Raw genomic sequence first — 144,179 nt, forward strand, 5'->3', positions numbered from 1 at the left:
CAATGCTGCCTTGAAATCCTGAGATAATTCTGCACTAAGAGAAGCTAGGTTCAACCTCTGTCCTTGAACTGGATTTTACACTTTCTGAGCCAAAGACCCCAAACAGTTCAGATTGGCAATAACACCTCCAGCACCATTACCATGAGCATTGGGACCCCCCAAGACTGTGTGCTGAGTCTAGTGTTTTTTCACTCTGACAACCCATGTCTGCTTTGTTAAACACAGCTCAAATCACATTGTTTGCTGATGACACAACAGTTGTGGGCTGAATTACCAATTGTGAGGAATCTGCTGTCAAAGATGAGGTGAGGCACCTGGCAATTTAGTGTGTGGACAATAATCTGTTAACATTATAAAGATAGACAACATAATCATTGACTTCAGAAAGAATTTTACATTTAAAAAATGTGCTTTGATTCACATATTTACCTGCAGTAGGTGAAAAAATTGTAGCAAACTGAAAGAGCCAAAACATAACTTAAAGTAAAGGTGTTTATTGATTTTGAAGGTCTGTGTGTGCAGGTCTTCCAACTACAGACACAAAAATTGCTCACAGGTTGTCTGAGCAGGTTTAAACATAAATGTGATTAGGTGACAAAATGAACACCAAAATTACCCTCTGAAAGACTGCGTTTACCTTAGTGCTGGCTTTGTGCCTGCAGGAAAACCGAATCTATGGCCATGCTAGTGGCTCTGGTGACAAATTGAAATTTTGACCTGATGATGCCCTAGATGAAAGGTCAGATCAGACTCTCTGCAAATCATCTTCTGGTGACCATAAAAGCGGGGTGTCTGTAGCACAAGAGTCAAAGTGGATCATCCACCAACCACAGGATTGTTGGTTTGATCCCCACCTCCTCCTGTTATACTGTTGTTTGGTATAACAATGAACCCCGAGTTGCTTCTGATGGTCACACCAGCACTTTGCATAGTAGCTTGTGCAAGTGTGTGTGAATGGGTAAAGGAGAGTGAAGGAGATCCAAATTGTAAAGTACTTTGGATCAAAGCGCTATATAAATGCAGCCATTCATCACTTAAAAGTCTTTACTAAATTTCACAGCAATCCAAGTGTGGGGATCACTAAACTGAGTAGGATTCATTCCCTGGGGCACAAGAATGTCTGTTAAAAAAAAAAAAAAAACAACTCATGGCAATCCATCCAATAGTTTTTGAGCTATTTCAGTCTAGACCAAAGTGGTGACTGGACCAATAGACTAAAATTTCCATCCATAAAGCCATGCCACCCCACCCCCACCCCCTTCTTACAAACACAAACATACACACCTTGTATAGGCACCTCTGTCCTCCCATGGTGCAGCCAGCCATGGTTCTCCACTTCTTAATCTGTGAGACCAGGGATTCATAAACCACTTGACATGGTATCCCGAGGTACCTGCATGAGAAAAACAAGCAAAATCCCTGAAGATCCATGTGAGTCCTGGGATTATCTTGAAACAACTCAGACAGGGATGGTGTAGAAAGTATGCCATCTAATGGACATTAGTTGTGAATGCGTTTCTTTGACCATATGATCATCTTCTGTTGCTTTCATAATGAAGCCTTTGAAAGGTTGACTGTACATTATTGTTTATATTACAGGAGAATTTTGGGGCAACATGATTTTTACCTTTTGTGTAAAACATAATATCTCCACTGTCAGTTTTCTTTTATGAACTCAATGAATAAAACGAGGACAGAAATTCAAGAAAAGCAAAATTAAATAATTTCATCTGACACAGGATCTTGCTAAGAGAAGAGAAAAACTTCTCTTACTTCTCTTAAGACAGAGAACCTAAGAATGTCATTTCAAGATGACTGAAACTAAGGGTATTCGTTGTAACAAACACTGTCTTAGCTCAGTCCATGTTCAGGGCCTGCTGTAGCTTCTGAAGGAATTGTATGCTGCTGTATGATTTGACTGGCCGGTTAAATCAATTGATGAATTGACTTAATTGAATTGAATTGAGAAATGAATTGATTTTCAACTGATTCTCAATAATGATCTTTCTCAACATATTCCCAAAAGCAGACGTGATTGTATAGATGAGAAACATCAGAACTATTAAAATATTTTTTTTATCGTTGGTATCAAAATAAAAGAACGTGAACATGTGTAACATACCATCGGTGTCGTCAACATTGGGCTTACAGGGCTTTAGTTGGGAATGTTTTTTGATTGGCCCTGAATCTTTCTGACAGAAGAAACAAAAAATCTATAATCTATCTATAATCACCACAAAATGTAAAAGATTATTGCTGGCCGACCTCTAATCCTTGCTGTTACTTGTGTGTGGATATGGAGATGAGGCAGTGGGTGGAGCTGGTTAATGTCCTCTTGTATACAAGCTCAGTCTTCTACAGCCTTCTTTTAGCATGGATGGCATGTACTGGCACAGTGTGCAGTCAGTGCTGATTCTGCTTGGCTGTCGGGCTCACACATCAGCAGTAAACAACAAAAGGTAAGGCCCGGGCCACACTGCCTAAGGTATAAAAAAATGTCCGACTAGCGACAGTGCTCCTAGATTTTGAGAACCAGTGGTTTATTGACTAATGTTAATGACACAACATTCATCCTGCTTTTAGACCACTGAACTACTTGTTTACCGTGTTTTATTCAACATGTCTATTTTTCAATGGGCTTGAGAGAATTTTGTCTTCCTATTATGCATCCCTATATTTTGGGGACCTGTTTTAATCTTCCCAAGAGCCCTGTGAAATACTGCTGTAGATCGTGCATGCACTAAATGGCAGTATGAACTTATCTCCTAGCCTACATGAAGATTTTTGTTTTGTCTAAATTGGTTTGATGGGTAATCTATGAAAGTAATTCTTTGTGCTTATATTAATTTTATTGTTGCTGAAAAAAACTCTGAAATTGAGCCAAAAGATATTTATGCTATGTCTTGGAACTATCCCTGAAATTCTTATATACAGTACAATTTATAAGATTTGTTTTGTGAAAATGAAAAACATCCTATGGGAACAGTGTCTAGGGTAATACATTATTGTGTCATGTAGGCAGAGATAACATGAGTTAAAGGATATAGGATACTTGGTGAGTTGGTAACACAATTTGGAGAAAAGTGAGATGGTCAAAACACCTGATATTCCCTAAATGAATTGAAACACTTGCTTATTTGTTAAAACCAATCTACTGTCATTGGGCTACTGGTTTATTTTATTTGTGCAACACAAAGTGCCAAACATTACCGCAACCAAATAAAATTTTAAAAACAAAATAAAAAGTAAATTAGTAATTGGTGACATAGGTTTGAAAATTCCCAGCTGTCCTGCGGGTGTCCTTTTTGTCCAAAGGAATTGTCTTTACATTACTATTAAATTTCCACACCCTGAACTCAGTTGGATTGGCCTGGGCTTCTAGAAACGCCCCTGTAAAATACAAAGCTATCTAATAAAACAGAATGAAGGAATTAAGTTTTTTTTTTTCCAAACTCAGTGTTGCTGATGAAGTCTGCCTGTTTGCTTGCCAGAAATACAATGAAACAATGAAAGTCTTTTGTCTTCAAAGAAATGTAGACAGGAGAATTTCCTTTAATCCACGTTTATAGCTGCTTCTGTAACTGATTACTTAAAAGTTCCTGGTACTTTTTGCTCATCTATTCATGGTCTATGCATGATCTATTCATGGCTTCAAGTGCCTTTTTTAGGCCAGAACTTCAATTTGCACACAGGAAATATCAAAATGTAACGGTCAGATTGCCATGAATTTTGTTGGCAAACATCCTTGCTTTAAATGACTCCCTGGCCTTTCCTATAGTGCCACCCACTGGACTAACTGGCTGTAACAATAGCATGTGGGGTGTGATGATCTCTGTACAGCTTCCTGGTGAGCTTTGTTCTTCTTGTTCTTGACTTTCTCTTATTCTGTCAACCCCATCACAATTGTAATCAAAATTACAGAGGCAGCCATGTGAGTAAGTCAGATTAAAGTTAATAAAAATATATAGTGGTATATTGCCACAGACAGAGGGTACTATGATTTCACATTTGTCAATCCTGTCATGTTCTGTGTGATGTCATAGAACATCACAGGCCCATTTTGAACGGGCACCACACTAGTCAAGTAAAATGCTGAAAGTAAAAAGAGCCAAGGCAGTTTTTGTCTAGTACGAGTGATATAACGTGGCAAATACAGTAAAGCAGCACTGGCAAAGTGGAACAATTGTTCACATGCAGATCATCACCAACATGGATGGAATGATGCATAACAGAATACTTGCCAAAGCTCACTAGAACCTTATCCAAAACCTCTGACGCACATGCATCAAATACTCAACTTTAAGCTTTGCAAAGGCAGAATTTACAAAAGGACTAGTATTGGATGGAACTGTATTATAAGGCAAGTTTTGTACTGCAGTACTGCTAAATATAAATTGAACAACCTGGCAGAGAAAGTATCTATCCAAACCTCACCAATACAGAGGGGAGAACAAAGTAATTATAAATACAATGAATGAAATTCATTCCATAAAATCAGACATTTTATACTTTAGTACATTTAATAAGTCAACATCTGTAACGGATACTACAGACTTTTAGTGAAATACATGGCTTTCAGTTTCACTGTGGCTATGGTAATCCCCAAGGTTTTTATAGTCATTTTGTGCAGACTTGTGCAATATTAAGCAGAGAAAAAATATCAAAGTTTTGAAAACTAAACATACCACATCTTCTTACAACATATGTAGACAAGAAATACACCATACCATTCTACTTTGCACTGGGCATGGAGTGGTCCATGACAACAAAGCTCAGAGGCAGTAACTACCAGGAGAACTGCAAGGAACCAGCGAAATGAATGCATTCTGCTCCAAACTGCCTCAGCAAAGCTCAGTCTAGACTTAATTCTCACAATGATAAGAACTCCAGTGACTAAGAGACATAAAAGGAGAGAAAGGCAAAAAAAAAAAAAATCACACGATCATCATGTGCTTTTCTGAAATGGAAACAGCCAAAATTCAATTTACTTCTGAGGAAGAGACAATAAAGAGAGGGTCAAAAGATATTTGATTTACAGAGACACCTAGAGGCGGTCTGTGATAGAGCAGCAGAGACACATGCCACTCTCTTTCTCTGTCTGTCCCACCACTGCTGGTGCTGCTGCTACGACTAATACAATAGTAACCACTACAGGCATCATGCCCAGGGGGTTCCAGTTTCAGCCCATGACAGCATTGGCTTTTTTGGACTTTTTTTTAAATCCAGTTGGAAATTCTCACTAAATCTTATGTACAGTGTGATAACTTCTTTAAAACAAAAACATCCTACTTGATAAAACAAAAATATAAAGTATAAAGAAACATTTATTGCAACAGTTATTTAGTCTGTTCAACCTACTAAAAGAGCATAACAGTTATGTCTTCACAAATGTTGATATGCCACACCTAGTCTCACATTTCTACCTTGGCAACTGAAAGAAGTAAGAGAAATAAGGAAGCAGAGTGATCACACAATTAACCTCCTCCACCCTGTCAACTCTGGACAAACTGCTTTCTTTCACTCTGTATGGGTTTTCTGTCACAGTGTCTTCTTCAAGTCTGCTTTTTGAAATCAAAAACTACCCAATTACACTGTTATTCTAAACAGCAATCCAGTACTAATTACATATTGCTCTCCTGAAGTTTTAATAAGATTGCATTATTTGTTACCACCCACACACCCACATTACTTCTCAATGCTGCCATTGTTAATTAATGTACAGTTGTTATACATTGGAAAGCACACACTCTAAGTGGGTGGGCCAAAAATGAAACAAAACACTCTTCTGTGAGTATGTTTAGCTTTAAGATAATTAGTTTCAAAAGGTCACATAAGAACAGCCCTAAAATAACCAGATGGGCAACTGGAGGACCGTAGAAACTAACTTTCAGCACATTGCTGCTCATATACACTGATCAGTCACAACCTTAATACTACAAAATGGCTAAATCTATGTCAGTTATCCTTTTAGAACTATACACATAAGCCAAAATATACTTTTCACATTGCTAAGGGTCTCTAAGGGACGTAGATCGGCCCGTGTCTTCCCCCTGCCAACTTTTCAGACTGTGCGGACTGTACACACTTGTCTGCATTTGTGTGGACATATACCTGAACTCCAAATGTAGTATAAACAGAACTGCATAATTCTTATCCAAGGCATCCCATTGTGGGTTTATCTGTCCACGCTTGTTATTGGACTGTAGTAGCTGCATGTAGTTAGGGTGGTTTGCTTGTCACTTTTTCACCAGTGAGTCGAAGAAAATTAGCACCGTAGAAGTTAGTAGCTAAGCCTGATTCTTCCCAATTTAAGCCCCGATTGTTCTGTGATCAAATTATTTTTGAAGAACAGTCTGTCTGTTTTCTCCCTTTTTCTCGTCTTCTAATTGGAGGATCCCTCCTTGCTCTCCCTTCCTTCACTTCATTTTCTAAATATCTATAGCCTTAATGACCCCCATGAGGGCTACACTTATCTTCTATCACAAGGGCTCTATCATTCTTTTCTTCCCTATCAGATATCCCTCATCTCAGGTGGAGTGGGGCAGATCCCTGTGTTGTAAAATACATCGTTGTATATTTGTGAAGTAGTACTAACAACTGATGCCATATATAATTCACATTAATTATTCTACTAAACTAACAATAACCATTAAAAATATCAGTTCTTGTGTAAAAAGGTCAGCCACAATTATGGTGAGCAGGTACTGTGGGTGATGTCCTGCAAAGCACTGCAGAATTTTCAACAAGAAGCATGGCATGGCTCAGACTACTTAGTTTTAAGGTTTTTAAAGTTTGTTTGTAAGATGTGTAAGGGAAAAATTGTAATATTATTCACATTTTACTATTCTCCTTTATGCTGTAGATTAATAAATCTATGGAATGCACTGATTGCTCACTGTTCCGTTGACCTTCAGGGATAAAACAATGCCAGGCAGATGGCCTTCGGCCCTGCAGTCGCAATGGAACAATACCTATGCATGTTTCTTATTTCTTTGAACAGTTACACAGCAACCCCTCCCTTTTGTACTCACAAAAGTGTATAATTGCTTTCTAAGTTTTGTACTCTTTGCTCATTGCCATACATTGCTCATTGCTGTGACCACTGATCTGTGTATGCTTGAGACCATCTGCTGATGGTGATTTAAATTTATGGAAAGACAAGTTGACTCTTAGTAATATATGGAACAAAAAGAACTGCCTCACACCAACTGTTTATTTCAGGTTACATTGACCAACAAGAGTGGAAAAAAACTGACTGCCATCAATTTGCTGGTAAGACCTCATTAACCATTGCACATTGTGGCCCAGAGGGCAAATGGTTCACGAAGAACATGCCCACCTTTGGTGTGTATAATCATCTAGAATACAGTCTACAGAGCAGTGATGAGAACACCTGTATGCAATAAGCTTAAATCTGAGGTTAGGCACTTAGGAATGGAAGCTATAATGAATATAAGTATACATAGTTAATTTATCAGAACTGAAACTGATCCTCACCACTTTTACAGATGATTCTGTGGGAAAGAAGAACAAAATACAAAGTAAAATAGTTCCAGAGAGGCAAGAGAGTTGCTCAACAACGGCTATCTCATCTTTATTGAGAGACGCAGTCTTTAGATGCCATTCCACTGGTGCAACACAGAACCCTGAGAGCATCATCTATTTATTGTTGGGGTTGTCTCAAGACAAAATCATGGGTGCTTTCTAATCTGCTAATAATGGTTCAACCCTTCCTCCCTTCCTCCCTCACTACTCTGTCCTCTGGCTGTGACCTGGAAATCGATCGAGGTGACCATCATCGGGAGTGTTCCAAGATGAGGAGACCACAGATGTATCCCATGTGGAAGGTTTTACTAGACAACACCGCTTCAATTGGAATCTGTTTATTGATTGGCCAGCCTGTTGTGGAAACTTTACTGCAGTATTAATAATATTGCATTATTTGTAATGCTGTAGATTAGGTAAAATAGCTGCGGAGAGGGAAAAGGCAACCAACATCATCAAGTTAATTCTTAAAATAACAATTATTACGTGTGTGTAGAATCTGAATCATGAATAATCATAATCATAAAAAAAATCTGTAACTTTATTTTTCTTTCATAAGCCATAAGTGTCACAGCCTAGGCCATGACTTCAGTTTATCCCCTTTTCCCTGCATTTTGTGTCTTTCTCCCATCTGTCTGTCCGTCCGTGGCGCTCCTCCCTCTACCCTCTCTCAGCCACCTGGTGCCAGTCAGCCAGCACAACTGCAGTCCATCAGCTCATCAAGCTTGCAGTATATATTCCCTGGTTCTAGAACTGTTCTTTGCCAGATTGCTGTACTCTCCAGTCTGGTAGGTTAGGCTCAGGCTGCTTAGAACGAAACATTCTAAACACGTTTTGATCCAGTGCTCTTTCCTTGTGTTAAGATTGGTTTCTCCGTGTACGGGACCATTACTCACCTGCTTGCTTGTGAGGGGTATATTGGGTATTGGGGAACTTACCTTGTAGTTGTCACTCGTCGCTGTCTATTATATATTTAGCTGTGTTTATTTAAAGTGAGGATGTTAAGTGCTATGGTTCAATTCAATATTCAAAATTATGTTTCACAAAGAAAATAATTACAATAAAACACATAATTGATCAGCAGTCTTGTCCTCTCTCTCTCTCTCCCACTTTCTGTCTCTGCACTATACACACACACACACACACACACACACACACACACACACACACACTATATACACACACACACTATATACTATATATACAGTTTGTATAGTTATTACACTAGACTAAGACGTTACTTCATTACATTTTGAACCAAATTAGTTGTCGTTTAAGCCTTGTTTCTCTATTAACAGGGCTGAAGATCATTTTGATAGTTAACTTGTCTTATTCCATTCTGAATAATCTCCCTACTGAACTGTGATTATTAGATATGCTTTTCTTCATATTCTATGTGATATGCTCTCACACACAATTTATATTTATCATTATTGATTGACCATACTGAAGAGCTGAAGTCTGTGATAAAACTTCAGTTCAAATGAATAATTTCAAAATCAGCTCCTCCTTCCCCAGTCTCCTCCAAAAATGAAGGGCGCTCATTGGGGGAAAAGTACAACTCAACGCGAATATCCTGTTGATATAAAGAAAGACAACCTCTGGAATTTAAGTTCTATCAGCAATAAGTCTTTTATTGTCAATGATCTTCTAATGATTTAGATTTTATTTTTTGAAACTTGCTCAGATATCGATGTTCCTCCTTGAAGCATTATCCCTCAGACATACATTTTGTGATAGTCCTAGGTAGGACTAGGTAGAACACAAATATACACCTATTACTATTGGCAATTTTATCTCTTTTGAGTTATACTCATTCACCACCTCCTACCCTACTGTCTTTTTGGGTTGTTATATATTGCCCTCCTAAATCAAAGGATAACTTTTTGTCAGAATTCTGTCACTCGCCATCACTAACACTAACTATGAGAAAATTTTATTATTAGGAGACTTAAATATCTGCATTGGCAACCAGAATGAAAATCTTACGATTCTTATCAATTATTCGACTGTACTCAGCATGTCTCTGGCCCTACCCATCAACACGGTCATACTTTCAATCTAATTATTACGTATGGCCTTAATCCTGTAAATTTACATAATATGAACATGTATGTTTATGACGATGCTTTTTTTTTTCTTAATGTCCCTCTAGTGCCTGCGGTTTTAATCTGAGAGGCCCTTGAAAATTTAGACCTATCACTTAACAGACCATTAAGAATTATCAAGATTCTCAGTAGATTGATCTGACATTGTGAGTTGTCAGTCAGATTTAGTGAGGATGATTAATGGCATGAAATCCTCCACCTCTCCCTTAGATGTCTTACCACTAGATTTTTAAAAAGGAAGTCTGCCTTTTTATCCTCAGATATTTTAGCCATTTTTAACAAATCTCTACCTTCAGGGGTTATACCTCAAATTTTTAAATTGGCTATTGTTCAACCCTGAAAAAAAATCAAATCTTGACACCAGCAATCTTAATAATTTTAGGCCCATATCCAAACCCTTTCTCACCAAAGTACTGGAGAAAGTTGTATATTCTCAGCTTATTTCCCTTATGAATGACCACTCTCTCTTTGAAAAGTTCCAGTCTGGTTTTCAAATTCATCATAGTACAGAAATTACATTTCTAAAAGTTTTAAATGACATTTGAATTAATTCAGATTCCAGATGTTGTACTGTTCTGGTTCTATTAGACCTGTCTGCTACGTTGGATACAGTTGATCATGGAATATTAATTGATCAACTAGAAAACTGGATAGGTGTGACTGGGTATGCTCTAGACTGGTTTTAGTCTTACATGAGTGATATAACTTTCTCTGTTTCAATTGGAGATGTCTCCTCCATATATGCAAATATCACTGGAGGTGCTCCTCAAGGGCTATTCTTGGCTCTTTAGTGTTCTCCATCAACATGCTACCACTGGTTCAAGTTATCTACAACTCCAATATTTCTTTCCATTTTTATGTGGACGATACACAATTCTATTTGTCCATAAATCCATCAGACCTCAACTCAATTACCTCACTCACAGCCTGTCTAGCAGACAGCCAAGATTACATAATTTCTTTCATTCAGTGATGCACAAACACTCATTCATGCTTTTGTCTCCATCCATTTAGATTACTTTAACTTATTATTTGCCGGACTGCCCCACATAAATTCAGCTCCTTCAAACTTTTTACACAGTCACAGTTCAAGTCCAGATTTTTACATTGGTGTCTATGGGGTGGACTGTCCAGAGGCCAAAATGGGTGATATCACAAAAAGAGTGGGAGAAGATGTTGAATTATTCTGAAAATGTTCTGTTTAACTCATCCTCATGTCAATAAATGTAATTGTTCAGACATCATTTTTGCAAGAATGTAAACTAATTTGTCTTCTTTCAGACAACCTGACACTCTAAGCAAAAACACTTATACATTTTGCTCCATGAGCCTCTTAGTGACAGGAGTACCATCCAACTGCCCCATTGACTCCAATGTTAACTGAGACCAGAAAATCAGAAGGAAAACAGAAAGAAAAATCTCTGCATCTCCCACATTTTTGACACCACAAAGAAATATCATCGTGTTCAGCAGAGTCTCATCTCTCAAGCAATATAAAACTTTAGGCGATAGGAATTACGGCTGTTACAAGTGGCTCCGGCTTGCAAAAAAAAGAGTGAGTCCACACACATCAACCATGATTCAACTATTCTATTTTTCACAAAAAATGTGTGAATCAGTAAATCAGTAGTGTGGTGCATGCTTTGGAGATGAGGCATGCGTGTATGAGTTCAAGCGGTCTGGGTGTCAGCCATATAAGGAGAGAGCGAGATTGGCCAGGTCTGCTCCTTAAATAATCAAGGGACAATCAGCACAGTTGACTGAGTGCCCTTCTCAGCTCCACCCGTGGGTGACCTGCAAAGAGGAACTCAGAGAAGGTCATCACACGACCTTTGAGTGATAAGCCAGAGTTTGAGAGGTGTCTCTCAGCTGAATCCATGTCTCAGTCAGCAGTTAACAGTAGTTAAGGGATTCTTAACTGACGTGTCTGTGCATTCGCTTACAGTTGGAAATCCCAGAACATTTAAACTTATTCAAGCCCTTCAACTATGGCTTCCATTTTACTTCTTCAATTTCTTTCTACTTTACATCCTTCATCTCTTTCTCACTTTCCAACTCTACACTTTCCTTCAATTACTTCTTTTAGCTTCCACTTATTTCCAGATTTTCCAGCTATTCAGCTAGACTTTCTTTTTTTCTTTTATTTTTAGTTAAGTGGCAGTTTAGTTGGAGTTCAGTCCTTCTCCTGGTACTTCTGCTCCCTTGTACAATATGACTCTCTTTTAAACTTTGTTCATTGCTAAGACTACAGTTTACATTCTTCATCTGTTTTCTTACATTTCCAATACTTAATATTTCTTCAACTGCTTCTTCATACAAATTCCAGCCAGCATTACAGTTTAGCTTCAGCTTTTCCAAAAGCCAGCAATCCCACCCATTTCTTCACAAATAGCATGTTCTAGTCATTATTATGATTCTTATTCTTGTTATTATTATTATTATTATTATTATTATTATTATTATTATTATTATTATTATTATTATTATTATTATTATTATTCCACCATTTTTTGATTTGTAATTCCTTCTACACAATTCAATATAGAAACTCCATTCATCCGTGTGAATTTGCACAGGAGGTGCTTTGACGAATTCCAGCCTCTGTCAAATTCTGTGTTGCCTGGTTCAAGGACACATAGGAGGTTTACATCAACATGTAGCCTAAGCTCCATCTTGCCTCATTAAGGCCTAATGTCAGAACAGAGAATCAGAATTGGAGAATCAGAATTAGAGAAACAGAATTAGAGAATCAGACTCGACTGGACCCTTGCAGGCTTTTTAGTTTGACCTCAATGATTCTCTCCCTGCAAACTATGTATACCTGATTTTTATAAATAAAGAAAACTCAAAAGGAGCATCGACATGCTGTGAATCATTCTTCTCCACTGAAGAGGTGCAAGGCCGTGATATACGACAGAAAAATTGATGGCGATGAGGATGGGATTGTGTCTTTGAGAGAAATCCGACTTCTGCACCCGGGAGGAGGAGGGAGAGACAGAACTCACCAGAGGTGGGTTCCCTCTCTCGCTTTTTCTCTGGGGTGAGGAAGGCCGGATGCTTAAACCAAAAAGTAACTCACATGCTGTGTGGAGAAGAATGCAAAGCATATGTCATGTCGCATGTCACTAAATTTATGAGGTCCAGAAAAAAAAAAAAAAAAGTTATAGGCCTATCTACTACTTCGAAGTAGCTCTGTGTGTGTGTGTGTGTTAAGTCATGTATGTTTTGCTGTGTGAAGAGAGATCTCCAGTTAGGCAACTCTAAATTAATTGTGTAATTAAAGGACGTTAAGAGATAAGACAATGATGAGGATGTGAGAGGTTAACTCATGTCCTGTGATGATGATGTGAGACACATGTTTTAATTCAGTGCAAGTTCTGGCACTGAAAGTGTATTGATGAGATGCACCCAGAAGGTTGTTGACCGGTCTGTGGGCGTAGTTTTCTGATGAATGATGAAGTTTAAAGTGAAATTAATAGCAAAATATGTGCGCAGTTCTGACGCCAAATTATTTGGATGTTTTAAGCCGTGCCGGGTGTCTGAGTCAGTGGCTCTAAGCCTTAGGTATACATATTTGGGACGAAAAAGAGTGACATGAATGTCAAAGTGATTAATAAGTCGCACATACGTTTCGGCCCTGTAAACGTGTGCAGTTTGGCAAAAGTCCTATAGGCAAATTGTAAAAAAGATATGTTGTGTTTTGTAAAGTCACACGCCCAAATTAAGAAGTAAGAAGTTAAGGATTTGTGTCTGTTCAACACTAAAAAATCCTAGTTAAAGAAGTTTAAAGAGAAACAGTCTCAGAGAAGTTAATGGATTATGAGTTTTGTCTTTCCTGTGGACGTGACGTGAGGATTCTGCAGACAGAGGTGACCCCTGCAGGTGTACGCAACCGAGATTTGAAGACGACACGGGTTGGAATGTCTTTAATTATTGTGGAATTCCTTGTAATCTAACTTTCTGTAAAGTGCCTTCGGTCGGCCACCCCTCCCCTCTCTGCTCCCTTTTCTCTGCTCCCTCTCTGGCTGCTGTGAGTGTTTTTTTTCTCTCTACCCCTCCTCTCTCTGCTCCGTGAGCGTTTCCTTTTTTCTCTCTCTCGCTCTCGGCTCCTCCACGCACACACACACACACACACACACACACACACACACACACACACACCCATACACACACACAAACAGTTCATAAATGCAGATATAGAGAGGCTTTTATGAAAGCTTGTTTCCATTTTTCACCTCAGCTGAAGTCACGTGAACTGGAGTGCGCAAGTGACCCCACATCAAAGCTGTTCTGACGTTCTGCCACGTACCAACCGTAAATTGAGCCTGTTCGAGGCGTGAAACTCAAACAAAGCTCTAAGGTCGGTTTGGGCGTGACCAGACTCAGACAGGAAGTTGCGTGTGAGAGCCCAGTGTATGAAAGTGTTGTCACGACGACAGTAAGCGGCCTATACTTGTCCTGTCATTCTGTCTTATAAAGGAGTAGCATAATTAATGTAAGATTAATTAAAATCTCTCCTTCACTCCATAAGAAGGGGCAGGTGTATGAGCCGCTCACTGCCAGTGAACAGTCTTAGCATAAAACCCACCTCAGGGAAACTTTTTATGAGCCCGGCCCTGGGGACAAAAATAGTTCACAAATAAGCACAAGCACACACACACACGAGCCCTATCTTTCCCAATCTTTTTTCCCTCTTCTTAATTTGCTGCTATGTTGCTGTGTTTTTGGCCTGTTTATGAAGGTGGTTTTTGAAGATCGCTTTTAGAGCTCAGATTATTTCATTCCTGCTGGTTTGTCTTGATTATTAGTCTGAGCGCTATAGTGTTTAACTGCTGCCTATAGATTATTTAGCATGTTTTTTGTGTAATTGCTGAGTTATTGTTAGAGTGGGAGTCTGGTGTTGATTGGTTGGGGTAATAGTCGACTACCCTAACTAATTAAAAAGTCAAATAGTTGGCATATTCGCTGATGTTTGTTGATAAGCAAGTAGTGTGGAAATGGTTTAAAATCGATTTTTGTGCTATTTAATGTGACTGATAATTTTGACTTGACTAAAACTGAGTTTTTTAATTTTTTTGAGCTAATGATAGTTATTCTGACTTATTGGGTGATTGTTTGAATTGCTAAATAAGTTAAAGTGATTGATGAGAGTGACTGATAATTGTTAATTGTTGAACTGTTCAATTGCTCAATTGGATGGCTGATGAGTGGAGTTACAAACTGCTAAAATTGTTTTTATTGGTTGTTTGATTGCTTTGGCTATTTGATCAATATAATTGTTTGAATGATTGATATTTGCTTAGCTGTATAACTGAGTGATGGTTTATTGATTAATTGAGAAGCTGTTTGTCTGATTGATTCATTGTTGTTATTGATTGATGCCAGTTTCAGTCGGTGATCAATTGATTGCCTTTGAGTTGATGAGAGATTGATCATTGTTTGGCTGTGGTAACTGATTGCATGATTGATTAATTGGTGTCTATGACACATAGACACGGGTAGTTAATTGGGGATTTTTACCATATTTCTCTTAGCTCCAAATTATAACTCAAGACCAACCTAACTCCTTAATTTGATTTAATCAGATAAATAAACAAACCCACACTGGTGTCCATTGCCTTTCCTCTGCAATATTCAATTTCATGTTCTTGTTATAACACAGCTGAACTGCAAGAACGTTAAAACACATATACACTGATACATGACATACACGCCTTACACACAGCAGAATTGCATCACACAAGTGCTGCCTGTATTAAAGCACATCAATAAGTCAGGATTGTTAATTATCAAAAGCAGTCACTGGTGGTTTCTGATTTGTGCACAATTTAAGCAGCATTCAATTTAAGTATCAAAAAGCGTGGTTCAAAGAAATAATTTTAATAAAAAGGTGGTCGATTGATCAGAGGAGTTTGTTTGAATAAAGCAATTTTGGCAGACTGTTGGCTTACTGTCCTTCTGGGGTCACAAGAAATGTTTTGAATAAAGAAGTTTTGAAAAAGTGGTCTACTGTTTTAATTGGGGATTGCATAAAAGCCTAAGTGCAAGGGTTTACAGTGTGAAACCAAGATCTGAACCTTTCGCTTTCCAATTTCCCATATAAATGCTAAAATAAACTGAGACACAAGAATCCAAGTGTGGCAATGGGCGCAGGTGCTGCAAAGGCAACTACCCCGGTGGGGATAGTCGAGAAAAACAATCCTCTGGTGAAGGGTATTGGTAAATTATCTAAAAAATCTAACAAAAGATGGTCTGAGATAGATCCCGCTTTGCCCGAGCAGGGGTCCTTTGACCCAGAACTGATCCGAACATTGCAAGTGCTCGTCAACACATACAAAGCAGAACAGAAGAAAGGCAGAAAAGGACAGAGAAGAAAGGAAAAGCAGCAGATGGAATTAGCAATTTTCGAACTGTTCAATCAAGTGGGACAAAAGCTATTGAAAGTAGCAAAGGCTACAATGGACAGAAATATAGAGAGATCTCTGGAAACTGCAAAACTAGCCGAAAAATACAAGGCTCCTTTATCGAATACTGCTCCGCTTATGGCAACGCCTCCACCTTACCAGAAGAAGAGTGAAAACACATCGCTTTACCCACAGCTACCCCTCCTCACTACAGAAGGAAGATAAAATATGGAGAATGAGGGCCAGCAGATCCTTGAGACTGGTAAGGCAAAGACAACTATAGTAATGACGCCCGAAACCAAGAGTAAACAACGAGTTGTCTCCTCATCAGCTAGTGGAGGCCCCAGCATGGTGGAGACACCACCAAAGAAGAAAACTGAATATGGGAAGAAGAAAACATTGAAAAGCATCAGACAAGACTCTGACGATGATAAAAGATGCATCGGAGGATATGACCCTTTGATCAAGAAGATACTGGCCAGAGCTGAAAGACGAGGCAAGAGAGCCAGTAATGCACACAGAGCAGTAGACTCCAGCAGGAGTGACAGTGATGATGATAGCGACACCTCTGCATCCAGTGCAGATAGCGAATTCAACCAGGAGAGCGAAGAAGTACTGGAGGAAGAGATTTGCAGGATGGAACAGGTGGATGACCAAATAAACACCCTGGAAAGAGAGCTAAGGGAAATGAGAAGAGCAAAAAATCAGCTGAGGGAGGATATGGAAACAGCATCCTCCCGAATCGAGTGAGTGCATTTGGAAGAGTCAATGGGAGAACTTCAACTGGTGGAGACCCAAGTCCAAGGAAAGGTTGAAAAAGCAATGAAGAAACGCATTATGACTGCAAAGAATCTGAGGGACGGGCTTCGTAGCAGGCGAAGCATGCTCAGGTCATATCAGCTGTGCCAGGGACCAAAGAAAACCCATAAGCTATGTCCAGTACTTGTAAGAGGGTGAGAGTTGGAGTACAAGCCATGGCCAAACACTGATATGACGGAGATAATAGAAAAGCTACCTCCATTGCAAGAGGGCGCTCACCCATGGATTTCAAAATTGGAGGAGGCAACGATGGGAATACAACCAGCCATGGGAGATATCAAAAGACTCCTAGCCAATTTATTGGGAGTGCCAGCAATGGAAAAAATTTTAGAGACAGCGGGACGCCACAGACACGTGCCTACATCTATACATGATCCCGAACTCTTTTCAGCCAACAAAGGCTGCTTGTGGAAGGCATTGAAGAATATGTACGCTACTAACATCCAGATAACATTATCGTGGATCCGTTGAGAAAAAAAGAAAACCCGAGAGCCTACGTGGCTAGAGCTCAACAACAGTGGAGAAATGTCACTGAAAGGGACCCAGATCTCAATGAATTGGAGAAATCTATAATGAGAGACAAGATTCAACAAGGATTACCCCTGCCAGTGAGAAGTAGAATGGTAGAAGTTGTTGGATTGAACAGCATGACGAGGAGTGTCTTCACAGACCATATTGCCCATCAAGTGGAACTGCATCGTAAGAAAGAACATGCCCAGAAAGAGCAAGATCAACAGACACTCAGAAAGCTCAATCAAATTCAGCTGGCAGGACACAAAAACAAAGAAAAGAAGCAAGCACCATTATGCAGTGTCAGCCGCCACCAGCTCAACCGCAACCACACCTCCTATCAACTACACTAGTCTTTGCTCAGCCTCAATACCCTCAACCTGTCCCAGGGTCACCCCAGGGATAGAGAACACTAAACAGGGGAGGTGCCGGACGAGGCGGAAGAGGAAGTAGTAATAGAGGTATTCAGCCACCACCACTACGATGCTATAATTGCGGCCAAGTGGGTCATCTGGCTCAAAACTGCGAGAAACCAGTAACAGGGATCCCGAAAGGGGGGAGCCCCTTCAGAGAGCCTGTGCCCCGTGCACAACAGTGGCAACAACAGCGACCACCAATGGGACCGGTGAACCTTTACAGGGGGCCAGCACCAGGATTCAAGGGGTGCCCAGATAACCCGAAAGGGGGGTGTCAGCTAGTAGTGTCTAAATCGGAAGATGATCCAACCATTTGGGTAAAAGTAAACAATCGTCCATTGAAACTGATGGCGGATTGCGGAGCCACTTTTACCTGTATTTGGCCTCATGATGCTACACACCTCCATATGTCTGGCAAGCCTCTGTCAAACTCTGTGTTGCCTGGTTCAAGGACACATAGGAGGTTTACATCAACATGTAGCCTAAGCTCCATCTCGCCTCATTAAGGCCTAATGTCAGAACAGAGAATCAGAATTGGAGAATCAGAATTGGAGAATCAGAATTGGAGAATCGGACTTGACTGGACCCTTGCAGGCTTTTTAATTTGACCTCAATGATTCTCTCCCTGCAAACTATGTATACCTGATTTTTATAAATAAAGAAAACTCAAAAGGAGCATCGACATGCTTTGAATCATTCTTCTCCACTCAAGAGGTGCAAGGTCGTGATATACGACAGTGTCTCTCTTTTCCTGTCGACACCATGCTCCAGTATCTTTGCCAGCTTCATAATTCCCCATATCTACACGTCCACCTGCCTGCCCACTTCGCCATCTCATCTCCTCCACACAAGACTGCAACTCTCCCTGCTTCATCTTCCCGCATCTTCCTCCAGCCTGCTACCCCTGATGCCTTCCCCTGACTCTGCCCACCATCACGACCTCCACCTTACCCTGCTCCTTCCTCCACACCCCACCTGCCTACTGCCACCTTCCCTCAGGCTAAAAGTTCCGCTCAACATGCAGTTATCTCAATAAACTCCTGTTTTTTTGTGATGACTCTTCATGTTCAGCTTTTGGGTTCCTCAGTTTCTTGTGACACATACATACATTCAGGTAGAAACTCCATTCAAACGTCAAAATGTTAAGAAACTTTTCTACATTTTAGGTTGTATTCAACTTTTAAAGCCCATTCAGACTTTTGAAAATATTCAAAATATTTCCCACTTTTTACGTTGGTGACTATGATGTGGAATGTAAGAGGCTAGAGTGGGTGAAATCAAAAACAGAGTGGGAAAAGGTGTTAAACTCTGCTGAAAAACTTGTTTGACTCTGTTCCCACATCTTTTTTTTTTGCCAGAATGTAGGCAAACGTGTCTTCTTTCACACAATGTAACTATCTAAGCAAGAACACTTTTTGCTCCACAAGCCTCTGACTGATAGGAGTATCATTCAACTGCCCCATTGACTGTAATGTTAACTGAGACCAGAAAATCAGGGGAATAACAGAGAGGTGCATTTTTAAAATAGCTGAATCTCCCACATTTTAGACACCACAAAGAAATACATTACATCACTGCGTTCAACAGAGTCTCCTCTCTCGCGCAATATGACACTTTAGGCAATAGGATTCATGGCCTGTGAGTGGGAAGACAGAGATTGAGAGGCATCTGTCAGTTTAATCCCTGTTTGAACCACCTGTAACTAAGGAGTTACCATCACTATGGGAACCATTAACTGCAGCTGGGCACACACACTTAATTTAGATCAGCTGATTACACTGCACATACACATAAGCACACAGACACAGATAAACAGACGGATACACAGAGACGCACAAAGACACACTCTCACAAATGTACACGTAAACTAGTACCACCATAACAATAGCCCAAAGCACCAGTCATCAATTAATCATTGCAGTTGAGCTCCAGCTATACATGAAACAATGCACTCTAGCTACCAAGGAGGTGACTATGATAAACTTTAGAACCCAGTGTTGTTCAGCCTCTTCCTATGTTTTCCTACATTTTTGTAGAAACTTCATTCACACTTTAAATAGTTAATGCAAAGTTAAGACTTTAATGGAGTTTAGCTTCCACTTATTACAAGATTTTCAAGGTATTTAACTAGGGTTTGCATTTTTCATTTTTCTTTTATTTTATTTTTAGTTTAGTGGCACTTTAGTTGCAGTTCATTCCTGTTCTTGTTGACATATTAGCTCACTCATACACTATGACTCCCATTTAAACTTCTTTCACTGCTTACAATGTAGTTTACATTTTTCATGCCTTTTTTACATTTCCAATGCTTCAACTGCTTCCTCATATAAATTCAAGCCAACAATTCAGTTTAGCTTCAGCTTTTCAAGAAGGAAGCAATCCCACCTCAATTTCTTTGGGAATTGCCTTTTCTAGTAACTAGAAAAATGCATTTTCTTGTAACAAAAAAATGCAGTTTCTGAAGAAATTGCACAGCAGTCCCACTAATAATTAGGTTCCACCAGGTTCAATTGATACACATCTGTCAGACAAAGTAAATTTGATCCTAAGCAAGGTAACATTAGTGAATTTGGACTGAGACAGAAGTAGATTACTAATTCATCCACAACAAAAGCCATGGAAATACATATTTTGCTTTTACACTTTGAGTGCCTTTACATATGCATTATTATCCTGGTTTTGAGCCTCCTCCTGTTTTTGATTACATTTGCTATATGGCGTTTACATGGAACATGAAAAACTTGGTTATTCATATCGCTGTTATATGGTCATAAGAGTTAATCTCCATCAGACCAAGCTTGTTAAAAGTTGTATAAAGCTTGATTGTGTCTTATTTAGTTTTCAAGATATTGATCAATAAACTTAAAAGGGGCAGTGCTTAGCAGGAAATATGCCATAGCTCATTAACGATTTATCCAATCGTCATAAATCTAAATAGATATTTTCAGTCCATGTTTGGGAATAGGCCTACCAAAGCATTTTGCGCCCAACCCCCAGTCAGCCTGATGTTGACGCTATAACAGTCAAAAATATATATTTTTTTAATTTAAAAGACTGGCCACCCCCACACCGTGATTCCTGTTCACTTCAGATTAGATTCACATGTACAACTCAATATACTCTACACTACTAAAAAAGCCTATTGGACCATAAAAATCCACCATGATGGCCGACACAATTTTGAAATTTTTGAAAAACACATTTTAGACATCTCCTCCTAAACCATAGGTCTAATTGCTACCAAATTTTCTGTAGATCATCATTCAACCAAGCTTATTAAAAGTTGTATAAATCTTGTTGATATCTTATTCAGTTTTGAAGATATTGACCAATAAACCTCACAAGGGGCAAGGCCTAGCAGGAAATTGGCCATAACTCATTAATGATTTTTCCAATCATCATAAATCTGGGAACATATCTTCAGGATGTGTTTGGAAATAGGTCTACCGAAGCATTTTGAACATTTACCATTTGGGGTGTCAAAAATACCAAAAACATGTACTTCAAAACTTAGTGAACAGAATTTCACCAATTTAGGTCTGCATGCTTTGGTGGCAAGTGTTAACCAAAACCTGAAGTGCCATATTGATTGGTGCAAGTGGGTATGGCCTGTCATATATTTGCTCATAACTCAGGATTCCTTTTAGCAATTCTGATTAAACTAGTTACAGACATGAGAGAACAGCTACTGTGGGTGTGCATGCAGAATCACAGTGCCCTTGAGGGATGAAGAGCAGGAAAGAGGAGGGGGCAGGTGGCCAGCATTCCTCCTGAACACAACTGCTGAAAGCTCTGCAGCACCTCCAGCCTCAAGCAGGACTACAAGCACTGCCAGGGTTACAGCCTCTCAGGGGGAACAGCCTGTGGGTTCACTCATCTCCTGGGAAACAGTGCTATGCTCTCTCCACACTCATCCACTGACAGAAAGAAACCAGAGGAGTGCACATCAAGAGCCACAATGACAGAACCGAAGTCTAAGAAACAGGGATTTAAAAAGTGTCGGAGTGCCACTTTCAGCATTGATGGCTTCAGCTTCACGATCAGTAAGAGACTCTTTGTTACAGTGTGGTATGCTGTCTGTGTCTGTATGTGTGTGTGTGAGAGAGACAGAGACAGAGAGGTTTTGCTTGGTGCTCTTTTGTTGCTGAACAAATGGTGTTCTTTACTTCAGGTTTGTTTGACTTGTAGGTGCTCACTCTCCTGGTACATTTTCCTCCATCTTTAGGATATCTTCCTTTACTACAAAAGAAAAAAAAATTAAATATGTTTTAAATTTGCTTTGTTACGTACTGACATATTTAACATAACTATAACTATTATTTCTGCTTCATTCAGTCCAAATTGTCATTATCCAGATCTATAATACAACATTATTAAGATCTATAACATGATGTCATATGAATGTGAGATCTAGTAGAATTTGAATCAGTGTATAAACTGGGGCCCATGTGAGTCCTTCAATTTTTGTGCTCTGTAATACACTTTATAGCAAAAGTAGACACTCCTCTCCACATACTATAGTGTACCTTTGGTTTGGGCTCCAATGGAGAATTAAGGGAAATCTTAATACTTTAACCTACAGTGATTTTAGACACCAGTGTTCTTCCAACTTTTAGTCAACAGTTTGTGATTGTCCCTATCCTGGTTAGCTAATCTGTTCAATTAGTCAATCTGTTCATGTTTCTCACTCACTTGGTTTACCTGCCTTTCTGTGACAGCTGCTGTCTAGGAATGTTGGTACAGCAGGAAATGCAGCTTCAATAACCCATTCCTCAGTTCTCAGGTTGGGCTAAGTGGAGATACTATGTTGAATAAACTTGTGGTAAAAGAGTTTGGAGAGTGGGGGTGTTGTCCAGACAGACTCGCTGCAGTCAGTTTGGATGCAGAAAAGCTGCTCAGTATTCAGCTCTGACTTTTGACAGAAGATTGAGGACAGTATATCGTGAAGATCAGTCAGAAGCTTTAATCATCATGGTTGTGGAACCAGGGAGGAGCTCTCCTTTGAGCAAATTCCCTGTGTTATTATCCCATATCCAAGCATACCCCTAGTCTGTGGTGGTAGAGGATTATGACTAAAACAGACAGAGGCCCAACTTTGAGCACCAGTTGAGCATTTTTATTTTAGTCTTCAGGGGATATTAACAATGGTATAGCTGTGGTGTAGAGGGCCCACCCCTGTCAAGACCTTCAAGTCTTTCTTCAAATCACTTATCAATAGGCAGGGAGCAATTGAATGACATTATAATCAGAATTGCCTAAAAGGGACCAAGCTGCACCTGTGTAGGCACCCTTGATATTACCGTAGCACTTAACCATAGTCAAGAATACTGTTATTCCTTGTGCTACATCTTACATTTTGCTATTACTGGCAGAGACTTCTTCAATTGGCAATGATGATATTGATCATGATGATGTTGGAAAACACGTTGGTGATTTGATTCACTGCTCTTGTAACTTCCCCAATTGGTGAAACAGAAACAGCACACACAATTCACAATTAATTCTCTTGAACTCTCTCAATGAGTTGCATATACTGTCTCTGATTACAAAATCAAAGACTGTCCTTGATTGCAAAATGAAATCTACAATTACAATTGTATACAAGCGAGTTCTTGTCTGTATAAGAACAAATGCAGGAATAACAGCACATTGTTTTAAAACCATGTTTCTGCTGGCTCTCTGAAAACATTTACTGACGCCAGTCCTCCTGTGAAACTTCCTAGCCAGCAAATGGTGTCTGCTTTACATTTACAGTTATTCATTTGACACTTGTGTTCAAAGTGATGAACAAATGAGCACATCAGCCACAGCACATCAGGAAGTCTTTGAGAAGAAGTGCATCAATAGTCAGTATCACCTGACACAAGTGCCACAAGGCTGTAGCTGCCTTCAAGTAACATATAATAACATATAATATTGTTTGAGCTAATGCCCTAGCACTGTTAAAACTAAGATGCGACTACTGCTAACTAGCATGTGAATTCTTATAGTGACCATCTACCGCTCAAATGGGTGCCTGTATACAACTAATGATGCCATCCTGGCTTGCTTAATGCAGCAGTCTTTGAGACCAGAGCAGCTGTTCTATTATTTACAGTGACACAATATAAATACAATGTATATGCAATATGTAACAACAGAGAGGATGATAAGAATATGGAAACTTTTTTAAAAAGAAAATACTATTGAATTGTGAATCAGTTACAGCATTAAAAACAGTTACCGGTTTTAATCGGTGTATGTCTGTATTCACATTAGTAGAACAAGAGGCTGTTTTGTGTCTGATTACGGGTTGCTGTCTCTATGGTAACCAGAAGAGACAGGAAATGACTGTGACATAATTTTGCCTGGTGCAAATAAATTTGTATGTGTGTGTTTTCAGTTGTTAGGTTGCTGAGCTCAGGGAGTCATTATCACTGAAGCGCAATCTGGCTGTTCTTTGTCCCAACCAATCACACACACACACACACACACACACACACACACACACACACACACACACACACACACACACACACACACACACACACACACACTTATTAATCCTTCGCTCTTTCTGGGTGCCTCCCATTAAAAATTGGAAGGGTCAGGTGTCCTCCTGGGCCATAGATTCGTCTATATTTATCCTGTAACAGAAGACATTAATTTACTTATTCTTTTGTATGTATATGTAACATTATTTTAGTTCCTTTATTGGTTCAGTGGTGATTTGAGCTATGGTATCCTTTGTGGAAAGCATCACAGACCACCAAGGACACTGAATAAGCTGGATGAAACCTTATAGGATTTCTGGCTACTGTTTGGAGTTGCCAACAAGTTAAACAGTGGAGCTTTAATATGTCAATTCAGTAACGCACAGTCCTGCACGCCCTCACCAGTGTTTTTCTCTAAACAGTTGCCAACGAGACAAGGGAAAACAACCGCTGTCCACTGGTGTGCTTTGCATGTGAGTTCACCAAAGTTCACCAGTTTTCAATTTCCAGTTCATCTCTGGAAATTCAGTTGTTATCATCATCTGGTGTGTAGTGGAGGTAGATATCATGTGGTGGTGTAGTTGAAGATACATGTAAAAGCAAGCAAAATATGTTTTTGTTTGTATGGAAATTGTTCAGGCTCGCAGTCCCAGAATGCACTATACACTGCTGACACAGCCAGCATTCGCATCACTGACCACAAAGGAATTCTAATCGGCCCACGCAATGCTGAGGAGATCCTGGCTGATGAGCTGCCAATGCTTGATTCACCAGACGCCATGGAGAAGACTGCTATCAGGTCTCACATTCACGCATACACAGAAACAATACACGTATACAGAAACTCCTGAAGAAACTCTAGGTTACAAACATAAACTGGCCTTTGTTTCTCCTTATCATTATTTATCTTGAGGTGTATGGTCATATATGTAGAATATAAACCATGTGTGAAAATAGAGATATGGCTAAGAGGCCATAGGTCAAAGGTCCTCAGAAGGGGTCTTGCAGTTCCTAAAGGCAGGTAATGCTTTGTAACTAAAACCATATGTGAGTGACAGTTTTTAGGAAAACAACTGTCCTATTTAAGAGTTGGTGACCAAGGCTGAATTTCAGAGTGGTTTATTGGCTTCACACCCTCTCACAAGCAGATCTGCAGATGCTTGACTTGATGCTGTTCTTCTTTATAATAAACTTTTATATGCAATCAAGACAGTGTCAGCGGAGTCTCCTTCATCCTCTTCACATCATCAACACCATCAAATAAACTACAAGAATTTTGGCGTCACAAACTTGGTCGTGTTGTGCCCTGCCGCATCTTCACCAGCATCAGCGCGCCGACTCCCGCTCCACGCCGGCAGTTCAGGTGAGCATTCCTCACATTTTTGGGGCGCTGGTTTGTTCGTTGAGGCTGTTGTATTTGCTGGTTGGACACACCGCAAAGAATCGTTTGTGTGTGCGTGTCATGATGTGTTGATGTTTGGTTCGGTGCTCCGTTCTAAATTTGGTTTGTTGCGTTGCTAGGGCGACGCAACAGGGGGGAGTAGTGTAGTAAAGACGTAAAGAAAATAAGAAGTTAAAGACGGAAAGACGTAAAGAAAATAAGAAGTTAAAGAAGGAAAGACGTAAAGAAAATAAGAAGTTGAAGAAGGAAAGATGTAAAGAAAATAAGAAGTTAAAGTACGAAATGGTAGAATAGCCTAATTAGTAGCGGTAAAGTGTGCTAAATAAACGCCATGCGAGATTAATGAAGACAGGGCCCTTATCTTCCTTAACGGTAAGACATGCGTCTTAGCTGCTGCGTGAAAGTTGGCTTTTAAAGAATAGTGGAATTTGACTGGAAATTAGAAACGTAACTCCAGGCCTGGAGGAATTAGGGGAAATTAAATAAAGTAAAAGAAACATAGGAAAAAAGGAAATGTAAAGGAAAAAAGAGGAATAAAGAGGTCAAGCCGCAGATTTGGATGAAGCCCTTAGGAAGGCGGTGTTAGACGGGCCATAAAACCTGGGATGTTACTAGGAGATGTTCCGGGTCAGTTCTAAGAACTGGAGGTGCAGATGGAGAAAATTCAATTGTAAGCTCCCACTCGAACATTCGTTGACGAACGATGTCTGAAGCAGCCTCTCATTGAAATGTCTGCATCTCATTAAGGTAGCATAAATTTAGGAAAAAAGAGAAAAGTGAGCGGCAAAAATGCGCATTTAGTAGGGAAAAGTATGAATGAGTTAACGTTGAGAAATTTGGGATGATGATTGAGTTTGTTGTGAGCTTCTGTTTGGTGTATTCTGCTCTGTGTCTTTGTTTGTTCAACGAGTGGTCTGTCTGTGTGTTTGTCTGCTGCGTGGTGTGTCAGTGGTGCTTCAGCTGGGTGTGACTGGATGTGGAAGGTTCATGTGTGACAGCCACACATAAGTTGTGGTTGAAAATAAGTGGTCTATTGATTCATAAGGACATATATGTTTGCTTTTAATGTTAAATATATATGAGCCTCTTTCAGGGGGACGTTTTGATAAAAATCATGAGCCTTTTTGAAAGGACTTTTGAAAGTAATGATCTATGAGTCTTTAAGGGGACTAAAATTGTTAAAATACATATATGAGCCCTTGAGGGACATTTGATAATATATATGAGCTTCCATTGAGAAGACGTATTGAATCTGCTAAAATATGAGCCCCGAGAAGAACATTTTTATTGTAGAAAAAGTAGGGAGAACAACGAGGATGTTTTGTGTGCACAGGAATGAGCAAGAAACAAGATAGGAAGGGAAAGGTAACTATCTGATAAAATTACCAATATTAAAACACGCATTTGGTTTTGATGAGGGACCGATTGAGTGGTTGATGAGCGTGTAGTTTTTCTCTGTTTTTACTTTTTGCCTCTCTGTGTGTGTGAGAGAGAGAGTGAGAGAGTGCTGCACCCTCCCTTCCCTCTTGGTCAGAACCTGAGAGAAAAAAAAAAAAAAAAAAAAAAGGAAAAACTGATGAGCAGGGGCTTAGAGTAAATGGATAGTCTTTAAGGACATGTGAGTCTATCTAAAGTAGAATAACTTGGAGATTTAAGATATTATTATTTAAATAAATTAAAATAAGACTCTTGATACTCTGAAGTTGGCAACTTTATTTCACTTTTTGTTACTGATTGTGGCAATACAGTGGTTTGTAATTACTTTAAATGGGAAATTGAAGAGAGGAATAATCTAAATAAACTTTTGAGGAAAAAAAAAAAAAAAAAAGGGTTGATTTGATTTATAATAAGGGAGTATAAGGTAATTATTACAATGCCGAAGAAGGATGGTAATACTTTGAAAACAATCACTCCGGTTGATGTTGTGCAGAAGAGTAATCCCCTAATTAAAGGTGTAGAAAAAATGTCGGAAAAGTGGCATAAGCGTTGGCCTGAAATTGACCAACTTTGGCCAGTGGGGACACTCAACCCAGATGTAATTAAAATAATGCAGGTGCTTATATCTACATATAAGGCGGATCAGAAGAAAGGTAAAAAGGGACAGAAACGCAAAGAAAAAAGACAAACAGAGCTTGGCATTCTCCAGTTGTTTGAAAATGAGGGACAGAAATTGTTGGAAGCTGAAAAAGATAAGAGGGAGAAAGGCACAGAAGAAATAGAGAAGAATGCAAAAGAAATAGAAAAATTAGTGGCAGAAACTAATACACCATTCTCACATACGGCCCCAATAAAAAAAAACCCCACCATATAAGAAGGAGGTGAAGTTTGAGGAGATTTATCGCCAACTTCCAGTGATTAGTCAGGAGGGTATCACATTACAGATGACAATGAGCGAATAATAGAAACAGGAAGAGCGGAAACAACCATAAAGATGTATCCAAACACCAAAAGTAAAAAGAAAACGGCACGTTTAGAAACTAAGGGGGGACTAAGGATCAAGAAGATGGAAAGTGGAGAGGATGATCAGAGTGATTCGGATGAAAATATGGGTGGATATGACCCAGCAGTCAGACGGATGTTGGCTAAAGCGGAGAGAAAAGGAGTCTGAACGTGGAGGAAAAAGGATCAAGGAGATGACAGCTCCAATGAAAGTGAGAACGGAAACAGCGATGGAGACTCGGAGACAAGGTGTTCGTGAAGGTGTTTAGAAGGAAGTGGTTTAACGAACGGCGTGAAGGACCATTTGAAGTTGTTCGCAGTACCGGAACTGCGGTCCAGGGTAAAGGATCTCCAACGTGGTATCATTTAACACATTGTGTCAAAGCGCCAAGTGAAGAGGTGTCGTCCTCATTTAGCAGAAATATTGAGGGCTTAAGAAAGCCGGAAGAAAATGTGGAACAACATGAAGAAGAAGCAGAGGTCTATGAAGACCTCCAGGCTGAAGGGCCTGAGGGGATTGTCCATATTGGGGACAATGGTGATGACCTTGAGCACACTCCTGATGATGCCAGGGATGACTTCGCAGTTAATGAACAGGAAAGAAAATTTGATGATATTGATTTCCAATATGTCCCAGAAACAGCAGAGCCCATTTCTGTGGGGCATGATGCATCAAAGACACCAGAGGGCTGTGAGCCTCTTTCAGGGGAATCCAGAGATTCAGTCAGACGAAGGAGTCCAAGGCCAGTTCAGAAAAGGGTTTTACCAAAACGTTACGAGAACTAGAGTTGAAGCGCCTTTTTGGAAAGTCAGTTCAGCTCCCATGTAATTGTACGAAAGAGAATACTGGCGAAGGGTAATTCAGAGTTCAGTGGCAAGATAATCATGGCAAGGTTCTTGATCTGTTGGGAGCATCACCACTAGGGAAGTATGTGTTAATTAATGATCAGAGGAGAATAAAGATTGAAGGTGACTGTAGCCTTTATGTACGAGGGCTTCAGCAAGAGGATCAAGGTGACTATAGGTGTTCTTATTATGATCCACAAGTTCAGAGTGAGGGGTCAGAGACAGGGTTTAGAACTAAGATAGTGCCTTATGAGTAATAAATGCAAGTAAGATCACACAACTTCAAGTTCTTAAAGAAGTAGGAGAATTAACAACTATAATGTCAACTCTCCGGCCGGGAACTGGGAAAAAGGAACAGAAACCTATTCTTCCAGTTCTGCAGCTTACAAATGTATCGCACTTAACAACAGTTGCAGTTCGGACGACTTCACTGACACCAACTGCTTCGAACTCTGTGATTAGGGTAAATTTAGGCAGTGCGCCTCATCTTCCATGTCAGTGTGGTAAATGGAACATTGGTGCCAATAATCCTCCTAAGTGGAAAAATAATCGCGGTAAAGACGTAGTGTTAATAGGACCTGATGTCGACATTGTGCCTCATGATCGAAGGAAGTATGTATTGTACAATGACATGAAGTGGATGAAGATAGAGGGTGATTGCTCGCTTGTTTTGAGAAATGTTACTTGGGAAGATCAAGGGGAATATACATGCACCTATTATGAACCACACTTAAAATTTGTATCATTTCGAAACTATTGGATAGAGGGATATGTAACTCGCAAAGTGACACTTGTGATAATAAGTTTTATTCCTGTTCAAGTAGTTAGAAAAGTTCAGGAGCAATTTACTACAGCAACTACAAAGGGGATATATAGCGACCAGGTGATGTATACTACTTTAGCTCCAGAAGTGACTAAGAGTGTCAAGATGACAACTCCGGTCGATACTTTAGTTACGACTCAGAAGGGGATAAATAGTACAACAATGGTGGTGACGACTCAAACGTCCGTTACTTTGGGAAATTCTATAAGTAAGGTTGTGACAGGGGCTGTCACAAATAAAACATTGACTGAACTCGTAAACAGGACACAGACGCCTGTTATGGTACCTTTGCCACCTGAGGAATTTGTTAATGGGACTCAAAAGCCAATGTTGTAAATAGAGGTTAGCTTGAACAGTAGTAGTAAGAGATCTGAAATTCGGGAATCAATAGTGGACAACACTAATGTAAACTCATCTGAAACAATTCAGAGGACTCTGTCAGATATGACCAATGACCTCGATGACCTTGACCGGACACCAGACGACATGATTGAATCCTATCGAGCATTACAAAAGAGAGAAACTACGTGGAAGGCATATGGATTTGACTCCTCGGTGCTACAAATTTCAGACCCACGGGCAGGTAGAAATTTGTGGTTTCAACAATTGACTCATTCTGTAAGATCGATTAAGGACATGAATTGCCCATGTGTGGTGAGAATTCCACCACCAGACACATGGCCTGCAATTATGGAAACAGTACCAGAACCGCTGCTTCCTAAGTGTCAATCTTATGCACTATCATGGCTGTTGTATCAGCAGAAGTCAAGAGAAGATAAGGTTATGGCTTTATCAGTACATCTGTTTAGACCCAGATTTGATTGTTCTTGGTTGAGAAACTTGCCATATTTAAACTTACTCGACAAACACGAGGATGTGACCACAGCAGTTCCTGATGGACAGGACGTGACACCTGTAAAGGCTGAAGACTGTTTTTGTTCGAATGAAACACATAATGGCCCTGGTATGTTTATGGGAATAGCAGACTGTGATAAATATATGATGCAATTTAATGGGCGTGAACACAAGACTGTTGATGGGTTATATACAGTGACCTTTCATACACCGCACCGCAAACAGAGTAAAACTGAGGTAAAGGTGAAGAACCAAACTTTGCCTGCGAATATGTGACTATAGGGAATTTTAGAGACATTTGGTGGTTTTGTGGTGATAAAGCATACTTATTTCTGCCATATGGATGGACCGGATACCGTTACATGGCGAGATTGAAGCTTCCATATGAAGTTTTGGCAGTCCAGAAGGGACAAGCACCTGATGAGGTCAAATCTACTGCTGTTCCTGGTAGTAGGAAGAAAAGGGAAATGGCACAATTTCATAATCTGGAGTCCTATCATTGGAGGATTAGTCTGGAGAGAAATGGGGTATAGGACTATTTCCATGGTATGGTGTAACATTTTTGGCCGATCATATTGATAATATCACCTACACCTTGCAGGGTTTTGCAAATGAGACTATAAAGGGGTTTGAATACTTGTCAAACACCCAAAGGAGTCACAGACTGACATTGCTGAAACATGATATGGCTCTTGATTATATTTTGGCCAAACAAGGTGGCCTATGTGTGGCTATACTTTGATTCCTGACAACTCTGATAATATTACTAGTGTTGTACATACATTGAAGAAAATTAGGGATGTGTTTGACGCATCACAAGGAGCTGGATGGTCTGCTAATGTTTGGTTACGAGACAAATTTGGAGTCTTAGGTGCGGCATTGATTCAAATTTTGATAGCAGTTCTTATATCACTGTGTGTGATGTTTTGCTTTTGTACGCTGCTACTGACCTTTGCGAAAGCGATGATATTAAGATGGGTTGGAGTTGTGATGCCTGGAGATCAGGTACAGATGCCCCTACTACATAAGAGTGACCCAGACGACGAAGATGAGGAACTGGTGGTGGAATGCAAATTGATTGAGAAATATCCTTTTTGAACATGATTTCATTATACTTTATGCATTTATTTTTGGTATTGTTTAGTTAATTTGTAGTGTCTTACTATGGAGAGGTATAATCGAAGGGGGGAAATGGAAATGTGAATATTAACTTGGGATAATGTGATAATCTGCATCTGATGTTTTTTCTTTTTGAAAGATACTGGTTGGTGTTTTCTTTCTTTTCTCCCAGAATGTTATTGGGGAAAAACGACTGTGAGGGTGGCTGACTGTTCGGGGACCCTGATGTTCCCAAACACTCAGAACAAGGAGGGTGAAAAATGGACGAAGGGCCCTGAACAAGGACATTGTGGGACTAAAATATCTGGACTCAAAAGACCATCAACACTACAACGAGAGTTGACGCTGCTGAGGAGCTGCAGTGTGATACCTTCTTATGTCTTCTCTTATGTATATGTATACATTTTACAGTGTGAAATGTAATCTGTGATATTGCTAATATCTAAAGTAGGACATTTATATGCTGAGTCCAAAATGATAATTTGCGTTAATTGGGAATCTTTTTGTTTTAATTGCCTTAGGAATGTTGTTCTTTGTCAGTAGGTAAATACACTGGGACTTCATTTATTTTCTTTTTCTCTGTGCTTAGGGAGATTGGTGCTAGGCAGGGAAAGGTCCATTGGAGGGTCAGATGGGACGACCAGCCTGAATTTGGACATTATTTCATTTTATTTTCTGAGGTTTCCATATGTATTTGCCTAGGAGATATCTCTATATATATTTTTTTTCCCAAATTTTTCTTAATTGGCTTGGAGTACTATATGTGGTCGCTTAAGGCAGCAAGGGCCATGATTGATTGATGAAACTTGTGAAAAAAGGACAGCTGCCTGACAGGTTTTTGCTCTCACACTCCATAAATTTGTTGTTTGGCTAAGGTTAAGCTGCAACAAGCAGTATAAGAAGAACTGTCTTTCTTGGTACATTTGTAAACATAATTCTTTTCTTTTTGAGGCTCTGTAAGCCTCAAAGGGGGGAAATGAGGTGTATGGTCATATATGTAGAATATAAACCATGTGTGAAAATAGAGATATGGCTCAGAGGCCATAGGTCAAAGGTCCTCAGAAGGGGTCTTGCAGTTCCTAAAGGCAGGTAAAGCTTTGTAACTAAAACCATATGTGAGTGACAGTTAAAAAACAACTGTCCTATTTAAGAGTTGGTGACCAAGGCTGAATTTCAGAGTGGTTTATTGGCTTCACACCCTCTCACAAGCAGATCTGCAGATGCTTGACTTGACGCTGTTCTTCTTTATGATAAACCTTTATATGCAATCAAGACAGTGTCAGCGGAGTCTCCTTCATCCTCTTCACATCATCAACACCATCAAATAAACTACAATCTTATTATCTGCTGTGTACTGTAAATGATTCATCCACAATTACAATATGAAGTTGCGATGAAGGGAAATGTGTTGCAGCCTAACACCTTCTGGGTGGAAAATATTCAAAGGAATACTTACAAAAAAGACTAGTCTTGAGCCACACTAGTCCTTTGAACTAAATGCTAACATCACAATGCTAAAATGCTCACAGTAACAATGCTAACATGTGGATGTTTAGCAGGTCTGATGTTCACCATAGTCACCCTCTTAGTAGTGAAGTACTACTAAGATCAAAAGTCAGCATATCAAAGACATTTGAATTCTTCCTCTGCAGTCTATGAATCTCTGAACCAAATTTCATGGCAACCTATCCAATAGATGTTGAGATATTTCAGTCAGGACCAAAGTCCTGGAACGACCGACATTGCCGTCCCTCAAACCGCATCGCTAGAATGGTTATAAATGTTAGGGTCATAGGCATCTCATTTATAAAATCTTCTGTAAAATTTATTCTCAAGTTTTTATTTGCAGGAAAGGAGAGTTGTGAGTACCGGAAAGTAGATAAATACATTCTCATAAATCTGTTCAAACTCACACAATTTCCCCCCATGAACTTGAAATGTTGCACATTTGCACAAGTCTAATATCACACAAGCTTTCACTGACAAGACATGCATTCTTTAAGCTAGATTTATATTTGAAGGGGGTTGAAGGAAGTCCCATCATAGCTGAAGTGTACCTACAATGTAGGTTGTGATATACAATTCAGCATCAGATTTCATCTGGTGATATCACCAACACAACACTAGACAGATGTTTAGTTTTCAGTCTTTCATTCGTTGTGACAGAGAGTGGTGATCTCAATTAGCAGAAGGTTTACAGTGGAAATGTCTTGCTAGATGTCTGTTTAGGTATGTTTTGGTGTTATTTCCAAAGCTGACATTTTGCCTTGGTGGTGGTGAAAGAGAGGATGTACTCAGTGAGTGAATGAACTCACCACTAAACTGATGGTGGCACTACAGGAAAGGTCAGGCAGTCACCAAAAACATGATTCTTCCTCTGGGTTCCAAAACTATCCACCGCAGACTTCATGTGAATTTTTCTTGTACCTGTTGAGATATATTTGCTGTATCAAAGTGTTGGTGTAAACAGATGGCTTGACATGGTAATCCTTTGATTATGGCTGTTTGGGTCTGTGTGTTGGCCCTGGCAAGAGATGGGATTATCAAATAGCTCTGTATTTTGTTTTGTGGTGAAATGTAAGACACATCATTAAAAGATTTGGTTTTGTTTCACTGCTTTGGCAACAACATTGCCAATTGACATTGTCTTCACTAACAGTGAGTTTCCCTGGAGGTGCACACATTCTCTTGCCAAGTATGATTCGATTTGTCACAAATTGCGTGTGGAAAGTGGCCTTGGGGTACAGATTTTAGAAATTAGTTTTCAGAGGAATTAGTTTACTTTTAAAGGATATTTGTAAATTTAAAGGTTTACAACTATGGCATCTTGGTCAAAATTAATATAGGTCTATCACACTGTTTCTTACAGTTTCTGATAATGTCAGTGTCTATTGCCGTGACTACAAAATATGTATTATTTAAAATAAATTTTTAATTAATTTAAGGATGCATTTTAAATATTTTCCTGAAGATATGCACCTATACCTGTATTGGTAATTTATTAATAATATGTAATATGTATTCAGCAATATCTGTAATGATAAAACAAAGATTATTATGAAAGGTGTTCTAAGATTAGGCACTCCAGCATGAGAATCTTTCATTTCTGGATGAGCGTCAAAGGTTGAAGCCATTATGTCAGTGTAAAGGACAGTTGTAATGCTTGTAACAAGCTGTGTTTGGTATATTTCCTTCTCTCCCTGACTTCTGATTCTACACTGCAAATCAAGCATCCAGCATTGTTTAAATGAAGTGGTGATGGTGATGTTGGTGTTGGTGTGGTGGCTATGTGTTGCAGGTTGCGATGTCTTGTAAAGCAATTAGAGAGCGGGGAGGCATCTGTGGTGAACCTGAAGAAAAACCTGGAGTATGCCGCGTCAGTCCTTGAAAATCTATACGTTGAGGAAACCAGGCAAGGAGCTTTCAGCTCAGTTTTGTTTTTATCAAACTATACTGAAATGTGTACTCTGTGAGACTAAAAGTTCACTTTTGTTTTAACAGAAATTGGGGAATTTTGAAGTATTTTGCTTGGTCCTGTTATAATTGATTATTACATACACCCAAGCATTGGTGGAGGTAATATTGAGATTCTTTATTTAAGTAAATGTAGTAATACCACAAAGTTAAAATTCTTCATTACAAGTAAAAGTCCTGCATTCCAAATTTTACCTAATGCTACAATATGCAAGTTCTGGAATTAAGCTAATACTAGCATGAGACTCAAAAGCAAAACCACTCTGCTCCTCCCACCCCTCCCTCTCATTATTCCATTACACTCTGCCAAGCCCTTAACCTACATTCTCGTCATCGCCTAATGCAGGGATCGGGGGTTTGCTAGCCTGTGAGTAAACCATAGCATGTCTTTCAGCAGCTAATATTAGCTTTAAGCCTCAGTGTGAGAGGAGTAGCAGACAAGAAGCGTGAATTGACAGCCGTGTTATTAGAATCCAAGGCTGATCATTTTCCATAGGACAGACCTGGACATTCCCTTGACTTTCTTGCCTCCCTGACTCAGTTCATTCTTCATACAGTATGTCCCAACTTGAAAACTTGCACTCTGCTTCACAGTTTGAGTGTCCAATATTTTAAAACTCACTGAATTAGAAAAATAAGTGGGTATGCACAGAACGAAAAGTAGCTTTTGTTGTGGAAGATTCTCTACAAAGGACTCTGAAGACAATATAACACACAAAACACTGGTAGGGTTAAAGTGAAATATATTGTAAGTTACAATAAAGGGGACAAACAAACCTTATCACAAGAAGTCAAAGGAGAGTCTCTCAAAAGTAAGAGTCTTAAAATCATCTTTTATAGTGTTTCTTGAGACAAAGAACTTAGTCCAGATTGGTTATTTTCCCCTCAACCCAAAGACATCATCCAATAAGAAGAAACATATATAATGTTCACACGCTGCCATTGCACTGGACATAAATTGAAGCTCAGACACTACATAGCTTGGCTTATTTCCATTTATGATAAGGCTGCAGGCTGCTCCATAGGTAGCATCTGTCTCAATCCAAATATCTGTCTACGGCCCCTGGGAGAGACCTTAAATCTTCTATAGGAGCATTAAAAAATGTTAATAAATTATAAACCAACTATTCTTTCACATTTACAAGTCAGCTGATTCTATCTCTCCTCCATGCTCCCCAATGATACTGTTTTTTGTAGAAAAGCACCTGCAGCGCCGCTGGCTGGTGATTTGGTCCAGTTTAACATCTCGCTTGTCACAGAGAAAAGTTTGCACAACTCATAGCACAGAGACCCAATCTGGCTGCCAACAATGGCAACTCACTTGGGGGCACAAACATGTCACTTTTTTTTAACTACAGGTCTTAGTTTTTATAGTGCTCATTGTTCAAGTGGAGCTATTAATGTTAGAGCGTAATCTGCTAGGTCTGACCAAACATTTTCTGTTGCCTCTCCTTCACATTATAAGCATTCCATTGTCAAACCTGGGTGGCTATTATTGTGAAGCAGCCAGGGGAAATGTAATCTATTTGTCACTGGCATCAGAATAGCTGGTGTTTGGGGAAAGAAAATACTCCTACACAGTAAGACAACGTATTTTGGGCACTTTTTGTAGGTGTATCAGTTTTAATGATCACAGGAAAGAATGTTAGGAAAAGAAACTCACACAGTGAGAAATGGTTCCATGAAAGAAAAAAACTGAGCGACCCAAAATTTTGTGCTGTGTGGGGTGGTAGGAGGAGTGTCCGAATTTTAGACACCCACTGGCTCTGCATTTGGACAGCACCTTTCCACGTTAAGATATGTTTTGGAGCATATTTCAATAAAAAATATTAGCAAAAAGTTAAATACTGTAGCTATAAGTAAAAGTAGGCCTACAGTATCTAAAGTGTAGGTACTCATCATGCAGGATGGCCTTTTTCAGAATGTTATGTTATTGTATTTACTATTATGTTTTTTTAACACTGTTACTTCAATGATGAGCCTTTTTAAACAATACATTATATTTTAAAAGCTAATTGCATGTTTTGTATGTAAAATCTTAATCTTCCAAGTGCTAGCTTTCAAGCGAATTTAGTAGAGCAAAAAATAAATAATTTCCTCCAAGTGTAGTAGAGTAGAAATAAAACAATCCATAAAATGGTAATTCTTTAGCAAAGTACAAGTAAAACTGTAAAGCCGCAGTTATGTACAGTAATTGACTGTAATTATTACCTTTACACCACTGGTTTTGAGAAATAGATTACTGTAAAATCTATGCTGATGCAGTCTTCATACATTATGGCATAGTGGCAACACTCGGGAAAACACTTGCAGAATTGGGACACCATAACCTTGCACATGAATGGGGACTTTTGGAACATGAGACCACAAGAGAGACTGGAAAAAGACCTTAAAAAGATGTTAAATTACTGAATTGTGAAATTGGGATCAAGTTGTGAGTAAATAAAGATAGGACTTAGCAATACTGCTCTCATGGGTTTCACCACTTGAATGCCAAAAATACTGTGTACTCAACTTCCCATTCAAAAACTTAAAATCATGAGTGTCATGTGAATGCTGCATTAATTCCAAGACTGTTAACAATTCCATACGTCTTATAGACCATGAGAAATTTCTACAAACCAAAATAAATGTTGCTTAATTGAATAAACTGTACCTACTTGGAATTGAGATAAATTTCTGAACTAACTTAATAGTGAGCAGAAAATTAAACAACATTTTCAAACATGATAATGTTTGATTCTAAATGTATTAACTCTATGGGTCTATTGTAGGAACTTGTGTCTTTAGCACCACAGCATGTAGTCATTTTAACATCTTCATACGCTTTGGCATCCTGTTTTCTTTTCTTTTTTTATTACTTAATAAGAGTTCACATATTTAGAAAGAAACCATCTATTTTAGTGATAAAGTGTAATCATCAATCAACATCTTTGGAGTGAAAGTGTGATTAAAAAAACAGTGCAAGTAAACAAACAGTGTAGCAGCGCTAAGTCAGATGTTTATTTCTATTTTCATATGTAAAGAGGCCTGCAGAAACTGTACAGCGTGTGAGTTTTGGATTTCTGAATCTGCCTCCCCCGCAGGCACCTGGTGAATCTAGAGGATGAGCTGAGGGACATCCAGTCGGACTCTGTGCCGCCAGAGGTTCGTGACTGGTTGGCTTCCACTTTTACCCAGCAGAGGGGCCTGATGTTGCGCCGCAACGAAGATAAGCCCCACTTCCGCAGCATTGTCCATGCATTGCAGGCTGGCATCTTTGTGGAGAGGTTTGGTTGTTTTATCAACCTAAGTTTGGTTTTGTTGGGTCATGTGGGGGTCTTTTGGCAACAGTCCTTTCAATGTCTGCAAACATGGATCTGAAGGTAATATAATGAATGTTTATAAACCCTTGTTATTTTATTATGTATTATTATAAGTTAATATGGTTTTCACATTAACCTACTTGATAATTGTGCAGTAATATCCAAATGAGTTATGATAGATTAGTATAACATTTTCAATTACACTTGAAAGTGCCGTTCACATATATGACAGGGTTCTATTTGCAAATTCATTTTACCATCCACACTGAAATGCATCAAAAGAAAAACAGTTACATTACTTCTCCTTCATTGTGCTCAGGTTAATGACTGGTAGCATTCGACAAAACATTGTCATCAGCAACCAACTACTGTGGTTGTTCTCAAGAGGATCAAACTCCATTTTGTCCCCTTAGACTCTCCGTGTCACTGCTTTTTTTGGTAATTCACTTTTTATTTTCACAAAATACAGGTGGTGTCATTGGCATTTCCTTCTGTTATTACTCATCATGTGACTGTATAAAAATAATAATAGTCACTTAAACAAGGTCCTCAGTACAGCAACAGAATACCATTCAATGCAAGATGGACAAGTGACCAATTGTGATCAGTGTTTACTTTCTTATGCATATTTGAATTTACTGTGGAAAACTCTGACCGATTCTACTGAAGCTGCCACTTGCAGCCAATTGTCTGTACTGGCAATCATTCTGGTGTATTCTACACACAGTAGTCCTCTTCCTTTCTTTTCATTTTCCAATAGAGTCCTCCAAACTAAAAAACAAAATAAATAATTTCTCATTGCCTTTAGCAGTTACCCATATTTCTGTTTTCTATTTTAGCAGTGCAGTTAGCACGAACACTGCCTTCCATAAAACATTACAAATTACATTTTAAAATAACTTTTATATTTCTGGTCTGACATTATAGTTAATCACTAGTTAAGTTTAGTTACAGAAACTACTTGGGAAAGATGGTGGTCTTTCTTAAAAACAACTACAAGGAAAATAAATAAAACCAGTTAATCCGTCTTATAATCACTGTGTGTGTGTGTGTGTGTGTGTGTGTGTGTGTGTGTGTGTGTGTGTGTGTGTGTGTGTGTGTGTGTGCGTGTGTGTGTGTGCTTGTGTGAGTGTGTGCAGAGACAGAAAGAGGGAGAGAAAGAGAGTCAATCAATTATGCATTTGATTCTGGTTATTTTCTTTGGGGGACATAATTTTGAATACTGAATGAAGCCTTTTGTCTTCTGTTCCAATGACATTTGTATCTTGTCTTGTCCCTTCTAAGAGTTCCATAGCTGGATGACCACAGGGGTGATAATGAAAGTTCAGTCCTATTGTTAATTGTATTATCAGATCAAACGTCAGTCGCTCAAGGTTGAAGATGGTAGTAGCAGGTCTAGCGTATGTTACTTTTGAAACCTTTATTATAGGGTGAGAAGTTCATCTGGAAAGTCCTGAGCATGTCTGAAGAGTTTATATAAAACGATGATAAGTTCACTTAGTGGGTCCAGAAAGTGTGCAAAATTTTAATCAAAACCCACCGTTTCTCTCCTAGCGGTATTTGTGATGAGGGGGAGGGGTGTCCTCACTACAGTTAAAGGAAGAAACACTTGTTTAAGTTAAATAAAGATCACTATCATGGTAAAGCGAAACCAGCACTGTGGTTACAGTGCTGTCAGCCTGTAATGACTGGCTCCGGTGCAAGATTTTTTCATGGGCCCTACTAACAGAGAGATGTATGCTCATGCAAACACACTCACACACACACACACACACACACACATGCGTGCACTCACTGAGCAATTTATTAAGAACATCACACTAATACTGGGAAGCTCCTCCCTTTGCTCTCAAAACAGCCTCAATTCTTTATGGTATGGATTCCAAGATGTTGAAAACATTCATTTGAAATTCTGGCCCATGTTCACAATTGAATCACATAATCTGCAGTTTTCTCGGCTGCAAATTCATGCTGTGACTCTCCCATTCAACCACATTTCAAATGTGTTCAATTGGATTCAGATCTCGTGATTGGGAAGGTCACTGAAGTACGCAGAACTCATTGTCATGTTAATGAAACCAGTTTGAGATAACTTTTGCTTTTGTGACATGATGCATTGTCATGCTGGAATTAGCCATTAGAAGATGGGTAAACTGTGGCCATAAAAGGATGCACATGGTCAGCAACAATACTCAGATAATACCAATCAATCATTGTTGATGATTGATTGGTATTAAGGGGCCAAAAGCGTGCCAAAAAAACATTCCCCACACATTTACACCACCAGCCTGGACTGTTGGCACAAGGCAAGTTGAATCATGCTGTTAATGCCAAATTCTGACCCTACCATCTACATGCCTCAACAGAAATTGAGATTCATCAGACCAGGCTACATTTTTCCAGTTTTCAGCTGTCCAGTTATTGTGAACCTGTGCCCACTGCAGCCTCAGATTTCTGTTCTTGGCTGACAGTCAAGGTTTGATGTGTTGTGCATTCTGAGATGCTTTCCTGCTCACCACAGTTGTAAAGATTGGTTATCTGAGTCACCGTAGCCTTTTTGTCGAACCAATCTGGCCATTTTCCTGTGACTTCTCTCATCAACAACGCATATTTGTCTGCAGGACTGCCTCTCACTGGATGTTTTTTGTTTTTCGCACCATTCTGAGTAAACTCCAGAGAATGTTGCACATGAAAAACACAGTAGATAAGCAATTTCAGAAATACTCAAACCAGCCTGTCTGGCACCAACAGTAATTCCAAGGTCAAAGACAAAATTTTCCCCATTCTAAGGTTTGATGTGAATATTAACTGAAATTCAGGACTTATTTTATGTATGCCCGCCAAATCTGCCAGGATTGGCTGGATAATTGCATGAATAGGCAGGTGTACAGGTGTTCCTAATAAAGTGCTCAGTGAGTCTAGATCGCTAATAAAAAACACAAACAACACCATGAGAACATGATAATATTATTTCTGAGTAACAAGTACACTAACACCTCTGTGCAGATGGGCAGAGTTCCATTTCCAGTTCCAGGTTATATTAAGCACAAGCATTATCTCAAAAATCATTGAGGATGCAAAAAAGAATCAGAGAGATCTAGATGTTACGTAGCTTGAACTCACCAGTGCTTATGGGACTGTGTCACATAAGCCAGTGGCACTCATTCTCCAAGCCTGCTGTGCTCCAGGAAACATCCAGAATCTTCTGCAGGAGTACTTCAGTCGCTTAAGTATGTGCTTTACTCGTAGAGACTACCACTAACTGGTGACGAATTGGGAAAGGCATCGTCACTGAGTAAACAGTCTCTGTGGTCTTATTCTTAGTGGTAGTGAATCTCCTGATTAAGTCTGTGGAGAAGCCAAAGTGAGGCACTGTATGGTATCCAACAGGTCCCTGTTAGAGCACGAATGGACGACCTGACAATAACTGCAAGAGCAGTCACAGAGGGCAGATGGATCCTGTAAGACATGACCGAGAGGTCCAGGGGCGCTAGGATGGAGTTCAAGTCCTCAAGCCCTCCAAGTCCAGGAGCGTGGTTCTGAAAAAGGGCATATCCAGTACCGCTTGAGGTTCAAGATTGAACCCTACCCTCAGCGAGAAAAGAGCCTGGGTAAATGGTAGAGAGCTCAGCTTCTGAGAAGCTGACGGAGAAAGTGTGCAGGAGATGTTCAGACATGGTTGATGGCTCTGGATAAACGTGGTCAGCCACGAAGATTCAAAGTCTGGGGTTACTGGCATGGAGTTCACCCTAGAATTCTTTGGCAGCTGCTCATATACAAAGTGCCCTAAACAACAGTAGAGACCTTGGAGAAGAAAATCAATTGGTTGCCTTTTCTTCATAAGAGTTTTTCCATAATCGGCTTGTATAGTTGTGGGTGCAAACTCCAGATGCCAGTAACATCAGTCATGGAGGAGTACAAGGTAGCCAAGGCTCGTCAAGTCATGATACTGCGAGACAGCTCTGAATCGAAGGTCAACCAAGCTGACATCACCATCTGTACAGGGAGAAAATAGGGAGCAAGCAACACACTGGTGGAGGCAGAAGAAAGACTCTGCCATGCTGACATTGTGGAGGCGGTTAACGAGGCAGCCTAAGCTTGGGTGTCATCACCAGGATAAGGTGCAAAGATGACACATGAGAGTGCCGCTGCTTAGTCCAGAGAGAGCTCTGAATAGTGGAGGTAGAGGGCAGGCAAACCAGGGCAGTTTTGATGAAATAGCAGGGCAGCTGGACGTGCTGGAGTGGTACCTGAGGAGGTCTATAGGCTGGCAGGACATGTGGAAAATGAAGGAGAGGCAGATAAATTTCCTCCTGTGTTCCACCTACAATGTCCTTCTGACACCACCATACCTCCATAGATGTGGGCTTTCTAAGAATTCAGGCTGTGCACTTTGTGGAAGACCAGCAAGTCTCAGGTTGGTGGAGACACAACCAGATCCTGGCCCCAAATGGCTGTAGGATTTGAGGAAGAGATGTTGCAAAGTGGTAAAATCAGAGCCATAGGGGGCTGCTTCATCATATTCATCAGACCAGATCTCAGAAAATAACTGAAATTCTAAGAGGAAATTAAGAATACTTAGCTCAGGCCAGACACTGTTCTTTGCTGAAGGGAAACAAAACAGGTGGTGCTCCTTGAGCTGATGGACCCATGGGAAGAGAAAAGAGGAGAAGCGCATGAAAGGAAGCTTGAGAAATACCATGCACTCATCCTCGAATGCCAGCAGGAGGGCTGGGAAGCCTGGAATCCCCCAGTGGAAGGGGTTGTAGGAGGCTGTGATGACACTTTGATTTTCATGAGTCCTGGTGTGAGACTCAACATGCCAGCCCCCAGCTGCTAGAATCCAGAACCGAACAACACATCTCTCCTCGGACATAATACTCTTTTTTGACCACAATATCAATCAACCTGGAACACTTGGAAGAATAAATTGATTAGTACTTCAACCATCATCATGAACAAGGACAAAACAGGCAACGCCAAAAAGGGCAGGGCCAACTCACAACGACATCCACATCTCCAAAACCACCATGCTGCACAGAGGTAAGTGACATTTTAATCTCCATTGAAAGTAAATTTACAGGATTTTACGCCAGAATCACAGTAATCAATGTGCTGATTCTATAGGATTAGGGCTTGATGGGCCTACTTCAACAAAACACAACGTGCTAAGCTAACTCAGGGTTTCTACACATTTTCTTAAATCAGATTCAAACTTAGAGCTTTGGTTTTATATATATATGGGGTTATATATATATGGCTATATATATATATATATATATATATACCCATTAGCGGCCCATAGCTGATTATTTTGAAAAAAACAAAATGAGGACAGAGGAGTTTGGTGGAGAGGGACAGTCAACAAGAGGTCCCGACTCAGGCACAACTGATGATGAGAGTGCAGACTGTAGGGAGAGTCCAGGTGCAGGCAGGGAGAGACCCAAAGAAAAAAATAAGGATGCGACCAAATCATGTTCTGGTGCCACCAAATGAGAAAGTTGGTAGCATCAGTGTTCACCAAGTTAATTTTAAGACCTTTTAATACCAATTAGAATGAATCCCTGTAGGGATGATATAGACTAGAAATATATACTGAGAGCATGAATTTACTGACATTTATATCACATTTTTGTCTGTATTTCCCAGGAGTATATGACAATTACAGCTGAAACAATTAGTCAATTAATACATTTCTTGATTTAACTGAAAAATAATTGGCTACTTTTTTGAAAATTGATTGATTGTTTAGGTCATTATTCTAGCAAATGTACCAAACATTTGATGGTTCCAGCTTCTCAAATGTGAGAAAATGCTACTTTTCCTCATATTACATTATTGTAAATCAAATCTCTTTGGGTCTCTGACATAACAAGACATTTACTGACATCGACTTGAGCTTTAGGAAATTGTGATGGGTACTTTTTTTTTTTTTTTTACTGTTTTTACGATAATTCCTGATAATATTAATTTACCATTAAACACAACCTAGTTAAGTAGCAGAAAATGGATTTTCCAAACAGTTTGGATAAAATCAGATACAGAAACCTTTTATAACTAACATTACTGTCTACAGCAATGTTAAAAAAAACATGTAAGACCTTTGTGAATGAAATTTGAGACTTTTTAATACCTTTTCAGGCCTTTTTTTGAGGAAACTAAATTAAGTGCTTTGTAAGACTTTTCAAGACCTGCAACTATCCAGAAATATAAGGCTATCATTGTGAAATTGAAATAATTGACTGAAAACAAACTTGACATTTTAATCTTGTAGGATTCATAATATTCCGTATATAGAGTGCCCAACATCTGATTTACTACTACTAAAATACTAAACAAATTACTGTTACAATAGTTAAATAAGGTACTGTTATGACCAAATTAAACAAAGCACTGTTTTAATGAAGTTAAATAATGTACTGTTATGATAAAGTTAAACAAAGTACTTTTTCAAATATATTTGAATAAATTACTGTTATAATAAAGTTAAACAAAGTAAATAAATTTAAAAGTTAAATAAAGTATTGTTATTATTAAGTATTTATCTGTGTTTTCTTATGATCACTTGGTAAAACATTATTAATACTGATTGTAAGTAATCAGTAATCAGTGAACATAGATAGTCCCCTACTATATGTAGCCAATTAAATGCATAATACTCTACCATCTGGATAGCTAGCTGTCTTTACACTAGTATGTAATCACAGGCCAACCAAACATCAAACTAGGTTAATCTTTGCCAGCTTGAGGTGGAAACGAATTTGGCATTCTAGGCATTGTATGCCTATCACTGATATTGTACGGGAAAAGCTGTGGCCTGGGGCTAACTGCCGCCAAATAACAAGCTAGCGTTAGCTTAAATTTTTTTCTTGCTAGCTATGTTTGTTTTGAGCGAACAGCATTTGAATAATGATTTAGCTGAATCATTGGTGTTTTGCAATCGATTAATGAATTATAAAGTTTCAGGATATCACTTATTACACCATTTCTTACCTTAGAAGAGCAGGGTGATTGAGGTATCAAGCGAGTGACACGTGACACAACAGCCTTCTTTGATTGGGTATACAAATCAGTCCGCCACAGAAATTGAGCTTTTCTTTCCTAGTGTGTAGGATCGATAAAAGGCTTTGTATAATGTCATTAAAGTTTAATCGTTGTTAGAAGCAATGTTTACGTACCAAAAGTCCCAAATATTGGTATTACAATCACCATAAAAATAGAACTGTTTTTCACAGGGGAGGAATACCTGCATGATGTATGTCCACCTGGAATTCCTCATTGTCACCATGTTGAGAGTTAGAAAATACTTAAAAATATCTGAAATAAACCAACATCTTTACTTTTTCTTGACATAAATCATCTTGAGCAGTGTAATTACTTGTTCGTCTGTACCAGATATTTGATATATTTAGTAGATACATCTTTTTACGACTCTAAGCACAAGAACTACAACTATGGTGCTGATTTGTACCAGCACCATAGTTGGCTTTAGGAGAATTGTAGTTTCTAAAAAATTTTAGTGTTTTTCTTAGAATTGGAAGTTGTAAATACTGAATTAATTGTAAACTCAGGAGTTTAAGGGGATGGTTAATACATTTTTGTAATTGAAAATTAATTTTAACCACATTTTACCCATATTTGTACTGGCCCCAGCTGTTGACTATACTCACATGAGGTCAAGGGCTCTCTATAACAGTTGGTCCCATGTCTGTAGCCCTTTTGTTAGATAAATAGATACTTTATTGATCCTGAGGGAAATTTAGGCATCCAGTAGCTTTACACATACAAAACACCAATACACACAAGAGTAAAATGAATAAAAATAATAAAAACATATAGTAATATAAAATGTAAAATTGTGAATAAATATTATAATACCAAGGCTCCCATAGCCAATCCAGGTCGCCAGGTATAATGGTGCGTTGCATTTGAAGGTGGAATTTCCGAGTTCCCAGATGGAAATTTCAACTGGAAAACCCCTTGATGTTGGATTTCTGACTCAAAAAGTCAAATGAACCTCACAAACCCTGACCTCAAAATCCAAGATGGCTGCTCTGTACATCAACAGTAAGTGACAGCTGTAGTAATATACTGTTTATTAGCACTTTTGTCTTATTTGTGTTTCATTATATCAGTCATACACACAGTACTGTCCAACTTCTATCTGTAGACATGTTGCTACTGAGTTTGTGTACCGCGTAATTCCTTGTTAAAAAACTGGTATTGCTGAGAATGGCTAGAACTGATATTGCTAACAATTAATGGCTACCTGGCTAGAGCATACCCCACTTCCTCCACTCCGTGAGATGAATTGGAAGTGGAAATTCCAATTTAAAAGTTTTTTTTTTTTTTTTTAAATAGATTGAGATCAACTAAGGTGGGACATGTTTTGTTTAGATTCGCTCTAAATTACTGGTAATGGAATGTCAAATCAGTTGTGGTTTTATCATTACTCTTAGGTCATTAGTTACCTATTTATGTGGAAATGTTTTGAAATAGTGTACAATTTATCTGTGACAGATGTTTGAACATGGAGAGGTACTGTTCCAAAATATTTTTTCAAATAAATGAATTGAGTAAATGAGTGAGTGTATTAACTATCCCAGAGCTCTATCATGGAGTCTATTTGGACGTGAACATGGACAATGGATCCCCAGAGGAGCACTCCATTCCCCAGTCCCTTATACCAGAAGGCAGCAGACCCCACCACATACTATATGAATGAGGACCAACAATCATGACAACCCTGGTTTAAGCTGGAGACTTTCACACCATAACAGGTTTGATAATAATGATAATCATAATAATAAAAATAGCCAAAGTGTTAACTAGACCTGCAGGCAGGTATTAACACCCCCCCGTGCAATTCACAATCGCTTGCCCCTGGAGGCGATGCAAGTTAGACATTCAAGCCCCCAAGTGTAAGTCTCAGGTTGAGAGCACAAAAGACATTGGAAAACCTTTCACCATGGTTGGAATGTTTCTGAGGGGCATTCCAGAAAGCACTGTGGCATAAACCCTGGACTTGGGATCAAGTGAACCCTTTGTGACTTGCCCCAAGTTTTGGGGTAAGTGATCAGACAATAATGAAGGTCCTTAGACGCTATGTGTGACAATTGATGCAGATTGGATTTCAACCTAAAATAAGTTTGAAAAAGTATGTTTTCAACTTTGTGTAAAAGGGCCACCTGGCGGCCAATATGCACCAAATTTTGCACAGAACCTTTGTCTGGAACAGCAAACTACTGGACCAAGTTTTGTGCTAGCTGGACAGACCTATGTAAAGATCAGATATCACTTCCTTGTATGAGAACAAGTTTTTTCTTTATAACCTTTTCATTTTTTATGAGTATCAAAACTAATTTAATAACATATGATCATTAGAGTACATAAATGATATATGCAAATTGTCATGCAGTTTGTACTTACAGCTAAAGAGTAGTTTAGAGAAATAATTTTAGCATATTTCATGATTTTGCAAAAAAGTGCGACCTATTACCGGATTTGCATCGGATTTTGCACAGATCCTAAGTTGAACATATAGGAGTGATTGTTGCCAAGATATGCAACTCTTCCTGTTTTGACTTCAATGTGTAGGAAGTTTTTCCTTTATAACTTGCACATTTTTTGGTTTATCAAAATTCTTTAATAACTTTTTATCATGAGCATTGAGAGATTCTATATGCATAGTTTCATGCAGATCGGACCCACAACCTAGGAGAAATTCGAAAAAGTAGGTTTCACATTTTCCGCAATTTTGCAAAAAAATAATTGATTGTCGGAAATGGGCAGAGCCTATATCACAAGATTCTGCTAAATCCAGGGAATGTGTGCAAGTATGGAAGTAAGGTTTTTGAATGTATGATGTACTATTGCACTGACCTTGATTATAGCGCCACCTGCTGGTGGATGTGTCACTTTTGGTGTATGATGTGTGCACAATTCTATCCCTGCCCTGAATATTTCACTCACATTACTTTTATGGTGTATACTGGAGTACCACATTTACCAATGGAATAAAAAAAAAAAAAAAAAAAAAAAAAACTAGACCTGCATGCAGGTGTTAATGGAGTCCAAGCCCCCTGCGCAATTTGCACCTGGCAGCCCATCGAGTCGAAGCAAATCAGACCTGCAGGCACACACACTGTAAACCATTCCAACAAGGATGGAATGTTTCTGAGGGTTTTTCCAGTGGGGTATTCCTGAGAGCTTGGTTATCCCGGATTTGGGGTTGAGCTAAACTGTTGTTAACAATGGAAGAATAAAAAAGAAAAGTAATAAAAATCTTAGCAATTACAAAAGGGTTTCCAGCACCGCTGGTACTGGGAGCCACGCTGGTTTGCATATGTGGCCCCCAGCCCCCTGGGATTTGAACCCTTAATAATGCTGTGCATGCTAACCTGTTACTTTTATGTGTGTTTTAGGAAGCTACCAGGATAACACTGATACCGCATCCAGCCCATCACCATCACCAAACACTTTGGTCAACCTGATGTGGCAACACATCAAGACTGATGGCAAAGTTCTCCAAAAAACTCAGAAAAAGACCTGAATGCACAGCTTAAATCTGCCAAAGCCAATAAAAAACAGCTCTATAGAAAGAAGCTGCAGAAAAGTTGGGCAGACATTTCATGCAGTCTTTTTGCCCTGATAAGGTGGCCAGGAAAAGGAGCAGTCTGTATGTTGATGCATACAAAAAAGTGAAAGATATAAAGATATAATTATAAAACTACAGGGAAGGGAACCATATGCTTCCAGTTTTAGATGGATGACCATCTGGGAAGACAACATGTTGTGGTCTTCCCTGTTGTTGGGACAGTCCTGAAATACTAGGACATTGTAACAGTGTCACAGCATTCGCTGACATTGCATCAAGCCCAGCATCAGAACCATCTACCACACTGACACCTCCTCATAAACGTAGAAGGGTGGATGGAGAGTTGATGCAATACCTGCGACACTCAGAAGAAGCCAGTTGGCGGCACCACGAGGAGACTCCAGCGCAACTGAAGTCTGGTCAGCAGGGTTTTGAGTCTCTGATAACTAAAGCTGTCATCTGCCATTTGAAGAAGTTTGTAATGTTCAATGGAAAAATGTTACATTTTTGTAAATTATTAATTTGAAGCTCTCAATACAAGCTGTAATGTCTGTTACATGTGTTACAGTATTTTGAAGTTGTTGCACAATGGTTACAGTGTCATTTGAAGATTTTTTTGTTGATGTGTCCTAATAATACTTGACATTTTTATACATTTTGCAAGTATAAGTATGTAATTTGTCACTTTTTTGGACATTGTATCTATAAATAAAAGTTGAAACAGTTAATTGAGGAAAAGACTTTCTTGTACACAGAATGTACAAACAATCATAACAGCAGCTCAATTAATTGAGAAAAAAATCAGCAGATTAATCCATAATGAAAATAATCATTAGTTGCAGCCTGGTATGTAATAGTTGGGCTCAACTTCCATCAATCACAATAGTAAAATACTGCTTTTATATTAATGCATGAGTAATAAGAATGTAATGATATACAGAACAATAGTTCAAGCCTCACAGGGCATTTTTCCACAGCCAGTACTTTTACTTTTAGTACTTTATGTACAGTTTCCTAATTAAACTTTCATACTTTTACTTAAGTAACACTTTCATTGCAGGACTTGTAATGGAGTATTTTTACAGTGTGATATTACTACTACTTTTACAACTAAAGTAAAACCTCTGAATACTTCTTCCACCGTGGCTACTTAGAAACCTGAAACCCTTATATTTTGGCTGGGATTATTGTAATATAGGTGAGCACTGCTACAGTTTCAGAAAGAGCAGAGTACAGCATCTCATAACCTGGCATTTTCTGAAAATGCCAGGTTATGCTAGTCTACTTGTTTTCATCTCCCTCCCTTTGGTAGCCATTTCAGTGTTCCTGACATATCTCTGTAGAAAAAAGGCTGCCATTGTGATCATCATCACAGCATGAATCCAGATGTTCTGCAGATCTCAAAGACGCCTCCACTTTCTCTTCATCCTCCCTTATTCATCCCCTTGCTCAACAACCACTCTCCCCCAGCTGATCTTGAAGATCTGCAGCTGGTCTACTTCAATAAGAGCCCCATTGTCATGCTTAGGAGTGATGACAAATGGGAAGGCCTGTCCAGTGTAGGCACTGTCTCCCAGCAAGCTGAACTCTCCCATCTTCTCCTGCCAAGTTGTGTAGAGGTCAGAGGCCCTCAACATCCTGGCGTCATGAATTCTGCCTGTTGGTCCAGCAAAAATGTCAATGAATCATCCCCTATAATCTTTTCAGGGATGACCCTCTTTCTATTTCCACGTAAAACCGTTCATTCCTGAGGTTGCGACTTTGGGGGGATAAGTGAAAAACTAGGATATTATATAGATGGAAGGAGTCCTGTTTTCTGCAGAAATGGAGGAAACCGCTAGAAACACTGGGAGTCAAATGTAACTTGCTGGACTCAAGTGGACAACATTTGTGGTCACATTACTGAACTAAGAGAACTGAATCCATGTAGCAAGGGAACAATTTTTCATTTTATTAAAAAGAAATTGTAATATGTATTTAGATTACATGTAAGCGAAATACTGCCCACATCTGAGTGTAAATTTTCCAACATGAGCATTTAAGATTATTGGGAAATCCTAGTCAGCTTTTGTTAAAGGCAGGCATATTCATAATCATACACAAGTAGTCTTTGATATGCTTGATTACAATTAATTCTGCTGTAATGTAGTCAGAAGGTTTTATAATGACATTAACAGCTAGGCTTTCTTAAACTGGTCCAACAGCATGTTTGTAAATCTCAAAAGGAATTAGGTACAGTTGTCCAGTATCTCCCTTGTTATTTATTTTAGCCACAGAGTTATTGGCCAATTTGATGATCAAGGCTGAGAATATTCATGGTATCATTATTTTGTTTAAAGAATTTTTCACTGGTTCAATCTATTTTTCCAATCCCTTGACTAGTCTTACAGAAAATTAAATAGGCTTAATACTAATGTTATACACTTGTGAAGATAACAATAAATCAAACATACCACACAACCTGGATCAACTGTAGCTCAAACAGGGCAAAAAATGGATTAGCATCATAATAACACCTTCCTGTGCATTAGCCTTTTTTTGCTTTTCATAAACCTGTCAATAAATCCAGTCAAAGTATTTACTTTTGCTAACTCTTTTTGGAGGAAAACATTAATAAATAGCACTTGAGTAGATTTTTTCATCAATTAGCTTCCCAATGCCTTTACTATATGGTGGACAAGATAAGATGTTATTTACTATATGGACACTTTGTTCAGTGTAGATTTTTTTTTCTGCATACATTGTGATGTAGAAACAAGTGTGTGATTGGTCATACTCCTTTAAACAGAATTAAACTGGCTGAAGTGACTTTGCTTGGCTTTGTCAAGCCTGAAAACCGCTCGTTGCCGCTCGCGGCTTTAATTTTGTGTGACTGAGCTTCTTCTTTCTGTTGAGCACAAAAAGGTTAGAAGCTGCAAACTGAACTTGCAGCTATAATTCTGTATTACTACAGTATTGTAAGTGCACGTCCACACACAGCAACAACAAAATTCTTTTTTTCTTTATCTTTTATATTAACTTTGTTCTTGCTTATTTATGTTTTCTGTATGTCTCATTTATTTATTCACTGTTGAATGCTGTTACTGACTATATTACCATTTCGTGATTAGTGTCCAAGCCCGAGGGGGCTGGACATACAAAGCAGCTTGGCTCCCAGTACCAGCAGTGCTTAGAACCCTATTGTAATCACTCAGATTTTTATTTTGTTTAAGGGGTCCAACCATGAGGGGGCTGGGGGCGCATGGCTCCCAGAACCAGTGGTGCTAGGAACCCTATCGTAATCCCTCAGGGTTTTTTTTATACACAGTAAAAGTTATGTAAATGACATTTTCAGAGGAAGTGTACAATGGTCATGTCACATGTCAGATACCAAAAATGACACTTAACCCAAAATGAGGGGTTGGTTGCAACAGGTTCACTCAACCCCAAATCCAGGGTTTATGCTAGGCTAGGTTAACCAATACCCCTCAAAAACATTTCAGCCTTGGTGGAATGTTTTCCAATGTCTGTGCTTCTTTCAACGTGAGACTTGCACCCATAGACTTGCAGGTCTGACTTGAATTGCCTCGACAGACTGCGGGGCACGAGGCGATGGTGGTAGTAATAATAAGTATTGTATTATTTTGTAGAGAGGTGTCAAAAGTAATATTGGTATTGCTGTTTGTGGGACACAGGCAGGCGCGTGCACACTCACGCACTCACTGTCTTTTGTCTTGCAAATAAAAAAAATTAAAAAAAGGAAGTGGGTTGTAGGGGATTTCCAGGTCAGTCCCTCTGGAGAGCCTTTGTCATTCTTGGGATTAGTGGTCCAGTGCAAAAGACAGTCATGGCTTGGATACCCAAGCAAGCCAGACGATGACTTGTGGCTAAACGAACAATAGTAATCACTCAGTGGAGTGGATGTGCAGCAGAGCTGAGTGGTTGTGGGACCTGAGGGGCTGACAGGGCAATAGGCTTTGCTGTTGAGCCTCCTGGAGGTTTTGTGGGCTTAATTAGATGAAACACTAGGGAAGAGGGGGTGCCCACTTGTCAACCCTTTGAAGTTCTGATGACCCACACTGCAAGATTCTGCTGCTGAATGGTGTGGTTTACGAGGAATGCAATGGTAGCCACCCATCTCATGGAAGAGACATGGAAGAACCATGTTGATGGGGCGATTGTGATGGACCCAATTGTGATACAGAAAGCATGTTTCACATTTTAAAAAATACATACTGTACTAGCAGCAACCCAAGTCAACAGATATTGTTAGAAGCTGGCACAACAACCGATCAGAAAACACGCCCCTCACCAAAACAAATTTATAGCTTACTCACCTAATTTTATTTAATTGGTATCTGACAAGCTTTGTGCTGTGCACAATCCTTAAAGGACATTTAAAATCTCCTTTAAATTATACTCCCTATTTCTGATGTTCCAAATGGATATAACTGCTTGTCCGTTCAATCTCTCTTCTGCCATGGTGCAAGTAGTTTTTAATTAGTTTTACCTTTGAAAAGGATATCCCGGCTGCTACGACAGTGACAGGTAATGTCATCAACAATAGCAGGGCAGTGCAAACGTCACTGAATGTAGATATGGTTGAATGTTGATCCACAATAAGCATCTTTTCAAGTTTGGAGACCTGGGTGATATGTGTAATGTTTTCTAATGCTAGTCAGACTGGGTACAGCAAGAGTGTTCACTGGTGGACACCTATTTTTTTTAAAAGTACTATAGTTTTGGTAGCTTGGCAACCATACCCTCCAGCTCTTTTTTCACCTTTCTCTTCTGAAATCTGCTGTTGTGTCTAAAGGGCATTTTTGGCCTTCTGCTGCTTGCTGCACTTAGCTAGAAATTAAGTTTGCTTATCAAATGCAAACATCCTACACCCTACAAAGTTTTGACATACAAGAGTCATGACTAACATAGGTACTAGAGATCAGTAAAACATAAACATAGGTCATCTTCGTCTCTTCAAATGGCTGATTCTGTCAATTTTCATGGGAGGACAGTCTTGCATCGTGACATACTGTTGGTTTTAAGTAAGGAGAGTTTTAATCAACATTAAGACACTGGAGTTACACACTTATTTTTGCGATATTTCAGAAAGATTTCCTTCTCTGGTTACATTTGAGGGGAAAATTTATCCTTGCTTAAGATAAGCTTATGGGGAATGGTGTGTGGATTTTTCCCTAAATTTTGGTGATGCTGTCTAGACTCAGTACACACAGGTACATCATTAATGTAGAAACGGGAGAGAGGAGATAGTGGCTCAAACTTGCTTCTCGGAACTGAGACGGTAATCTTGTAATCAAACTCTGGTCTAGTCTTCCCTCTGCAGTCATTAGTGGGAAACGACACTGAATGACACTGTCAACTTCAATACATCCAGACCAAGTGCATCATGAGCTCCGAATAAACAATATTTCTATTCCAAAACCAATTATTGCATATGTTCCTAGCGCCTAGGTGTCTTTGAAAACTGACACCTACATTAGGAACTAGGATAGGATTATAATTCTTACCATACTAGCCAGTGAAGCATTCAGTGTGTGTTGGCTTGTTTTGACATTGTGTTGTGGTATGTGTCTTTGTGTCTGTGAAAGGATTTACAGACGAACCTCCAACATGGCTGGTTTCAGTTATCCCCGGAATGTCATTACTCTGCTCAAGGTATTATTGTGTGTTTCTGTTTGTCTGTGCATGGTGAAAAAATTGTAACAGATTCATATACAAATTGCTTGAGATGATATTTCAGATCTCTTTCATCCCTTCAGAATATGCAAATTCACTGACGTGTATTTTTTTGTTAATTTTTTCATAGTTTGTAATGCCATTCACATGCTAAGTTTTAAAAATCTTAATTCATTCATCAATCATCCATCAAGCCATTATTTAATTGACAGCTGAGTGAGGGTCTACAATGGAGTGATGAAAATAGGTTGAAGTTGAAGGGTGGGACATAATGAATGTTTGATAATTAGGGAATGTACCAAGGGTTTAATGGAGATTGTGGATTGGTAAAGGCCAGAAGGTGTAGTGACGCTGACCCCAGGGAAGCTAAGTCACAATAAATGCATTTTACTAACAAGACCACACCACTTATGTGTGCAAGTTAAGTTAGAGCAACACCTTGTTGGAACATCATAGCTTGATCTACATATAGTAAGGGGTGCATGAATTGGTGTGGAAGAACACAGCAGCATGACGCACTTCAACCAGGAAATGTCAGAGGTTAAGATGAAAGCTATTAGCAGCACTTTATTTATTATTGATATATTTTATTCTATGATAAGGCAACCATTAGGAGGCTATAAATTATTTGCAGGTGCAGGGTAACAATAGAAAAATGAAAAAATGCCCACACGCTGCTATCTTGTTTCCAGTTCTTGAACTGAAATGTTACCTTCACCTTTGATACCTTCAAAAAAACTAGGTACCATAGCAATGAGCAGATGAATTAATTTGTTGATATTCATTTGGTAATGAAAATTGTTTGTATCTATCAATTCTAGCATGTAGACATGTGGTCCTTTGATGTTTTTGCCCTGAATGATGCTAGTGGAGACCACGCTCTGAAATTTGTCTTCTATGAGCTACTCACCAGATACAACTTGATCAATCGGTTCAAGGTATGCCAACAAACAAACCACTTCCATTGCTTTTATCAGTAACCTTGGATTATGTGTGATTATATGTCATCATGTACAGTATGTATTGTTCCATTTCAATTTAGCATTCCACCACTCTGCTCTTTTAAAATTTACAAGTAATAGCAGAGGACACAAACATTGAAGGGGGGTTCCACCCAGTGCTAGGGTGTACTACTGTATATGTGAAAAAAAGATGCATATAGCCTTTTGTGTCTCCAGAAGGAGCTGTGTGAAGTTTGATAAATATCCCCAAGTTAAGTCACTTCTGAGGTAGTGGCTCGAGGCTACATTAGACGTTATTAGCATAACACACCTAAATCACCAACCAAACTGTTACTGGCTGATTTGCATTGTGGGTAATGTAGGCACCAGATTTTGACACAAAAGAAGAATGCATGGGATAAAAAAGGTATGTCTGGTTCTGCTGCATCAAATTTTGCTAATTATCGATCAGCCACAACATTTATATATATATATATATATATATATATATATATATATATATATATGGTCTCAGAAAAAGTCATATTTGTCATCATACTTCTTTGTTGTGTTGCCTCTATGTCAGGTCCCTATTTCTGCTCTCATATCATTTGTGGACTCGTTAGAGGTCGGCTACAGCAAACACAAGAACCCCTACCACAACCTCATCCATGCTGCTGATGTCACACAGACTATTCATTACCTGCTCTTCAAGACTGGCATGATGGTAAGTCTGGTATTAGGTTAATGCTGATGCAAAATGCAAATTGGAAAACAAAAAGTGAAAAAAAGTGAAAAAAATGCTAATTTTCTCAGTGAGTACTACAATTTTTCTAATAATTTAAAAGAGTTTGAACAGGCCTAAGTGTCAAAGAGTGCCTAAAATCACTCAGCACATACAGCCTTTCACAACTTGAAACCCAAAAGCAATGGTCCTTTTATCTCTAACATTCAGCCAGTAAGTCACAGCTAGAAATTCATGTTAAGAAACCACCAATTTTACAATTAAAGGTCCCTTGTTTACTAGTCATGATTAGTACTACTCAGCCTGCCAAAACAGTTGTATAATGTTGTTTGTGGTTCTGGAGGAGCTTAAGTTAAAAAAAAGCCTGTATGACAAACTTGATGGGTGAAAATTATAGATGCTTACCAGGCAGGGATTGTCCACCAAGTTTCTTTATGGGAAAGAAAGGATTCATTGTTTTTGGAGCTTACACTCTGTGGAGTTGTGATAGCAAACGCCACAGAGTTTGCTTCACAGCAAACAAGAACAGACTAAGTAAAAAAAGACAAAATCATGGATTTAAACTTCTCTAAAAACTTAAACCTGTATGACGTTTCAGCGTATACTCTATCTTGAGTGACCCCTGGTAACCCATTTTCCTTAAGTTTGACCTGTTTATGTCTTCTGTGTTTCTCCCTCTCTCTCTCTCTCTTTCTCTCTTGCCCTCTCTCTGTCTGTTTTTCTCTCAGCACTGGCTAACTGAGTTGGAGATCTTTGCCATAATCTTTGCAGCTGCCATCCATGACTATGAACATACAGGAACCACCAATAACTTCCATATTCAGACCAGGTAATTTCCACACAGCGTAATTTGTATAATTAAAATCACTGCAGTCTCTGAGGTCGTTAAGGACAGCATAGAATAAGCCTAAATGATTAGAAAGTGAAAAGGCATATGGGGGGTAACTATGGAGGGTACTTAAAAGCTGCAAATTATTTTGCACACCCTTCAAGTAAATAAAACACATTTGCAAAAATGCTGAAACTGGAGGGTGTTTCATATCTTTAAGATCTGATTTTTCATCACCGATCCTTTTTCATACATTATTATTATTATTATTATTATTATCTTTTTTAAAGCTGTGCCTTATGATGTACGTAGCTGTGTTTGATTTGCAGGTCAGACATAGCCATGTTGTACAATGACAGAGCTGTTCTGGAGAACCACCATGTCAGTGCTGCCTATCGCCTTCTGCAGGATGGTGATGAAATTAACATCCTCTCTAATCTTTCCAAAGATGACTGGAGGTGAGAAAAGACAGTCTCCATATTTTATCTTTTTACTGGCTATAAAACAACAACACTTAAGAATCATAGTGTTCGCTCTGTGAGGCTGCCACACCCAACTAATGGAATTATTAAAGAAATATATTCCCTCACCTGTACAGCAGTATTTTGAGCTAAATGCAGACATCAGCATGCTAACATGGTCACAATGACAATGTTAATATGCTTAGCAAGTAATGTTTTAAAGTACAGCTCAGGTCAAGGTGTCATTATTTTCACAGGTAATTGGTCATAAACCAAAGTGTTGAACAACTTGAAATTTTGACCAGATAATGGTGCTAGCTGAGAGGTTAAGGAATCACCAAAGACCACAATTATTTCAATTAATTCAGAAGGGTACATGAATTTTCATGGCAATCCATCTAATAGTTGTTCAGATATTTCATTCTGATTCACTCTTTCAGAGAACTGCGGAATCTGGTAGTGGAGATGGTGCTAGCCACTGATATGTCTTGCCACTTCCAGCTGATCAAAGGCATGAAAAGCCTCTTGCTGCAGCCTGAGGCGTGAGTAGGGGATTTCACTGAGTCTGTGTAATTTTTGTTGACATTCACCCAAGTTGTAAAAAGGCCTCTCAGATCCTTCACAAATCCCAAAACCTCAGTGGGGATGCTGACACTATCAAAACATGAGGCAAAGATGGGTTTATGTACGTGTATAATTATTTCAGATATTAGTACAGGTAAAAAAAAATTGTAGTATAGCAAGTGAATATTTCGTAGCAATCTTATTTTAACTGAATACAATCTGATTTAATTTGTACTGACTTTTGCCACTAGCTGAGTGAAAGTTGTCCCTGCCTTGGAGTTCCTTGTTGATTCAATGATGAAAAACAAAACTGTATGCCATTTAGGAAACATATTTATTCTGTAAAATACATTATTCAGCATGGCTGTCTGTTTTTTTCTGCTGTAGCTTACAGAGGATAGTCTAAACCTCCTCCAAGACTTGCTTTAGGAATTCAATAAAACACCACGTGATTAACAAGTTATTGTTTTCAGCTGGCATGTGTGAAAGATTGGTGAGAGAACTGATTATGCAAACCAGAAGTAGATGATGATGAGTAAATGATGGCATAACTGTGGCTGTAAAAGTGAAATATAACTAGATTTCTTAATGACGAAACAGATACACTAGCCACATAACTTTTGCCTTTTGGTTTGGGTCTGCTTTTTCTGGTTTTGGCCCCATAGTTCTAATGCGGGCGGGTATGTGTATATGTACTGGGGACCATTTTTGTCATACATTTTATCGCCAATGTACTGTAACCTTACTGTACGATGTGCCTTAATTACAATGAAAGGAAATCTTATTGCTCCAGCATTCCAACTTTGTATCAACAGTTTGTGTTTGGTCCTTTCCTGTTTCAACCTGACAAGGCCCTTGTGCACAAATTTACATTTAGGTAAATATTTGGAAGGTGACACAATTTTTGTAATTTTTGCCTCTGTACACTACCACAATGGATTTGAAACAAAGCCAACAAGATGTGATTGAAGTGCAGACTATCAGCTTTAATTCAAAGGGTTTAACAAAAATATTGCAATATCCGTTTAGGAATTACACCAATTTTTATATTTGTCTCTCATTTTCAGAGGCTCAAATGTAGTTGGACAATTGTCCAAATCAGTTTTATGGCCAAGGGTGATTCCAAGTGTTGAATTTGCATTTGGTAGCTGTTCATGGGAACTCTCAATATGCAGTCCAAAGAGGTGTCAATGGAAATGAAGGAGGCAATCATTACGCTGAAAAAACAAAACAAACCTATTAGACAGATGGCCGAAACTTTAGGAGTAGCTAAATCAACAATTTGGGACATTCTTAAAAAGAAGGAATATACCAGAATGAATGGTAGAGAACAGTAAACGACTCATGATCCAAAGATTACCACATCATCTGTCAAACATGGTGGAGGCAGTGCTACAGCATGGCTGCCAATGAAACTTGGCCACTGGTGTTTATTGATGATGTGACTGCTGATAGAAGCAGTAGGATAAATTCTGAAGTGTATAGGGCTATACTATATGCTCGGGCTCAGCCCAATGCTGTAAAACTGATAAGATGGTTCACAGTACACAGGGATAATGACCCAAAACAGTCTGCTAAAGCAATGCAAGAGCTTCTCAAGGCAAAGAAATGAAATATTCTTCAATAGCCAAGTCAGTCACCTGACCTCAACCCAACTGAGCATGCTTTTCACATACTGTAGACAAAATTGAAGGCAGAAAGACCCACAAACAAGCAGGAATTAAAGGTGGCTTCAGTAAAGGCCTGGCAAAGCATCTCAAGGGAGGAAACTCAGCATTTGGTGATGTCCATGGGTTCCAGACTTCAGGCAGTCATTGACTGCAAAAGATTTTCAACCAAGTATTAAAAGTAATCATTATATTTATAAATATGTTTGTTTGTCCAAATACTTTTGAGCCTCTGAAAATGAAGAACTATGTATAACAATGGCTGTAATTCCTAAAAGTTTAATGTGATGTTTTTGTTATTTTGAAAATCAATTCCCTATACCTTCATATGAGTTTCAATTGCAACATTTCTGTAATATTACTGAAACAGAAAAATATACAGTGGGGTTCAAAAGTCTGAGATCACTTTCATGTTAACTTAAATGGCAAAGTGAACGGGATGCTATTTTTATAATTTACACCTGCAAAATTGTATTTTTTGTCCACTTCGGGACAACTTGTGAACACATTAACATACACTCACCTTTTAAGTTGATATGGCAATTTTTTTAGCAAACAGTTGCTTACTGACATATATGAAATATAATATATGACAGAGTGTGATATTGTGTGAGAGGCAGTAAAAGGCAGCAACAAAACGTAACCTCCAACATGATGTTTTATACATATTTTCCTTTTTAAATATTGTCAGCAACTGTGGAGACAATACAGTATATCAACATCATATGGGTCACTGCTGTTGAAAAGTTAGCCGAACTCAGTACCTCTACATGATAGTAGAGTTCTATCTATTAGCAGCATGACAATCCATTTTGAGTCCTGTTGTTTCTCCTTGAAAAATTATACACTTTCCTGCAAACTGATTTTATAATTTGTGTTTCTTTCAAGAGAATTATTCTTGAAGGTCCTTATTGTAAGCCTTCATTACTTACAGACTGCAGAATATCACGAGCTTCCAAAGTTAAGCACAAGCAATTACTTTTCTATCCTGGTTGGAGAGCAGCAGGTTGTGTCATTGACAGCAGCCCAGCAGTGACTTACTGGACTGTATTTGCAGGATTGACAAACCGAAGGCCTTATCCCTGCTGCTGCACACTGCTGACATCAGCCACCCTGCCAAACGCTGGGAACTTCATCACCACTGGACTACATCCCTGCTGGAGGAATTCTTCAGACAGGTAGACACCAAACTCTGTGCAAAACTGGCTTGATTTGCAGTCTCTGCTGGCTGTTTTGGGTCATTCATTTGGGTCAGTACTTTGCAGACCTTCTTCAGTCATGTCTTGGTCCTTTGCTTTAAGGCAACTAAACATTCCATTATTTTGTTTGTAAGCTTAGGGTATCCAAAAAGCACAGGTCAATAAGCAATCACTTACTGACATCTTGATATTAAAAAAAGAAAAATATAATGAAATATTTTGTAAGTGAACCATGCAATGTTGAATTTGTGTTCAGGGTGACATAGAAGCCAAGCTGGGTCTACCTTTCTCCCCTCTCTGTGACCGCAAATCCACAATGGTGGCTCAGTCCCAGATCGGTAAGGAACACTAATACAACTAAAGCTGTTCAGTGGGATTCTCTTGGTTTTCACTTCAATATATTCAACATCACAAATCCACTTACTTTATAATTAGACCTCGGGGGTCATAGTGTTTTTTTTTATCTACTAAATTTGCAAAAGCAGTTTTACACGTTTAAGTCCATGAGATTCTCCTGGTAATGTTTAGCCATTGTATAGTTCAGGTTTCCAACACAGATCAAAGTTCTGTCTTATGGAATCCATTGTTTTACTGTGTCTCTGACTAACACTGTCTCAGATGGTTTTGCTCTCATGTCAAACTATCAATACAGCCTGAAGACATGTAAATATTTCCTGGTATTGAGGAGGACAAGCTGAGGGCACAAGTGAATATTAGTCTGGCATTGTTACTTTTTCCTGCAGGATTCATTGACTTCATCGTGGAGCCAACATTCACCGTGTTGACAGAAATGATTGAGAAGATTGTGACACCACTTATTGAAGAGGAATCTCGCTCTAGATTGGCCAGCTTCAAGGGCTCTAGGTGATAACACACAAGATTGTCATGTCCTTTGTGACACTCCTAATACTCATGTTGTAAGACAGTACTGACGTTATCCTGAAAACAGAAACAAATCCTATCAGGCACAACCGTTATCTTAGATGTTTCTGTCACCATGTTTCCCATCACAGAGTCTCTGTCATTTTGCTCAGGCATATTATTGAACTGTAATTCAGCAAAATCTGTGGTGTCATATTATCATGCCCTGCCACTCCAAACCCTTAAATATAATATTATGTCCCGTGAGAAGAAGTTGGTGAGGACTTTGGGTGAGCCATTTCCATTATTAAAAGCCCTGCACACCCACAGTCTACCCTCACAAGTGATTTCACTTAAACTGGCTGATTAAAGCTCTTATAAGACTGTTTTTAACTGACATCTCCATCACTCTACTGTTAATTTTCTTGCACATTTGTGTGGGACTATTTACACCTTTCACATTGTTGCTGATACACTGAGTTTGGCTTGACTTTTCACTATGAAGATTAGTATATACTTCCTACTATAGTATTAGTTTATAATATGTAGTATAAAACTGCAACGTAACAAAAATAGATGTAGATTGCTTTAACATTAATGTAGTCTTAACACCTTTTTCCTGACTGACATTTTGCAACTGACGTTTATAATCCTGACATGTATTACAGTTAAAAAAAAAATCATAAAGGGGTCCGTGTCCACCCTGTGGGCTCACCGCCTGGAGGGGTAGGCATCGAGTTTGGGCGCACTGTGAGCCATGCACAAGCTGGGTCGGGGGCCTGGGAGAACCAATCCCTAGCTCAAGGGATGTGGAATGTGACCTCTCTGTGGGGGAAGCAGCCGGAGTTGGTGCGGGAGGTAGAGAAATACCAACTAGATTTAGTTGGGCTCACCTGCACGCACAGCACTTGCAGCACGCATAGCCCGTCCCCAGTAGTTTGGGTCCAGACCAAAAAAGGGTAAGTAATGGTCAGAAAATTATGAAGTTACGAGGAACTACTTAGTAATTATTCTATAATGTGTCACTTCACACAAAAAAGCATTACTAATGATTAAGTAATTGGTAATGGATGAGTTTCTAGTGTGTGCTGCTCAGAGTCTGATTCAGAGTTAATCAGGAATGACTTATGAAGAAAGTGTTCTTTACTCCGATTCACAGATACTTATGACCAAATCATTACCTAATATAGTATCTCCCAGTCTGTTCAATAGTAACTAATTATTATCTACTATATAGTGCTTGATTTGGAGTTATTCAGGAACTACTCATTAATGATTCATTAATTATCAGATCGTTCCTGATTTATTCCTCACTTGTTCCACAGCAACTGTTTACATTTTAGCGTATAAACTATTGTAAAGTGATAGTATGTACAGTATGACTGATTGGTCAGTAAACAAATACTGCAACCACTGTTGATATGGTTCATTATCAGAGCCCTTTAAATAATCACACCACAACAGGAAATATGTATTGAAAAATATCAAGTAAAATAAACTGTCCATTACTGCCTGTTGCTGTTTTAATACTACCTCTAGGAGTAACCAAAACTCAGAAAATTATGTTTATAGAAAATGTAATCCGGTTGCAATTACATTCCTACAAAATATATTTGCTGTTGCAGTTTAGTTGTATTGAAATGTAATTTCTAGGAGACAGGGTGCGACATAAAAGAGTTATGAGAAAGAAATTCATCAGCTCAATAGAGCTTGAAAGAACAAAAATGCTTGATATTTATTTGATTACATTTTATGTAAAAGAAAAGGTTGACAAACAATTTTCTGTCTGCTACAGACCAGTGCGGAGACCCATGCAAGTGTAATCCAGTCTCTTCATAATGCATCAAGAACTGCAATACTTGATAATAATACATTTTTACAGATGAATGTCTCCATGATTACTTGTAAAATACACCGATCACCGATCAGCTGAATGCTGAATGTGCTTATATGTCTATACTGTATATATATGTGTATATATATATATACACACATATATATATATATATATATACACTGCTTTCTTCGGAAAGTATTCAGATCCCTTCAATTTTATCACATTTTGTTATGTTTTAGTCTTATTCTAAAACCAAAAAAAAAAAAAAATCTCTCATCAATCTATACTCAATACTCCATAATGACAAAGCAAAACAGAATAGAAATATTTGTAAATTTATTAAAAAGGAAAAAGTTATATTTCACATTGTACACATAAGTATCCAGACCCTTTACCCTGTGGTAAATTCAACTGATTGACAATGATTAGAAAAGGCAAACACCTGTCTATATAATGTCTCAGAGCTGGCAATGCAAAAACCAAGCCATGAAGTTGAAGGAACTGCACACAGAGCTCAGAGACAGGCACAGATCTGGGAAATATTACAAAAAAAAAAAAAAAAAAATTTTAGCATTGAAGGTTTCAAGAGCAGTGGCCTCCATAATTTTTCAGTAGAAGAAGTGTGGAACAACCAGGACTCTTCCAAGAGCCGGCCACCTGGCCAAGCTGAACAATCTGGGGAGAAGGGCCTTGGTAACAGAGGTGACCAAGAACCCAATGGTCACTCTGGCTGAGTTCAAGAGATCCTATGTGGAGATCACTGCAACACTGCACCAATCTGGGCTTTATGGCAGAGTCACCAAGCAGAAGCTTCCTCGGTGAAAGTTTGCAAAAAAACACCTAAAGGATTCTCAGACTGTAAGGAAACAACATTCTCTGATCTGATGGAACCAGGACTTAACTGTTAGGCCTAAATTCTAAGCATCATGTCTAAGGGGAAACCGGACATGATGGTTAACTATGTTAATCCTTTCCTTTCAGCATGGTCATTCTTTTATAATAATAAATAATAATAATACTCAATTAAATTATTAAGTGTAACATTAAAGGTGTCACTTTTAGGGACAACAGACAGACACATATCTTTGATCCCCACACAGTTCCACCTTATTAACAGCTAGTGTACATGTGCATGTTTATGACTTAATGTTTTGTGTGTGTATGTGTTTGTGTTGTGAACTTGCATGTGTACTTGTCCATAGTGTCAACAGTATTAGTGGCAGTGATGGAAAGCATTCCAGTGTGAAGAGCGCAGGCTCAGATGGCAGCTGCTCTCTGACCATAGTGGACTTCAAGAGCTTCAAAGTTACATGGCACCAAGAGATTCACCACAACAGGGAGTTATGGAAAGCCCAGGGAGCTAAAGGTAGCCACACTGATCTCTTACTATCTCTCAGTCAAATAAGTTAGTCTTTAAAACTCTTTCCAATCTTTGCTTGGGATCCATTTTTTTAAATACAGATCTGAGCACTAGCTCCCAGTGTGTTAGCTCAGAGTAGACATCCTGCAACCTGCAGTAAATGTTGGTAGTATTGGATAATTTTCAAGGCTTTTGGTGGGTATATGATCATGGGCTGGATAGCATAGTTTGTGCACATTAGTTCACCACACATGCACCACAATTGCAATAGACCATATGTGACCAACTATACTAACTGTGCTGTACCTGTAGGCAACACCTCAGAAAGCAGAATGAGGAACATTTCAAATGCACTCAAATTAAAAAACTAAATCACTTAAAATCAGATGATAGAGTAATATGACTATTATTATGTGCTAAGAATATGACATTATCATATGATTGACTGATGATTGATTGACTGAATTTGATCATGTCAAGTTATCACCAGCAATAATGAAGAAGTGACCACAGTACATTTCAGATTTCAGCAGTAGTATCTAACTCTCTGGTAGAGTATAATACAGTGAAGCTATATGATGTTCTTAACACAGTACACTGGTTAACAAATAGTAATGACTTATGTGTACAATTTCAGTCTCCTCATCAATTCAGCTTTAGAAATTTCTATAGTCTGCAACATTACCATTTGTTAAGGGGTTACTACGTGAAAACACAATTTCTGCATGCATTTGATTACACAGAGTAAGAAGAGTAAGAAGAGAATAATTATAACAAACAATTTACTTATGCACATCTATAATAGGTTTCTAATCCAAGAAATTCAATCTTTAGCATCAGAGTGAGCAGTTAGACAAACCTTTTTCAATTTGTATAGTTCTTCATTTATAGAGGTCAAATTTACATCAGGTCTTGGAATTAAAGTATAACACTGATCTCCAATTAGAACACGATGAAATCCAGGGTTGTTCTGCTTTGCCTGGTGATTGTGAACATACTCAGCAGTCCTATGAAATATTTCTGTTAGCTACATGCATTAGTGCTTGTGTATACCATAGATTTAAAGTCCGTGGAACCCAAGTTGAGATATTGTAGTCAGCAACATGACATTTTCTTTTTCCCAGTAAGTTGAATATGTAGTCAGTTGAATTTGCAGGTAGTGCAGACAACACAGCATTAGTATAGTGACTCAATAATTGATGTAATTCCTTCAGTTTCCTCTGGAGAAATATGATAGTTTAATCTGAGGTACAGTCACAATTTGATTTGATGTGGGATTGCAGAACTCAGAGTGCCCACATTATTCTTGTGCATAGTCCACAGAGAAGTTGGTACTTCAGCTGCTACACATGGTGGCAAATGCTCTGGTTCTGAAACTGGAAAAAAATAAGTCAAACAGGAAGATATTTCTTGCTTTTCTGATGGTAAAAAGAAATTTTGCCCTGTGCAGTGGTTTTTGTGGACAGCCCCTCTGATTGTAACTTCACTGATTGTGATTGTAACTGTTTCACTGTTGGTTACAGATATTTAGGTTCAAATGCACTAACTACAGCCAATGAGACATAAGGTACTGAATTAAGTAACTGAAACAAAGGTTTGGTATTTTTAAAGAGACTCATGGTTCAGGTGTAGAACAGCTATGTTTGTGAAATCGGTTGGCAGTGCTTCCGTAAAATAACCTGCTGTACAATGTACAGTAGTTGCTGTTAACTCTTACCATTCAACTTAACATCTGCAATGGATGGAGGAATTTTTGCAATGTGTTAAATTGTTTCAGTGGATAGGAGAATATCAGGTAAAACATGGTTTGGTGAAGGCCAACTGTACAAAGTGGAATTTTCAGGATTTGTTGCACACACTGAATTGCCTATAGTTGCTTGTGGTCTGGCACTTACATGAATAAAGTCTAATGTGTACAAAAGATTACTGCATTCAATATGCAAAGTAAATCTCTTAGGGACACAGGACAGGTTTCAGACATGATGAACTCCTGTGATAAAGACTGACCATTAACATCCACTTCTGTTGGTTCTAACAAGCTCCCTATTATTGGAATACCCGATGCTCCAACAGTCTGAACATCTTTTCCAGCTTTTAAATTCTACCAGCCTGTAGAATTTATCGCAAAAATATTTGCACCGGCATCTTTCAGAACTTCACTCTCTTATCTCCAATCATCATATCTATCATGGACTATTGGGAACTTAAATCAAATGGATTTTTTTTTACCTGTGGTGCTTACTTTCACTCACTGTGGCATCCCTATGCATGTGCTTCACTCCATGTCATCCACTGCTGTGGAGGAGGAAGGGCTGGTACCTATTGGGAATTTTGGTCTTGATTACCCCAGCTAAGTGAATTTGGATAGAGACTATACCTAAACCTGCAGTCTCTTGCCCAATTCTCTTTCCTACCAAAACATCCAAAATAATGTTTTGGATTCTCTATTCATTTTCTGTGTCATTTTTGATACCCTGTTTGTCACTCTCTAACTCTTGTACCAATCCACCTATAGATCCTATCAATTTTTGATCTAACGTGTTGTGTTGTTGTTGTTGTTGTTGCTGAGGCTGTTGTCCAGCTGGGGGCTGTACCACAAAGTGAGATTTGTAGGGTATCCAGCTATGTTTGGGTTAATCTCAGGCTCTGTGGTATCGGGAAGCTGGTTGACTTTTATCACCATGGTAATCTATGCTGCATGGTTAACCTGTGTAGTCACAAGTCTTTCCGTTCCATATAGTACTAGGAGTCAACTCTTGTCTTTCCGTAAGTTTAATTAATCATCTGCAGATGGTCTCAAGCATACAGAGATCAGAGGTCACACAGCAATGAGAAGTTAATGGCAATGAGCAATGTATGACAATGAGCAAAGAGCACACAAATTAGTAGGCACTTACACACTTTAGTGAATACAGAAGGGAGGGGTTGCTGTGTAACTGTTCAAAGAGAAAAGACACACAAAATAGGAATTGTTCCATCACAGCTGCAGGGATGACGGCCGTCTGCCTGACATCATTTTATCCCTGAGGTTCGAATGGAAGACTGAACAACCAGTGCATTCCATAGATTAATATAAAAGGTAAAATGTGAATAGTGTTTTAATTTTACATTACATTTCCCCCCTTTTGAGCAGTTTATTCTCACACAAAAAGAAAATTTCAAGGACACACTTCAATGGTAATATGAGTAAAATAATCAACAATATTTCACAAATTCCTTATACATGAGGAAAGCTTGTTGGTGACATTGTCATGTCCTTCCTTCCGGCGGCGATGCCACCAGGGGAGAAATGGAGGATGGGAACGACAGCGATGAGTGCAATAAGGAGGAGAATACAGATTCCCCTTCGCAGCCCACATCCCGGTCATCTGAAAGGGTGCCATGGCCTTGGCTGTCGAGGTGGTGCCATCATACCGTCACCTATTCACCACTCTCACACCCTAATCCTTAACTGTGTTGAAGCTTGGGAGACAAGCGGGCCCTAGAGTTTTACTGTCCCTCCCTCACTACACACAAGAGGCAGGTTTGAGTGAGGTGCTTTCAGTGAGGCAGATGCGCACTTGGATGAGGAACTCTCATGCAGTGGCTAGCGTGTATCCACATGGCTCTCTCTGCAACCTTCACTGCGGTCTCAGTGGTCAGTACCACTTGGAATTGACCATTCCGCCTTCGAGCCTTCCAGTTCTTCCTCCTCAGGTCCTTCACCACAATCCAATCGCCAGGTTTCAGGTCGTGCAATGATGTTTCAGCTGGCATCAGTTAGGGCTGCTATCACCTGCTTGTGAACATTAAAAAGTACAGAGGACAGGTTTGCACAATAACGCACCATTTCATCTTCACATTGGCTGCTGCTTGGGAGTTGCCTTTTAACAGGCCTAATTCCTGTGTTGGGTGGTCTGCCAAACCGGATCTCAAAAGGACTTAAACCATTACATGATCTTATTCTTGCTCTCATTTGCATCAAAATAATTGGTAATGCTTTTTGTCCGGGGCAGTCCTGTATCATCACAAATTTTGCAAGTTTGTTTTTAAGGGTACCATTTTCTTTCTCAACAGCATCACCACTGGCTGGATGATAAGCACAGTGTTGTTTCATGCTAGTGTCAAAATACTCAACAACGCACTTCAGAGCAGCACTGACAAATACAGTACCATTATCACTGCTGATTTCACCTGGAATTCCCCATCTCAGAATGATTTCACTAATTAAAGCCTTAACTCCTACTGCTGCATCCTTTTTATCTGTTGGGAAAGCGTCAACCCATTTAGAAAACATGTCAATGATGACAAGACACTACTTTTTCCCTTCACTTGGTGTTAACTCAATTCAAGCCATTTTTAATTGGTCAAATGGTTTATCTGGTCATGGGTGAGCTGCTTGGTCTGTCTCGATACTTCTGCCTATATTGTTAGTAGCATAACATCACACAACTTTGTAAATATTTTTGGGAAAAGTTAGAGAATCCTTTTGTGAACCAATATCTTTGAATCTCATTTAACATCCCCCCTTTCAGCACATGGTCCTTCCCATGTGTCAACTTAGCATAGTGAGGAAAAAGATATTTAGGTAAACAGGGTTTGTTTTTTTGAAAGAAACCATACAACATCATTTTATCTGCAGCCACTTCTCTTCCAGAGTGTCTTTTCATCAGCAGAAGCTCTCTGGATTTCCTGCAGGTCAGCTGTGGGAGTCAATGGTGTGTTATCAGGCATAGAAACACACTGAGCAGTCACTGTCTGTTTTGCAGCCTTCTTGGCAGCTGCATCTGCTTTTGTATCCCCCTGTGAAACTTGGTCACTGTTGTTAGTGTGAGCTTTGCATTTACACACAGCGAGCTGTTCTGGGAGCTGGATGGTATCAAGCAATGCAGAGACGAGTTGGTGATCTGCAATGGGTTTGCCAGATGAGGTTAAAAAGTTTGTTTCCACAGAGTGCCGAAGTCATGAACAACACCAAATGCATATCTGCTGTCAGTGTAAATTGTTGCTTTGTGAACACACTTTAGTTTTGGCAGCAACACAGTCATGTGTCTAACCATCTTCTGAAGTGGACAGGAGAGTTGCAGGTTTAAAGAACAGTACACCTTTCCACAGTGATGTTAGGCATTTCTAACAAAACAGTATTGTATGTTAACCATCTGGCCGCTGACAGATGTGATGTTTTTGTTCCAATAGGATGAGTGACACAGCATGTGGAACCAGCAGAATCAGAGCAACCCACAACGTCTCGTGGGGCTAAAACAGCCTTCTTTAGCAGCTGCTACAGCTCTGAGACATCTTGTTAAACCTGCAGCTACAGAGTCAAATCTGGATGAAAATAAGCTACTGGTCTTAGTCACCCCCCATGTTCTTGTAAGAGTACTGACGTCATATAACCATTCTTGTCGTCCACGGTCTTGGTAAATGGTCTCGTCCAGTCAGGCAAGGCTAATGTTGGTGTGGTTTGTAGCACTGTTTTTAGGCCTTCAAATGCATCAGATGCTTCTGGTGTCCATTTAACTTTGTCATTTGCTGTGAGGACTTGTCCATGATCAATAGCTGCTAATGGTGCCTCAATTTTTGCATAATTTGGAATCCACTGTCTACAGTAGGACTACATACCTTTAAAAACGAATTACCTGTTTCTTTTTTTCAGGTTTTGGGATGTTACAGATGTTTTCAACTTTTCTGGGTGAGAGGGGTTTGCCCTCTCACATGACCCAGAAAAGTGACATTTTGAGAAACCCACTGGAGTTTTGACAAGCTTGCTTTATGGCCATTTTCAGCCAAATGTTTCAATAGAGCCAATGTGTCTCGTGTGCACGCTTCTTTTGTTGGTGAACAAATCATCAAATCATCACCCTATCGCAGTAGGGCGCTACCCTCTGGCTTTGAGGAGGGAGGTAAAAACAGTTGTAATGCCCACTACACCTTCCTGTTTCAATGGATATTGGTTTTGACAAGGCCTGTATGAGGATTTTGGTGTGATCAGAATGGGTTCTACGCCCTTCCTTAGTCCGTCATCACATTTGTTTTGGACCCATAGGCAATTTGGAACCTCACTCAAATCAGGAATTTCAGATGTGTCTGACACGAAAAATGAATTTGAGTCAATTCTCAGTATATATGGGTTAATTCTCAGTATGTCATTTCCACTTCCTCTCTTCATGATCTTCGTCTTGTCCAAATGAAACTTGTGATGTACAGTGTAAATCTTGAGGCTTTATGTGTTCTGTGTCTGAGGATGTGGTAAGTTTTGCTCTTGTGTTAATGCATCATAAACAAGCAGTGTTTGTGTTGGCATGTTTTTCTAAGCATCATTTGAGTATTTAGCATATAATGCAACTTTGCCTGTCTTATTTAGCTGTAACAAGGTTTATTGCATCAGCTATCAGCTGATTTGTGCCATGTATATTTATGTTATGTGTGTGTGTGTTGGCATTCTCACGTGTTCAATGTGTAGGTTGCACATTTGTTTCCTCGACTCCGCCTCTAGTCAATCAGCATGATGTCCAGCTGGTCCTTTGTTGTCTGGACAATCTTTGGCACAATGTCCAGTCTTGCTGCACACGTAAGTTTTTCAGCATGAATGGCGTGCTGTTCGATGAGAGAGTCTGCCAGAGTCCCATGTGACACGTGCGCTTTAATATGTCACTGATCTCAGGCTTGATGATATTAACTTGCAGGTGGGAGCTGATGTGGTTGTACAGTCCCAGATTGTGGTTAGTTTCTTCGGTTTGTCCCCTGAGTCAATTCCCACTGCTCCCAGTCGCTCTATCTCTTCCTTCAAATACCGATAGGGAGTATTTGGCCACAGGACTTGCAGCTTGCCAACGAAGCTCCAACGACATCCCTGCCGGAATCACCCCAGTCTATGACCCATCACCACCTAAACCCTCATGCCACCACTACTTTGACTAAAACATCTGCAAAGACATTATTAGCACACATGTCTCATTTCAGCATAACACTTATGTCCATGCAGGTGTAGGTGTCGTGTGGTTCCACAAGACATCATATGAGCCCCAAAATTCCAACTAGGTCCGCAATCATCCCAATATGGTGAAATTGCTGGCATTCTTATCATGCTCCAACTGGCTGTGGAACAGAGTATTAAGACACTTGTGACCTGCACCTACCCCAACTACAGGCGTCTCAGCTTTTCTTGCCCTCAAACAAAACCTCCAACAGGAAACTGGTCAAACATAAAGAACTGTTCAAAGCAAAGCACGCTGGATGGTATTTGACATGGAGTCTCTGCCTGACACTGACTCTCTTCCCTGCCCTCCCAGCCCCGCAATCTGCGCTATCACTCGGTCACAAGCCAAGGCTGCAACAACTGCACACCAGGCTGGACCAACTACCATCTTGGTCTTACCTGCGTTCTCCGATTCTGACCTTGCGTCTCTTCAAGAACTTGATCCTGCCATTCAAAAAATTATTTTTTACGTTTCCAACCCTCTGACACACGCCATAACCCAACACTGACTTCACCTCAATCCTGGACTTTAAACACCTTTTTTTGATGCAAATTCAACCCTGCAGGTGATCAAAGGCATCCTTGTCCACGTTTTCAATTAACTCAATTCTCCTGCATTCATGGTGCCTCGGAATCAAAGGAGAGTGATGTTAATGCATTCCAATGACTCCCCATATGCATTCCACAAAGGCACTAAGGTGACATACAAGGCACTGAGGCAAGTCGCCTACTGGCCAAAAAGGCAGAAAGACATAGCAGACTACATCAAAGGCTGTTTGGTCTGCTGCCAGTTCCAACCATCAAACCCACTAAACAGAGGGCCCTTGCCCCTTCACTGTATCTCCCTCTCATGGTCAGAGCTCCAACTTTTCAGGGAATGGCCTTTCAATAAATCAATCAGAGGCAACAAATACTTCTTTACGTATGCATTCACTAAATGGGTGGAATGTTTACTGTCTGCAAACACAGCCCAGGCGACCACGTAACTGCTGATGAATAATATCTTCTTTAGGTTTGGCCTCCCCAGTTATGTCAATTCTGACAGAGGGACACATTTCACCACAGACATTATGCATCAGCATTGGCAGGTACTAGGTGTGAAGGCCAACTTTCACATCAGCCATCTGGGCAGGTAGACCTGGCCAATCGAATCATGGTCGACATCTTGAAAAAGTACGTGGTATCCAACCATGGAGACTGGGATGTCAAACTGCCCTTGGTCTTGATGACCACTAGAATACCCCCACATGAAGTGACAGGGTTATCTCCATTCAAAATGACAGGCAGGCAGAAGACACTCCCGTTGCACCTGCTCTACCAACCAAGTGAGGCTAGCATTGCAATGACATATAGGGAACACCGGTATATTACCAACCTCAGCAAACACCTCCAGGCCACCTACGCATTCACCAAAAAAAATCTGTACAGCAGTGCAGAGGGATGAAAGGCCTATTATGACCAAAAAGCCTGCCATGACAAACTCCAAGTGGGGGACAAAATGTGGTACTACACTTTTGTCCAACTGACAAGCTGGCCCGCATACAGTAAGAGTTGCTTGCAAGTTCCTTCCCCGCTAGTCAAGCTACTATGTAACCATGGACAAACTTTCTCCTGTCGCGCATCAAATTTAGGTTAGCAAAGGTCAGAAAGAGCGCAAATTCAAATGGGTGCACCTTAACCGAAATAAATCAGACAAAACCACCATGGGACTTGTAGGGGATTGCATCCCAGTTAGGTCATAAACGATTAGAAAACCTGTAAGCACCTGGAGGTGCCAATATCCAGTAGTTGAGTAACAATAACCGTGCTTAATACCAGGTAGAATTGTAGAATCAGACAGTTACCCATCACAAACTCTCGAAGCACACTGAGGTGCCAGATATCGGAGTAAACAGAGTTCAAAGGTCAGTACTAATTGCATGCAAAACTCAAAGGATATCACTTAGATGCCAGATCAAATCCACCGTCCACAGCCCTCAGTGCCATTTGCAGCTCACTATATCTGATCCACCCCGATAAATTGGGCACAAGCATGGGTGACCTAACCTGCTACCAGTGCATTTCTATTAGGACTAAACCAATATTGTGCCACTGATAACATCTGTAACCATGTATGTTTCTTCCATCAGTATGATGTGGCTAATTCTCATCCTCGTGAACCTCAGCCCGATAACCACCCTAGCAAGCCCTGAGATTGTTGATCCCAGCTCTGGGATTGTTCTGAAAGAACAACCTGGACTCCTAACCACCAATTGACACCTGCATACACAGAAAGTGTTTGTCAGGTTTAATCCCGAGATGGTATGCAGTAGAAATGTCCCTACCACAGCCAAACTAACCTCTTGGGCTGGTACCTGCTGGAGCAAGAATATCTTCAGAAATAAATGCAAATTAATCAATTTTGTATAATCAGAATATTTAATAAAATGTCCAAAGTTACTTTGCAACAACATGACATGAATTAACCAATGAACGTTGGTTTTACTTTCCAGTTTCTTTTTCATAATGGTGAAGACAAGAGAGCTGTCTGAGAGCATCAGAAATGCTCTTATCAAAAAACAATTCCAAAGGCTACAAGGCAATCGCCAAAGATCTTGTAATCCGTGTTTCGACAATTTGTAATGTTATCAAGGAGATTCACAATCCATAAAACTGTTAAAATGCTTCCAGGACATGGTGCTAAGGAAAAACTCAACAAGTTAAGTCTGCAAAGGTTGATGCGGATTGTAGAAAAAATACCACACAAGACATTTAAAGACCTTCAGGCTAATCTGAAGCAATCGTGAGCGATGGCCATGGCCCATACCATACGCCCCACACTAAACCAAGTAGAACTCCATGGGCGAAGGCCAAGGAGGACACCACCATTGAAAGAAGGGCACAGAAAGGCAAGACTAATATTTGCAAAAAATGTTATAGATAAGCCACAGTCTAGGATAATGTTCTATGGACAGATGAAACCAAAGTGCAGCTCTTTAGGAATGCAATGTAACAGTTTGTTTATAGGTGATGAAAGGAAGCCCATAAGGAAAAGAACACCCTACCTAAAGTAAAACATGGTGGAAGTTCTCTTGCTGTGGGGTTGCTATGCTGCTTCTGGCACTGGGGGCAGTGAATGTAGAAAGATTACCAAAGCATTTTAGAGTGAAATGTGTTACCTAGAGTCAGAAAACTAGTTTTGAGGAGAAGGTTTGTTAAGGACCCAAAGCATACATCCAGCAGCACAAAAGAATGGTTGAAAAGGAAATGATGGACTGTTTTAAACTGGCCAGCAATAAGTCCTGACCTAAATCCCATTGAAAACTTTGGGAGAGAGCTGAAATCCACCATTGCAAAAAGGATTCCTGCAAATTTAAAAGAGCTTAAACGCATGGCAATGGAAGTGTGGCAGAAACTACCAGCAGACAGATGCAAGAAGCTTCTAAATAGCTACAAGAAACGTTTATAGGATGTCACTGTTGCCAAAGGTTCTGCAACCAAGTATTAGTGAAGGGTGCCATGATAATTGTGTCTGTGGTATATTTGGTGTTTGTATTATTTTTGCTATTATGCAAGTTTTTTTTTTCTTTGTTCAGTAACTTTGGACATTTTATTAAAATATTTTGACTATACAAAATTGGTTAATTTGCATTTATTTCTGAAGATATTCTAAATTCTGTACTTAAAATGCAGCTAGAAAAACAATGGGCCCTGTTAGAAACCGTAGGGAAAACAGTACAGGGCACAGTCTTGATGCTTAACACCAACAGCGAAACACTGCTCAGGACCATAGGTGCATTAGACTCACTACTGTAAGTGTTACAGGTAGATTATGCTGACACGCAACTTGTAACAATGCTGATGTCTGACATCCATTAACTAGTGGCTAGTTCGTGAACTCCATATAACCGATTAGCCTATAGAGTTTGATAATTTTATGTTTAGGAAATGGACAAGTAACTTGTTTGTTTAGTTGTTAACTTAGCAACGCAATTCATATGTATTTTCTTTTTGTTTCAAAGACATCAGCCCTGGTCATGGTAGCAATTCCATGTATCATATTTCTTGCCGCCTTGGATGTCCTCAACTCCCCAGCACAAAGTGGGTTTCCACCATATTTTACAGAAAGTCAGCTGAATTCCAGGCTGCTGAGAGGTGTGTCTTTGGACATGAAGCCCTGCAGGTTCTTCTCTGCTGCAGCTGCTGATTTAGTGGCTTTCTTTTGCTCAATTTTAACAGTTTATTGTGGCTTCTTCGCCTGACTTACTCTGTAATTGTTGTGACTTAAAAAGACAGCAAAGTGTAATACTAGAAATAAATACAAGCATCTATAATTGATAGTCATGATATAATTGATAACCATGTATATTTGAACAATGTGACAATGTCAAATGGGTCTCCGTTAGAGATTAACCTACAAAGTATTATCAGCTGAATCTGCAATTCCAATCGGCTGCAAAGAGTTTTGTAGTGAGATTCCGCTCATTGTTTAGCTGTCAGACCACAATTTTATGGTTGCGTCACTATAGCCCCTCTCATAGTGTCATTTTCAGCGACAGCAGGCAGCTGTTTTTAGAGAAAAAGCTCTAAAACCTACTTTATATATATTTTCATGTGAAACATATAAATATATATAAAAAATTTAAACAGAGGGGTACAGTATAATATGACAACACCACACATAATTCAATCGATCCTACTGACTAAAAGCAATGATAAAGGTAGGAAAAATTGACAGACAAAACAGACAAAAGAAATTACACACACACATACATACATGCCCAGAATATTGGTACATTACAGGCTATTTAAACAAATAACAAAGGAATTCAATTAACAGTAAAGGAAACAATCTAGACACATTAGACTCAGTCACTACAGGTGTAGATTGGTTGATGATGGTGTCACTTGACCAGTCACTGCAATTAAGCCACTGTACATCTTCTACCAGTGTCCTTTTTACATTATATCATTATCACATATCAATGTTTCTAAAAGTCTGTTTTTTAATTTACAGGCTGTGTTATACTGGTTAACTCGATGCAACAGCTTCAGTTTAAAAGTTATTGTGTGCTTCTTCACAAGGTGATGCAAGATGAGTTACTGTGTATTGCTGTATGAAACCACTGAGTGGTCAGAACCTATAGGGAAATGTCAGACAACAAGAAAGTTAAATATAGCAATGGGCAGAGGTTCAGAATATTTTCATCTATTAATGTAAGTGTTGCTAAATGTGTGTGTGTGTGTGTGTGTGTGTGTGTGTGTAGACCTGGATAAAAAGATCAAGAAGCAGGCAGAGGAAGCTGACCAGGAAGTGAAGGAGACAGAAGAGGCGAAAAAGTCAAGGAGAACTGTTGACAGAACCAACATAGGACAGGATATGATGAAAACAGTTGTGGAGGGACAGGAAGAGGTTGAGAACAGGACAAAGCAGGAGGTGCAACAGCCTGAAGAGGAGGAAGGAGACAATAATCCAGGAGGGGCTGCAGGCTCCCTGAGGGGATCGGAACCAATTGATGCAGACAAAAAGAAACCCGACAGCCACACAAAGAAGCAGCAGCGACACTGTCAAAATGGTACGCACTCTGTCAACTTTTTCACTTAGAAACCTGCTCTGGGAACAATTACAGTACTTAAGTACAATTTTAAGGTACTTGTATGTTACTTAAGCATTTTCATGTTATGTGACTATAATTCTACCTCACTACATTTCAGAGGCAAACGTATTTTTTAAGAAAATGTTTTTAACATATCAAGTTATTAGTTACTGCGCAGATTAAGATTCAACAGATGGGTGACAAATTAAAGGAAAAACCTGAAAAATAAGTGGAGAAACAGGATGACAATGCCCCCATCCACAGGGCATGAGGGGTCACCGACTGGTTTCATGAGTATGAAAATGATTTGAGTCATATGCTGTGGCCTCGCTGGCTTAGACGTGAATGAACTTCTAATGTTCTCTCTGAGTAATAATTTAACAGGTAAATATAGCCAAAATCACAGCATAGTCATGCGTTTGGTGATTTTGTCAGACGACATTGCAGGATTTCAGCAGTGAAGAGCAGCAGGCCATATAGTCTTAATGGGTCATGTTTCAGTCACTGTTTCATACTTTTTCCATTGTCTCACAACAGAAACAGAACATGTAAATGAGAACAGCTTTATTGGGAATTCAGCTGTATTAAAATACCATTTATGTAAGCACCGAGAGTAGGAGAGAAGCAAACAGATAAAGGGCAGTCCAGTGATATACTAGGTTTTGACCTAGTCTTATTCTAGGAATGAGTGAGTCATCAGTTAGAAGTAACCCCATAACTTAACTGGACTTTATCAGTCAGCAGGAGGTGCAGGTAAAATAAATAACACTGACTGAGATTTAAAAGATTTTTAGCAATCTACACAAATTTTGAGAAACTGTCACAGTTAAAATGATACTTGATATGATACATATACACACAATGACACGCAGCTTTAAAACTATAATGTGGTTCCCTTCTAACTTAGATTTTGCTTTCTCTGCAGACCCTCAGCCTGACAGCCCTTTCATCCATTACTGCAAGGGACCCAGCTACTGTGCCAGCTTCTACCAGCCGGTCAGGTCAAAGGTCAATGAGATATGGCCCATTGATGCCAGGGGAAAAGCCAGGAGACTGCAGTGCATCTCCCTGCGTCGCTGAAAGTGACCTTATCGTCTATAGTGTAACAACAGTGTGATGTCACGTCATAAAATACTATTGCATAATAATCAGTCTTTGCAATTTGCATATTACAGCCTGTTTTCCAGGGAATCATGCCGTTGTCTAACCGATCACGCCGTTGTCTAATCGATTACGTCAGCTGCATGGATGAGTCACCCCAAACCTAATATTTCCCTTTTTATGTTTCTGGAGAACCTCATTTCTCTTTGTGTGGTGCTGTACCCTCTTTTAAATCTCCTCTTAAACTTTTTTTTTTTTGTTTTTTTGCAAAATTTTATTTTCGGGTGATTATTATTATATTCAATCAATAATATCTTTCTTATTTTACTGTATATTTTATTGTTACTATATGCTTCCCCATTGCATCGGCCTGGTGTGAAAATATTGATCCCTCTCGGCCTAATGTGATCTACTAATGTTTTTACAGCTTATTAACATCATATGGTTTTGCCTAGTTGTTATGTTGGTGTGGGTATGGAATACCGACAGACTGAAATGTGTCTGTAGCATTGAGAAACGGAAAATGTTAAGTACTGAAAGTTGGAATTGAATGGCTGGTCAGTTTTGTTGTCTTAATAACTTATTCTGATCACACAGTACCTGAATCCTAGAAATTTTCTCTGCCCTTCTGTGTGTTACTTTGGTGCCCAGCGTAGACCACATGGTACATAGGTGGGAGGAGAGTAAAAAACAGATTCAGGTTCATACAAAAAGGCAGCACAAAGAGAACTGTTTTCATTTTGGTGGACAAAGAGAACTGTTTTCATTTTTTGCTGAGAATAGATGTCTGAGAACCGCGTTTTGACTCTGGCCCTGAGAATAGATGTCCCGATCTGCTGCCACTTTGGTGATTATGTGCCCAGTGGGTACAAATAAGTAGCAAAATAAGTACTGAAGCAAATATGCAGCAATGATGGATAATGCTTAAAACACAAATAAACTAATTTAATCAAACACTCTCCAACCAGTACGTGTTTAAAAATAAACTAAAAAAAATAAAAACCCCAATGTGAAGTGATTAACCAGCATAAAAAATCTGAAAATTGAAAGCAGGAAACGTTGATTAATTGCATTGATCTACAAATTTAAATGTGATTTTTACAGTATCTGTTGTCCACAGCTGCTTATACTGAATTAAAGTTTTTCCTTCAGTTCGTTAAAATTCTTCCAACTATCTGAAGACAGCAGGACACATATATAAACTAAAAAGGCCCTCGACAAGGCCAATGTCAAACAACATACACCACAGTCATAGTAAATGATCTGGATCTGCCCCAAAATTTAATGGATTCTTCCTTGGCCCATGCCCCATCTGTCTACCTAGTTGGGTGCAAATTGGTTCAGTACTTTTTGTGTAATGCTGATGACAAATAAACAAACTGACACTGCTGATGTAACAAATCTGCAGCCGCTGATGGTGAAATTATGCTGCTCCGAAGATAAACATAAATGTCTCCACAGACCTCGGCAGAGGGGGTGTTATGGGTAGCAGTTGGTCAGACCACAGCCCTATATTTATGAGGCTACTAAGTATCCATGAGACCAGTTTTCTGTTCTATTTAGCCTCTGAACCTAAATAGAAGAGTATCTTCATTAATGTCATTAATAACACCTGAGTTTACCTATTTCGTGTCAAAATGGCTGCAAAAAAGTTCTATTATTCTGTTGAATTCTTTCAATTATCTGATTGTCTATACATTAATTGTATATTGTAATTAAATCATAGTGGATCAAGGTAATAAAGTAGATATTGATCCTGAGTGTTCAGCAGGTTTCTGAACCCAGAAACCAATTTGAACTTGGAAATAGAACAGCTAAGAAGTATTTATATTTAGATACATAGTAAATTGGTTACATTATTAAAACTCAATTTTCTGTTACTCGATTATAAGGTGCCCATATTTATTACATCATCACCTACATCACACTTTTGATTATTTTAACAAGACAATCGAGTTTAACTATAGATATTGTGTCCCTATGCCTAGACTATACCACTACACAGCTTACAGGCAGGTTGACCACTGAGCCTAGCATTCTGGGAAGGTACATTAGAAACCCTTACCCTCATGAATTGTGTCTGCCATCCAGTTTCCAGAAGGAGGAGGAATTTACAAAGTCTTTGGTGCACTTAAATTGAAAATAATGTGCAAGATAAAGCCCAACTGCGTCACACTTTGTGACGTGGAGTATCCTTCTGTCAGAGACTCGACAAGGACTGATTCATATGCTTGGGGAAGGAAAAAAATGTTTAGATCACATTCATTGATATAATAGTGGACTCATACACCAACACATAATAATATTTAGGGGCTGACTGAGACTGCTAACTGTATGATCGCTCCTCCTTGATTAGGTACCTGGCCAATACTAATGCAGTTTAATACAACAGCCCTGCAATGAATTCTATCTTCATGAAGGTTATACTGTTTTTTGTTCAAACTGTTTGAGAGGTGATGATTCGACTTCATTTGCTGAGTCTGCAGTTTGTGGTACTGTTGAATTGTATTGTGTAATACTGAGTTGTTTCATATATTTTCTCCATCCCATTTTTATCAAGGAGGTTTGGGCTACTGTGTTAGACTGCATTACTTGTAGGACTTCTCATTCTTTCACCATTGCATAATATTTACCTGCTGTACACCCCAAGGAAGGAGAACCCAGTGCTGTGGGGACAACTGCCAGACCTCCTTCACTAGTGCTGTTGCAGTAGGTACACTCTCCAGTTTAATGGCTATCGTTGATCCTGCATTAACACACATTTTGTTCTGATGTTATTAGAGCTGTCTACATATACATTTATAACATGATGAGGCTTAATTGTATCAGGTGTGGTTTGTATAATGCCTTGTTCACGTGTTTTTACCCTTCATCTCAAAAACCTGGGCTAAAACTGCAGATAAAAAATATGATACATGCATCATACATAATATACACATTTTTCAGTACAAATGTTGGTCTTGTGTTTTTATTTTATAAAGGAAAAACAAAGATATTTTTAGAACATTCTGGGTTACATATTGATGGAGTCTACTGGAACCAAAATAATCCAAGCACCAACAAGCAAACTAAAGATTGCACCACTAAGAAATGTTTAGCCACACACCGTACACAGTATGTTGTACCTGGTTCCAGCCACTCCTTGTTCCTTGCTTCTCCCTCCAGAGGTGGATATGCACAGCTGGATAATGCAGGAGTGCTGTGTTCATGGATGTTCTGAACATGGTTCACCACACTTTGCCAAATGGACCTTACAACATCTGGATCCCCTATAGGAGTGGAAGCTGCAGTCCATTATAGGTTGTTAATGATGGCTAATCGCCACAGCTTCAGGTCCTCACACTTCCTCTCCTTTGCAGCGGCATCCAAAGCATTCTGTAGACCCGTTTCAGTACCAACATCAAGATACATACTTTTACCTATATGCCATATGTCAAAGAAATGTCTTGCTCCTTCCGGACACAATTCCTCCCACACCTACTTGGCAACCTAAAGAGTGGGACTCAACACCTTAATTATAATAAGAACATTTACTTTTAACTGTAGATATTGTATGCCGAGATTGTTTGAGTGTACATTTGTCTGTTCTTGTGTGTCTTTACCTGTCTACCTGCAATTTCTGTCTGTGATAAGGGCTCCGATCCAATTCAACAGCCCTGCCATAAAATCTACCTTTTTCAAAGCTTATAATGATAAGTGTTTTTTTTTTTGACAGTGGGTCTGAAATGTGTTAATTCAGTTAAATGCTGTGGTGGAGGAAGTATTCAGATCCTTTACTTAGGTAAAAGTACCAATACCACACTGTTAAAATAAAAGCTGTTACAAGTTATAGTCCTACATTGAAAATGTTACTTAAGTACAAGTATGTAAGTACAATCAGGCGAATGTACTTTAAAGTATTAAAAGTAAATCTCTACTGTGACTTATTATATTTTAAACCATAAGATTATTATTGCTCATGCATTAAAAGCAGGATTTTACTCTTGTAGTTGTTGAGATAGAGCTAATTTTGAACTATTTTGTAAAGGCAAACTAATGATGATTTTCATTACGGGTTCATCTGCTGATTATTTTATTCATTTATTGATTGGTTGTTTGTTTATTGTTGGTTTATAAAAGTTCTGAAATGCCATGGCAACTACCCAGAGCCCATAGTGACACCTTCACAATGCTTGTTTTGTTGAACCAACAGTCCAAACCTCAAAATTATTACAAATATAATATAAATTATTAAAACCATTTAAAGGAAACCAGCTAATTTTTTACATTTGAGAAACTGGAACCATAAAATATTTACATGAAAACTGACAAATGATTATCAGAATAGTTGCCAATTAATTTTCTGTCAAATAATTTCAGCTGCACTTGCATAAAATGTTGGGCGGTTTAATTTATAAGCATAATATTTTATAGGCTCTTCATATTTTCCGTGTGTAAAAGTTTTAAGTTGTAAAGTAACTATTAAATAAATGTTGTGTAGGAAAAAGTACAATATTTTCATCTGAGATGTAATGGAGTAGAAGTAGAAAGTACCAGAAAATTGAAATACTCCAGGTAAGTACAAGTACCTCAAAATTGTACTTAAGTGCAGAACTTGAGTAAATGTACTTAGTTTCATTCCACCACCAATCTATTATTATTATTATTATTATTATTACTATTAGGGCCAGAGCACTGCCCAGTATGAGGACCCTATTGAAATTGCTGTGTTTATTTTTCCTATTATTATTATTAGGGCCCTTGCACAGTGGGTTTCATAATTATTAATATTATTGTTATTATTACTAGGGCCTGAGCACCAACAGGTGCAAGGAACCAGTTGGAATCATAATGCTTATTTTTATTAGGGCCTCATGCATGGCTGTGGCAAATAATGCAATAACCCCTACAAAATTTCACCGAAGTAGCCCTGGCAGTACATTTCATCTACATGTAAAAAATTTGTTAGCCACATGTATCATCTCAAGACTTACAAAAAAGCCTCTTGGAGCTAGACTCTAAATCCAACAGCAAGTCAGCCATTTTGAATTTACTGTGCAACTTTGGTGCAGTTTTTACCTTGTACAGGCATTGTACTTTAACAAACTCTTCCTACAGAACTGATCAGATTGACTTCAAATTTGGTCAATGCAATCTAAAAACCTTTATGATGCTAAATTATGAAGCTTTTCACTTTTCAGTGAACGGTGCATCTGTAGTGGCATAGCGAATTTAATGTTTCACCGGTTCAATCTTGGTTTCATTAGACCAGGGGATCTTGTCAGAGTCTGAGAGTCCTTTAGGTGCTTTTTTGCAAACTCCAAGCAGCTTTCATGTGTCTTTCACTGAGGAGAGGTTTCCATCCTGTCAATCTGCCATAAACCCCAGATCGGTGGAGTGCTGCAGTGATGGTTGGTCTTCTGGAAGTTTCTCCCATCTACACACAGGATCTCTGGAACTCATCAAGAGTGACGATCGGGTTCTTGGTCACCTCTCTTACCAAGGCCATTCTCCAGAAAGCGTCCTGCTCTAAAATTCTTCCATTTAAGAATTATGGAGGCCACTGTGCTCTTGGGAGCCTTCAGTGAAGGACAAATGTTTTTTTTAGCCTTCCCTAGATTTGGGCCTTGACACAATTCTGTCTCTGAGCTCTGCAGGCAGTTCCTTCACCCTCATGGCTTAGTTTTTAGTCAGCTGTGAGACCTTATATAGACAGGTGTTTGCCTTTCCTAATCATGTTCAATCAATTGAATTTACCACAGGTGGACTCCAATCAAGGGGTAGAAACATCTAAAAGATGTCTGTGAAGATTCTCAGTCATCCAGGTCAGGGTATTCTGTAAGTGCTATGAAAAGGCAGCTGGACTTGCTGGAAGTTCTGGAAGACCTTTCGCCTCTCATCTGAAAGGCTTCTTCAATTCTAACTGACCAGAGGGGAATTCCAGGTATTTATCCTCTGGTGAGATCAGCAACACTTGTGAGTCGTTGAGGTCACATGAGTCCTTTACCCTTTCTGTCATCATGTGATTTGTGAGGATCACATGGATCAAGGTGTGGATGGATGCTAACACCTTGAGGGTCGTTAGGATGACAAGTGAGTCGTTGACCCACGCTGCCATCACGTGAGTGGTCACATGAATCCTGGTGTGGATGGGTGTTCAGCTGTCTGGGGAGTGAATTTAGAACTGCATTGTAGGTGGCTGACAGGTGGTGTCTCAGACCACCTCCTTTGTTTAGTGACGGTTGTTCTAGATTGACAAAATTGGCTTCTTTCACTCTTCTTTCAAACCAGCGGTCTTCTCTGGCCAAAATGCGTACACCGCTGTCCTGAAAAGAGTATCCTTTGTCCTGACCTGATGAACTGGCTCTCCTGTGTTGTACCATGCGCTTATGTAGCGGTTGTTTAGTTTTTCCATTGTTCTGGTCTGTGCATTCTGCACTGCATTGGACTGCGTAAAATTACATTATTCTGCTTGTGCCTTGATATTTTGTCCTTAGGATGGACACGTTTTTGCCTCAGAGTGTTACTGGGCTTGAAATGCACAGGGAAGTTATGTTTGTAGAAGATCCTCCTGAGTTTTTCGGATAATTCAGCAACGTAGGGAATGACAATGTTGTTGTTTTTTATTGCAGTTTCTTCTCTGTCTGTTCTGCTTCATTTTGTGGTTTTGATGAATGCCCAATTAGGATAACCAGTTCTAAGTGCTTCCTTGATGTGTTTATGTTCCCTCTCTTTCCCCTCTGAACTTGCAGGAACATTCTGAGCCCGATGGTGTAGGGTTCTGATGACCCCAAGTTTGTACTCCAGTGGGTGGTGAGAGTCAAACAGTAGGTATTGATCTGTGTGTGTGGGTTTCCGGTATACTTCAATGTTGAAGCTTCTGTCCTTCTCGATCTGCACCGCACAATCAGAGAAGGCCAAGCTATTTCCACTGAGATCCTCACGAGTGAACTTGATGTTGCCGTCCACTGCACTGATGTGTTCAGTGAAAGATTCAACTTCATGGGTTTTGATTTTGACCCAGTGTCATCCACATACCTAAACCAGTGGTTGGCGGCAGCTCCTGGGAAAGAGATCAAGGCTCTGTTCTGTGCTTCTTCCATGTAGAGATTAGCCACTATTGCTGACATCTGGGAGCCCATGGAACAGCCGTGCTTCTGTCTATAGAAACCTTAACTGAATTGGGAATAGGTGGTAGTCAGGCAGAGGTCAAGCAAGGCGCATATATGGTTAGGGTTGGTTCTGTTGGGTAAAGTGCTGTCCTGTAGCAGTCGTTTCCTAGCTGTTTCAACTGCTTCTGTTTTAGGAATATATGTCAAGAATGAAATGAACCAGTCAATAGCATTGTCCTTCTCCAGTTGTTGGAGGCAACTAACTACTTTGGTTTGTAGCTGCTGGTAGGGTATCGTCTTAGTGCCCCATAGCTGGCTCTAATGCCGAGGAGACTGGTCATCTTGGTGTGATAATCAGTTGTGTTTAGCATCTTCCTTTTTCAGCTGGAAGGATGGTGGACCTCAACGACTCACAAGTGTTGCTGATATCACCAGAAGATAATTACCTGGAACTCCCAACTAGTCAGTTAGAACTGAAGAAGCCTTTTGGATGAGAGGCGAAAGGTCTTCAAGAACTTCAAGCAAATCCAGCTGCCTTCGCATAGCACTTACAGAATCTCAAAGATGATCAAGAGAAATTGGAGGCACCTGAGCTAAATTTCAAGTGTGATAGTAAAGAGTCAATGTGATAGTCTTTCCTTTTTAATAAATTTGCAAAAGCTTTGTTCAGTGTCGTACTTAGAGTGCATAGAGATATTTCCTGGGGGCCGTACATACTGATGTAAACTCGAATCCTATCAAACTTGCAAAACTACCAGCAGAAAATATTAGCTTGTTCATTTTGGGCCAGCACTGCTACATGAACGAATATAAGCAGGTGTGTTTGGAGAAACCCACACAATCCGTGTGCCAAAGACCTGTGTTTGTCATCATCAATTAAAATAGGGCCTACTGTACTGTACTGTACTGTACTTGTAATGCTATACCCTTTGGAATCTGGCTGGGCTCTCTGGTCCCTTTACAAGCTATGGAGTACACAGCAATAAACCTTGCGGGGCTCCTGTCTATCCTTTGGTTCTCAAAGTCAAAAGGATGGACTAACACAGTATTTGTTTTCATTCGTTTTAATTCAATACAATTTAGAAGGTGCATGATATGTAAGGTTTGTAAACACTGTACGACATTTGTTATAGTGTTTAATCACAAAAAAAAAAGAACTTAGAATGTAATGTCAGACAGCTTTCAAGCACTTATGACTCTCCAGATTCTACTTGGCTGAGAAAATGTTGCTCTCGCCAAGTATGTGACTACCTGAACATTCCTCCCATATGTGATGGTTGAACACATCATTCAAAAATCATGGTCATTACTTTAACAGCCTCTGCTCTTCTGGTTTCGGTGTTTCCACTAGATGCTCTACGTGGTTGCACTTATTTGCTTCCATTCAGCCACTGAGGTCCAACACTGATGCAGGGTCTCACTCACAGTCAGCGTTCAAGTTCATACCAAAGGTCCCAAGGTTCCTTGTCATGCTGAAACAGGAAAGGGTCAAACACAAACTTTTGACACAAAGTCGGAAAAGTACTGTTGTGTAAAATATCATTGTATACTAGCGCAATAAGAATTCCATTCATTGAAACTAAGGGGCCCAAACCAGGAAAAAACAGAGCCAGAGTGGTGTGGTGGAAATTCTGTAAAAGCACTGGACACAGACTCAAATAAAGCAGACAGTGACGGATTTGAATATTAATGTTATTATTGATCAATAATAGGAGACAGCAACTTACACAAGTCGGCAAAACACCCCTGTCTGTCAGAACAAAGAGCAAACCTAATCTTTTATAGTTTTCTAGAGAACAAAGAAACTCCTTCTGGTTCGTCAGTACATATCAACATAAATGTTCCATCCAATGGTCAATTTGCCAAACATATATTCACATGCATATGTATAGGAAGGAGGAAACCAAGAGCCCAACAACTTAACTTCATTAATCAACACTAGTCCCGTACAGTATTACCATCTTTGGTCATGAAGAGACTGAAGCCTTGCTCTTCTGTTTACATTACATGTTACATAAGACACAGACTATCTGCTTGAGCTGAATCTGGGTTTAAGTTGAATTCTTCTTTAAAAGGATATTTAAATGAAAAACCCACTTACTTTTCTCATTTTCTATCACAATGGTGTTTAGATACTTTTGGCCCTATAGTGTGTCTTTTAGTGCAGTTCCCCATCCATTGTATTTTCCCAACATTCCACAACCACCATCAGAGGAATTCACCATGCTGATCAGATCAAAGCTGAAGAACTGAAGTATTAAATGATCTCCTCCCTGAACTTTATGTAATGTACAATCAGCATTTTTTTGATTGCCCTGTACTTTCCTCTGCGCTTCTTCCGTACTTCTTTTGAGGGCTTGAACGCACCCAGGTTCAGTAACCTTAAAATATCAGCATGGGTCCTTCTTTTCAGGCCTTAAATCCCGAATTAATACTTATCTCCACCACTGGAATATGTATCATAATAACCATTTTGGAGATGCTTACTTTTTTAGTTTAAGACTTGTTGAATGTGGAATAAATCAGTTATTACTGTCATTTCAATGATTGGAATTGACTGCTTTCATAGTCAGCACTGGATGCCCTATTCAGTGATGACTATGTGTGTGTTTAAAACTTTGTGAATCCATGTGTGCTGAAAATGGCATACTTGTACATTTTGGGGGTATTTCCTATAGTTACACAATGCCTCAAAGATGTCCTCATTACTATACAGCCTCTCAACAAGTGGACACATTTCAGTATTTGTGCAGCTAATCGTCAATTCAGTGTGGTCAATGAGATGTGTGTCATCCCAGTGAACTAAAGTACGTGTTGCTGTCTCAAAACATAAAATCTGTTGTCTTTCTTTGGTCCATTGCAGTGAGGGAAATAGAAAAACCGCAGAGACATTGAGACATACTCCTTAATGACAAAGCAAAAACAGAATAGAAATATTTGCAAATTTATTAAAAAAGGAAAAAGTGAAATATCACATTGACATAAGTATTCAGACCCAATTGCTATGACACTTGAAATTTAGTTCAGGTGCTTCCCATTACTCTTGATCATCTTTGAGATGTTGCTACAACTTGATTTGAGTCCACCTGTGGTAAATTCATTTGATTGGACATGATTTGGAAAGGCACACACCTGTCTATGAAAGGTCTCAGCTGACAATACATATCAGAGCAAAAACCAAGCCATGAGGGTTAAAGAACTGAGCAAGAAGAGTGGCCTCCATAATTTTACAAAGGAAGAAGTTTGGAACAACCGGCACTCTTCCTAGAGCTGGCTGCCTGGCCAAACTGAGAAATAAGGGAGAAAAGCCTTGGTAACAGAGGTGACGAAGAGCCCGACGGCCACTCTGGCTGAGCTCCAGAGGTCATGTGTGGAGATGGGAGAAACTTTCAGAAGGACAGCCACCACTGCAGCACTCCATCGAACTGGGCTTACGGCAGAGTGACCAGACGGAAGCCTCTCTTCATTGAAAGACACATGAAAGCCTGCTTGGAGTTTGCAAAAAAGCACCTAAAATCCAGAGAAACGTTCTCTGATCTAATGAAACCAAGACTGAACTGTTTGGCCTCAATTCTAAGCATCATATCTGGCGGAAACCAGGCATCACTAATCACTTGCCCAATACCATCCCAACGGTGAAGCATGATGGTGGAAGCATCATGCTGTGGTGGTGTTTTTCAACAGCAGAGACAGGGAGACTGGTCAATGTTGAGAGAAAGCTGAACAGCGCTAAGTAAAAAGATATCCTTTATGACTTTTATAACTTGGTCCAGAGAACTCAGGACCTCAGACTGGGCTGAAGGTTCACATTCCAACAGGACAATGACCCTAAGAACACAGCCAAGACAATGTAGGAATGGCTTAGGGACAACTCTATGAATGTTCTTTAGTGGCCCAGGCAGAGCCCTCACTTAAACCCAGTCGAAAATCTCTGGAGAACCCGAAAATTTGTGTCCATCGACAGCCCCCATCCAACCTCACAGAGCTTGAGAGGATCTGCAGAGAAAAATGGCAAAAATCCCCAAATCCAGTTGTGCAAAGCTTGTCGCATCATGCCCAAGAAGACTTGAGGATGCAATTGCTGTCAAAGGTGCTTCAACTAAGTACTATGTAAAGGGTCTTAAGCAATGTGTTATTTCAGTTTTTCCTCTTTAATAAACTTGCAAAAACTTCTAAAATTCTGTTTTTACTTTGTCATTATGTGGTAGCTAGTGCAGACTGATGAGGGAAAAAATTAATTTAAATGATTCTAGTATAAGGCTGCAATACAGTATAACAAAATGTGAAAAAAGTGAAGTGGTCTGAATACTTTCTGAATGCACTGTATCTGCTTGTACCTGTGCATTACTATGCCTTCAAATAAATACTTTATAAAGATTATATCCTGCGTTCCGTTATATGTGCCCTGACCAAAGTGAACATAAATGTTCAGGATTACAGTCCAGGTAGAATGCAGGACTGTAATAGTCCTGCATTCTACCTAGATTTAACTAACAGAGGATTAGCTACTACAGCCCTTTGCCCCATCCATTTCAATTAAGGTCCGTCAAGCCAGAATGCCATTTACCTTGACATGAACCCCATACCAAGCAAGCAGGTGAACCACCTGGTGCCATGGTCTCTATGGCCTACAAGCTGCATTTCCAGCCAAGATACCAACAGCCCCTGCAAACACCATTAGACCCTCACCAGCTCCTGGCTTCTTACTATTTCAATACAAGACTAAACCTTTAGTATGTAGCTATGCACAGGCCAGCTCCTCAGATGACAGCCATTGAGACCATCTATGGTCTGAGGACTCTGGTGATTTCTCATGATTAAAATAAGCTTTGGAGAATCTACTCCCCCCTGATGGAAAGAGAACTCTTTAAATATCAGATAATGGTGGACCACCTGAAACTGGAGCAGGCATACTTGGTCACTGATGCCTATCTGAACGGCAACTCCCTACACACACACAATACACTGACACCTGGTTGGTTACAGGCCAGCAGCATTTAGCCAGCCACACCAGCTAGCTCTCAGTAAAATTGCTTTTGCCATGAATGCTCCTGATATCCTCAGAGGTGACTGAGGCTTTTGAGAGACTTTTCCTTAACGTTAGAGCCTTGGTTGGCATGTTGAAAACTCTCAACTATAATAAAAACAAAGGAGGAGTGGACAACCTGGACAAGCTGACTGCTACCTACACTTGCCATCGAATGACCAGGAGATGGCCAATGGTTGTGTTTTACAACATCCTTGATGTGTCTGCATGTAATGCATTTGTGTTGTGGACCCACATCCACCGAGAGTGCAACTCAACCAAAAAAAACAAGCGGAGATTGTTTCTTGAGGAGCTGGGAAATTCCCTTGTTAAGCCACACATTGAGCGAAGGGAACGGGTGCTCCGAGACCCAGACGCTGCAGCCTTGGTCAGACAGGCTGACCTGGGTGAGCTAGAGCTCACCTAGCATTCCGTACACGCCATCAGCAACACAAAGAGCATCCGCACCGGCATCCTCCTCAGCCAGCCCTGCCTCAACACCAACCAGAACAGCCAGAGCCACAACCCCACTCAGGCCACCTGATTCTAAAAGAAAGAGGTGTCAGGTCTGCCCAAGCAGTAAGGACAGAAAGACAAATGTATTGTGCTTCAACTGCAAGAAATATCTCTGCAAAGATTACACTAAAAGTGTCACTTTTTGCCACACATGCATCTAAACACACACAGATATACATGCATGTTCTTGCACACAGAGACTTTTACTCTGATTTTGTTTTTTATTAGTTTTGGAACTAGTTATTGGTTTGATTTGCTTGATTAGTTGTTGTTTCTTTGACATTGCAAATCTATATTTTGTGTTATGATCTGTTCTGCTTTTCATTTTGTGTTTATATTAAAGTTCTATTGCTGAAAAAAATACTATTTTGCTGTTTCCTTGAAGTAAATATATATGGGTTGAAACTGACCCGTAACACCATAGATGTTATTATAGTTAATAATATTAAAATAAAAAAATAAATAAAACAATTTATTTAAGAGATGTGTTCTAATACCCCTCAGTAATAGTCAGGTAACACAACAACCTTTTATTTATTTATATGATTCTCTTGAGGTTCATTTTACCATTTTTTTAATTGAAATCGAGGGGTATACTGACAAAAAAAGGCCCAGAGGCCCACACCAAAAATATTAAAATCAATATTTTCATGGATAAGGAAGCCTAACAAGGTAACCAAGACATGAGAAACAAATTGGATGATAGTTAATTGTTTTTAGTGTATTTTACAGCTGATTTAACACACGGGTCAAAACCGACCCGGTAACATAAGAGATGGTAACAGAAAGCTAACGCAAGAGAAAGGTTAGAGTGTCAGTTCATCCATATTACAAAAAAAGTTTTGTTTGTTTCCCAGTACTGTTCCCTGTAGGTACACAGTATTTACAAAAAATACAGTATAATTTATTTCTCCCTCCCTCTAAAATGCCCAACTGCTACTCCTGTTTCCCATATTTTTGTTTCCTTCCACTATGCCAGCTGGAACCGGTCAGTATTTTACTGGTATCTGATTCATACAATGAAATTACAGTGTAAATTGGCAGTATTATAAAGTGTATATAAGGTATAAAGAAAACTGGGCGGGAGCAATAAATAATTATTTTTATTTATTTTGATTATTTGGTTATTCTTTACATCATGCTATTTAATATGTTTATCTAAAGCACAATGTAAACTGTGTTTGATTTAAAACACTTTATTATCATTAATATTATTATTATTATCATTTGAAAAAAATAGACAGAGCTCCCTGCTTACAGTATTTGCTCTCATGTTTCATCAGTCGATGTTTGGGCTCCAGGATTGACCTCATACAGCCAGTGTTCATCTCTCAGGCCCCCTGGGCTTTCTACACAGATCACATAAAACACACACACACAAAGAAACACACAAATATCCATTATCCATTATTCATTGGTGGACCTTATCACACTAACAAAGCATAATAAAGCACTTCATGGCTGTGTTTTTGAATACCTCACTAACACATTTGATTTACTCTTATTTTACTATTAAAACCCCATCAACACAAGCTTTGATCAAGTCACCAAATTCAAACAAACAGCAGTTCTTTGTCTACACTATAAGACCTTCATCGCTGCCTGTTTTTTTTTACCTATAAACTTTTAACTTGACCAAATATAATCATGCATATGTGTTCTAACATTTTGTCAAGAAAGTAGATTTAGGAATTTTGTTGCTAATTGTATGTGATTTTTCAAATGGAACAAAGATGACAGATTGCACTGTACATTAAAGAGAAAGTGAAAGGAAACCAAAGGAAAAAAAAAGAAACAAAAATGGTAAAGAATGTGGCTGCAAATAAATGAGATAGAAGCAAAGAAAAAGAAAAAAAAGCATAGAAATCTTGAGCTGAAAGAGGAATTAAGATTAAATGAAGACAAAAACCAAGCACCCATGATAATAAAGAATCAATGTGTGTTCTTTGAATTTTTTCCCGCTCTGACTGCAAAATTTCCATTTTTTTGTAGCATTGTAAAATGTAAAATAGACAGTTTTGACATGTTTTCAGGGTTAAAATAGATGTATAATTGAATATGATCTACATAAAAGTGATTTCATATACCTTTGAAACTTAATATCTGCTCAAAAGGGAGTCATGTACAAAGCAAATGATATGTTGTATATTCTAAAGAAAACAGTCCATTGAGTGTTGAATAACCACTGCAAACTGATTGTTTCTGGTCAAGTTCTTTCTATAGCAGGTGAGTTCTATAAGCTCTGTTTCCAAAAAATAAAAACCTTCTGATGCTGCAAACATACCACTGCATATGAAGTCTTGATCACTTTTTTTTACAGCACGACAGCAACAATGTGTTTTTAGACAATAAATCAAAGACTCATACAGAACAAACAACACAAACATGTTTCACTGCTCTAAGGTTTATTGCAGTTGTATTTTTTCACATTAAGCACTGTGCATTCAGTAAGAAGAGGCCAAGTTCATTTAATAACTCATTTATATTGAGATATTTTACCTTGTAAATAAGCATTTTAATTATTGAAAAACAGCCTAGTCTGTGCCATTCCAATTGCCTTTGTTTTAGGTCCTAGGATTATACATTTCTTTCACAAAAAAGCCATTTCCTCAGAAGTTTGCAGCTCATGCAGCATGTAGGGGTTCTAGTCTAAGCATGGCTAACAAGCCACTTTTACTGTTGCAGAGAGTCAGATGTGAAACATTTATCACAAAATGTGATGAATACACAGTAAAAGGTAAAACTGTAAATCTGAAAAGATAAGGCATATCCTTCAGTAAATGGAAGACTGTCACTCATGTACTTTCACGCTGTGCTCCTGAAACCTCAAACACAGGATGATATATAAGTTATGAAAGAATCACATATCAAAAACATAATGCAGAATAATGCATAATGCATTATGCTTAAATTATTGTACATAACCTCAACTCAAGCATCTATCTTAGGTTGGATATTATTGGATGGTTATTTTCTGTTAATTGCAACAGCTGGTAAAATCATCCCTTTGGGCCAGTTTCACAAAGATAGATTTTGACAATGGTTTTAATCTAAGAAAATAATCATACTTCAGATAGACATTTAAATTCATCTGCTGCACAAAGCTGTTTAGTTCCTGACCATCTTCAGTAGGATTCTTTTTTCCATGTATTGTGGATAAATTAAGACTTTTTTCAACCAATCAAGTCAGAGTACTGAAACTGAAATAATATGGCTACAGATTTACTTCCCATATTATAGCAGTAACTTGTTGTCATTGGCCACACAGTTCTTATGTGAAGTATTTGGAATAGAGAAAATCGAGAAGGAGAATACAAGAGACTCTAATTTTATAAAAAAATGTCCATTAAGAAGTTGATTTCTGTCACAGATGTTTTCTGTATTACCCAGGTTGTGGGTATGTGGCAGGGCTCAGTAATTCTGCTAACTTGTCAGTCCGGTTCAAAATAAATGCACACTGCTATATATTTCCAAGGTTACTGTGCGCTCTCTAAAAACCCTCTCATTTCCCTTCTCATTACTGCTCCACAACATTGTCAACAAACCGCAAAGTATGAAAAGGATTATTTTTTGTCAAACTGTCTCACTTGGATTAGACTATTTTAAAACCAAATTAAGACCGTCTTAACGGTACAGACTAGTAAAATATCATGTAATTTCAACCTGTGTCAGTGACAATAAGTAAGAAAAATGAAGTGTGTTCTGTCTTCCTCTTCGCTAATAAAAAAACAACTGAAAAGAGATACAACATTCAAAGAGAGATTTGAGAATGATTTGTTAGCCTCTGACCTTAACAAATTTGGATATTTTGCCAAGTGCAAAAAGAATCCAGAACGAGATCATCTGTTGGAGACTGACCCTCGTCTGAACGCTTGAGTCCTGACTGGGAATCTTTCCCACCACTACATTCAAGCATTTTAATCTGCTGAGTGTGTCATTTTATAACAACCACAGGTGTCACAGTGGATTTATACCCCTTATATCAGAGAGCTAATTTAGAACATTGAAGTACTATGTCAGAGCCACAAGAAATAAAATGCACAAGTTCTGGCCAATCATAATCAAGTACTGATGGAGGCCATTGTATAAATTATTACTGAAAAACAAGCATTTATGTATACCACTGTCTACCCTGTATCTAAACTTAAGGACCTCTTATCTGCTGATCTCAATGTTTGTGACTACTTTACAGATCCAACCCTCTTAAAGTGTCAATCTCAAAGATTTTCATTTAAATGTCAATTAAGTCACTATCTATCGCTGAATGAGATAACACAATGGTGATGGAACCTATGGCCCACTGATGAAAGTACTGCAATATTCATATATTTGCAGTGTAGCGGAACAAAGTCTGCACTTTTGATTTAAATTTAAATTTGCACTCATTGTAGAGCACCACCTTACATATTATATACTGAAAACAGATCGAACCAATTAATCACTCTTTAATCAGAAGTACTTAAACTCTCAGTTCAGGGATCTTGTGTCGTCTACTTAATGACATCACCAAACTCCGTCTTTTGTTACTGTTTTGAGTGAGAAGCCCCTCAAAATTACATATTGTGCGTTTAAATAGTCTTGAAATTAATGTCATTGGCCGTGCGACAAAAACGTCCAAAATACTATCAAAACAAGACTTACTAAAGTGAAAATATAAAAACTTAGGTTCACTTAGTTTAGTATTGTGTTGCAAACAGATGTTAAACTGAGTTAATAAAGAATAAATTTTACGGGAATGTCAATCTAGAGTGGGTAAAATGACTGGAGATGAGGCTTGATGAGCAGTTACAAGAAAATGTTGAAGGACAAAAAGCAAAAAGGAAAACCCAACGAAGACAAGCCAAAGATTAAGTCAAACAAAAGCAGAACTGCAGAGATTAATGGCACCAAAACATGTTCAAGTGCACAATGTGCCAGAGATCGCACTCAAGTGTAGGGTTTTGCTCTTTTTATTAAGTGGATATTTGTACAATGTTGTAACTTTCCTCCAATGAGCATCCTTCTTCTTTGTTTGAAGAGACGGGAGATGTATTAAATTGAAGTATTACATGCAGAGATCACACACTTCAGCTTTTCACTATGGCCAATCAACAATGATAAACATAAATTATATGTCAGAGCATATTACATAGAATATGAAGAAAATCATATAGTAATAATGACAGCGCAGTAGGGAGATTATTCAGAATGGTATAAGGTAAGTTAACTAATAAAATAAATTCAAAACCCGTTAATAGAGGAAACAAAGGTTGAACAGCAACTAATTTGTTTAAAAATATATTGAAATACAGTCCTAAAATCCTACAGTATATTGCATTAAAAGGTACAAAGAACTGCAAAGGTATAACTGTCCATGGTCACATGGTGACTGTGTTGTCACATGGTAAATATTTAAATTTCACATCATGTATCTAATCATTTTATATTGTATGAACAAGAAAATTCCACTAAATTTCATGAAAACATTTGCTCAGTAATATTAATGAGATTGCTGAATACTTTGTTGTAATGTTGATTTCAGATATGCACTTTAAACAAGAAGAAAATAACAGCATATGTCCTTAAGGCATGCAACTATAATTTAAGACCAAAGTCTAGCACTTTTATCTCAGAGTGAGAAAGGGAGGGAGGGTGAATATCTGTATCGGAGTGTGTGTGCGTATGGCAGAGACAGAAAGAGGGAGAGAAAGACAGGGAGAGAGGAAAAGACTGCTGATCAATTATGTGTTTGATTCTGATTATTTTCTTTGTGAATCATAATTTTGAATATTTGAATGCAGTCTTTTATCTTCTGCTCTAAGGACCTTTCTACCTTGTCTTGTCCCTTTTTTTAGAGTTCCACAGCTGAATGACCACAAGGGTGACAATGAAAGTTCAGTCTTGTCGTTAATTGTATTATTAGATCCAGGTTGAAAATGGTAGTAAGACCAGGTCTGGCGTATGTTACTTTCTACACCTTTATTAAAAGGTGAGGAGTTAAAATTTAATCGAAACCCACCGTTTGTCTCCCTGTGGTATTCGTGATGAACAGGAGGGGTATACTCACTACAGCAGTATTATGAACTGGGTGTCTGTGGTGACATTCCCAGATAATGCAAACCAAACATTTCCTACTACTGCAGCTTCACAGTAAAGGCATTTAACATGCGAAACATGAGTTGACTTTTATTTCTAAGTAGTCACGGGAAAATCACAGGAACAATAGCCCTTACTGCTATCGTTCATCAAAAATGCATGTACGTAACAAGACAACGGTCATTTTGGAGATTCTTTTTTTTTACAGTGGATCAGTTTGAAATATTGCAGGAGTAATGGAAGAAGAGAGAGCAGCCACAGTGAGCTACTAGATAGAGAGCTGCAGGACACAGGCTGCACACCTCCAACTTCTCAGCCAGGTTACCAGCTGCTTTCACTGTGCACAGAATGATTGAACAACGGCAATTATTGCCTGACTTCTTCATTAAAACAACAGTAGTTTGTTTTGCTGCCCCCAGCATTACGTGACCTGTAGTATTAAACTGCATTTTCTGTTACCACCAGTAACTAAAGGTGTCACCAAATCAACCAGGACTGAAATCTTCAAGATTGCCACTTTAATGTAAACCACAGACCTAGTCCTATGAATGAACACTGGGAAATGAACACTGAAATCGGAAGAATTAAGCCATAGCTCATATACTGTCTGGGTTTTACAACTATAAAACATAACATGGTGAGGAGGTGGAGCAAGTTGCCATTTTCAAGTTCCTAGGAGACCATGTATCTGAGGACCAGACCTGGAGCCTGAACACCTCACACCTGGTCAAGAAGGTCCAGCAGTGCCTCTTTTTTCTGAGGACCCTGAGGTGCAACAGATTCCCCCAAAAACTGTTGATAAACTTCTACTGTGGCACAGAATCCTGACGTACTGCTGTACAGTGTGGTACTCTGGTTGCACCATGGCAGACAGAAAAGACCTTCAGTGGGAAGTCAAAACAGCTCAGTGGATTGTGCCCCCCGGAAACCTCCTGTTCACCAACCTCCCCTTGCTGCAGGCTCAGAACCATCTACACATGGACCAACAGGCTGAGAAACAGCTTTTTCCCCCGAGCCATGGACAAGATGCTCATTTTTTGCCTGCTTTTTTCAGAATGCCTTTCCGTGAATCAATTTATCTGCACTTTTTACCTCAATGCATTCTGTTTATTTTGCTATAGGGGAAAGTCCCCCAAAGTTACAATAGCAGACAAGATCTTCTCCATAGTACCAGCAGTGTCTTTAACCACTCCTAGAATTGCACCCTGCACCCAACCAAACCTTTTACACCAGAGTTCTGAAACACTGAGCCACAGGATAAGGAAACTCTCCTCTCCTGAATGTCCACTTTACTTGAACACTGACCCTGCCACCTTTGACCCTTTGAGCCCCTTTCAGAGCTAGCAGCCTGGAATCTCTGTTTTCCATCCCATTATGGGCAGCAAGCACAATTTTGATTGTTGGGACTTAAATAATAGACCAAAGAACTGCAGTAGATCACCGGGCATACCAGCATAAACACACCAGACATCTTGAAAGTCGTCACCACTAACAACAAGGAGAATCAAGACTTGCTGCACAACATGTTCATGCCCCAATGATACAAACACTAACCAGAACACTCTAAACATGTAAACATTTTATAGCCTGAGGGGTAAAACAAAAGGTAGCAGTACAAAGAAGTTATACACTGTAGAGTACAAGAGGTTTTCTTCATCTCAGTGACAAAGTTACAGCAAAAGAGAAAAACAAAAAATATCTTAAAAATAAAGTCTTCTTATTACTAAGACTTCTGTCTTAGTAATAAATGTGTGTTTAATCAAAGTGAACTTGCTTTTGCTGACTTGTGCTTGCATCTCAATCACTTAAAGGTGCTATATGTAAGTTTTTGCTATACCCAATGTTAGCATTAACAGCTGTTTGCTTTCCAGTCTAGAAGAAACGTTGCGAGTTCAGCATCAAACTTCATTCCTTTACTCGCCACAAGCTTTCTCCAATGGCGGAAAGCAACGCCAATATTAACTCTTGTTTTGCTCCTATTTCCTCCTATTTCAGTCACTTCTTTTCTTCTACTGAAGAAAGAAGGCTAACCAGCTAACCTCAGCTTGTCCTGTCCCGTAATACCACTTTGCAATAGTGAGTCACTGTAGCATCCAGTCTGCCCTCAGTCCAACATGAGAGGATGAAGAAGTAGCGCTGCCTAGAGGGCTTATTTTAACCTCTTGTCTTGTAAAGCAACAATGGCTGAAGCACTTGGTAAGTAACAGCTATTAATGCTAATGTTGGCTATGTAGCAATAGCAAAACTTACATATAGCACCTTTAACCCTAAAAAATTTGACCTTGCAAACAATAATTAAGATTATTAGGGAGACTTGCTTCCATAAAATAATATTCTTCTTTAACAACAAGAATAAGAACTCTGATTGACCTCTGTGGTTGGCCAGCAAGAAGGACTATTCCCCTATTTTTATACATACTATAATATGAATTATTTCGCTGGACAAGTAATTCCATAAGTGAGTTATGTATAATAATTATCCATAATGTAGGAGTGACCATAATAGTGCTAACACAGGTTTAACTATGTTATGTAAACATAATTTTAGTAGTTTTAACATAATTTTATCATCTTATTTGCACATTTTTAGTGTTAACAGTAAAGTTTGGTTAAAATTCTGTTATCAACTACTCTACGTAGAGGGCACTGCTCAGGCAGCTGGGAGTTCATGGAGTTGAGAAAAGAGGAGGGAGAGAATTTGCCGGGATTGATCACAAGTGTAATTGCTTGACAGACCTGTGTTCGCACTTCACTAATGTTATGAGGAAAACCCAGAACGTGTTGGACTAATTAATTTCTTTACAAACACCCACGTTCCTTACACTGGTGGCAATGATGGGATGTAGTTGAAGTACTGTAAAGTAAGCTGATTAGCCATTACCATCCCCATTTTCCTGTTTCGTTGCTGTTTGTTAGCACACCAACATCACTACCAATATTTCCCCCTTAAAATCATACCATTTGAGTTCTCTAATTCTTACATTGCAAAGCTGACTACTGCCTCATCTGTGATGGATATCACCCTGTATGAGCTGGACAGTGTTGTCTCCTGGCTACTTCCAGTCCTATCTGAAGAATATTTTTCAAAATGTGGGACTACACAGCAATTTGTATTATATTTACATTTATTTATTACACACTCATCCTTTATTATGAAACGTTTTGTCAATATGAATGCTATAAAAAATACATATGATTGAGATATCACTTTTGTAATGATTTACAGGTTACATGTGATGAATAAATGATAATATAAATGCTATAAAATAGCCACAGCTGTGTGTAATGGGAGCATGCTAGCGTGGCTGCTCTGGTGTGGTTGGAGAACCTTGCTGGTGCAGCACAATTGGTGAATTTCACTTGTCCTTGGTTGCTTTTTTCATTGGCAGACACATGGAGCAGGCAGAAGTAATGATATGCAAACTGGTGATTAAGGATAGGTCTCCATCTATTTATGGCTAAACACAGAACCATGTGTATGCACAACCTTATAATTCTGATGGAAAAAAAAAATCATATTTGCATATGCATCTATCTGTCTTTGTGCATAAACAGAGTTTTAATTGTGAACCTACACAGTTTATATAGTATTATAGTCCTCCCTTGTGTCAGATAATTGTGTGGACTATGTTTTAATATGTCTGGGATAAGGTTAAAATAAATACTTTTGTCATGGCTCTGCGTAGTTTCTAGTTTATGGAGAACAATATTACCTTTGAATCAAGAATAGACATGTTCCACAATTAAATAATTAGTGTGAAATACCTAGACAGTGTGCCAGGGTCTAAGCTAAAAACAGTATCTGCTATTGTGCTCCTTTTATTTTCCTTCATTGCTTCTGACATTGCATGTTTTTGTTTCAGTACGGGATGTGTTTGCTTTGCAATGTCAGTAAGTTACTGCTGGAAGCTCAGTTTGCTGTTCATGTAGCAGTTGAGCTAATTTTTTAGTCGGGTTATTGTTAGTATTCTGCCACATGTTCTACCACATCAGCGTGCTAGTTGCACAGATTCAGGATGGTGGATCACAGTGGTATTTCATGTTGATGATGTAACTAACCGTTGTGTGGTGTTTGGGTCTGTGGGACCCATTTTCAATGTTTGCTAAAAGAAAAATGATGCGATTAATTATTTTTTCAACCCAGACTCATTGGCCTTGACTCATTTTCTGTGAAGAATATATAAAAGAACATATTTTCAATGACTGCACACTATACACCCCCCCTACACATTTATATTACAAATGTGGTGTTCGGGTCCACTAGACCAGAGGGTAATAAAAGTGTGGAAATTGTATGTTCTGTCCTCCTGCGTGCTCTGTCCTCCTGCTACCTGGGCCTCCTGTTAGTGTGTGTGTGTGTGTGTGTGTGTGTGTGTGTGTGTGTGTGTGTGTGTGTGTGTGTGTGTGTGTGTTTTAGTTTGTATATGCGTGCGTGCGTGCCTGCGTACGTGTGTGAAATTTGGCTTTCTGCTCCTGCTATTCCTGCACAAGGTTGCAACATTGTTACATTTCAAGCACCTACACCTGTCTGCTCTCACATTCTCGCACACTTCACCCTCTGTCTCGTGGGAACCATTTTATATTTTCTAACACTCTGTCCCAGGTGCAAATTGGGGGCAGGACACAACATATAAATAGCTTTGCCTATGTGGCTCCTTATCACAATCGATCAAGATGGCAAGAAGATTCTCTTGTTAGAGGGCCATAGAAATGATTTTTGAAGAGAGAGCAGCTTTGGAAGCTGATGAAGAGGAAGAGCTTTCATAATATGAAGATCACAGTTCTGTCAGAGTCTGACAGTGAATTTGAAGAAGAGGACGAGCTTGAAAAAGCTAAAAAAAAAAAGTCCATCAGCAGCCAGCCCCAGTACCAGGCCATCAGCAGCCAGCCCCAGGACCAGGCCATCAGCAGCAAGCCACGAGCCCAGCCATCCAGAGCCAGCCACGTGACCAGCCCCTGTGCAGCCAGCAACAGGACCAGCCCGTCAGCAGCCAGCAAGTGGAGAAAAATGGATCTTAAAAAAAGGTGAAATTAAATGGTCTTCTTGCCCAAGGAACGAGCCACCCCAAATGGCTGCCGATGTGATAAAGATGCAACCAGGGCCCCCGCGGATGTCGGTTACTCATGTGCAGGGCATCAAGTCTACTTTTGAACTTTTCATCATGGATGCCATCCAGAAAATCATTCTAGATTGCACTAATTTGGAGGGACAGCGTTTTTTTGGAGAGAGGTGGACGGAGATGGACCAAACCCATTTACGTGCATACTTTGGGGTTCTTATCCTTGCTCGAGTTTTCAGATCCAAAGGGGAATCCACAGAATCCCTGCAGGATGCAGAAACTGGCCGAGAGCTTTTCCATGCAACAAGATCTCTGGAAAACTTCTACATTATTTCAAGGATTATCTGCTTTGATAACAGAGACGACAGAACAGCTCGGCGGCAGAGAGCATCTGGGACAAGTGGGTGTACCGCCTCCCCCTGTTTTACAACCCTGGGCCTTATGTCACTGTTGATGAGCAGCTGATGCCATTTAGGGGCTGGTGCCCTTTCAGGCATGGTTTGAAGAAGATGGTACATACCATCTAAACCCGCAAAATATGGAATCAAGATCTCGGCTGCCTGTGATGTTGCTTCATCATATGCATGGGGCTTACAAGTGTATACAGGAAAGCCAGGTGTAGGAGCCTCTGAGAAGAACCAAGGAATGAGAGTTGTCCTGGACATGACACAGGGACTCAGTGGACACAACATATAAATAGCTTTGCCTATGTGGCTCCTTATCACAATCGATCAAGATGGCAAGAAGATTCTCTTGTTAGAGGGCCATAGAAATGATTTTTGAAGAGAGAGCAGCTTTGGAAGCTGATGAAGAGGAAGAGCTTTCATAATATGAGGATCACAGTTCTGTCAGAGTCTGACAGTGAATTTGAAGAAGAGGACGAGCTTGAAAAAGCTAAAAAAAAAGTCCATCAGCAGCCAGCCCCAGTACCAGGCCATCAGCAGCCAGCCCCAGGACCAGGCCATCAGCAGCAAGCCACGAGCCCAGCCATCCAGAGCCAGCCACGTGACCAGCCCCTGCGCAGCCAGCAACAGGACCAGCCCGTCAGCAGCCAGCAAGTGGAGAAAAATGGATCTTAAAAAAAGGTGAAATTAAATGGTCTTCTTGCCCAAGGAACGAGCCACCCCAAATGGCTGCCGATGTGATAAAGATGCAACCAGGGCCCCCGCGGATGTCGGTTACTCATGTGCAGGACATCAAGTCTACTTTTGAACTTTTCATCATGGATGCCATCCAGAAAATCATTCTAGATTGCACTAATTTGGAGGGACAGCGTTTTTTTGGAGAGAGGTGGACGGAGATGGACCAAACCCATTTACGTGCATACTTTGGGGTTCTTATCCTTGCTCGAGTTTTCAGATCCAAAGGGGAATCCACAGAATCCCTGCAGGATGCAGAAACTGGCCGAGAGCTTTTCCATGCAACAAGATCTCTGGAAAACTTCTACATTATTTCAAGGATTATCTGCTTTGATAAAAGAGACGACAGAACAGCTCGGCGGCAGAGAGACAAGCTAGCTGCCATCAGGAGCATCTGGGACAAGTGGGTGTACCGCCTCCCCCTGTTTTACAACCCTGGGCCTTATGTCACTGTTGATGAGCAGCTGATGCCATTTAGGGGCTGGTGCCCTTTCAGGCATGGTTTGAAGAAGATGGTACATACCATCTAAACCCGCAAAATATGGAATCAAGATCTCGGCTGCCTGTGATGTTGCTTCATCATATGCATGGGGCTTACAAGTGTATACAGGAAAGCCAGGTGTAGGAGCCTCTGAGAAGAACCAAGGAATGAGAGTTGTCCTGGACATGACACAGGGACTCAGTGGACACAACATCACATGCGATAACTTTTTTACTTCACACAAGCTGGGACAGGAGCTCCTATAGAGGAAGCTGACAATGGTAGGAACGGTACGGAAAAACAAGCCAGAGCTCCCAACTCAGCTGTTGACTACAAAGAACAGGTCCGTCAACTCTTCCAAGTTTGTGTTCACGGCTGACACATCCCTGGTGTCCTACATGCCAAAGAAAGGCAAAAATGTGGTACTCATGAGTACGCTGCATAGGGATGGGAGAATCTGTGGCCAGGAGCATCAAAAACCAGAAATCATCATGGATTATAATACCACAAAAATGGACAACATGGACTGGCTATAGTTGTAAAAGGAGAACCCTAAACTAGCCACTTGTAGTATTTTTCAACATCTTGGACATCCGAGCATATAATGGTTTTGTCATCTGGATGGCATTGAACCCAGACTGGAACAGAAGGACGCTCCAGAGGAGCTGGGCAAGGCATTGGTGAGACCTCAAATCCAAAGAAGACAACAAATCCCAAGAACCCCATCTTCTGCAGTCATTGTGTGGATGATTCAGGAGAAGGATGCTGGTGCTCCATCGGCCTGACCTACAGAACCACCATCTGCAGAGCCTGAAGTGTGTGATGTATAGGGTGGCATGAATAGGCTATAAGTTAAATGAGACTGTGTTGTGTAAACTGACATGGATGTGTTCAATTTCTGATTAGGTTCAGTTCAAAGAATTCAAAGAAATAAAAATCAATAGTGATTTAAAACCTTGTTTCAAAACCTTGTTTTTCAACCAATATCTTGATTGTAATTGATTTTTTTCTTTTTTATTACATTTATCACAAAAAAATAGCACTTTAATTCATAAATGTGATATAACAGAGGTATTAGGCAAATATTAACCACTATATTGCTTGTAACTGGGATAAAGTAAACATCTGTTAAGTTTTTTTTATTTTTTATGGCTTTATTGATTTAAAAACCCAATAATGCGGTGGGTCCACCAGACCCACAAACATTGGCTGAGTAACAAAAACATGAACACCACACAAGGGCTAAGATAAAAGGTCCTATTTCCCGTAAACCTGGCAGCGCAATGCAGAGTGAAGTTAAGTAAGCTGTGCCCATTGTGCCAGTGGTGTGCTAAGTGAACTTTGGTGCACCTGCAGCACGCTTAGAAAAGGGATGGGATCAGAAAGAATACATTATCATACACAGGTGGATGTGTCAGAGGTTGTGACAATAATGTCCAATAACATTCACTACTCTCATCCCCTTTAAACACAGGAATCTCCCTGGCATGATACACTCACAGTTTGGGAATCTTGTGGAGAGTTTTCCTTAGAGGAAACCTTTTGTTGTCTTAGATATGCACGGTTTCAAATATGAATACAGCAGCTCAAATATACTGCCAGGAGCAGATAATGTCTCCGCATTGCACTTTTGAATTCACTTAGGACATGTTGAAGATCTGGTGGTTTTCCTTCTTTTCCTTAGCAAGGCTCATTTTAAAGAAGATAGAGCATGCAGTCTTTGCCCTGGTTACCCAGTGTTTTGGATAGAGACACTAGGGAAGCATTTGCAGGAGCGGCCAGTCCTATGGAAGTTTTAAGCAATTTACAATTTCCTGTGAGACTTTGTGAACTGTTTTCAATGTATTAGTATTCAACACGAAAAAGTTGTTGTGCACATAATTATTTTACAACACTGTGGTGCTTACTGTGGATATTTCGTGCTTAATTGGAAAACATAACTGCAGCTTACAGATGGCTGTAAAATGATCACCAAAGTAAAGGTCACCACAACCTCTTCTGTGGCTCTCTTCCCACAGCAGTGAATTCAAGGAAATAACCTCAGTGAAAATAAAGAAATACCAGTTTACCTGTGCTGCATTATAGAGCCCATAATTTATGTTTATTATGGGGTATTATTTCTCTCAGCAGAATCCTCATCACTGCTAAGACTTTTCTGCTAAATCTAGCCATTTGATATAAGTCATTTATGCCAATTTCCTGATACAATTGACTGAAATTACAGTTCTGCTGTAAACAGCTTTAAAGTGAGTTTCCATTCCGGCCTATGAGGACTAGATAGTCATTCATACATTATGTATTCAGTACTCATGGGACGGATCACACCCATCTTCAAACTCATACTTCATTTTGATCTTAACTACACACCTGTAAAGTTTTGTGACTGTATATTGTACATTTGTGCATTATTGCGGTGACAAATCTATCCACAGACTAAAGTACTCATAACGACCTTTATGGTAGTTGCTGCTACAGTAGGTGTCTCCAGGACCACATTTTGCCATGACGACTCACACACATACAGACTCAAAAGATGAAAACAATATCAGCCCCACTGTTGTGGCTGTTAACAAGAATATATGAATATTTAAAGCTATTACCCCAATAATCTATTATGACCGACTTTGTGTTGCAGAATTATTTTTGGCATTTTAGACCTGGATAACCTACCTATGGCCCATACTCATATGCACCACTGTTTTATTTACAGTGGAACATGTCTTTCCATGTGCAAATGAAACCAAACAAAATGAAAAGTCCTGTACAGTTCTAAATAATTCCTGTGCTTCATTTAGACCCAAGGACGTTTTTTTTTTTAACAAACCAGTTCAACAGCATTCAATAGTACTTGGCACTATTGAATGCTTTACAGCTCTTCATAAAAGAGCGCTATTTCAATTTATATTAATATACACACGGATACACATTAATATATTAATATATTCAGCAATAGTGATGTTAAACTAGTCAAGCCAAAACCATGACAATAAGACATAGTTTGTAGAATGCTGAAACTTTCCCTACTTAGCTGTAAAACTTAGGTTGAAAATTATTTACAGCCAATTGCCCTTTACACAATTTAAAAATATATTGTATTTAATCATCTTAGTAAGTGAACAGTCAAATCATGTAAATATACTGTACAAAATAGTGATAATAATTATTGATGTGATTATTGCGTACAGTATATTTATTAATGTGTTATGTGCATTTTTAAACATACAGGAGCCTTGACACAGAAACATTTTGGTCATTGTTCATAATTTGTGTAGAGGCCACTTGAATCAGTTGCTGCCTCCTGTTGTCTCTCTCATTAACCCATATAATCCATGAGGAGTTCTGTATTGGAATTATATTATATAATGTAATTTCTCCAGCAATAAGAATTCAACTTTTAAAACAAGATGCAATCTGCCCAACAGTATTGGTTCAGAAAAATTAAGTCTTGAGTCTTAAAGGTAGCAGGTAAGCGTAGATGCTTCCTCTGTCTCTACTTGTTTTCCCACAGGCCGTAATGTGATGTTCATACTTTCTTAAGGAAGCCTACTATGCCCAGCTTGCCTGCTTTAATGGGAGAACAACCCATTCTCTATGGTCCAGGAGATGTGTTCCTGGGGAATCCCACATTCCAGGTGCTCCAGGAAGAGACATGGTCACTCAGGGCAGCAGACAGCACTGAGTGGATACTGTCCTGTTGGGGGTGGGACTTGATGATGTGGGCACTGCTCCAGGTAGAAAGACTCAAAGTTGAGAGCACAGCAGAGACTGCTCATCCAACAGTCTGTGCATCTTCTACTTAAACACAAAGAATTATAATTAGAAAACATAATATAGTAACACAAAAGTAGAAAAACAAATCAGAAGTAAAAAGAATACTACTTTACTCATAAAAGACAGAAAGATTAAAAATAAATGAAATATCATTTTAAAACACAAAAATGAAACTTGTCAATGAAAGCAACAATTCATTAGAATTGCAAAGTTGAGCAATCTTGGTAATCAAGTGGCTAAGACACATACCGTGTAATTTTGGCCGGGAACCTCTGTTGCATGTTATCTCTCCCCTTCTTTCTCTTTGTGTTTCCTGTCTCTCTGTAATGAACTATCTAATAGAGACAAAGTGTCATACCAAATTCCAACGTGTGCTGACAGCCACAGATTCTTTTTTGATACTACCATTTGATGTTGCCAGATTTAAATTTTCAGTTTGTACACATGGTGACTTTAATCTAACCCAGTACAGACTGTCTCAATGAAATTAAACTGTCCATCCTCTAGCTATATCTGCTTATCCTTTAGAGGGTCATAGGTCTTGGAGCCGATGCAAGCTAACATTGGATAAGAGGCTTGGTACAGTGTGGACAGTACTTGTCAATCAGAGGCCAATTTATTTGAAAAAACAATGGCTGAATTTGATTGTCTGAATTGTCTGGATATTTGCTGTAGATATACACGGATAATGTTTTTGGATAACCCTCAGACCTTTCATACTGTGCCACTATTAGGCAAAAATTTGCACTGGTACATACAGAATATTAGAATCCAAAGGGGCCATGTAATTAACTTTCAATTCAATTCAATTGTATTTATATAGTGCAAAATCATAACAGAGGTTATCTCAGGGCACTTTTCATGTAGAGCAGGTCTACTCTTTTTAGTTACATTTACAGAGACCCAACATTCCCCCATGAGCAAGCACTTGGCAACAGCAGCAAGGAAAAACTCCCTTTTAACAGGTAGAAACCTTGAACAAAACCCGGTTCATGATGGGCGGCAGTCTGCCTCGACTGGCTGGGTTGAGAGATAAAGAGAGAGAGAGAGAAGGAGAGGGAGTGTGGGGGGTGAGAACATAGCACAGTACAGGTACAACATAAAAATGTATAACAATAATGAGATTAATTAATGAAACGAATAATTATAATAATATGGTGAATAATAATACTAATAAAACTAAATATAATAATAGTAATGATAATCATAATAATTGAAGCAGTGGGTGTTGAGCAGGAACATATTGGTTTGCAGTCACAGATCCAGACTCTGCAGCACCTGGGGCAGAAATATCTGCAGAAAGCAACAGGAGGAGAGAGGAGAGAGACAAGAAAGCACAAACTACAGGAGAGAGAAGAAGTCAACTTAGTTACAAGCATTGATGCCATATGAATGCGTACAGATGGAGAGAAAGAGGAGGAGAGAGGAACTCAGTGAATCATGGGGAGTCCCCTGGCAGTCTAGGCCCACAGCAGAATAACTAGGGGATGGTTCAAGCCAAACTTGATCAAGCCAAACTAGAACCAGCCCTAACTGTAAGCTTTATCAAAAAGGAAGGTTTTAAGCCTACTCTTAAATGTGGAGAGGGTGTCGTGCCTCCCAGACCCACACTGGAAGATGGTTCCACGTAGAGAAGCCTGATAAATGAAGGCTTTAACACCCATTCTACTGTTGGAGACTCTAGGAACCACAAGCAAGCCTGTGTTCTGGGAGCTCAGTGTTCTAGTGGGGTAATAGGGTACTATGAGCTCTTTAAGATATGATGGTGCCTGACCATTAAGGGCTTTGTAGGTGGGGTGGAGGATTTTAAATTCTATTCTGGATTTTACAGGGAGCCAATGCAGAGAAGCTTACATACGACAAATATGATCTCCTTTCCTAGTTCCTGTCAGTACGCGTGCTTCAGCATTCTGGGTCAGCTGGAGAGTATTTAAACCTAGAAGTAACAAAAGTATGGACTAGTTCTTCTGCATCTTTTTGAGACAGGATGTGCCTGGTTTTTGCAATGTTACGTAGGTGAAAAGAGGCAGTCCTTGAAGTTTCTTTTATGTGGGAGTTAAAGGACATATCCTGATCAAAAATGATTTGAAGATTCCTAACAGTGGTGCTGGAGGCCAGGGCAATGCCATCTAGAGTAACTAGATTATTAGATAATGTGTTTCTGAGGTGTTGGGGGCCAAGTACAATAACTTCAGTTTTGTCTGAGTTCAATAGCAGAAAGTTGCTTGTCATCCAGGTCTTTAAGTCATTAAGGCATGCTTGAAGTTTAGCTAACTGATTGGTTTCATCGAGCTTCACTGATAAGAACAATTGGGTATCATCTGCATAACAGTGGAAGTTTATGGAGTGTTTTTCTAATAATATTGCCTGAAGGAAATATATATAAGGTGAATAGAACTGGTCCAAGCAAAAGAAACTTGTGGAACTCCGTGACTAACTTTTGAGTATATGGAGGATTTATCTTTAACGTGCACAGACTGAAATCAATCTGATAAATGGGACTTAAACCAGCTTAGAGCAGTTCCTTTAATGCCAATTAGCTGAGCTCATTCATGTTCCCCAGGGGATGAACTCTCTTCATCTTGGATATTCTACTAACTTTCCTCTAGTGCCAGCCTCAGGACAAAATGCCAAGCTACCAGGACACCCATAAACTTGTTATTTCTAACTCTGGAAGGGGTCCAGGGAGTAGGAAAGTCCTCCTCTTTCAACACTTTTGTAATATTGGTTCTATGAAGATTGTAGCTTCAAGGATCCATTACTATGGTATCAGAATATTGATATACTGTTCAATAATTAATAGTATTATGTTACACTTTAACTGATCTGCATTGGAAGCTTATGCCCAGCAAAAGTTCAGACAATCAAGACAATCAAATTCAGCCATTGTCGTTTACAGGACTAAACTACATCAACACTTTATCAAGTTGCATTTTTGTGCCGATGGCATCAGTGTCTGATCACACATATTTTCCATAGGGACTACTCTCCCAGCAAACAGGTATGAGTGTGTTATTGTAACTGAGTGTGTTACCATTTTCAAGCTGTCATCAAAATAATGGGACAGTTCATTCAATTGCATCTCCAGCTCTCTAGCCCCCTGTTTCACTGCTCGCCTCAGCTCTTCAATATCCCAAACTTTCTCCCTGCAAACACACAAACAGATTATTTGGTTCAGTTTGGGAGAAAAGACTGGTTCTTCATCAGGTTCACTTCATAAACACTAACTTTAATGGATTTATTATATGATGTCATGCAGCTCTTCCAGTACAGTTATATACATATTCATATTTAAAAACCTTCTTGGACATATAAAAAATTCATTAAAAATTTGTTACCAATAGATTTGTAAAACATGACTGTGTGTTTTGCATGTTTTTGCTGTAGGGCAGGTTAAACTGATGAGGTTACAGACTACTACTTCTAAAATTACACACATTATATATATTATTATTGTTTTTACTCTTATAAAACACAAAGTACATTACCTGATACTGTCCGATACCAACCAAAACTCATATCTCTCAAAATATTCTTTCAGTTCACTGTTGATGTTCACTGTTAAATGAAACACTGTTCACAGCTGTGTCTCAAAAAATTAGATAGAGTGGAGATAATTTTTCATCTTGAAGATGCAATTGGAAGCTAATGTAAAACCTTTAGATGCTTTTGTGGGGCTGTTTTCTAACAAGGAGATTTGTGCATTTTGTTTCTGGGGAAAGGGAGTGTAGCATCCTGTCCAAAAGTTTAAATGCTTTTCTTTCAATTCAGTTTGTGCAAAGGGTTGAAATGCATGTTAAAATGAGGTGCCCCTATATATTTTTATTTTCATTCCAAGATTATTTTAGCAGAGGCTGGTAACATTTGCATATACATAAATATCAACTGACCCTGTTTTTACTTTCTTCACTGACACAGAGGAGAATGAAAAGACTGCATCAATCAAAGCTCAGCTTTGGGAAGGGACGTGATATGGGACAAGATGAGGAGACTGAGAGAAAAAGGGGGGAGAAAAGGTGATGGAGATGTGAGAGGAAGAGCAGATACTGCTCAGGATAGGATTAGCATTATGTCCCTGTGCTTTTCAACACAAACAAAAACTGACCTGATCACATTCAAGAAATGTAGGCCTAATTACCACAGAGGTATGTTCTTTTGTAATTATAATGAACCTATAGGCTCAATTCAACAATAACGCAAACCTAGTATAATTATAGTATCATAAGATAGTATAGTAGTAATATAAATATATAATTTTTTTAAACGTTATGTTTATGTATTGTTCAAGACACTTTTCTATGATTCAAATCCAAAATGACACAAACTTAAACACAAAGATAAAATAAAAAAGGTTTATATTATTTTACTAAATAATTTTTAATACACTTTGGCAGGAGAGACAAGTGAGGAGTTACCAGGAGAGGGACAGGCAGTGAATACAGAGAGGGAAGGGGAACAAAGTAGTGAACAGTAAGAATGTAATGTTGAAGACACAGAGACAAGAGGAGATGAGAAAGAGGGAGCAGGTTATAAGAGAAAGTGCACAGGAGACATGTAGGGAAAAGACTAAGAGAGTCTACACAAGCCGAAAAATACTGGAGGAGACCAGGCTGAAAGAGTTTTGACAGGAAGAGAGGAGCAATAGATGAGAGGTGAAAGAGCTGATGTCAGTCAGGGACCAATTTCTACATGAATTTGAAAGCTATTGTTATCCAATTTTGCCCTCCAAACATCTTAAAATGTACATATGTAAATCAGGGAAATCAAAACTTATTTGGGGCGGGGGCTAGCAAGCTCAGTCCTTGGACCTCGATGTTTCCAAAACCCATTGTACAACCATGGTAGCCTGTACATGTCATGGTCCAAACACAGTTTTATAAAGTAGAGTGCATACCTGTCCTGGTCAGAGAGAGCACTGTAAACTGCAGCCTGGTTTTCAGAGAGCTGCTCCTCCATGTTGCTGAACACAGAGCAAAACTGGTGAAGACACAGCATCATCTCCTCCAAATCACCCAAAGAGTACTGTCAAGAACATGTAAAAGAGTTGCTGTTCAACCACATACCCAGACAATGGTAAATGTGAAAACTCAAGAATAATACATTCATACATTTATTCTGGTCCAACATTTATACAATGTGGGTCCAGAAATACAAAAAAATATTAGCAAGTTCTAACACTAAACTGTAAAAAAAATAAAAAGTTTTAAACATTATTTTTCAGTTATGTTTTTGAACAGGTAATGTTATTTTACTGTTCTTTTCTGTTTTGAAAATTAGAAAATTAGAGAAAAAAAGTTCAATATACTTGCAGCACTTCCTATTATCATTTGCTGTCATGGTAAAAGTACCTAATTTTACTGTATTAAACGCAGTTACATATACATTTATTTATTATTGCTGTAAGTTAAATACATTTCTTGTTATCATAATTTACTTTCACTTTAAATGTACATAATTTCACTGTGTTGAAATCAGCTATGTTGTAATTCAAAGGAAATTTCCTGCCATTTTAATTTGTTTGTCACATAAAAGTACATAATCTCTCTTATAATCTTATTTAACAAATGTTCCATGTAATTTAAGTGTCTGTTGTATTAATGTTAATAAAAGTTTTAAAATGCTAAAATGAATTTACATGACAGAAAACTTTTATCTGTTATTTCACAGCACCAATGTATAAGATTCGTAGCAATTTGCAAAATGATACTTAATTTATTACTGTTGTACAAATCAAACGCCCCACGGTGTCCGAAAGTAAAGAATGCTAAAAACTACTTTTGGTATTCAGTGTCTGTTTTTATTTGTTTCATCAAACCAAATGCAAGTGACCGGATCATGTTTACACTATACATTCAAGAATTTGATCTGTAAAATGCTCACTGTTAAATGTTTTCAGAGGGCTTTTCATACAATGCATACACACAGGAAGGAAAATAGGGTCATGGTTAGAATGTGGTTACATTTTGACAAATAAAACCACTTGGCTAAGGATAGAGAAAGATCATGGTTGCGGCAGTTAAATCGATAAGTTAGAGTTCCGTTTAAGACCAACTAGTTAGAGAAATTTGGTGATCCTTGTTAATAAACATGTCAATCCTGATTGCTAATGTGAGATAGACAAAAGCAGGCAATTTGTGTCATATCTATTATGCACATCCACCAACCTGCCCTATACGGACTACACTGACATTGAAAACACTGAGCATACTGAACATCGCCATAGAATTTAAACCCTTAACACAGAATAGAAGTGGCTTCACCATATAAAAAGACAAGCAATTGAGACAGCCTACATCCACAGAAAAACAAGTTCCATGGCAAGTTCTTCAAGATGCATGGAACAACCTACCTGCAAAGTACCTTGAAAAACTGGCCAATTGGTGCTGTTTTAATTGCAAAAGGTGGTCACACCAAATATTGATTTGATTTAGTTTTTTTCTGTTGTAGTTGTTGAGAGCGTCCTCACCTTAGAGCTTAAAACCTTTGCATGTTACTATACTTCTACTACACTACGTACATAATGAAGGTATTTGAATTTGTAATATTTTCCTTACTCATAGAGAAAAAAATCATCCATCCATCCTTATTGTTCCAAATAAAATGTTGGAACACCTTTCTTGTGCTTAAATGCGCACCCCACAACAAATGTTCTGTGAGTCAGCACCATACTTTTAATTTGATTTCGCTGATAACATTTCTGTACTCAAACTTACGTAAAGTTTTAAATGCAGATGTCTTTTACTTATAATGTGGTATTTTTGAACAGTGGCATTACTAATTTTACACATTAGGCCGGTTCTCAAGTCCTTGCACTGGAATTGATTTAAATGGAATTGACTGTATTGTTTACGGGGCAAAATAAATTTCTGATCTGATGCTCTATTAAACCTGGACTAAACCTGGAGAAGCAGTATTCAGTGATGTGCACCATATTCTGTACCAGACCTCTCCCCTACTCTCAGTTCTTTTAAATAAAGGCTTCAAACTTTGCCACTGTTTTATTAATTTCAAATTGGGGCTATATATATATATATATATCACTGCAACTATATATAACTAACACTGTCACTATATTTTTTTATTTTTCTCTTTATTCAGTGTTATTAAAGTTTAGCTTACGTTAACCTTCCATTTAAGGTAAACATGAGCTAAGCTATTATTTTTGTCTTTTTAAATCCAATTTATACACCACCACAATGGATTTGAAATGAAGCAATCAATATGTGATTTAAGTGTAGACTTTCAGCTCTATTTCAAGGGGTTTAACAAAAATATCGCATTAACCATTTTTATACAAATGGTTCAAAATTTATTGGACAACCCATCATATTTATAAATATAAAGATTATTTTTAATTCTTTCGATGAAAATCATTTGCAGTCAATGACTGCCTGAAGTCTGGAACACATGGACATCCCGAATGCTGAGTTTCCTCCCTTGACATGCTTTGCCAGGCCTTTACTGCAGCCACCTTTAGTTGCTGCTTGTTTGTGGGTCTTCCTGCCTTCATTTTTGTCTTCAGTAAGTGATTAGCATGCTCAGTTGGGATGAGGTCAGGTGACTGACCTGGCCATTGAAGAATATTCTGTTTCTTTGCCTTGGGAAGCTCTTGGGTTGCTTTCACAGTCTGGACTGTGAAGCACTGTCTTATCAGTTTTGCAGCATTTGACTGAGTCTGAGCTGATAGTATAGCCCTATGCACTTCAGAATTCATCCTGCTACTTCTATCAGCAGTCACATCATCAATAAACACCAGTGACCCAGTTCCATTGGCAGTCATGCATGCCCATGCCTTACCACTGCCTCTACCACGTTTGACAAATGATGTGGTATGCTTTGGATCATGAGCCATTCCTTTCCTTCTCCATACTCTTCTCTACCCATTATTCTGGTACAAGTAAGTCTTGGTTTCATCTGTTCAAATAATCTTTCCAGAACTGGGCAGGCTTTTTAAGAGGGTTTCTGCAGTTTCTTGCAGTAGATCCTCTTTACTTACATTTATGAAGGTTTTTCTTGATTGAAAACTTTGACAATGATATGCCTACCTCCTTGAGAGTGTTCATGACCTGGCTAGATGTTGTGAAGAGGTTTTTCTTCACTAGGGAAAGAATTCTACAATCATCCACTTTAGTTGTCTTTCAGGCCTTTTGGTGTTGCTAAGCTCATAAATGCATTCATTCTTTTTAAGAATGTATCAAATTGTTTATTTGGCCATTCCTAAAGTTTCTGCTATCTGTCTGATAGGTTTGTTTTGCTTTTTTAGTCTAATCATAACCTCCTACCAGTTACCAAATGCAAATTCAACACTTGGAATCAACTCCTGACCTTTTATCTGCTGAATTTGTCATGAAATAATGAGCCACATCTGTCCATGAAACTGGATAGATGTGAAACTGTCAGTAAATTGTTCAGTCACTTTTTAGCCTCGAAAATGAGAGACCATGTATAAAAATGTCTGTAATTTGTAAATGGTTAATGTGATATTTTCGTTAAACCCCTTGAATTAAAGCTGAAATTCTGGATACTTTGTTTCAAATCCACTGTAGTGGTGTACAGAGGCAAAATTACGATAATTGAGGCACTGTCCAAATACTTATGTACCTAACTGTAAATTTCTTTTTAAATTACCCTGTGTGTCTTTAGATCATGTCTTAATGTCATATATAAAGGATTCATCCTGTACAGATAGTCTACATTACAACATATCTTCCTACTCAGTAGCAACATTATAGTACTTTCAAGGATTAGATGATCCTAGAGAACTCCCTGTTCTCTACAAAGACATTTATAATGTGAGGAATTCTATGAAGGTTTAAGACCTATCAAAGGCTGTAACACAGAATGGATTTTGAAGTTATGTTAAAACTATAACAGATTGATGTGTTAATATACAATGATATGTAATATTCTGCACAGCTGAGGATTCACCAACGAAACATGTCAATACAAGGGATATAAAATAAGCCTTTGTTTTTCTGTATTTCATTACAAATTCATCACGAATTTAATGAGAGTGTCATTTATGGATGTTGATGAGAAAAGCCAAGAATGGAGAGTAGAAGACTTGAATGAGAAGAGAGCGCCACAAGCTCAACAGGAAAATGAGCCATTCGTATGTTAATATGGTCCTCGCTCCAAAAGGACTCCATCTCAAGGACTATGGTAATGTGACAACAAATATACTGTTTATATCAAAGTGCAAACATCGTGACTCATTGGAAGATGAATATGTAATAACTCACTCACTCCTTTTCTGACCATTGGTCAATACGAAACTCAAGATCACTAGTCAAAAGAAACAGTTTCACTGACTAAAATGATGAGGTGTATGTTTATATATGTAGAGCTGTGTTTATATAGAGGCCCTAGGTCAAAGGTCCTCAGAGGGTGCCTCACAGTTTGGGAAGAAAGTTTATGCTTTGTGATTGAAACCATATGTTAGTGATAGTTGTTAGGAAAACAACTGCCTTATTTAAGAGTTGGTGGTCAAGACTGATTTTCAGAGTGGTTCATCGGCTTCACACCCTCTCACAAGCAGATCTGCAGATGCTTGACTTGACGCTGTACTTCTTTGTAATAAACCATTATATGCAATCAAGACGGTGTCAGCGGAGTCTCCTTTATCCTCTTCGCAACACCATCTAATAAACTACAAGAATTTTGGCGTCACAAACTTGGCCGTGTTGTGCCCTGCAGCATCTTCACCAGCATCAGCGTGCCGACTCCCGCTCTACGCCGGCAGTTAAGGTGAGCATTCTTCACATTCTTGGGGCGCTGGTTTGTTTGTTGAGGCTGTTGTATTTGCTGGTTGGTCACACCGCAAAGAATCATTTGTGTGTGCATGTCATGATGTGTCGATGTTTGGTTCGGTGCTCCGTTCTAAATTTGGTTTTGTTGCGTTGCTAGGGCGACGCAAAAGGGGGGAGTAGTGTAGTAAAGACGTAAAGAAAATAAGAAGTTAAAGAAGGAAAGACGTAAAGAAAATAAGAAGTTAAAGTAGGAAAGGGTAGATTTACATACAAGGGACAGCTCTACGAGTACAAGAGATTGCCACAAAGGTTTAAACATAGTCCTTACATTTTTAATAAAGTATTGAAGGATGATTTGGAAGGAATAGATCAGATACTGACAAGCACTGTTGTTCAGTATGTGGATTATATAATCATCTATTCACCGGATAAGGAAACATGTCACAAGGATTCAATTAAAGTGTTATAGATACTGGCGGAAAAATGGCATAAGGCTTCTCTGAAAAAGTTGCAGTATTTTCAGGAGAAGGTAGTTTATTTGGGTCAAACAATAATGCAAGGACACAGATGTATTTCTGACAGTCATTTAGAAGCCATTCAAAAGACTCCAAAGCCCAGAACAGTTAGAGAAATTATGACATTTCTTGGTATTGCTGTTTTATTCTTCAGCATGGGTAGAGGATTATGCTAGCCTAACAGGGCCTTTGAGGGCTATGATTAAAGACACCGGGAATGCCCAACGTCATTGTAATCTTTCCTGGACACAAGATAGCCTTTTGGCATTTGAGACTATTAAGCAGACGTTACAGGAGGCTACAGGTCTACTCTAAGGACTTTTTGTTGTATGTGTCTACTTCCACTGTGGGTAAATATGCATGTGCAGTTCTTTGTCAGCCGACAGGTATGGGGACAAGTCCTCAACCCATTCCATACTATTCCACTGCCTATTCAGAAGTAGAGCTGGGGTTGCCATTGTGCTACAGAGCAATGTTGGGAGTTTCTTTGATGTATGACAAAGCATCATCTGTTAAGATGGGTTATCCGGTGACAATTGTTACTCATCATAGTCTCAGGAATCTTTTGAACTATGGCAAATATACATTGACTATGCCTAGAATCAGAGACTATCATAGGCTCTTAGAGCAGGAAGATGTCACCCTAGCGAGGTGTGCCACAGTAAATCCTGCTGAGAATTTGCCAACTCCAGAGGATGGTGAACCACATGATTGTGTTCAAGAAGCAGAGAAATACTCGAGGCTCAGGTCAGATTTGCAAGCTCTCCCATTGCGTGAGCCAGACCTGGAGTTTTGGACTGATTGATCTTGCTATCGTGTAGGAGATAAATTGAGTGCTGGCTATGCAGTGGTAAGAGCTCAGGGAACTGGATTTGTTGTTGAAAAGGCCGAAGTAATACCACAGCCTGCGTCTGCACAGCTTGCTGAACTTGTGGGGCTGACTGAAGCGTGTCTGTTGGCAGAAGGTAAACGAGTGACGATATATACAGATTCTGCATATGCACATAATGTGTGTCATTTGTTCGGATCGGTATGGAAGAACCGGGGCTTTAAAAAGAAAGATGGTTCCCCATCATGCTCAGATAATGAAATTTTTGCATGCTTTGATGAAACCTAGAGAAATTGCAATAGCTAAGTGCGCACAGGGTAATAAAGCAGCTGATGAAGCTGCAAAGGCAGTCACAGGAGCAGAGAAATCATGAGGGGCTGATGGTTGCACCTCCAGATCTGCTAGGTCTGCTGATTCAGGAATCACATGGATTAGCTCATGTTGCAAGGGGGGAAGTTAGGAGAAAAATTACAAAAGAGTATGGGTTTTGGGCTCCATACCTACTTGAGCAGATTGATTATGTCATAGGCAGGTGTGTCATCTGCCTGAAGAACAATGTTCGAAGGGGTGTGACAATTCTTCCTGGTCACATTCCAACTCCGAGAGGTTCCATGCGTGAATTAGTTGTGGACTTTGTTGACATGATAAAACCAGTTGGAGGAAAGAGATATATGCTATTTTCACAGTGGCCTGAGGCTTGTCCAACCAAGCAGAAGGATGCCCAGTCTGTTGCCAAGTTTTTGTGTAGAGAGGTCATAAGTAGATGGGGACTTCCAGATCGGATATCTTCAGACAATGGGAAAGAGCTTGTGGATAAAATGGTGAGATTGATTTTACAAAAACTGGGAATTAAACAGCGTCTAGGAGCAGTTTATCACCCGCAAAGCCAAGGAATTTGCGAAAAAATGAATGGCGTTTTGAAAAACCGAATTGTTAAAATTTGCCGCCACATGGGTCTAAATTGGGTAGCTGCACTTCCGCTGGCCTTAAATGGTGTGTTGCTCAAGTGAGCTGCGTGATCTGCGTATGACACCCCATGAGTTTGTCATGGGCAGGCGGATGCCGACGCCTTGTTTGCGAACAAGCGGAAAGGGTCCGAGTCTGGCCCTTTTGGAAGATATAATGCAAGCATATGTAACATATATGGTATGAAAGAATATCCGTGTATGTCTCTGACAGGCAAAGACAGGAAGAAGTGCCAGAGGCTTGATGTACAAAAGAGGAACACAGTGCAACCTGGAGACAAGGTGTTTGTGAAGGTGTTCAGAAGGAAGTGGTTTAACGAACGCCATTAAGGACCATTTGAAGTTGTTGGCAGTACCGGAACTGTGGTCCAGGTTAAAGGATCTCCGACGTGGTATCATTTATCGCATTGTGTCAAAGCGCCAAGAGAAGAGGCACCGTGCTCACAAAGCAGAAATATTGAAGGCTTAAGAAAGCTGGAAGAAAATGTGGAACGACATCCAGAAGGAGCAGAGGTCCATGAAGACCTCCAGGCTGAAGGGCCTGAGGAGGAGATTGTCCATGTTGGGGACAATGGTGATGAGCTTGAGCACACTTCTGATGATGCCAGGGATGACTTTGCAGTCAATGAACAGGAAAGAAAATTTGATGACATTGATTTCCAATATGTCCCAGAAACAGCAGAGCCCATTTCTGTGGGGCATGATGCATCAAAGACACCAGAGGGCTGTGAGCCCATTTCAGGGGAATCCAGAGATTCAGTCGGACGAAGGAGTCCAAGGCCAGTTCGGCAAAGGGTCATACCAAGAGGTTACGAGAACTAGGGTTGAAGTGCCTTTGGGAAAGTCTATTCAGCTCCCATGTCATTGTACGAGAGAGAATACTGGCGAAGGGAAATTCAGAGTTCAGTGGCAAGATAACCATGGCAAGGTTCTTGATCTGTTGGGAGCAACACCACTAGGGAAGTATGTGTTAATTAATGATCAGAGGAGAATAAAGATTGAAGGTGACTGTAGCCTTTATGTACCAGGGCTCCAGCAAGAGGATCAAGGTGATTATAGGTGTTCTTATTATGATCCACAAGTTCAGAGTGAGGGGCCAGAGACAGAGTTTAGAACTAGGATAGTGACTTTAGTAGTAATAAATGCAAGTAAGATCACACAACTTCAAGTTGTTAAAGAAGTAGGAGAGTTAACAACTATAATGTCAACTCTCTGGCCAGAAACTGGGAAAAAGGAACAGAAACCTATTCTTCCAGTTCTGAAGCTTACTGAAAGTACAAATGCATTGCTCTTAACAACAGTTGCACTTCAGACAACTTCACCGACACCAACTTCTTCGAACTCTGTGATTAGGGTAAATTTAGGCAGCGTGGCTCATCTTCCATGTCAATGTGGTAAATGGAACGTTGGTGGTAATAATCCTCCTAAGTGGAAAAATAATCGCGGTGAAGACGTAGTATTAACAGGACCTGATGTCGACGTGCCTCATGATCGAAGGAAGTATGTATTGTACAATGACATGAAGTGGATGAAAATAGAGGGTGATTACTCGCTTGTCTTGAGAAATGCTACTTTGGAAGATCAAGGGGAATATACATGCACTTATTATGAACCACACTTAAAATTTGTATCATTTCAAAATTATTGGATAGAGGGATATGTAACTCGCAAAGTGACACTTGTGATAATAAGTTTTGTTCCTGCTCAAGTATCCACAGTTGTTAGAAAAGTTCAGGAGCAACTTACCACAGCAACTACAAAGGGGATACATAGCGAACAGGTGATACATACTACTTTAGTTCCAGAAGTGACTAAGAGTGTCAAGATGACAACTCCGGTTGTTACTTTATTTACGACTCAGAAGGGGATAAATAGTACAACAATGATGGTGACAACTCAAACATCTGTTACTTTGGGAAATTCTATAAGTAAGGTTGTGACAGGGGCAGCCACAAATAAAACATTGACTGAACTCGTAAACAGGACACAGACGCCTGTTATGGTACCTTTGCCACCTGAGGAATTTGTTAATGGGACTCAAAAGCCAATGTTGCAAATAGAGGTTAGCTTGAACAGTAGTAGTAAGAGATCTGAAATTCGGGAATCAATAGTGGACAACACTGATGTAAACTCATCTGTAACAATTCAGAGGACTCTGTCAGATAAGACCAATGACCTTGATGACCTTGACCAGACACCAGACGACATAACTGAATCCTATCGAGCATTACAGAAGAGAGAAACTACGTGGAGGGTAGAAATTTATGGTTCCAACAATTGACTCATTCTGTAAGATCGGTTAAGGACATGAATTACCCACGTGTGGTGAGAATTCCCCACCAGGCAAAGGGCCTGCAATTATGGACACAGTACCAGAACCGCTGCTTCCTAAGTGTCAATCTTATGCACTATCATGGCTGTTGTATCAGCAGATGTCAAGAGAAGATAGAGTTATGGCTTTATTAGTACATCTGTTTAGACCCAGATTTGACTGCTCTTGGTTGAGAAACTTGCCATATTTAAACTTACTCGACAAACACGAGGATGTGACCACAGCAGTTCCTGATGGACAGGAAGTGACACCTGTAAAGGCTGAAGACTGTTTTTGTTCGAATGAAACACATAATGGCCCTGGTATGTTTATGGGAATAGCAGACTGTGATAAATATATGATGCAATTTAATGGGCGTGAACACAAGACTGTTGATGGTTTATATACAGTGACCTTTCATACACCACACTGCAAACAGAGTAAAACTTTGATGATAAAGAACCAAACTTTGCCTGAAAATGTGACTATAGCGAATTTCAGAGACATTTGGTGGATTTGTGGTGATAAAGCATACTTATTTCTGCCATATGGATGGACCGGATGCTGTTACATGGCAAGATTAAAGCTTCCATATGAAGTTTTGGTGGTCCAGAAGGGACAAGCACCTGATGAGGTCAAATCTACTGCTGTTTCTGGTGGTAGGAAGAAAAGGGAAATGGCACAATTTTATAATCTGGAGTCCTACCATTGGAGGATTAGTCTTGGAGAGAAATGGGGTATAGGACTATTTCCATGGTATGGTGTAACATTTTTGGCCGATCATATTGATAATATCACCTACACTTTGCAGGGTTTTGCAAATGAGACTATAAAAGGGTTTGAATACTTGTCAAACACTCAAAGGAGTCACAGACTGACATTGCTGAAACATGATATGGCTCTTGATTATATTTTGGCCAAACAAGGTGGCCTATGTGTGGCTTTGAATTTAACTGGCGATGCCTGTTATACATTGGTTCCTAAAACTCTGATAATATCACTAGTGTTGTAGATGCATTGAAGAACATTAGGGATGCGTTCGGCGCATGAAGATTACACACTGCATTATTAAACTGATCATTTTAACATTCCAAATTGTAAACAGCCGCAGTTAGCGTGTTTCATTTAAATTCACACATTAGCAGAAAAAGCTGGCAACATGTGTTGCCGAACTTGACTTATAGGCTATCAAAGACACTTAACATAAAATTTTACATTTTACTGTTGTTCTGTTTTATGCTAAGGTGGAAAGTGAAGGTGGAGCTGCCGTTGGTGAGTGAAAAATGATGCGCTCATTGAAAAGAAAGTGTTCAACCATTAATAACTAAACCTATAAAATCGCATGCTTATTGTGGTTCTCAAAATTGACACCTCTTCATTGCACACACAAAAGCAGTCTTTTTGATTTCATTTTTTTTTTACATTAAATCCCAATAGAGAAAGCTGGAATAAAATATAAGTCCGGAATGAAGAAAAATTAAAAGACACTCCCTGGCTGTTGTCCCAAAAAGTCGCGACCTCATCCGACAAAATCAACACAAATACAAGTTAATGACAGTAGCTTTGTGATCGGCTATATCCACATTTAAAATGAGTGATCACAGACAAAGTTAGAGAGTTCTCTACTTAACTTCACTGTCAAACAGTCCCGGCTGTGCCGGCAAACACAGCCAGTACTCAGGGCGTTATACGTCTGTTCTGTCCCTCTTCTGCTCTCTGTAGTATAAACTGTTTTTAAATAAAGCGAAATTCACATTATGGTTTATGTCATTTACATGTTTTTTTTTCTGTTTTTGATGTTAAAGCAAGTAAGAAATAGATAGAAATACACTAACGAGCCAAAGCATTATGACCAGCATGAGCACCCGGATCTTTCTGTAAAGCAACCCCCATATGCAGCAGCAAGCATTGCACTGTGTTGTGACACATTTTTCCATTCAGGTCTTTACACCTGCCCAGTTCTCCCACATCCAACACACTGAAAAAGTGAACCAACTGTTCACATACCATAACTCATACTGATGGTCACAGACTGCCATGGTGGCTGTCTGATTGCCCTCCCAAACCTTCATTTCTCTTCCTGTGTACCTCCTCCTCCTTATCAGGCCACAATCCTCTATCCACAGAGACTGACACAGTCTGGTAAGCCATCCCAGGGAGACAGTCATGTGACTGTCAGTCATTAGACAGGGGAGGGAAAGATGGAGATGAAGAGAAGATCAGTGTAGGTCTTTGTGTCATCTCTGAGACAACCATGGATATCACTTCATTTGGGACAGTATGAAGAGCCTCATTTGATAACTTCTTAATGAGAGTGTTTAAATGAATCTGCACATCTGTCCATGCCTGGACAGCATGGAAGGCAGTGGGGGTGTCCAAAGAGAGAACACTAGTGAAAAATGTGTGGTAGGCATTTGAATGCCACAGCCTACCTGAGTATTTTTGCTGACCACCTTTATGGCCACAATCTAACCATCTTCTAATGGCTACTGCAACCATGATAATGCGCCATGTCACAAAGCAAAAATCATGTCAAACTGATTTCATGAAGATAACGATGAATACAGTGTACTTCAATGGCCTCCCAGTCACCAGTTCTGAAACTAATAGATCACCTTTGGAATGTCGTAGAACAGAATATTCACAGCATGCATGTACAGCTGACAAATCTGTAGAAATTATGTGAAGCAATCATGTCAGTATGGACCAGAATCTAAAAGGAATGTTTCCAAATCTTGTGGAATTGATGCCATGAAGAACTGAGGCTGTTTTAAGAGCAAAGAAGGGCCCTACCCAGTATTAGTATAGTGTTCCTAATAAAGTGCTTGATGAGTGCATACATTGGATTTTTGTGATTTAGCACATTCTGTCCTCTAGCCAGTGTGAGTGACTGAAAGCGGTATAGTGATTTAGCACTGCACTTCCCTAAAGTTGGGAAGTTGTGAGAGAAGTGATTAAGCGCTAGTAAGGAAGAAGACCTTGATGAGATCAGGTCCTGGTGATGCCTGCTGATGGAGAGACAGGAGGAAGGGCTCTTCTAGAAATCCACTGCGCTCTGACTGGCAGCTGTTGGTCCGTATAACACCTCGCACTGCTCACACACACAAGGGAGGAAAGGGAAAGAAAAAGGAAAGGAGGGACAGTGCATTGTAATCATAACTTAACAAAATCTGTTATATCCAGCACTAAATTACAATTTGTGAGGCGCAGGAGAGGATATCAGTTTCATGTCTATGTGGCCAATACAAGGGAAAGATTGAGGCTGTACTTAGCTTAGCTTAGCACAAAGACTTGAAATGCGGAAACTGCTGGCCTCATCTAGCTCTGGTTAAGATGGTAAATAGGCGCGCTTCCCATAATATCTGACTGTCCTCTAAGATGGCTCCTTATGTCAATAATGTCCCATTGCAGGCTCTTTGATACTATAATTTGTTTTGGTGCTCCCTCAGGTGAATGGGCTACAGTAAACACTCGAGGGATAGATAGACCAAGGCAGTAAAACCAAGAAGCGCTTCTTCACATTAGTACTGCATTTGACAAATCATGATACCATTAGGGCTGACATAATAGAACATTTATGAATGGTGAAACTTCAAACTCATCTCCATAACTTCTTGTCCTGACAGGAAACTTGTGACATGCAGCATAACCATCAATAATCCCAATGTGAAAATGACCAAAGCCTCTAATGACTCTGCATTTCTGCATCATGGTAGATTGTCCCATGATGTTGAAACTGTATGCAAATGATGTAGTCTGAAGTTGGTAAAGTCTGTGTTGTAAAAATTAAGTTTCTGTGTCTAAAAGTTTCATTCAAGTGTCAGATAGGCAGTTTTATGATGAAGATGTTTGATTGTGCTTTAAATTGATTACAGAGTCAGTGACGGAGAAACAGCGATTTGTTGGGGCACAGAAATAAAAAACTGAGGAGAGGAGAGAAGTGGGATTCCAATTTTGTATATAGAGGGGAAAGACAAATAATTTAAAGGCATAGTCTTTGAACACTTGAGTCATCAGTAAAGTATTCATCCTGAAACACTTTTCAAGTAATTTCTTCTTTTGATATGTGGACTATGAAGAGACATTAATCTTTCCTGGATTGCTACTGTCCGAGCAGCCAAACTACATACAGTAACTTAACAGCCATTCAGAGCTGTGTCATTACAGCTCAACTGGCTCCTTTAACAAAAGCTTTCACTAGGAGCTTCAGCAAAGGGTGATGCTGTAACATTGCTATTAATTGAGAAAAATTTTAAAACTTTATTAAATAATTATATGCATTATGACACACCTAAATTTTCTGCTCCTCCCATGTAGCTCCCTGTGACACTGTCATCAGAACTGTGGATCTGGAATAAGATATAATTTAGGACCATATTCAAAAACTTTGCAGGGAAGTAATATGACTACAGCAGGGAAAAATAAAACGTGAAATGTGTTGATTCATTCAACCCTTTAAATCATATTTGGTGTCTCTTTTATTCTAGAGGACACCTAATGTTCACTGGCAACATTTTGTTCTAATGTAGGAAGTAGTCTGACATTCTTCTTATATTACAGTGAAAATTACTAGTGAGAAGGTCAACAAAGCACAAACCACACTGCGAGCTGAGTTTTGCATCCTCTCATATGTCAGCTTTGTCTTTTCAATGTTTAACAAAGACCACCGTCCTTTTGTAACGAACTGCTAGAAGCAGCAAAGGCTGAGGACCCAAATGTAGACACAGGCAGGCTGATTTAGTGAAGGACACTTTTAATAGTGAAAAACAGTCTTACAGGCAGATGAGATGAACAAAGCTGGCAGACAGGAACAGAGGTAGGAAGAAGCACAGGAAAATACACACTTTTAACAGGAACACAGCACATGAACAGGAGCGTGAGCAGAAATACAAGTAGACAAACTGACACTGACTGGGGAAAAAGGGCTGGAATAGGAACTGGGCTCAGGTGTATGAGTGGGGAGGGAATTTCAGGTAAGGAAAAAAGGAGACTGGGGACATTTTTTGGGCGCAAGGAGAATGGCAGGTATGACGGGGAGAACATGTAGATCGAGGAAATTGAGCAAGAGCTGGAGACAGGGGCCAAGGGGAACTAGGATGCAGATTGAGTAAGTGAATAATTGAAAATGTTTTGCAAATATGTATGACATATGAAGATTTTGCATGTAGATTCAAATGGAATATATCATTATTTTAAAAAAATACATGTATTACATGTTTTCCTCCAAAATGTAAGTCAATATGAAGCAGTTATATATGTATGAAAATGTAAATATGGTTGGTCAGGAAAAAAGAAAACTCTTGTACATTTTGTTAAATCATGACTGCATTTATCAATTAATATTTTTTTCTATGTAAAATTATAAAACAAACAAATTTTACAAAATTAAAATCCAAGAGTATTTTGATGAAATGACTGATTTGAACATTTTGGTAAGCACTGGAATCCTAAAGGTAGATTCTAGGTATCACTTAAATATGAATACTATTTTAACTATATTATTACTATTTATTAACACTACACTGATCACAGTCCTACAGACAATCACCTTGCTATAATAGAGTTAGTGTTGCTTTTGACTTGCCTCTTCCATTTCAAATGATTCGCTGGCTTGCCCTGGGCTCTTCTTCTTCTGTAAAAAAGTGTTGGCTGTCAAGGGGTGACCTTCCCTCAGGGGCCAAGGTCTGAGTGCTCCATCCCGGCCTATGAAAGAAACCACCTGAGGCTGGGGCTGAGGGTCTGGACCAGTTCCTTGCTCCTCTGCCAGCGGACTCAGACACACAGTCTCCAGAAGTCCAGGTTTGGATCTTTTTAAGGGGAATTTCTTGTCTCCAAGGCTGGGTGGAGGTTGCAGTGACTCAATGGCAGCACAAGAAGAACAGATAGCAGTAGGTGTTGTTAGGTCCTGGGTTTTATGGCTGTGGATTTGACTGAATAACTTCTTTGATGCTCGTCTAAACAGCATGCCCATGGTTCTCCTCCTCTCCCAGGCCTCAGAAGGCAGGTCTTTTCCCAGCAGTGCTCTGAGAGAGAATGAGGAGGAGGAAGACCCCATCAAGGAGGAGAATGCTGTAGTTACCTGCTGGAGAACTTTGAGTTGCCTAAAACGATCTGAAGGAGACAGAGAGATAACGAGGATAGAGTTTGACAACAAATCTGAAACAGATACAGTAGGCAGATCTAATGGTGGTCATGGAACAAGTAACTCACTGACAACAGTGCCTACAGCATTATCCAGTGACATTATACCAGATCTGACATTTCTAAAACCATGATTTTTTTTTTTAATACATAATGTCACTGACAGAATTTCAAACACCACCAGGACTGTCATAACCAACCAAATCCAAATATTAAATGAAAACCACAAGCACCACAACCTCCATTACCTCAAACACCCAGGCACCACCATAACCTCACCCCCAAATAAGATATGCTTGAACTTAATGTTTCAGAATTTTAAAAGCAAACTGTAAATGACTGCTGGTGTGTGTTGTTACTCAGTACATAGGCATATAACTTTGTACTGTGTATATGTGCAGAATAACAAACCCCTAAAATTAAAATCAGACAGAAAAAATGAAACTGACAAAATAAAAATAAAAAATCTTGTAAAGCTTAAACAATATGTGTTTATTACCCCTCCCTTAGATAAAATACACATATGTACATACTTTGTTTTACCATTATCAGAAATAATGTGAAGATCAAACACTGTCATGTTTTCTTCCTCTAATGTCTGGCTACAATTTACACTTTCATGTTGTTTTTTTTAATTTGTGGTCTCATAACTTAATCTGTTGTACCTTTAATTGTTATTTTTCTGTATATGATATGCATTTCATATATTTGATTTCAATGTAGTAAAATGTGGATATTTTTGTCACATTATCTCAAATTAACTATTTCAGTTGCAACAACCATCTTTGAAGGTGTAAATCTGTTGTTGATCATATGATGAGCAAAACTGATAAATAAAATGTAATTGTGCTCTACAAATCTGCAAGTTGTGTTTGACTGCATACATAAATTCAGTTGATCTGGACATTCTACGTGCGTGCTAGAAACCTTGTACTTACACCCGTTTTCACATACTTCATTGTACTTTTGGTCCGGGTTTGTTTGTTCCTCATTTGGGCCCCTTAGTTCCAGCAAAGGGAAATCTTCATGGTCCAGCATACATTATTTTAGACAATAGTGTTCTTCCAAATTTGGGTCAACAGTTTGTGTTTGGCCCTTTCCTGTTTCAACATAACCTGATGAACCTCACTGATGGTCTTCTGGCAGAATGGGAACAAATTCCTGCAGCCAAGTTCCAAAAATTTGTAGAACTAAACAGAACACACGATGCCAGTTTTAGATTGCATGGTACAATTAAATATTGTCATACATGTATCACTTGTTGGAAATGCTTTTCCATAGACGTATACCACTGGTCGTGTGCTAAAACTTAGACTTACTGCTGACATCTGGGTTCTCCAGGTCTAGCCGATTCTTCTGGGCCTCTAAAAACACCTGGAGGTTTATTCCTCTTGCCTGAGACTGATGACTGACGAATCGAGCTGGGATGCGTCCAGGTAGGTCAGGTTCCTCACAGCCGAAGCCAAGGTCTAGGAGAACCTCCTCCGGGTCTTCATTCCACAGGTTGAGAATGTCCATCACACTACCAACAGGATAGAGAGCCGATAGAGCATCATTCAGAACAGAGTACATAACTACTATACACTAATAAACAGTTCCATCTGAAATGTGTGTGTGTGTGTGTGTGTGTGTGTGTGTGTGTGTGTGTGTGTGTGTGTGTGTGTGTGTGTGTGTGTAAGGCAGTGTCTAACCTGACTGGTCCAGAGTTACCTAAAGTTGCTGAGCTGTTCCACCTGCTGAAAGCTGAACTTGACCTGCTCCACCTGAATAGGTACAATACATAACAAAAGGTTACAATTTTTTTATGTCTTTATTTATTGATTACTGATATTGCAATCTGTTTTTAAGCTTCAGTCTGCATGATGTCACATTTGTATTGATAAACTAATTTAATTATTAAGTATCCAAAGCATAATATATCTTATGCCTCTGTGCCAAAGAGCTCCACTGTTTTCCAACAATTATTAAAAACACGTCAATGAGCCACACTTACTGTAATTTATTTTGACTCATTCCAAAATACACCGCCCTGCTGTCTCAAATACTAACAAGAGCACCAAATGTGGATTAATCAGCCACTGAAAATAGGCCTCAACAATGCACTATTTCCTCCCATTTGAGTATTATTTGCTAAAACTACATGGACAGCTGTTTTAGGAAATGATTGAGTCCTACAAAACTATATACTTGCGAGGGTAGGAAAGTTAGAAAGTACTAAGAGATGGTCTAGCACATTGTTGGTTTTGGTCTTTGCATGGGATTTGTTAACAATAAGAAAAGACAGAAGAACCCCAGCCTTAAAGTTTAAATTAATCTCAGTTTTGAGATTAACACTGACACCTGGAGGTTTATTACTCTTGCCTGAGACTGATGATTGATGAATCAAGCTGTTGTAATAACTTTCCTCCGATCCTTTTCACTTTCTATGCAAACTGTGCTGTGTACTGTGCAGAAGGGGAGATGAGGCTTATTTGCCAGGTAAATATGACTTGCAGTTACGTGTCTAACTATCTGTCCAGAAGCTGTTACCACTGCCTGAACCAACAACTTAGATATAAGGTTTCTATGAAGCTCATATCTACAACACATTACAGGACAGCTGTTGAAATGCCCTCTAATCACTCTGCCCATTTTGCATAAGGTTATCAGGTTTTCTCAACATAATGTTACTTGCCTTTATGACAGCTCACTGTCAGCTTCAAGTGAATGTTATGTGCTCTCTCTTGCTCTGTCTCTCTCTGTCTTTCTAGCTGTATCTCTCAAACACACATTTATTCCAGTCATCTATCAACCGGTTAAATCCCTTTCCATAAAAACTGCTTTTGCATTGTTGTGCTGTGTTCCATTTCTGCCTCTTAAAGGAACTTATTGTCTCAAAATATGGGCTGTTTGTATTATGTATAAAAACATCTTAACCAATAAATAATGTAGACAACTATTTACAATGGTAATAGTAAACTCACTAACAGAGACAGGTCCAAAGGTTAGCCGCAACCAAACTTAATGCACACATTACTTGGATCTATAACAACATGCAAGGTAGGATTACAGCCAGCCAATACAAGCTAATTTTGCTTGTAAGAAATAGGACAATTAATATCATCATTGATAGTTAGGTTCATCAGTCAGTTCACACGCAAGCCTAACTCAGTGAATGGAATTGACAGGATTAATCTGCTCTCACTGGTTTCCCTGAATTGACCTGATCATATCTTCCATACTCAACAGGCAAAAGATATTGTGAAATTTTTGTAGACAGCTGAAATTTAATCAAATAAAAGAGCAAACGTCCTGACTGCTTTCAAGACTAAACATGTTTGAATGGTTTGGCTAATATTTGCTAGGAGTATGATGAAATCTGTTCAATCACACTATACCTGCCTATAAACACATGACAGACGGTGAACAGACAGTCAACAGTCATAAATATATTATGGTAAGCCATTACGATACACCAACATTCTCCATCAATTATTGTTATAGAGAACACTGTGATGTTCATAACATCTAAAAACCTTCCAAGCAAAACAAAGTTATGAACATGACACCATAGTCAAGACATCTCTCAGACTTTACAATGTGTCATCCATTATAGTGTGTTATGAAGGTATGTTAGAGAACTGGGCTTCACAGAAAGTGTTGCAGATAACTTTCAATGATATTCAGAAACCCTCACGGCACGAACGCCATCTTCAGTCACAGCAGTGTCTACATACATAAATAGACGCCTCAAAACCTGAGTGTGTTCTAAAATAATCTGCAGCCTCAGGTTTGCATGAGTTGAAGTGAACTAGCAGCACCAGAGAGAGAAAGGGTCCCATCACAGGGTAAATATAAGACATTTGTTGTTTTGACAGGGAATATGCTGAGTGCAGCCCAGGTCAGGTTACCGAACAAAGCAGAATTTGGTCGCTTAGAAAGTTCTTTGTGTTAAAACGTGCAGGTCTGTTTTCCAAGGATTGTTCCACCAACAATAAAGCATTAATCTGAGATTGGGAACAATGTAGATGTATTGATCCAAGGTTAACATTTTTTGTATAAGGTAGGTTATAGGTAAAACTGAGGAGATGTCAAAGTTACTGGCCTCTGAAACACTGCCATCTTAGCAAAATAAACCTGTTCAAGTGTCAATTTAAAATTAATCTTAAATTAGAATTTAAATACAACTATGATGGTGTTGCAATTGCATTTCCTACAATGAATATCTTACAGTTATGTTAGAAGGAATTCCAGCAGAGTGCTGTGTTATAGAGTTTAGCCTGAAAGGAGATGAGAATAAGAGAGGTTTCCTTACCACAAAAACTCCTGGACCATCCTCACTCCCTGTTTACCATATAAAGATGCTGCAGAGAACAAAAGTCATGTTATCTGGACAAGGAAGCAAACAAGGCATAGGAGCCCTAAGTGACACAAGCAGAGAGAGAAACATCAGCAAAGGAGGGAGGCAGAGCACAGGGAAACATCTCTTTGTTTTCCTACTGGTTGAATGTAAGTACATTCTGTCCAGGTCTGGTGTCAAGGCTCCTCGAATTATACTAGGCAAATGTTTCTCTCTGTCTCTGTCTCTCACCCCCCTCTCTCTGTCTTTTTTCCTTCAGCGGGTGTTTCCTCCAGAGGGTTTTGGCAGTTGTCTCTACCTCCCTCTCCCAAACTGTGACTCCATTGGACACTGGCAAGGTATCAAGAACAAAGTAGTCTTTCTCCCTCTGTACTGCCATAACTTGTTTGTTTTTTTTAAGGCACAGACCATTTTTGTCAAAAAAAACCAAACTCTGACACCCAGTTAACCTTTAGTAATTTCTGTGACAGATTTATCTAAACTTCAGGTAATGACCAGTGCCAGTTGTGTTCTGGTCCACAGTGCTCTGATCTTTCGAATTGCCATGTCATTTGCTCTTAAATAAGAGCAGACATGGTTGCAAAGGTAGGGTGTCACTGAAAGACACAAAGTTATAGGCTCTCAACAAACTGTGAGGATAACACAGACATTTCTGTAAACTCATCACTAACAGGTTGAATTTGATCTGTTGAATTTATGGAGGAAAAGTAAGAACTACTTATTCTCTTTGCTATTGAAAGCAGCCCAGGCAATGTTATCAGCAGTGGTTTCTACTTCATTCTTTAGTAAAATAAAAGCTTTATATTTTTCCATCACCTACATGTTGTTTTTGGTTACATGTCATGTGAAAAGTGACTTGCTTAAAGATCCCCTCCAGAAATTATTAAAGACATAAAAATACTCTGCTTGGAATAATTATGTGTTTCTGATATGCTTTTTCCAAAAAAGTTCAACTAACTTGTTAAAAATTCCAAATCTGACATCTACTCATTCTCCTTCATTGAAAAATCCAGAATCTATGCATATGTAAATATTATTAATTTCAGTTGAAGTGCTGTGCACAAGATGTCTCCTACTTTACTTTTAAGTCCATTCTATATGTGCACTGTAGGTGTCAAGTTTCCACATCACACTTGTGTAAGTATATACTGGACCACAGTTGGCTCCAAACCAGTAGTGATTCACAAATCCCACGTGTAGCCTTCTAGTGTCAAACTCTGCACATACATCATTCTGCAAAGTGAAGCTAAAACATCCAAATGATATAACAATAAGCAAAACACCCTGTGACTGGAGGGGGACTTTGACTGACAGGTCTACACTGTTTGTCACGCCTTACTCCTCTTTGTTCAGATTTATGGCTCCAATAACTGACAATAGTGTTGAAAAAATAAGCTTCAAAATATCCCTTAAAAGAAAATGTTGATTGATGGGCAAAAATGTCAATTTTATTCATTAACAATTAAATCTGTAACACAATAAAGTGTGCAAAAATGGGGTCTGAATATTTTCCGAAGGGACTGTAAAAATTTGAGTAAATAAGAGTAACGAAGTTCTGTTTTGTTTGTCAAAAAAGCACACAATGATAGACCTCAGAGGGGCTTTAGGATCAGTAGGTAGTGATCCAAGTGATTTATGAATTCTCTGCAGCCCCAAGTTTATCCAAGGCAAATAATGTAACAGTTGTTTAAAGAAACAACTGGGGGGAGGGCGGGGGGGGGGCAACAAAAATATGGAGGCAGCATGTAGACATTTTAAAAAAGTAACATTCTGAAAACCTGTGGATGTGGATGTCGCATCACGCTAACATTACTTTCAGTTAGTTATCTTTAGTGTTGCTATCTAAAGTTCCAGGATTAAAGTTGGCATACCACCATCTACATTTTTTTCTAGTTTGTGAAAGAAATCTCAGTAAATGATCTGATGTCTTAGCTTTTCTCTCAAGCTAAATCCAGCCAAAGAAGAATATGTTGGTGAACAGGTGAGTGAATCCAGCTTCTGACTTATTCGCTGTTCTACAGTAAACAGCACAGACAGCTGCAGTAATACTAATGCTAGGTGAGCAGCAATGACAGGGAGAGTAATTCTGTTAAAATGGCCAGATTCTCGAAATGATAAAAAAAATTTACTGGGTCAGCAAATCTGGGTCAGTAAATCAAGTCAGTCTGTGTATTACTGCAGAGCAGTGACATAGAGACTGTGGTGTGAACAAGTAAACAGTACCTTTTTTGACTAACCTTGTGAAGACCTGTAACTAAGGTAACTGTACACAACAAACATGGCGACAGCTGTAGCCTCAAAATTCTTAGAGGACATACAAATTTAAATTGCATGACAAAAATGAGACTAAATTACACTGTCAAAAACTGTCAAAGATGTCCTTAGTTTTTGTTTGACTAAAATTTCACTAAAACTAAGACACATTTTCATCAAAAGACTAAGACAAAAGCTAAATCAAAATCAGGTGCCAAAATTAACATTGCTACCAAGGACCTGTGCTGTACTATAACAGACACAAAGAGGGAATAGTTTGACTTGAAGTTAGATGCTAAAAAACACCATACGGCGCAAGACAGAATGATCCTGGACAGAAACTTAAATACAGACCCTGAGGTAGCTGCCACAGCAAGAGAATTTTCCAACAACTCCTTAACTGTAGAAGTTGCTGTGGCAAAATATTCCAATAAAAATCATAAAATCCAAAAAGCCTCTCACTAAATTGGCAGCAATGATGATGATGATCTGGTGAAATAATTTTGTATTAATGTTTGTTTTAGTTATACATTGTATTTTTTTTTTTTTTTCATTTCTGTATCATATTTAAACTCCGAATTCATTCAGATTGAGGCATACAGCGGTAGGATAAAGTAATTAAATCCTTTGGAATTACTTGCATTTATGTATAAATTTGTCTTAAAATGTGGTCAGATCATCATCTAAGTTACAATAATGAACAAACACAGTCTATTTTAACTAATAACACACAAATTGTATTGCTCTTGTCCATACTGAATTCAAACAGTCACAGAGTAGGTTCGAAAAAGCATGAAAACTTCTAGACTAATGACATCAAAAAAATCAACTGGACTCAGGTGTTAGCAAACCTGGAGTCCAGTCAGTGAAAGAAGATTGGACGTGTGGGTTAGAGCTTCTTTGACTTATAAAAACACTGAAACATTATGAGTTTGCTATTCACAAGAAGCATCTGCTGATGTGAATCATGCCTTGCAAAAGAGAGTTCTCAAAAGACTTACAATCAAAAATGATTTGTGTATAGCTCGAAATACTTACTATGTAATCTCAAAGTGTTTAGATATTCATCAGTCCACAGTTAGACAAAAAGGTCACTGCAGACCAATATGAAAATGTTATCCCAAAGGTGAAGTAGGGTGGAGGGTGCATCATGATTTGGAGCTGCTTTGCTGCTTCTGGGCCTGGACAGCTTGCCATCATTGAAGGGAAAATTAATTCAAAAGTTTATCAAGGTACCTTACAGGATAATGTCAAGGTGGCTGTCTGCCAGGTGAAGCTCAGTAGGAGTTGGGTTGTGAAGCAGGACAATAACATTGAAGTACATGGCTAGAGAAGGATTTCAAAAAAAGAAAATACACCTTTTGGAGAGCCCAGACCTTAACCCAATAAAGAGGCTGTTAAATGATCTTGAGAGCCATTCACACCAGACATCCTAAGAATACGGCTAAGCAGTTCTTTAAGCAAGAATGGTCCAAATTTCCTCCAGAATGTTGCGCAGGTCTGAGTGGTCACCATAGTAACACTTTGAGAAATGGGTCTGTAGTACATGGAGTTCAGTATCACCTACTTTATTGCTGTTTAGGCTAATAAAATCAGATTTGTGCAGCCTGTCTAAACATTGCTTTGGATCTTAGTGACATCTTAAATGGCTGAAACCCACTGACCTATCTCATTGTGAACTGGCAATACTAGGAGACTAAATATCAGTGAGGACTGATGAAACTCTGTTCATTTTTGCGCAGCACTTGTACAAACAATTCTTTTCTACTGATACTTGAGTTTGATTCGCACCAGGTATGCACTGGTAAGTGCTACCTTCAGGAATTAGCCATAATCTCGTTCTCTATAGTGAGCACTGACAAAGGCTCTTGTCTACCCTACTTGGTTTTTACCAACTAACTGCCAGTCATATGAATTGAAGCATTACAATTAAACAGTGCTAAAACCCATTTGAGCGGTGTGTTGCAAACTTTAGCAGTGTGGGTGATGACTAACTGATGCATGTTTTGTCCTCTGGGCTTGCCTTAGTTGTATTTGCTCACTGCTGAAACCATTCAGTACTACAAACCTGTATACTCACCTTGACCTGACTTGACTGAGCTGCTGCTGATTTCAGAAACATTAGGCTATGGAAGTTGCCAGGATATTGCATGTTTATTTCCCGCTGTTAGACACTCATTAGGCTTTCTTAGAGGGTAATTTGACTATGTATTATAGCCTTTGATCAAATCACAATGAAAACATTTTTTAAATTAAATTCCATTTGGCTATTATCTGCCTACAGTATTATAATAAGTCTGTTCAGTCACCCATAGCCCAAATATTCTTCTATAATTTTGGCCTTTATTGGATGGATCTGGTTCACATATCGTTTTTAAAAGGGGAAGGGGGGCCATTGCACAACAACTCCTGCAGCAACGTTATTTCGGTGTTGATACCCAAAGCCATACAAACTGTAAAAACAACCCAAGAAATTCTCCAAACCAATGATTGGCCTGAAAATTGCATAGCTTTACTGTGATGCAGCCTTAGAAACCAGTAAAACCCAACACTTATGTTACATCACAACTGCATATATATTATCACAATAAAATTAGTAACTGAAATCCTACACAATATCTTCTTTAGAGCTCGTTGGTAGCAGTGATATTGACATATTAACATACTGCCAAGCACCAACAACACCAACACCGGAAGTTGTAAAACTCAGACAGGAGTAATTTTGGTGGCCTTTTGTGGCTGATGTTGGAAAGAAAAAAAATCACAATCAAAAATTTCTTCAATGAAATACTATACAGTGGACAACTTCCAATCACGCTTCGATTATTATTCATAATGGTGCACTGAACTAAACAAATACAAGCATTACAAAAAGTACCTTACTTTGTTCTTTTCCTCTGCATGTTTTTTTCTATCATGATCTTGAAAAAAAGAAGACATTAGTACTGTAAATCCAACACCTGCAAACAGTAAGTCCAACCTCTAACAATGATATTTACATATCAACATATTACCCAGCCACAAACAACAGCAACACTGGAAGCTTTAAAACTCAAACGCGGAGTAATAGTCTATCCTTTTTCATGTTCTTTATTGTCTCCTCCACTAGTATCAGCAGTATGCAACTCAGAAATACGGCTCTTATTAAAACAATGTCATTCTTAAAGTATTGGTTCTAATAAACTGAGGTATAGTACCATTTTTAACAGCAGGGTATTGCGATTTTTCTAGTTGTATACCATACAACACTAGTGCAAGGGTGTTCCGGGTGTGTGCCAGGATGCTACACTGGGTGCTAGAGTGAGGTCACAGAGGGCATTAGGAGAGAGAGGAAGCAGCGTGTTTTTGGGTACCAGCCTGCATGTGTGGCAATTAGTTCTGCTCCCCAGCTGTTTCCAAACATTCCACCCTTCATTTCAATGAGGAAAAAAAACATTTTTTTAAAAAAATTGCGAAAATCCCTTATGTCAGATTCTTTAGAAACGTAATAGCACACTTCTCCTCAATAAGCCACATGTTTCGTTGCATCATACTGAAAATGCATGAAGCAACAAATCTGTGGGAGGAGTAGCATGCCAAAAACCTAAGAATAAGCTATAATAATAAGTATGCAAGGTAGTAATTATGTGCTCCTTCAAAAAGCACACTAATTATACAAGCTAAGTTAGTGTCAGAGGTGCATGGGCTCATGCATGCCTGCATAAGTGTGTGTATGTGGAGCCAAGACATACACATTCACGACTTAGGTGACTGACAGACTCACAATACCTCTTATAGAGCAAACCCCGGCCAGCTGACAGGGTCCTCAAACAATTGAGTTTGACGAATTCTAGATAAGATCCATATGCTTTTTTGACAGCAGATACTGAACCACCCAAACATACAGTACATTTAAATGTCTGTACAAAAAAGTTGAAACATGAATCATTTGTGAAAATTGGGCTAGCACGGTTTGTATGCTAGTACAGTCCTGTGAGAAACAAAAAACCAATATCCAAGTCACAAACCCCTATTTGAAACCTTGCACCCTCTCTTTTTCTTCTTTATGCTCTTGTCCTTAATTTTCTTCTTTGCTTTTTATTTCCTCACTAGACGAGTCATCAGAAGATGAGCTCTCTCTTGATTGTTAATGGTGTTATTAGAACACAGATACTCTCAGACACATCTACACATTCACAGAAATTAATGAGATAAACTCAATATGGCCGATGTTACACATGAAACTTTTTCACGCAACTTGCGAGTTTCATTAAGTTCATGCAACTAAACCGTTACGCTAAACATTTCAAATTCAATCAAAACTAACTAGCCAGTGAGATTAATTAGAATTGTAAAAGTTACAAGACGTAGAAAGTCTGTTTATTTATTTATTATTAGCCTGTTGTCTTTACTTCCCTGTCTCTCCTATCCCAAGATTATCTTAAATTAAATTTGTTACCATATGCGTTAGACCTTGTAGCCAAAAACGGCATGACACTGAGTAGGAAAAAAGTGCTGCATGCCCTGCTTTTGGTTCAGTTCGGGCGCAGAGCTTCAGTTGCATACCACCAAGTTGTGTGAAGGTTTCTTGTGTAACGGCAGCCTAAGTGTGACTCAAAATAGTGACTAAATAACATAAACATAAATAAATAGTCTAAAAATAGTCTAAAAAGAATAAAACAAAATTATTTTTCAGCCTTGCTCTCTATTTATTTTTTGACATTGTCTATGAACAACAAAAAAACAAAATGTGCACCAAGATTTTCATATTTGGTCTTAAATTTTTTCTCGCTGTTTTAAATTAGACTAACCACCCACTTGAAATAAAACAGTGCTAATAATGACGTGTCAGTCCCAACAGAGGTTCTTGCATACCCTACAATATGTAAATAAATTGGTTAGAAGACATGCTTTTTACCACCTTCTCAACAAATGTGTACATTGTGTGTTCTTGGAGGTGACATTTTAATCATAATCAATTTCAAGAATTAGCTAACTTAACTTACCAATGTTACATAAACTACTACTTCACTTATAACAATTCAGTTCTTGTTAAATTAAAGTGAACTTGGTACCTGGTAACAAAGAGCATGTCACAAATTTTCAAAAATAAGGGAGCGAGGCTATAAACTTAATCCAGAAGCACTAAATTAGTGCTAATTCTAACTGAATTAGAGCCCTTGAAAGAAAATTAGGCAGCACTGGATAAAGGTTGGCGCTACATCCTCTGCTCAGTTCATCATTGATTTGAACATATTTTAGCCCCCTTAAATCCGACATTCACAATCAGGAATGTGTTGGCTTCTAAAAGTGAAAATAAATACTGGAATAACTGACCTTTTTGCGCTCATCAGTGCTTCAATGATGAAAACTACTGTTATGATACCCACTGTTTTAATCACTGAGGCGGACAGACTGTCTTTCTAAGGCTTACACAGCCAAAGGGGATAGAAAATAGGCAGAGCTCACCAACGATATCCATTGTTCACTGTGTTTGTCATGTTCATCTTCTTCCGGCAGGAGGGAGACTTATGCTTCCTCACAAGTAACTTGTTTTTGGAGCCATTTCACTATAGTTTTTTTTTTTTTTTTAACTTTTTCAACTATCCTCAACAATGACGGCAGAGACAACTTGAACTAGAAGGCTCACCTATGACGCTAAAATTAGCAAATCTGATTGGACAGCAGAAAAAACAATCAGGAAATTCAATCAAATCAATCAAATCAAAATCTTCTTTCAGTGTAGACTGCCATTTTCACATAGTGCACCTGCCAGCTGCGTGGTCTCACAAAAAGCTAATAAAATGATTGATTAAGGTGGCTATCTTGCAACTCAGGCATGTAAAAAGTAGCTGCAAATGTAAGACATTGCAAAAACACTCCAGAATAGCTAAAAAAAAAGAAAAAGTTATTTGAACAAATTCTGTTCAGTAGTTATTATTATCTGAGGACTGATGCAGGCCTCCAGAGGTTAGTCGCCCATCACCACCACAAATGCTGCCTGAATCCCACTGTAGCTAGTAGATGTTCAAGTAAATGTCACTGAGCATGTCAGAGTTATTAGACTGATGTCAGTTCATTAATTTTGGAGATAACGTTGTTTTTCTGAAAGCTATGATAGGTCAGCAAACCTCCAGAGGCAGACTTCCAGAGAGCTTGGCTACAAACAGCTGTGGAGGCCCCTATGTGTAAAGCGGGCCACAATGATGTGTGAGCAGCACAGCGCCCTTTTTTTCCTGTTTAGCCCTGTGCTGTGAGGGCTACGGAGCCCTGGAGGCCATGTACAATAGCCAGAGTGACCAGAAAACCAAAACTACCCAACTGATTTCATTCAAATAACTTTTTAGCTATTCATTAACCTGTCGCTCATGCATCAGCAATTACTTTTTTACCAAAATATCTTAGGTGTGCTGCTGTCCTATAAGAAATAAACAAATCACTTTGAGTTTATTTGTTAGTAGTCATACTTGCATTTTAACTTAAGATAATAATTTATCTTTGAACTATGATAAGAAAAAAAAACATTGTTTTCACTGCATACATTTATAAAAGTTTTCCAGTTATTGACTAAGTTGACTTTTCATACATTTCAGAAAATGTGTAAATCACAACTGGATGAGGCAGACATCAGAGAGGTTTATGGTGAAAAACATTTAATAACACCCACATATGTACAGATACAATTTACTACATACAGTTACAGCTACAGTTTATGGTTGAGGGGTTGTGTTTAAATTACTGTATATCCTCAAATGGTGACTGGAGCCTTTTTTAACCTCTACTGTAGAAGGTACCAGGCCTTTATTTGAAAAAGGCTTTCATTAGAGGCAGGACTAGGCAGGCCTTTATTTATGATTCACTCTGTTTGATGAGTATTATTGGTCATATTTTAAACCTTGTTTTGATCAGCTCCTATTTGCATTGTTAAGTTCCTGCATTATGCTGTTAATACAAACTCGACACTTACTGTAACCGTTTAAAATTGAAAGCCCTCTAACATTTCAGTGGACAGAAACCCTTCATTTCTTAACAAGGCTTTTATTTTGATACACTTGCAGTAATAACTAGAAAACTAAATGAGTTGCTAAGTTCCCATACTTGAAAGGCTGTCATCTTGTGGCATTAGCTATGTTACTACAAAATACAGTTTGGCTGAGACATTAACACACATACACCAAAATCGGACAGTAATACTATAAATTAGTAATCCAAAAAAAACAAAGTGTTGAAATTGGATGATTGTAATGTTGAATTTATTTAATGAAAGTGATGGAAAAATACATTATGCTTAGTTGGCATGCACATGATGTGACAGCCAAAAAGAGGTTATCTACCCATTATTCAAGACCCAGCTTTTATTTGACTACCGGATTTTATTTGAGTTAGTACAGTAATCTGTTCTCTGTTCACTTCTATTAGCTGATTAATCACTCACTATTTCTGAACGTGAAAATACTCAACTCAAATAGTGGGGAACACTTGCTAACAGTCAATATCTTGGATGGAAATTGCATGCGCAGTTTGGCTGTTCATAGCTTATTTAAAATTTTTGTGTCCATTATTGACAGGTTTTGACTTGAACAACAATTACAGGATGATTTTTAGTGATGATAACAGTTTTTGCTTAAAGCTTTCAACTTTCAACTTTCAATCTGTTATGCAGTGATCATGTATTGGTCAAATACTTGCAGGGAATAAAAGTCATTCCAAATAGTCGAAAATTTTGTATTAGGACTAATTTATATGTGTGTGTGTATGTGTATACATGTTTGTATAGGTATTGTTTTTTCTAAAGAAAAAATTCTGAGAGACTCAAGAAAAGCTGCAGAATGGGCGAAATGGAACAAGCAGCTGTTTCAAGAAGAGGTCCTGTCACCACCTGTGTTAAGATACGCCCCAGCCGACAGAAGACAGGCTCTGGAAAACTTGATAAAAAATAAAACCACATATACAGTGGAGAGGGAGGAGTAGCTAGATTAATTACGATTTGTTTTCAAAAACAAAACTGACATGGAGCCATTTCTTCAAAAAGTGCAGGATTTCCGGAATTTAAAGATTAATGCCATTGGTTAGTAAAAAACTGAGCATTCAGTTATTCACATTACAAAAAAGAAAACCCCCATAAATTAAATAATTTTTTTCACGTGACAGACTTCCATTTAAAAAATACTTGTTGCCCGTAACGTGAACATAAGAGTACCTGTAGAGGAAATGATGATACTGTCCACCTGTTTCCAAATGTATCTGCCATGTATTTTGTAGACCAAAATTATTTTCACTCACACAGGCATACACACAGATTGCTCATATAATATCTAACATCATTTACTTTTGAGGGAGACAAATGTTTACTTTTGTTCTGAGTGAAATATTTTCCAGTTACTGAGGAGAGGTCCTAAGAGCAGTCCTCTGATACTGCCTCCATTAAACTGACGAGCCTCAGAGAACACAAGAAGGAACTGGAGGAGGAGTGCAAATTCCTGATGATAAATTCCTGATTGGATCTGATAAAAGGTATTACACATTATATGCATTTTACACAATGTGATTTTATGGTTCTTTTGCACCATATAGTGGCTATCGGCATTTGAGTCTGTATGCAGGTTCGAGTTCCAGAGTTATAAGCTACATAGTATGTCATTTTTCATGGAGCCAATATTTTTACACCACAACTTAAGTGAGAATAACTCATGAGGTTAGAAATGTTCAAAGGAACTTAAAGTAGTATCAGGTCAAGCAGCAGCCATAGGAAACAAAACAAACATATTTTAGCCTACGTACAGCTCCAACAAGAGGTAATGCTTCGCTGTTGGCAGTGAAGGTCATGACAGCAAAGTACAGTTTAGGCTTGAAGAAGAGAGCAAAATAAGATACATTTTGTAGTGCTTGTATTTATTTAGTTCAGTGAGCCACAAATGGCCATCGAAACCTTTTTGAGTTTTACAACTTCCAGTGTTGCTGTTGTCAGGGCTGGGCAATATGTTAATATGCCAATATCACTGTTAGAGAAGATATTGTATATGATTTCA

The 144,179-nt window shown here is 39.0% G+C and overlaps 2 protein-coding genes across 4 annotated transcripts; one reads left to right on the forward strand and one right to left on the reverse strand.

The window, feature by feature from the left end:
• Positions 1–21,751: 21,751 nt before the first annotated feature.
• pde1ca (phosphodiesterase 1C, calmodulin-dependent a) lies at positions 21,752–79,241 on the forward strand. Its single transcript, XM_040127583.1, has 17 exons — positions 21,752–21,845; positions 24,698–24,748; positions 24,915–25,074; positions 35,058–35,171; positions 38,320–38,502; positions 54,724–54,790; positions 55,633–55,749; positions 56,339–56,479; positions 57,226–57,326; positions 57,656–57,784; positions 58,228–58,329; positions 61,076–61,196; positions 61,474–61,555; positions 61,961–62,081; positions 65,118–65,281; positions 77,480–77,788; positions 78,735–79,241. The coding sequence occupies exons 1-17, from the start codon at positions 21,761–21,763 to the stop codon at positions 78,887–78,889; spliced, it is 2,202 nt and encodes a 733-aa protein (XP_039983517.1). The 5' UTR covers positions 21,752–21,760; the 3' UTR covers positions 78,890–79,241.
• Positions 79,242–110,560: 31,319 nt separating this feature from the next.
• On the reverse strand, positions 110,561–133,312 carry itprid1 (ITPR interacting domain containing 1). Of its 3 annotated transcripts, none has more exons than XM_040127264.1 (7): positions 132,874–133,312; positions 130,290–130,342; positions 129,899–130,101; positions 128,023–128,549; positions 125,417–125,529; positions 112,964–113,091; positions 110,561–111,215 (listed from the first exon to the last, which is right to left on the reverse strand). In XM_040127264.1, the coding sequence occupies exons 3-5, from the start codon at positions 130,095–130,097 to the stop codon at positions 125,476–125,478; spliced, it is 780 nt and encodes a 259-aa protein (XP_039983198.1). In that variant the 5' UTR covers positions 130,098–130,101; positions 130,290–130,342; positions 132,874–133,312; the 3' UTR covers positions 110,561–111,215; positions 112,964–113,091; positions 125,417–125,475. The 3 variants fall into 3 exon arrangements, with proteins under 3 accessions (XP_039983198.1, XP_039983197.1, XP_039983196.1); XM_040127263.1 differs by having other exon boundaries at positions 112,964–113,029; positions 130,271–130,342; positions 132,874–133,310; XM_040127262.1 differs by having other exon boundaries at positions 130,271–130,342; positions 132,874–133,310.
• Positions 133,313–144,179: the final 10,867 nt, after the last annotated feature.

This window comes from Xiphias gladius, chromosome 5, assembly GCF_016859285.1.
Source record: "Xiphias gladius isolate SHS-SW01 ecotype Sanya breed wild chromosome 5, ASM1685928v1, whole genome shotgun sequence".
NCBI lineage: Eukaryota > Metazoa > Chordata > Actinopteri > Istiophoriformes > Xiphiidae > Xiphias > Xiphias gladius.

Bases quoted from the DNA above. Each gene is read 5' to 3' on its own strand.
- pde1ca (XM_040127583.1), top strand. From the start codon at position 21,761: ATGACAGAACCGAAGTCTAAGAAACAGGGATTTAAAAAGTGTCGGAGT. The intron at 38,503-54,723 runs GTTTGGTTGTTT...TGTCTGTGAAAG, and splicing joins GCTGGCATCTTTGTGGAGAG to GATTTACAGACGAACCTCCA. The intron at 57,785-58,227 runs GTGAGAAAAGAC...TCACTCTTTCAG, and splicing joins CTTTCCAAAGATGACTGGAG to AGAACTGCGGAATCTGGTAG.
- itprid1 (XM_040127263.1), bottom strand. From the start codon at position 132,893: ATGGTCCAGGAGTTTTTGTG. The intron at 130,102-130,270 runs GTTAGACACTGC...TCCTGTTGGTAG, and splicing joins GGTAACTCTGGACCAGTCAG to TGTGATGGACATTCTCAACC. The intron at 125,530-128,022 runs GCAAGTCAAAAG...GTGTGTGAGCAG, and splicing joins AATCATTTGAAATGGAAGAG to TGCGAGGTGTTATACGGACC.